The sequence below is a fragment of the Natator depressus genome, chromosome 1, assembly GCF_965152275.1.
Source record: "Natator depressus isolate rNatDep1 chromosome 1, rNatDep2.hap1, whole genome shotgun sequence".
NCBI lineage: Eukaryota > Metazoa > Chordata > Testudines > Cheloniidae > Natator > Natator depressus.
This window is the reverse complement of record NC_134234.1, coordinates 86,731,353-86,875,531: the sequence shown is the minus strand read 5'-3', so window position 1 is coordinate 86,875,531 and position 144,179 is coordinate 86,731,353. Positions and strand designations below refer to the sequence as shown.

General features: G+C 42.5%; 1 protein-coding gene across 2 annotated transcripts; it reads left to right on the top strand.

Moving 5' to 3' along the window:
• The first annotated feature begins 115,236 nt into the window (after positions 1 to 115,236).
• On the top strand, positions 115,237 to 117,185 carry LOC141982366 (uncharacterized). Of its 2 annotated transcripts, XM_074944379.1 has the most exons (4): positions 115,237 to 115,286; positions 115,395 to 115,452; positions 116,047 to 116,151; positions 116,285 to 117,185. In XM_074944379.1, the coding sequence occupies exons 2-4, from the start codon at positions 115,410 to 115,412 to the stop codon at positions 117,046 to 117,048; spliced, it is 912 nt and encodes a 303-aa protein (XP_074800480.1). In that variant the 5' UTR covers positions 115,237 to 115,286; positions 115,395 to 115,409; the 3' UTR covers positions 117,049 to 117,185. The 2 variants fall into 2 exon arrangements, with proteins under 2 accessions (XP_074800480.1, XP_074800487.1); XM_074944386.1 differs by lacking the exon at positions 115,237 to 115,286 and having other exon boundaries at positions 115,300 to 115,452.
• Positions 117,186 to 144,179: the final 26,994 nt, after the last annotated feature.

Genomic DNA, 144,179 nt, shown 5'->3' with positions numbered 1-144,179 from the left:
ACTGAATTCAAATTTTACAAGTTTTATGAATGCTAACCTGGCACAAAATACCTGGTTATGTAATGGCGTTTATAAAAGTCAGATATTGACTAACCACCAGTGGAGGATGGAGACCTCTGAGAATGGGTAAGTAAAGTTTTCCTCTTCCCTTTCTTGTACTCTGTTTACCTTACAAATTTTGCTCCCTCTCTCTATTTTTCTATCTCCCTCCACCTCCATACTTCTACCTTGCCTCCTGTGGCTGAGGTAGATGCCTGGATGCTACACGGAGCTGTGAGAGGGGCAGAGGTGAAGGAGGACTCATATGAAGAGAGTGACGTGCTAGCAAAATGTTAACAAATGATTTCTACAAAAAAGATTTCCCTTAGTCAGTGATGCATATAACATTCTATGGAAAAAAATACTGCCCTTCCCCTCCCCTAAACCAATCTGTATTGCTCCCTCAAACAAAAAACCATCCGCTACGCTTTTGCACCCCTTCCAAAAATCCTTTACTTCCATTCCCCGCCGTCCCATAAAGATTAATCTAATTATCTGTATAGATAGCTAGATCTGCTGCAGTGTACAACTGACAGAGGATTAATTGAATACAATAAAATACACCTGAGAAAGGAGAAAAATGCTATATTAAAAACCCCAATATTATTAGGTTTCAGAGTAGCAGCCGTGTTAGTCTGTATTCGCAAAAAGAAAAGGAGTACTTGTGGCACCTTAGAGACTAACAAATTTATTTGAGCATAAGCTTCAGCTCACGAAAGCTTATGCTCAAATAAATGTGTTAGTCTCTAAGGTGCCACAAGTACTCCTTTTCTTTTTCCAAATATTATTAGCATCAGAGATCATGGAGTAAACAGTGAGTATACAAAGCTTGGGAGAAGACTGACTCTTAAGAACTAAAAAACAGGGCGCTTTAATTTAATCTATTAAAGGCTAACCTGGAAGATAAATACCTTTAGAATATTGACCCATTCAATGAGCTTTGTCTTATCAGTGCATTGAATGAGGCAGGGATCTCCTATGGAAAAATCTAGTATGTGATTATGTTAATTAAATACTGTAGCATAAGCTTAGCACACAAAGTGGCAAAAATAAGGTTGCATGAGCAATCTTAATTCTAGTGTTTCCTAACTTTTGAGTACTTAAGCTTTCAACATATAGCTAGCTATGTTCATTTCCTGCATTAAAAAAAATGGAAAGAGAAGGAATTCAGTCATGTATAACCACAGTGACAGCACCATTGATTATTAGCAGGGTAGAAACTTTTAGATCCATAAGACTGACCACTACCACTTGAGCTAACAGGGTAACTGACAGCAGTAGCAGGCTTTTAGCCCCTATGGGCACCAGCAGTGAAGGAGGATGAGTTACCCACTTTTTCAGTGGCAAAGGAAAGCTGGGACTAAGGAACCCTGGGTTCTATTGAAGGATCTGGAGAGGAATGTGGTCTTGTGGTCACAGATGGTACAGTCAGTCACATAGATTTGGCATATTTATTCTGAATGTCTGAGCAGATGAAACTTAGGTTTGCCCCAAGAGAAACATGGGCTCTATTTCCATCTCTGGGAAGAATGACCTTGTGTGATCTATTAGACCATTTGAAAATGTGGGAGAAAATGCAGCTTGCTTGCCCCCTAGGGAAGGGTGCTCAATAAGGACTGTGATGTGCACAGAATTATTATACCAGTCAGTAGAAAAGCTGGGATTAGAACTGTGCCCTGTAGCCAGAGCATAACTGTCAAATGTTGTGTAGCTTTATGTGATATTTTTCATGTGACATTTTTCACTAGTGAGTGACAGTAATTTATTCCACTCTACAGGTGCATTGGAGCAGTGGTGAGAGAGTGGGGGGAAGGCAGGAGCCTATGCCTGTCACCAGGCAAAACATAGGTTTGTGGGACCTAGGAATGACAGGGAAGACTATAGAAGCCAATGGGAACCAGAGGCAGGCCAACAGAATTAAAGACAAGGATTTTTTTAAATAAAATATTAGCAACAAAAATAATCCTGACAATGGTATCCGTCCATCAGTAGACAGAAATGGTAGAATTGTCAATGATAATGCAGTAAAGACAGAAGTATCCAATAAGTATTTATTTTTTGTATATGCACAAAAAACAGATGATACTGTCTCATCATATGGTGAGGATAACTCTTTTTCATTGCACTAGTGTCTCTGGAGGATGTTTATCAGAAGCTACTAAAGCTTTTTTAATTTAGCAGATCCAGATAACTTTCATCCAAGAGTTTTAAAGGATCTGGATGAGGTGACCACTGGTCTTTTAATGTTGATATTAAATAAGACTTGTAGCATTGGGAAGTTCCAGAAGACTGGAAGAAAGTTAATATTGTATCAATTTTTTTAAAAAGGGTAAATGGGATGAGCCAGGTAGTTATAGGCCTGTCATTCTGACAATTGATCCTGGGCAAGATGTTTGAGCCGCTGATATGGGACTTGATTAATAAAGAATTAAAGGTATCAATATCTTCCTGTCATTTATGACTTGGTACAGCACAACATTTTTATTACGAAAACTAGAATATATAATGAAATTGGCACACAGTAAATGGGTTAAAAGCTGGCTAATTGATAGGTCTCAAAGTAAAATTGTTAATGGGGAATTGTCATCAAGTGTGTGTTTCCCCAGTAGGGACCCACAGGGATCAGTTCTTGGCCTATGCTATTTAACATTTATCAGTGACCCAAAGGAAAAGATAAAATCACTGATCAAGTTTCCATGTGACACAAGAGTTGGTGGAAGAGGTAAGTAATTAAGAGGACAGGTCACTGATACAGAGTTATCTGGATCACTTGGCTAACTGGGTGCAAGCAAACCATGTGAGTTTTAATATGGCTACATCTAAATGTATACATCTAGGAACAAAGAATATAGGTCATAATTACAGGATGGGGGACTCTAGCTTGGGAAGCAGTGACTCTGAAAAAAAATGGGGGTTATGGTGGATAATCAGCTGAACATGAGTTCCCAATGTGATACTGTGGCAAAAGAGCTAATGCAATCCTAGGATACATAAGCAGGGGAATCTCGAGTAGCTATAGAGAGGTTATATTACCTTGGTATTCGGCATTGATGAAACTGCCTCTCGAATACAATGTCCAGGCCTGCTGCTCACAATTCAAGAAGAATATAAACTGAAGAGGGTTCAAAAAATAGACACAAGAATGATTCAAGGATTAGAAAACATAATTTATATTGATTAAGCTCTTTGAGTTTATCTATTTATCTTACAAATAGAAGGTTAAGGGGTGATTTATTACAGTCTATAGGGTACCTTCCTGGGGAACAAATATTTAATAATTGGCTCTTCAATCTAGCAGAGAAAGGTAATAACACGATCCAATGGCTAAGAGCTGAAACTAGACAAATTCAGATTGGAATTAAGGTGTACGTTTTGTCAGTGAAGTTAATTAACCATTGAAACAATTTATCAGAGGTTATGGTGAATTCTTCATCAATGACCACATTTAAATCAAGACTGGATTTTTTTTTCTGAAAGGTATGCTCTAGGATTTATGGGGAAGTCCTATGCCCTGTGCTATACAGGAGGTCAGACTCTATGATCACAAAAGTCCCTTCTACCACTGTAATCAATGAGAAAGTAGCAGTCTGCGAGGCTTTTTGTTGGGTTTTGGTTTTTCAGAATGCTGGGGGCTAGGGTGACCTCCTGTCACTTATTTTAAGGCACACCCTTTGATAATTTTTAATGTTAAATTGAAGATCATGATAATCTTATTGTGTAGTTGAGGGCAGTAAAAGTATACATTTTAGAGGAAAAATACATGATATACTCAGGGAAATGGTGTTTCCCTAAAGGGTATCTTAAAATAAAGCATTGTCCCTTTTTTGTGCGTGATTTTCCTTTATTCCCATGCAGCAAAGGTGGTCACTCTAAAGGGGGTGGGATGGGGTTGTGGGAGGAATAAGAAAGCCTGAAACAGTTTACCCCTTTCCACACCTGCTTCCATTAGTGTGCCTTCTGCCCTGTCCCCTAGCACATCCTGCCACTTTCTTTCCCTGCTCTCTGCTCTTTTTCCTCCCAACTGCCCCCTCTTCTACTGTCTCCTCCCACCTGTCCCTCACAGATTGCACCCTGTAGCCTACTCTTCTCCCTCACCACATCTACAGTTAAGTCAGTCTGCTTTGTCCTTCTCTTCCACACTGTCTTCATGTCCAGGGTAGGGGCTTTGGGAGCATACAAAAGTATGCTTTCCTGCTCTTAGTTCTGGTGTTTGGTGCCACAGCAGCCACATGCAGCCAGGAAGAGCAATTTCAGGAAAACGCCTCTTCAGTCCCTGCAACTGCCGGATGGAGCACGCTCAGTGGAGAAAGAGTCTTTTGAGACTTTTGCTGCCAGTCCCTAACCTCTTTTGAACATGTGGGAATGGCAGTTTTTAGAGACTTACAACTTTGCCAGATATGGGTGATTTTTTATGTAAACAGCAAAAGGCATCGCTTAAGGCCTGGATACACCCCTCCCCCCTGCCCACCCACCCAATTTTCCATCCCTACTGTAAAGCATGAAGGCTCTAGACCTTCTGAGTGAGTTACGCAAATACATTGCTAGAGGCAAAACAATGTATGTTAGCCTTGTTTTTGTTGACACTTTGCAAAATCAGAGGCCAGGCATGGAAAATTTCATCCAGAACTGTTAAGATTTGGCAAAGTTATAAGCAAATGAAATCAGTATTGCAACAGAAAGTGTTAGGCAACGTTAGCTGTAGGAGTTACTCACAGTTCTGCCTTTAATATTATTGCCCCAAAAGCATGAGCATTAGCAGCCCTCAAACACGGTCTGCTCCCACCACCAGATACCATATCCACACCTGACAAGTTTTATGCAGATCTATGTCCTTCCCTCTCCTCACCACCCACAGACACTACTTGGGGAAGAGTGTGGTGACCACAGCCTAAAACTGATGCATATGGATGTTTTATAATTATGCAAGGTATCTCATTAAATAGTTTTCTCAGTGTCACATGGAGCTGCACACCATTTGGCCAGTGTGAAAACTGGTGGTAAACAAGGAAGCAGCGGAACCATAAAAATAATCATAAGTGCATCACAGCCCATGCAATACAGAGTGCTAGAGAGCACTGCTCATGAGAACACCAGCACAGGCTTTCCCCAGGGCAGCTGACATTGCTGCAATCCAACAACATTTTAAGGTGTAGTTCTATTCAGAACAGTAGCTCTGTAAAATGCGACCAGGGTGTGTGCACGTGTGCGTTCATTGTCTCACCGAGTCTGCATCAAATTTGCTCATGTATGTTTCCTACCTGCCAGCCCTGGGCTCTGAGAGTCAGGCTGGTTTCTTTCCATCTCCATCATTACCACCATTAAAACAGATTCTGCTAGCCAAGTTATGTTATTCCATTTTTACCAAATTATGCTTTCCTTGACAACTGTCTGACCCCTTTGAAAGTCATACTGGGTCAGACCAAAGTTCCATCTAGCCTAGTATCCTGTCTTCCAACAGTGGCCAATGCCAGGTGCCCGGAGAGAATGAACAGAACAGGTAATCATCAAGTGATCCATCCCATCGTTCATTCCCAGCTTCTGGAAAACAGAGGTTAGGGACACCATCGCTGCCCACCCTGGCTAATAGTCATTGATGGACCTATCCTCCATGCATTTATCTAGTTCTTTTTGGAACACTGTTATAATCTCAGCCTTCACAATATCCTCTGGCAAGGTGTTCCACAGGTTGACTGCGTGTTGTGTGAAGAAATACTTCCTGTTGTTTGTTTTAAACCTGCTGCCTATTCATTTCATTTGGTGACCACTAGTTCTTGTGTTATGAGAAGGAGTAAATAACACTTCCTTATTTACTTTCTCCACACCAGTCATGATTTTATAGACCTCAATCATATCCTCCCTTCATAGTCTCTTTTCTATGCTGAATAGTCCCAGAAATGATAGGTTACAGACTACAGTTAGTAGTTCTGCAATTTCACATTTGAGTTCCTTCAGAACTCTTGGGTGAATACCATCTGGTCCTGGTGACTTATTACTGTTTAGTTTATCAGTTTGTTCCAAAACCTCCTCTAATGACACCTCAGTCTGGGGCAGTTCCTCAGATTTGCCATCTAAAAAGAATGGCTCAGGTTTGGGAATCTCCATCACATCCTCAGCTATGAAGACCGATGTAAAGAATTTATTTAGTTTCTCCCCAATTCATCCTTGAGTGCTCCTTTAGCATCTTGATCATCCAGTGGCCCCACTGGTTATTTAGCAGGATTCTTGCTTCTGATGTACTTAAAAAAATTTAAGTGACATAGATGTCCCTGAGGGCATAATTTGGTTTGTAGGTTCTTTATTTTTGATGATGACATGCAAGATGGAAAGAACACTTCAAGGCATCTGGGTCCCAAGGTAACTGACTTTGCAAACATTACAGGCAAATAGCACAGAGTGTGGGGGAGTGTAACAGGGTGTTCTTCTCACTGCTGGGTGGTGCCTCCTTCCTGCAATACTGGGATTAGGTCTGGCTGGTTCAGTACCCCCTTTCTTCTCTTTCCCTGTTGCAGTGCCCCTCCCACTCATGGAGTTGCAGCTGCTTTATGACTCAGCCCTTTGGCCAGCTAACTCACTTTGTGTTTTCCTCCTCTGAGGCAGTCGTTCCAAGTCTCTCTGAAGAAACAGCATCAGGTAGTCCTCACTCCTGCTGCCCTGACTATGTCACTTTCACAGTCTGTGCATTCACTGCCCTAAGCCACACCACTCTGCAGTGGATGGTAGAGGAAGCCAAGCCTGTCCTTAACACTGGGTTCCAGCCCAGGGCTCTGTAGAGATCAGTGAAGGTCTATGGATACATCTACTTTACTGCTTTCACCCCTGTACTACTTCCCACCATGATTTTCCAAGCTTTTCATTCTCCAGGCTTCCTAGTCAGATCCCTTTCTCTTTGGCCTGCTAGGTGCACCCTTCGTCATGGGTTCCTGTTTCCCTTCCTTCTCCCTTACCTCAGGAAAAGAGTCCGCAAGCTTTCTCCTTACTGCCTCCCACACTGATACTAGCCTCTTAGCTTCATAGATTAGTCCTGCCTGTTCCCTCACAGGTGAGCTTCCTTCTAATTAGCACCTTCCACACAGCCTAAATCTCCCCCTATTTGCAGATTAATCGGGCCCATCTGGCCTAATTCAACTCTTTCAGGGCTCATATGGGGAGGGCACCCCAAACACAGGGAGATCTGATGCTAGAGCACTTAGAGGTGTATGAGAAGAGCTTGCTTCCACAGATTCACACAGCCAGCATGTGAAAGCATGGCACCCAGAAAGCTATGCATTTACTTAGCTAAAGTAGTCATTTATTATATATGCTGCTTCACAGTGTAATCTTATTGTTTAGCAGTTGTAGAACTGTCAGATTAAAAATAAATATTTCATGGCTTGTAACAGTAATGAGTTCTTGCTTTGATGTATAATCCATTATTAAAACTTTCCAACTGTTTTTAGATCAACTTATGTGGGTCAGCATTAGGCCTTCGCCAAATACAACTTTCTATCCAGATGGTTAGAGGTTGTCATTAAATTCGCCTGAAACAGTCAGCATCCCATCAGTTTATCTTATGTACTATAAATGGCAGATGAATTTTCTTTATACTGATTATGCAACTTACAGCATCTGCCTATTTTCTGCTTCATTGTGCCCTGTCTGAAACGGTCATTTCCCCAAACCTGTCATAGCCAATCAAAAACCTGCTAGGTCTGCAAGAAGGCTGCAGGCACATGGCTATTCAATCTATATTTTCACCATAGGGTACACTATCCATTATGTACAAGTACAGGAAAATATGTAAAGTAAAGCCATTAATATGCTGAACAATAAGAATCATAGCAATTTTACATATTGTAATAGTACTGCAGAAAGCAGTAGTGTGCATATATTTTCCAATTGGTCAGTTATTTTATGAATGGCATTTAGTTTTCTATGAAGTGGGAGGAAGATATCAATTCTGAATATTGTGGTTCATATTAAATGTATAGCAATGTCTTTCAAAGCTGTAGCAAATTTTATTGTATTTGTCACTGGCTGTAATAATAAATTTCTTCAGAAAGTTCTCAAAATTCCATCACACAAGTAACTTGAGGACTAGTTAACTGCAGAATGACTTTGGTTGCTGCTGTTAGAAGCATGTTGGGGGGGCTACACTCAGAATTGAGACAATGATATTACTAAACAATTTTTAATTCCAGAAGTGCTGTACAAACATGAACTATTTCACCCAAGAATGCACCTAGTCACCAGAGTTGATATTCACAAGTGTTTGCTACACAATTTGACATAATTTTTAAAGTGAAGTTTAGTGAAGAGACTTGTGAGGAACTTCTCCTCTGGGAGGAATGTCATCCTTCATTCAATGAGGTTCAGAAACAGTAATAATAGAAGCTAGGAGATTATAGCAGTAGCAGAATAAGGAATAATGTTTGGGAATATACCATTGCATTCTGTGGGGGAAAAAAAGAACACTTTCTTGTTACACCAAATCTTATGAGAATAATAAAAAAGAGTGAGAGTTGCTAAAGCATCCTCTCTTCAATATTTAGATGGTAATTAGATGATTAGAGCAAAGACAGTGGTTCAAATCCTCAGATATTTTATGGGCTCTTGCAAACTGTTGCAATTTACAGTATCATTCCGGAGGCTCTGTGTTACATTGGGGGCCATTTTAGGTGTGCTGCAGACTCATGCTTGGGGGTCTGGAAAGGCAGCCTACAGCCAACTTTTTTTCCCAGTGTAACTCAGCTGCACTGAGCATGAGCTAATCACAGCTGAGAATGTGGCTGTGTGTGTATATGTTCTGACACTATTTTCTTATCATGCAGAAACACCCAGCTCCTAAACTTAATTGCACTCTTCCAGACATACTCCCTCAAATATCTATACTAAAAAAGGGATCTTGCACTCTCAGGCAACGTTAGAAGATCTCCAACAATAGACTGTAGTTCAACTAAGAATGTAACATTAGTTTTTACCATTGCTAATACCAGAACATAGAAATTGCCATCCTGTATCAGACAAACGGTCCATATCAAATGCTTCAGGGGAAGATGTGATAGCTCAAGCTGGGAAGCTGTAGAACAAACTGCCTATCAGGGCAGTTTCTTTCCAACTCCAAAAGATAAAGGTCTCTTTATGCCCTGAAGAAGGATGATTAATAACCCTTGCAACCTTTTTTTCATGTTAAACAAACATTACATTTAGTGACAGTTAAGGTTACCTCAAGATATACCTTACAATGATAAAATCTTAAAAAACATGGAATTAAGAAGTTAAGGATGAAGTCTCCCTAAATTCTTTGCCACATTCATATTGACAGCATATTAGGCACTATCACCCTAATACTCCATAGGGCTTTCACTTCCTGTTCCAACCGATACGGAAAAGTAATTCATACTCCACCATCATCAAACTCACACAAAACCATAATGGTGACCTCAGCAATGTTACAGCAGCCCAAATAGATGGACTGTGGGACAGTAAGATGTGCTACTCTGTTGATACTTTAATGGGCTTCCCCTCCCCTAATGGCTAGGTTGCAGGTGTGTGTGGTTTGAAAGAAAGGCTTAAAGAATGGGAATTGAAAAAAGTTGGGTGGGTGGTGGTATTTGCTAGCTCTAAAGGAGGGTAAGGCCTTCAGATGCATTAAAAATGTTAGATTTGTAAACAGTATGGTCTCATCTCATTCCTTCCAATAGCCCTGATGTTACATTGGTGTCAGAATTGTAGGAGTGATTAAATGAACCCATGCTGTCAAACAGAAGCAGGGCAAAATGAGCAGCTGCCAGAGCTGTGACCAGAAAGATTCAAGATAGAACAAGCTAGTTCATAGGTAGAGCTGGTGAGGAACTTCCCCTTAAAGTGATTTTTGAAGAAAATGCATTTTTTTTAAAACAAAAAGTTCTGTAGGAAAAATTTGATTTGTGAATTTTGCTTATTTTCCATTTGCTGATTTTCCATTTTCCATCTAGTCCAGGGGTTCTCAAACTGGGATTGGGAGCCCTCAGGGAGTCGCAAGTTTATTACACGGGGGGTCGCGATCTGTCAGCCTCCAACCCAAACCCTGCTTTTCCTTCAGCATTTACAATGTTATTAAATATATTTAAAAGGGTTTTTCATTTATAAGGGAGGGGGGTCACACTCAGAGGCTTGCTATTTGAAAGGGGTCACCAGTACAAAAGTTTGAGAACCACTGATCTAGTCCAACCCCCTCCTCAAAGCAGGACCAACCCCAACTAAATCATCCCAGCCAGCACTTTGTCAAGCCACACCTTAAAAACCTGTAAGGATGGAGATTCCACCACCTCCCTAGGTAACCCATTCCAGTGTTTCACCACTCTCCTAGTGAAACAGTGTTTCCTAACATCCAACCTAGACCTCCCCCACTGCAACTTGAGACCATTGCTCCTTGTTCTGTCATCTGCCACCACTGAGAACAGCCTAGCTCCATCCTCTTTGGAAACCCCCTTCAGGTAGTTAAAGGCTGCTATCAAATTCCCCCTCACTCCTCTCTTCTGCAAACTAAATAAGCCCAGTTCCCTCAGCCTCTCCTCATAAGTCATGTGCCCCAGCCCCCTAATCATTTCCTTTGCCCTCCACTGGACTCTCTCCAATTTGTTCAAATCCTTTCTGTAGTGGGGGTCCCAAAACTGAACACAATATGTGGCCTCACAAGTGCTGAATAGAGGGGAATAATCACTTCCCTTGATCTGCTGGCAGTGCTCCTACTAATGCAGCCCAATATGCAGTTAGCCTTCTTGGCAACAAGGGCACACTGCTGACTCATCTCCAGTTTCTCGTCCACTGTAATCCCCAGGTCCTTTTCTGCAGAACTACAGCTTAGCCAGTCGTTCCCGTGCCTGTGGCAGTGCATGGTATCCTTCCATCCTAAGTGCAGGACTCTGCAATTGTCTTTGTCGAACTTCATTAGATTTCTTTTAGCCCAATCCTTCAATGTGTCTATGTCACTCTGGACCCTAACCCTACCTGAATCAAGATATTCAAATCTGTTTAATTTTATATCATTTCTAGACAACAGTACAAGTATATATTTAAAAAAAAAATACTCCATAAACAAACATTACCCAAGTGTAATTTATAGTGTTGCAATCAGAACAAAAGACAACATGCATAGCAAAACACAGAGCCCAAAATGTTTCAGATTTTTTGTAAAAGGGATCTCAGTCCTTTTTTTTTCTTTCCAGAGTCCTGTAAAAGGAAACCTGTAACACAACCATAATTATGATGCTGTTACTGCTGCACAATAATAGATATATAAATGCCAACTCCTTTTCTTCAGGCATTTGTGGGTGTTGGCACTAGAGTGACCAGATGTCCCGATTTTATAGGGACAGTTCTGATATTCAGGGCTTTTTCTTATATACGCGCCTATTACCCCCTACCCCGTCCCGATTTTTCACATTTGCTATCTGGTCACCCTAGTTGGCACAGAGAAGAAAGCAAGATTCAAAACACTTTGACTAGAAGTCACAGAAAGAGGCAGAGTGTTTTGATTTTTTTTAAAGCTCCAATCAATCATCTGCAAGTAATGCTTATGGTGGGGGAGAGACAAAAATAAGGCAAGTGTAAACTCCAGAAAGAGCAATGTTAGTCACCCTGGAAAGAACCAAAATCTTTTCTGGAATATAATTTCTGATAGAGGGAACAGATTCTGTGGCATAGGGCAGATGCCATGGTAATCTGAGCTTTGCAGTCATGGAATACTTGAAAGCCTCATTATTGCATGCCCTTTCCCTGATATCAAATAAGTATTCAACTGTAATGGGCCAAAGTACTGCAGTCAGTTTACTGATAGTGTTACTGTATTATTTCTTTAGCATAATGGAGTATTTTGAAAGGTTTATTGCAAATTGTAAGTTAATACCATAAGGTGCAAATGGAATATATTTTATTTTCTGTCTTCTTTCTCAATATTTGGTGTTTTTCTTAAAATCCCAGCACCCAGATTCATGTGACCTTTTTTAATGAAAGTTGAGATTCTCATGAAAACTAATGACAGGTTTCAGAGTAGCAGCTGTGTTAGCATTTGTGTGCATTTGTGTCCATTTATGAGACGTCAAGAATTATAACATTCAAAAACCAGTCGGAGAACACTTCAATCTCTTTGGTCACTCGATTACAGACCTAAAAGTGGCAATTCTTCAACAAAAAACTTCAAAAACAGACTCCAACGAGAGACTGCTGAATTGGAATTAATTTGCAAACTGGATACCATTAACTTAGGCTTGAATAAAGACTGGGAGTGGATGGGCCATTACACAAAGTAAAACTATTTCCCCATGTTTATCTCCCCCCATCCGCCCCCCCCCCCGCTGTTCCTCAGACATTCTTGTCAACTGCTGGAAATGGCCCACCTTGATTATCACTACAAAAAGTTTTTCCCCCCCCGCTCTCCTGCTGGTAATAGCTCACCTTACCTGATCACTCTCGTTACAGTGTGTATGGTAACACCCCTTGTTTCATGTTCTCTGTGTATATAAATCTCCCCACTGTATTTTCCCCTGAATGCATCCGATGAAGTGAGCTGTAGCTCATGAAAGCTTATGCTCAAATAAATTTGTTAGTCTCTAAGGTGCCACAAGTCCTCCTTTTTTTCATGAAAACTAAGTTTTTCTCCCTCACAGCTACTGAGAAAAGCTTGAACATATGAAGCAAATGCTCACTAAATGCTTAAAAGCAGAAGGCAAATAAAAAGCACCCAACGTTTATCATTACTTAAAATAAATAAAAAATTATTATTATTATTATTTTGGTGGATTGACTTATGATTTTTGAACACTCGGAGTTGGCAATGCTGCTTCTGAAATATTTTAGCCACCTGATGTTACCACTTTAGCCAGACAGGAACCATGCTGTCTTCAGTATCATCCAGACAAATACATTTAGCAAGGAAATTAAAAACAAAAAAAGAGTGCTCTATTTTGAGGTATTTCATCCTGAGATAGTTATTAAAATTCAAATAAATAAACCTAAAATTGCTCAGTTCACAGGGTAAATGTAATAAGAACATGGAGCTTAGTTGTAATTAGGTTGGTAAATTATTTATTAAAGCTCTGTTTCAATAATAAATGACAAACACAAGTAAAGTGACTACCTGATAGATTAAAAGAGTATAAGAGAGAAAGTAACAATTGCTTGTTTATTGCCTACTGAAATCAGAAAAAAAAATTAACCCTTCCATTGAGCCTTATTCACATGGTAATTAATTTCTTTAAATGCCAGTCAGGTACACTTAGCCTCTGTTCAGTTGGAAACCAAAAAAACTTATTGACAGACCACCTGACTGATCATTGCGTAGTTCTCACTGTTTTTTTCGACTGTGTACAGTAGTTAATACCTCAGAGATAAATATTTTTAAAATCAATAGACACTCTGGATAGATGGATACATACAGATAGATAGATAATAGAATTGTTTATATAGTTCTAATCCTAATTCAATACACTGAAAACTCCCTCACAGAAGCCATTTTACACTCTGGCCTAGGTGTCACAATACATAGAATCATTGCACATCTTGAATGGGAGATATTTATTGAAGAAAACAGCTACATGTACAGAACAAACAAACAGCACAAGAACATAAGATCGGCCACACTGGGTCAGACCGAAGGTCCATCTAGCCCAGTATCCTGTCTGCCGACAGTGGCCAATGCCTGGTGTCCCAGACGGAATGAACAGAACAACATAATCATCAAGTAATCCATGTCCTGTCACCCATTCACATTTTCTGGCCTTCTCCAAACTTAAGTTCTAGCTTCATCTAACTTGCTTACCCTGAACTACACTCTGCCTGAAACTCTAGAGACCCCACAGATGAATTAAGTCTCAATAATATACTACAAGTAAACATATTTTACTGGAGACACAAATATTGCTTTATGTTTGTCATGTATACACCCAAATTAGAGTGTTATCCTGAAGCCATATCTCATGTGATTAGTTCATTTAACTTCAAGGGGACTTAGAGACTGTAAATTCCAAATGCCTGGCACTGTATCTTTAATGTCAAACACATTGGGGAATTCAACCAGGTATTGAGAATCTGTAAAATGCTGGGATTCCCAAAAGGCAGAGAAAGCAGTGTATGAATACATTAGTTTTCTAAATGACCATCGAGAGGAATGTAATCATATGTGGGCTGGATTCTTTTTTTAAATCATATCTTCTCAATAAATGACAGATCTGAGAATTCACTACCTCCTCGGAAATAAAACAAAAACCAGAACTAAGGGAAAACTTAAAAGGATATAACTTAAAAGAAAGAAGAGAGAAATATACAGCAAGCTGCTGCCATTTTCAAAAATATCACTGCAGGATTGCAGGTGTTTGTCTCTGTCAACTTTAGCGGGCCAAACCCAGAAAGGCATGCTGGTGGGGAAAAAAAGTTATTAATATAGTGAGAAGGATTAGTAAGGCTCAAGTAATTACAGAGGAAATGCTCCTGGACAAGTAACTACTGCTATTTTAGGATGAGATTAAGGGCACTGGCAGTATTTACACTGGGTCTTCTCAAATACTTATTTTAATTCTTAGTTGGTTTCTGAATTCACTGTATATTACTTTGATTGCACGATTTATAGAGCACAAATACTGTGTTCAGGACTGTACAGGAAATGGAGAAAAATGAAATCTAGGGCAATTACAGGAGCAATATTACACAGGTAGTACAGTCCTCACATAGGAAATCAAATGAGTTAGTGATGCTAAATCATAATATAGAGGTGAATCAGGTCTGCAACATTGTACATGTATCAACCTTGGTTTACAGGCTGGTATGGTCAGCTGTGTCACCAGCCCATCTCAGCTCGTTATACCTGGAAGTGGCCTAAAATGAGGGAATGGAGTAGAATTTTGATGCATTAATAGAATTATGTTTTCTAATTTATTTAAAGAATTGGGCATGTAACCAGTTTTGCTGGTTAAGTAGCAGATTACTTCTCCCCACCAGAATAAGGGAATGGGGAAACAGACAACAAATTAGCATGTTACAATCTTACAGTCCAGGCAAGATTGTTTTACCTGTACCTTGAATAATTCCTTATTTCATAGAATATCAGGGTTGGAAGGGACCTCAGGAGGTCATCTAGTCCAACCCCCTGCTCAAAGCAGGACCAATCCCCAATCAAATCATCCCAGCCAGGGCTTTGTCAAGCCTGACATTAAAAACTTCCAAGGAAGGAGATTCTACCACCTCCCTAGATAACGCATTCCAGTGTTTCACCACCCTCCTAATGAAAAAGTTTTTCCAAATATCCAACCTAAACCTCCCCCACTGCAACTTGAGACCATTACTCCTTGTCCTGTCCTCTTCTACCACTGAGAATAGTCTAGAACCATCCTCTCTGGAACCACCTCTCAGGTAGTTGAAAGCAGCTATCAAATCCCCCCTCATTCTTCTCTTCTGCAGACTAAACAATCCCAGTTCCCTCAGCCTCTCCTCATAAGTCATGTGTTCCAGACCTAATCATTTTTGTTGCCCTTCGCTGGACTCTCTCCAATTTATCCACATCCTTCTTGTAGTGTGGGGCCCAAAACTGGACACAGTACTCCAGATGAGGCCTCACCAAAGTCAAATAGAGGGGAACGATCACGTCCCTCGATCTGCTCGCTATGCCCCTACTTATACATCCCAAAATGCCATTGGCCTTCTTGGCAACAAGGGCACACTGCTGACTCATATCCAGCTTCTCGTCCACTGTAACCCCTAGGTCCTTTTCCGCAGAACTGCTGCCTAGCCATTCGGTCCCTAGTCTGTAGCTGTGCATTGGGTTCTTCCGTCCTAAGTGCAGGACCCTGCACTTATCCTTATTGAACCTCATCAGATTTCTTTTGGCCCAATCCTCCAATTTGTCTAGGTCCCTCTGTATCCTATCCCTGCCCTTCAGCATATCTACCACTCCTCCCAGTTTAGTATCATCCGCAAATTTGCTGAGAGTGCAATCCACACCATCCTCCAGATCATTTATGAAGATATTGAACAAAACCGGCCCCAGGACCGACCCCTGGGGCACTCCACTTGACACCGGCTGCCAACTAGACATGGAGCCATTTACCACTACCCGTTGAGCCCGACAATCTAGCCAGCTTTCTACCCACCTTATAGTGCATTCATCCAGCCCATACTTCTTTAACTTGCTGACAAGAATACTGTGGGAGACCGTGTCAAAAGCTTTGTTAAAAGTCAAGAAACAATACATCCACTGCTTTCCCTTCATCCACAGAACCAGTAATCTCATCATAGAAGGCGATTAGATTAGTCAGGCATGACCTACCCTTGGTGAATCCATGCTGACTGTTCCTGATCATCAGCAGCTCCATTAAACCAATGAGGCTATTCATATAGTAAGGAATTATTCAGTGTGAAAAAAAGAGAGCAGAAATCTGGAGCTAACAAGATAAAAATACATAAGTCTCTATTTTGTCTTTTATGGCCTTGTCTTTATTAGGAAAAACAGGTGTGTTCTTAATGCAAGTTTCCTAACTCAGGTTAATTAACAGAAGATAAAACTGTAACACAGACAAGGCAGTTTGCAGTTGTCACATGAGCTGGAAGGTCAAGTTAAAATCTATGTGGCACACTAGTCTGTAGATCAACCTGCCAACTCATGTGACAACTACAAACTGCTTTGTCTGCACTAGGGTTTTACCTCTAGTTAACCTGAGTCAAGAAAACACCTTTTCTCCTAATGAAGACCAGGCCACTGAGGCTGAACTGCATTGGGGAATAGGAGGAATCCCACAATCCAATTGACAGTAGGTGGAGGTATTATACAAATAATTTCTAGAGTGCTGGGAGAAGCATGGTAACAGGTGCTGTAGTCTGCACGTCTGCCTGCATAGGCCAGGGTGGTGAGACCATGGAATGGGGTGTGCTATGCATTGCTGATATGGCACCTCCTCCTGACCATTCTGGGGATTAGTTCCATGAGGCCGATATCCCTTCTTGCAGTTGCACATCATCTCTCTCTTTCTCTTGCTCCACAGCCCCTCTCTCTCACTCCAGGAGCTGCAAGTGACTCTTCATGACTCAGCCCTCCAGCCAAGTCATTCAGCATTCCCCCCTTCTGGGGTGGAGTCCTTCAAAGTCTCGTATGTACAAGGGGCATCCAGCAGTCTTCATATCTAGTGCCCTGACCCTGTCACTCCTGCAGTGACCCAGGCACTCTTCCAGTTCACTTTTCCACCAGTACTAGTTTCCCGGTGGCAGGTAGGGGAACCCAGGCCAGTCCTCTACTCTGGGTTCTGGCTCAGGGACCCTACAACACGTAGCTAAGGTTTATTTGGTTCCCAACCTTGCTGCTTACTCACTTATCCCATAGGCTTTCTTCTCCACCCTGTTCTCTTCAGGGTATGTCCTTCCCTCCAGACCAGGACCCCAAGGGCCTATTTGTTTCCTAGGTTCCCTCCTTCCCTCTCTACTAAATAGAGGCTGACCACAAAATTCCTCCCAGCAGCCTTTTTTGCTACTAGCTTCCTGGGTTTATACTAGCCCAGCTCACCTCTGCTCAGGTGAGCTTCCTCTCACACTTAATTCCCCCATCGTGCAGCCTAATTGGCTGTTTGGGCCCACCTGGCCTACTCAGCCCTATCAGCATCATTGTGAAGCCACAGACAACCCCTAGACAGCTTATTTAAGGGTGACGTGTATAGGGATTGCATACAATCCCTTTAAATAGTTTGGGAGCTTTCTAATGGGTCTCTGTATGCTCTGTTGACGAAAACACTGCTAGATGCTAACACAGCAACGGTGCACCTTCATGGCTAGGCCTGTATGTTTGTATATAGTTACTAAAACAGTTATTCAGGGCACACAACTATGGCTGTGCGGTTTCTTCATATTCTTAATGTTGTGTAGAGAGCAAAGACATGACAAGACCCAGTAGTGCTGCTGACAGTACTATCCAGGCACTGCCTTGTGCTCCCCAGTTTACAGGTGGAAAGAATAGGATGGCTTTCTTCACCATCCCCTTAAGCAGTCCCACCATCTTGTACTAATTTAAAACTGCTACCTGTTTCAGTGAAGCCAGAGTATTGGAATTATTTCCTCTGAGGTTTTGAACTGATATTAAATGTTAAATTATTTAGTTGCTATAAATTTAAGAATCAGTTTGCCTAATTTTAAAGCCATATAAACTTTAAAGATGGCTCAGAAGTTCATCATTACTGAGTATTCATACCACTTAGAATGGACTGTGAAATGAAGCAATGAGGGAAGCAGAGTAAACACAAAACAAACAAAAGAAAGTGTGATAAAAAGAGCAGAGTGGTGAGAGAGAAAAATATAGAAAAACAAACAAACCCAGAAGTATATTTGTACCACTTCCACTGCTTACTTTTAATGGTGCGCTTTGTCTGGTGTTTAGCTACAAAAACATTTTTTTGAGTTGAATCTCCATAGGAGGAAAAGCTTTTACAATTACAGGAATCAAAAGTTTGACAACTCAGACTAGTACTGTGAACTCACAGAATAGTTTGAGAGGTTTACAAAAACCTGCATCTTCACAAGCTTCCTCCATTCCTATGCAAAACATTCACATCTATAAACGTATCACGTACCTACCTTCATCTTCAAATTAGCAGGATGGCTCAGGAGCAAAATAAGCTTCCCCTTTGTCCACTGGTTACAAAACATTATATAATACATTGATACACAGTTGGACAACTGTTGCTGTCCAGTTTAGAGTAGTTCTCAGGGTTCATTTGGGACCTATTTGATATCACAGATACTCTGAATTCTTATCCAGGTCATAAGTTATTATGGCTTATCCAAGTTCACCTATTATCCAAGTGCAACATATATGGCACTTATTTCTGTATTACTTCAAAATCTTTTGTCATGATAAGGTAATGTAATATTGTTTGCTTTCCTCCTGTTTGTAAAGGGCATGGGATCAGAATATCACTCCCCTTCCCTCCTCTTAGGATGGCTATTGTTTATGTTTGACAAAGCATGACTATTCCCATAAGCTTTTCGCTGCAGATATTCATCCTGAGAGACATGTGCCAATATACAAGCTGGCTTACAGTGTACTTATATTTTGTCATGTGTACTCAAAAGACCATCAACAATATTTATATATGAATCAGATATTTATTAAACATACAAAAATAAATAAACTTCTACAAAAAGTTGACCATTTCTTGGTATATGCAATGCCCCACTCTCTTGATTTCAGAAGAGTGTTGCTCCAGGAATGGAAGCCACTTTTTGAACAAGAGTAAGATGTGTTGAAGGGGGGGATTATCAAATTGCTGAGCCGCCTGATGGGCAAGGAGACATGTTCATATATAATTTAGGTTCTATCTGTGGGGTACATTGGATAAAGAACTAACAATCTCCTTTCCATTTCCCTATTATGTACTGGTAATCATTTAATGAGGTCTTGTGTTTAACACCAAAAATAAATATTGCTAAAATTTACCTGAACTTAATAATAAAGTACAAAATGATCATTAATGCAAACAGCTCTCACTCTCCATGTTTGGGGTCACTATTAGAGAAAGAGCATGATCATGTACTGTTAAGATAAATAAAATATTTTTAATAGTGATTTCATTTGTCTTTACATAATTAAAATTCCCCTGTCCCTCACACAAACACCTTTATTCTTATATTAGATTTATGCCTGTATGGCATTATCTGCCTCTTTTGTGCAATGGTGGTGTTACAACCAAATAAGACAATCTTAGAAAGAGGCTTAGGAGCTGAGCAACACACACAGATGATTTCTAATTAAAGACTTGCATTTCCACTTTCTAGGTCATACAATAATATTATTCATTTGTTTCTCTCTAATCAACAATGAGATCATTATCTTTTTCCCTCTTCTGTATTAACGGGTCAAGTAACCAAGTTAAAGTTCATTGGGTAATTACACAATGATAATCAAGCATGAACAGCTATTGCTGAGGGACATGTTATCTGAGAAATGACTGAAAAGTAACTATACAGAATGCAATTAAAGATAAAATGTGATGATGTAAATAGAGTAAGGATGTAAAACAGACAGATAAGCCAGGAAATTAAAATTTCTAACTCATAACTATGAAAGAAAAGTGTCAGTCTTGATGGTGTGATCTGGGAATGCAATAAAAGTGTTCATATTGAATTTCCTCACTTAGGGCCTAAAGCTTGGCTCAACAAGTATAGAATCATAGAATATCAGGGTTGGAAGGGACCTCAGGAGCTCATCTAGTCCAATGCCCTGCTCAAAGCAGGACCAATCCCCAATTAAATCATCCCAGACAGGGCTTTGTCAAGACTGACCTTAAAAACTTCTAAGGAAGGAGATTCCACCACCTCCCTAGGTAACGCATTCCAGTGTTTCACCACCCTCCTAGTGAAAAAGTTTTTCCTTATATCCAACCTAAATCTCCCCCACTGCAACTTGAGACTATTACTCCTTGTTCTGTCATCTGCTACCACTGAGAACAGTCTAGAGCCATCCTCTTTGGAACCTCCTTTCAGATAGTTGAAAGCAGCTATCAAATCCCCCCTCATTCTTCTCTTCTGTACACTAAACATCCCCAGTTCCCTCAGCCTCTCCTCATAAGTCATGTGTTCCAGTCCCCTAATCATTTTTGTTGCCCTCCACTGGACTCTTTCCAATTTTTCCACATCCTTCTTGTAGTGTGGGGCCCAAAACTGGACACAGTACTCCAGATGAGGCCTCACCAATTTCGAATAGAGGGGAACGATTACGTCCCTCAATCTGCTGGCAATGCCCCTACTTATACAGCCCAAAGTGCCATTGGCCTTCTTGGCAACAAGGGCACACTGTTGACTCATATCCAGCTTCTCGTCCACCCTAACGCCTAGGTCCTTTTCTGCAGAACTGCTGCCTAGCCATTCGGTCCCTAGTCTGTAGCTGTGCATTGGATTCTTCCATCCTAAGTGCAGGACTCTGCACTTGTCCTTGTTGAACCTCATCAGATTTCTTTTGGCCCAATCCTCCAATTTGTCTAGGTCCCTCTGTATCCTATCCCTACCCTCCAGCGTATCTACCTCTCCTCCCAGTTTAGTTTTAGAAGTAATTTTCTTCTAAAAGGGTTCACATTAATGCTGTGAAAGAATATAAATATCCCCATATATTCCAGGTAGAAGTAGCCCAATGTGCAAGCTCCTCTAAATGTTCTGCAGATTACTCTAAATAAAACTAATCTACTGAGAGGGGTACATTGCTACCATTTCCAGGTTAGGTGAAGTATATGCACAGTGTGTAGACCATGTCTCATTACCCCTTAAACCTTGTTCAAGAATGCTTCTTGCTTCTGTCATTCACAGCCATCAGAATGATCACTCCTCGAATGAATCAGAATTGGGGAAAACAACCTGTCATAAAGAACAGCAGTACTTGTGGCACCTTAGAGACTAACAAATTTATTTAAGCATAAGCTTTCATGAGCTACAGCGCACTTCATCAGATGCATTCAGTGGAAAATACAGTGGGGAGATTTATATATATAGAGAACATGAAACAATGGGTGTTACCATACATACTGTAACAAGAGTGATCACTTAAGGTGAGCTATTACCATCAGGAGAGTAATACCAGCTCACGAAAGCTTATGCTCAAATAAATTTGTTAGTCTCTAAGGTGCCACAAGTCCTCCTTTTCTTTTTGCGAATACAGACTAACACGGCTGCTATTCTGAAACCTCTGTCATATTATTTTTGGAGATGAGTACGTTCAGAGTTCTGCCGTGAGAGTTCATAAAGCTATCTCAAAGTTAAACAATGTATATTATTTCACTAAAATAATAGAGCATACATTGTCTAACATTTAATCCAAACAAGGGAGTCTGGATTAAATCCAGACGAGGGAGTTTCCCTGCACATCAGTAATTATACATACATGAAGCTTTAAAAATGTACTAAAATAAACAATCAATTGCCTGTTAAATATTATAAGGGCAGGACAATCCAGCAGATAAGATAACTAACTGAGAGTGAGGAGAACAGGATTCCACTACCAGCTTTGAAAATGACCTGTTGGAACTTTTGGCAAGTCATGGAACCTCTCTGTGCTTCTGTTTCACTTTCTATTACTAGCTTTTCTTGTCTATTTAGACTTCTAGCTCTTCAGAGCAGGACTGTCTCTAACTTGGTGTTTGTATAGCACCTAACATAATGAAGCTCTGATCTCTGATACTGTGTGTATATATATTTTTATACACACACACACACACACACAAACAAAGCTATATGAAAAGAATATAAAGTCTGGAAAGTCAAGCATTAGGCAATGTCAGAGTTTCAGTTGCCAATGCAACCTTTATTTGCCCCCCGTGTGTATAGCATTGTAATAAAGTCTCTTTAAGTATGTGATCACATGATTTTTGCCCACAGGACCCCTGCCTACCTTCACATAGCCAGCTTTTGTTTCCTCTCCAGTTCAGTCAGGATTCTTCCTCCTCCATATTTCTTGGGTGCAGGGGTGAAAGTAAGTTAGAGGACTTACCAGTACGCCGGAGTCCTGAGCAGGGGGCGTGGCCTCAACCGGAAGAGGCGTGACCTTAAATCCCTGGGCCCTTTAAATCACTGAGGAGCCCTGGGGGCTCCCGGCTGCCACCGCTACCCTGGGGCTCTGGGCTCTGGCAGAGCTTTAAAGGGCCTGGGGCTCTGCTGTGGTAGCAGCTGCCGGAGCCCCAAGCCCTTTAAATCCCTGCTGGAGCCCTGCTGCACGAGCCCTGGGGTAGCGGTGGCCGGGCTCCATCAGGGATTTCAAGGGCCCCAGAGCTCCAGCCGCCGCTACCACCCCAGCCCTTTAAATGCCCATCGGAGCCCCAGGGTTTTGGCAGCAGGGCTCCGGCGGGGATTTAAAGGGCCGGGGAAGTAGGGGTGGCTGGAGCTCTGGGGCTCTTTAAATCCCCACCAGTGCCCCACCCCGCACCCTGGGGCTTGGGCAGCAGGGCTCAGGCCAGGATTTAAAGGGCCCCGGAGCTCCAGCTGCCACTCCTGCTCTGGGGCCCTTTAAATCCCTGCCAGAGCCCTGCCGCCGCTACCCTGGGGTTCGGGCAGCAGGGCTCAGGCCAAGATTTAAAGGGCCCCGGGGCAGTAGCAGTGGCTGGAGCTCTGGGGCCCTTTAAATCCCCGCCAGAGCCCCACCCCCGCTACCCCAGGGCTCAGGCAGCAGGGCTCAGGCCGGGATTTAAAGAGCCCCGGAAGGGGGGGGGTAGCAGCGGCTGGAGCTCCAGGGCCCTTTAAATCCCTGCCGCAGCCCCACTGCCACTACCCCAGGGCTTTAAATTTCCCTCTCTGAAAGCCGGTCCTGGTACGGCGCACCGGCTCTTACCGGTACACTGTACCGGGGCGTACCGGCTTACTTTCATCTCTGCTTGGGTGTCAGCCAGGGAACATTGACAATACAAGAGAGACAGACCCTCTGTGTTCAGTTCTCATGTCTCATACTACAGCAACATACAGCAGCAATTTCAAGAAAGGTCATGCTCAGCCCTGGTTTGGAGAATGCTCAGTGATGACAGAATGTCAGAATTTAGCTCTAACAAGTGACTACTGAGCATATGTGAACTTAGATCTTTGCCAAATTTGGGTGTTTTCCCCATACAGCAAAAAGCACATTCTTCCAGGGTCACACCCCTTCAACAATTCAAGTCCCTGCTCGAGTATATGGGAGTGCTAGAGTATCTCAACAAAACAGTTGTAAGATTGATTTTTTTTTAAACCATGGGCAAAATAATATATTTTAACTTAATATTTCAGAATCATTTCTGTTTAAACTTTCCAGAAAAGTTCAGACTGAGGCAGACATCTAACATGGAAAATTTCAGCTTGAACAATTAAAGTTTGGCAAAGTTATAAGCAACTGAAACAGAATCTTATCATAGAAAGAGTCAGGTAACCCTAACTACCAAAGCCAGCTATAATTAAATAAGAAATAAAATAGTTATAATAATGTGTTTATCAAATGGTGAGTCGATAGGGATTGCCCTCTCGTCCTAGGGATATGGCTGGGACACATCCACTCACTCCAGGGGGTGAGAAACATCCAGGAGTAGACATTCAGCCATTGCCCCTGGCCTTTCTTCTCCCAGACTAAGGCTGAAAGGTTTTTTTTCTACAAGATGTAGAAAGAGGCCACTGTTTGTGGCCATTGAGAGTGCCGGAGATTGGCTGTGGCAGGGGAAAGCAGGGAGAAATTGCAAAGTTTTGTACTTTTGACAAATTGTTTGTTATTAGTCTTGACTTTTTATCAAGAAAATAAATATCAATTTCAATCAGCTCCCAGTTCTGACCAGTAGCCTGTGCTTCCCAGCTAGATGGGCTGCTGTGGAGATAGGAAGCCTGGAATCCAGGTATCCTTTTAGCCTGCCCAGGTTCTGTACAGCCCAGCAGCTGGCAGGCCAAGAAGCCAGGGAGACAGGCAGGTGAACTGGAAGAAAATCAGCCAGGATTCTACCAAAAAAATCATACAAATCTAAACTTTCATACAGAATGTTTTGGTTTTGACAAATTTGCTTTTTCTGACAGAAAAAGTTGCATTAGAAAATTTCCAACCAGTTGTACTTGTAAGCTCTTTGCCTCAGGGACTGTTTTCTATTCTCTGATTTTACAGTGCCAAGCACAATGGGACCCTATTCTCAAACGGGGCCTCTAAGTGCTATTGAATATCCACAATTATGACTGTGACTGAGTTACTATGACCATCATTGTGACTAATAACTGGTGGACAGACACAAGGACAGTCAGGATAATTTGCTGGTTGCTTATCTTGCACATTGCTAAAGGAAAAGATCATTCACTCTCCACAGGGAATAAGAAAACCATGCTATATTTTATGAGACTCTATATGCGAAGAAATCAGGAAAATCTGGAACAGTAGGTCATCATAGTGGAAATGCAAATCAAACCCTATGGATAATTATAAAATAAATGAAATCAAATCACTTTTACAGTTCAAACCTGCTATATAACAACTATTGGGATATGGAGCAGAACAAAACCAGTTTCTCTTCACTTTCAAGGCATTTCACAACTTCATTTCTTTACCTCCTTCCAGGTCTCTCTAGTTGCCCAAGCTTCTCTCTTGCTGGTTTGTTTTATCTGCATTGCCACCTCTAACATTTGTATTTTTGTTCATGTTTCCCTGCAACAAAATTCTGTTGACTAAGGAATCCATTATCCTTCCTGGAGATCCATTATTGCCATCACTGGGTCTATAGGGAGCCCCATTAAAATCAGTGGGATTTCTCACAGGTCCAGTGTATCATTATAGTGGACCCTTGAGAAGTACTGGGGCCTAATGCAGTGAAAGAAATGTAGGGGATTATTTATCTGCAAATGAAAAGAAAGGCAAGAGGAAAACAGAGTTGAGATGAGATGGAGCTGCTAGTATTTATGTTTTTAAGAAGAGGGAGACAGGAATAGAGATGCACCAGGAGCCAAATTCAAGAAACAAAAAAGAAAAGTATAGAACTAAACTATAGAAAGGAAATGATAAAAGTTTTCTTAGCTAACTTAATGAACACAAGTTTCCAGAACCAGATGGAATGAGTCCCAAGGGTTCTGAAGGAACTGGCTGAAGAAACTGACGAACCTATAGCAATAAATATTTAATACGTTTCAGAAATCAGGTGACGTGCCAAAGCACTGGAGGAAGACTAATGTGGCTTGAGTGTATAAAGAGAGAAAGGTGACCCAAATAATTTGTGGCCTATGAACCTAATTTCTATTTTAGATAAAATAACTGAAAACGTAATGGAATTTGTGGGCAAATAGAAGAGAAGGAAGCACTGCTTAATAGATTTTCGAATACAGTACATTCCAGACCAACCAGGTCATATTTTGCAATGATTCTGAATACCTTTATTGTTATTTTAATGTAATTTATTTATTATTGTTTAATACCAACACAATTTAAGGTTAAAACAAATATATTGTGTTTGTCTAGCTCAGTGTAGCTCACTTAGCAAGGACTGATCCAAGGAAAAGGTTAAAAAAAAATTGGTATATGTGACCAGCCTGAGATTTCACTATATTCAGTGAAATTCCAATGGTCTCCAAGATACACAAGTCCATACACTAATATGTTAATGAGGTCACTTACAAAACTACTGGGACTAAATGTGCTAAAATGCCAGTTTGGCTGCCTTGAGTTCACTCCTATCATTTTTTAACATGAGACCTGCTAACATAAACCTTTGATTACTTGCACAATATTGCATTGTTTCCATTACCAAAATGTTCCATGCTCTTTTAAAAAAGTTTCTAAGCAGCCAATATTCCATTGTTTCAAATAGAATGAAAAGAACAACATGGACAGCACTACAAAATATGCAGTTCACCCTATGACCATTCTCATCTTAATGATCCAGTTATTCATTCTGGTACCAGTTCTACCACTGCAAAGCCTTGTAATGTTCTTCAGAATGCCCTTTTTATATTGCCTAACTTTTGTCACTGTTGTTGGAAAGATAGCATGTTTTGAAAGACCACTTCTCACCCTATTGCATATTTTGTCATAGCTGTTAAGATCAGCTGGGATGTCCTTGCTGTCATTTCCTCCTATTTAAATTTTTAAGTATGGGTATCAGCATTTTATTAGCAGACTTGCCTTAGTCATGAATACTCAAAGCGGGGTACAGATCTTTGCACTCAAAACAAAATAGGGACTCAAATTCAGAGGCCATTTTTGAAAATATTGTCCTAAGTGACTTGCCCAAGGTCACACAGGAAGCCTCTGGCAAAGCCAAGAACAATCCCAGTCCAGTGGCTTAACCACAAGACTATTCTTCCTCTTTGACATGAACAGTTGTATTATGCAAAACAAACAAAACCCGTTAAATTTGAACCATTAAATTTAATAACCCCAACTGACTTGTTTTATTCATTGGCTTTAGTAAAGCATTATGAAGTCAAGGGTGTTTAGTAGTTCCAGTTTTTATCTCTTATAATTAATTATTAGCAGAATTGTTTGCTGTATAGAAGACACATATTAGCTGTCTGGGTCTGTTTCTTTTATTTTTTTCCCCCTCTTCAGTCTTATTAACAAATAATAAGTACTTTTCTGAGTCCTTAATTTGTGGACAAGACCTACACTGATGGATAAACATCCTCCACCACAGTCCTTTTCCACAGACACAATCCATCACACATTAGTAAATGAAATGAGTTGCAAGGCAATCAGGTTTGGTCTATACTTACAAGTTTTATAGGCATTATTGTTTCAGTTGGGGATATGTTTTGTTTACAGACATAAGCTCTAGTGTGGATGCAGTTATAGTGGTATAAAGGTGACCTATAGTTATTCCCCTATAGTTGATTGGCATTGCTAAGCCAACAGAACTAAGATTGAGTGAGCGTGATTTGTTGCCTTCCTGTGCATCACCAATAGAATTTTTTACTATGCTGCAACCAGTTATACCTGTGCAAACTCACTGAAGGCAATGGGGCTTGCACAGTTGTCACTGAGGGCATGATTTGAAGACAGTGGAGTCATCCAAGTGTAACTGAGAGTGTATCTCAGCTTTTATTAGATTTGATGGCATGCAAGAAGTACTTTTAAAACCCAAGTCAGGTTGCAGGGATGGTGGTTAGGGGAAAACAAAGTTTTATATTATAAACTGAGAACAGTTGTATGGAGATGAAAAACAAGGAACCAAACACCAGTGATTATAGACAGTAACCTCTCAGAGCAGAGTTGCACTTTAAGCCTAGCTCCCAAGTGGCAATCAGGGAGGTTATTTGCCATTCTGACAACATCAGAGTGCACTAATCAGCTCTCTTGTCTCATATAAATCCAGATTTGCCCAGGATCCTTCTCAATCCTCAGCTTGCACTACCTGCTAGTTTCTCTCTCTGACCGTTGAGCTGTGAACCAGCAGGAGAGAAGTACAGCACACATACAGGGTCAGGAAGAGAATGAACATTAAGCAGGATGCAGGTGAAAAGTGACACACAATCACCTTGGGAAGATGGAGAGAGTGGCTCTGGTACTTTACAAGAAGAGGGAGAAGAAAGAGGCTGCCTGCTGATGGAAAAAAAAAAGAGAAGAATAAATTCAGTTTGCCAGTCTAATTTGAGAGTGAGTGTGCATGTCACACAAGATATGGTGGCCGAGTGGTAAGGGTACTTGATTATAAACCTGAATATCATGGGCTTGAGTCTTGGGTCATCTCCAGTTCACCCAGCTGCAAAATGAGTACCTGATATATTGTGGTAAGGCAGTGAAAGGTGGCCAGATATGATGCTAGCCGCATTATTCCCTTATGTACCATTGGCTATGAAACTGATGTGCCTTAATCACATCAGCCCGATGAGACATTGGTTTGGGAGAACTTTGACAATAAATACACAGGATGGCTGTCAAACATACAGCTAAGGGCAGCATAAAATCCCTCCTTTACCTGTAAAGGGTTAATCAGTTCCATTAACCTAGTTGGCTCCTGATGAGAAGGACCAATGGGGAAAGACGATACTTTCAAATCTGGAGGGGTAGGGGAAAAGGTTTTTGTTTGTGCTTTCTTTGTTGTTCTCTCCAAGACAAAGAGACCAAGCAAGTAATCCAACTTCTACTGAATGATACATCTAAAATTACAGAAATAGTAAGTAATAGCAAGGAAATACATTACAGTATCTTTTGTTTTAGCTTGTGAATTTTCCCTATGCTAAGAGGAAGGTTTATTCCTGTTTTTTGTAACTTTAAAGTTTTGCCTAGAGGGGAATCCTCTGTGTTTTAAATCTTATTACCCTGTAAAATTACCTTCCATCCTGATTTTACAGAGGTGCTTCTTTTACTTTTTTTTTTAAAATAACAAAGTTCTGTTTTTAAGAATCTGATTGGGGTTTTTAGTGTCCTAAAAACCCAAGGGTCTGGTCTGTGCTCACCTTGTTTATTCTCAAGCCTCCCCAGGAAAGGCGGTGAAGGGGCTTGGGATGATATTTTGGGGAAACAGGAACTCCAAGTTGTCCTTCTCCTGAATCTTTGTCTAACTCACTTGGTGGTGGCAGTGATACCATCCAAGGACAAGGAAGAATTTGTGCCTTGGGGCAGTTTTTAACCTAAGGTGGTAGAATTAAGCTTAGGGGGTCTTTCATGTGGGTCCCAACATCTGTACCCCAGAGTTCATAGTGGGGAGGGAAACCTGACAATGGCAAATTAAAGTCAAGTCAGAGCAAAGCAGAATAATTTTAAATCATTGCTTCAACTTTGGTTTGATCTCAAACTCTCCACAGATTTTGTATTTTAACTGTACCATTTTCTATATCTTCTGACTTGGAGGATTCTGCCTCATTTCACTTTGACAGGATTCTATGTTGAGGAAGGATAAACATGACAGTCAGCACGGTTCTGCTCTTTGAAACATAGGGATCTGTTTCCAGCTAGTCAAGAAAAAGTTCTTAGAAAACTCTTGTATTCTGTTCAATATTTTCTCCTTCTAAAAGACAGACTTAAAAAAAAAGCCATGTGTGAGAGTGTACTGTCAACTTCTGTTATGTTTACTTTCTTGTAAGAGTAGATAGCTTCCCAATGTAGAATTACAGGTTTCAGAGTAACAGCCGTGTTAGTCTGTATACGCAAAAAGAAAAGGAGTACTTGTGGCACTTTAGAGACTAACCAATTTATTTGAGCATAAGCTTTCCTGAGCTACAGCTCACTTCATCGGATGCATACTGTGGAAAATACAGAAGATGTTTTTATACACACAAACCATGAAAAAATGGGTGTTTATCACTACTGTTTTCCTTCCCTCCACCCCACTCTCCTGCTGGTAATAGCTTATCTAAAGTGATCACTCTCATAAAAACCAACCTTCCACACAAACTTCCTCGTGGCTGGACTTTACTAAAACTAGACAAGCCATTTACAACACACACTTTGCTTCTCTACAAAAGAAAAAGGACACTAAACTTTCTAAACTACTACATGCCACAAGGGGCCACAGCAATGGTTCCCTCAACCCACCCAGCAATATTGTTAACCTATCCAACTATACTCTTAGCCCAGCAGAAGCAGCTGTCCTATCTCGGGGCCTCTCCTTCTGCCCCTCCACCCCCATGAACATGATACAGTTCTGTGGTGACCTAGAATCCTATTTTCGATGTCTCCGACTCAAGGAATATTTCCAACACACCTCTGAACATACTAATCTACAGAGACCTCCCTACCAACACTACAAAAAGGAGGATTCTAGGTGGACCCCTCCTGAAGGTTGAGACAGCAGATTGGACTTCTACATAGAGTGGTTCCACCGACGTGAATGGGCTGAAATTGTGGAAAAACAGCATCACTTGCCCCACAACCTCAGCCGTGCAGAACACAATGCCATCCACAGCCTCAGAAACAACTCTGACATCATAATCAAAAAGGCTGACAAAGGAGGTGCTGTCGTCATCATGAATAGGTCGGAATATGAACAAGAGGCTGCTCGGCAGCTCTCCAACACCACTTTCTACAAGCTATTACCCTCTGATCCCACTGAGAGTTACCAAAAGAAACTCCAGCATTTGCTCAAGAAACTCCCTGAAAGAGCACAAGATCAAATCCGCACAGACACACCCCTGGAACCCCAACCTGGGATATTCTATCTACTACCCAAGATCCATAAACCTGGAAATCCTGGGCGCCCCATTATCTCAGGCACTGGCACCCTGACAGCAGGATTGTCTGGCTATGTAGACTCCCTCCTCAGGCCCTATGCTACCAGCACTCCCAGCTACCTTCGAGACACCACTGACTTCCTGAGGAAACTACAATCCATCTGTGATCTTCCTGATAACACCATCCTGGCCACTATGGATGTAGAAGCCCTCTACACCAACATTCCACACAAAGATGGACTACAAGCCGTCAAGAACACTATTCCTGATAATGTCACGGCTAACCTGGTGGCTGAACTTTATGACTTTGTCCTTACTCATAACTATTTTACATTTGGGGAGAAAGTATACCTTCAAATCAGCGGCACTGCTATGGGTACCCGCATGGCCCCACAGTATGCTAACATTTTTATGGCTGACTTAGAACAAGGCTTCCTCAGCTCTCGTCCCCTAACGCCCCTACTCTACTTGCGCTATATTGAGGACATCTTCATCATCTGGACCCATGGAAAAGAAGCCCTTGAGGAATTCCACCATGATTTCAACAATTTCCATCCCACCATCAACCTCAGCCTGGTCCAGTCCACACAAGAGATCCACTTCCTGGACACTACAGTGCAAATAAATGATGGTCACATAAACACCACCCTATACCGGAAACCTACTGACTGCTATTCCTACCTACATGCCTCCAGCTTTCACTCTGACCACACCACACGATCCATTGTCTACAGCCAAGCTCTGCGATACAACCGCATTTGCTCCAACCCCTCAGACAGAGACAAACACCTACAAGATCTCTATCAAGCATTCTTACAACTACAATACCCACCTGCGGAAGTGAAGAAACAGATTGATAGAACCAGAAGAGTTCCCAGAAGTCACCTACTACAGGACAGTCCCAACAAAGAAAATAACAGAACGCCACTAGCCATCCCCTTCAGCCCCCAACTAAAACCCCTCCAACGCATTATCAAGGATCTACAACCTATCCTGAAGGATGACCCAACACTCTCACAAATCTTGGGAGACAGGCCAGTCCTTGCCTACAGACAGCCCCCCAACCTGAAGCGAATACTCACCAGCAACCACATACCACACAACAGAACCACTAACCCAGGAACCTATCCTTGCAACAAAGCCCGTTGCCAACTGTGCCCACATATCTATTCAGGGGACACCATCACAGGGCCTAATAACATCAGCCACACTATCAGAGGCTCATTCACCTGCACATCCACCAATGTGATATATGCCATCATGTGCCAGCAATGCCCCTCTGCCATGTACATTGGTCAGACTGGACAGTCTCTACGTAAAAGAATAAATGGACACAAATCAGATGTCAAGAATTATAACATTCGTAAACCAGTCGGAGAACACTTCAATCTCTCTGGTCACGCGATTAGACATGAAAGTTGCAATATTACAACAGAAAAACTTCAAAACCAGACTCCAGTGAGAGACTGCTGAATTGGAATTCATTTGCAAATTGGATACAATTAACTTAGGCTTGAATAGAGACTGGGAGTGGCTAGTCATTATGCAAGGTAACCAATTTCCCCTTGTTTTTTCCTACCCCTCCCCTTCCTCAGACGTTCTTGTTAAACCCTGGATTTGTGCTGGAAGTGGCCCACCTTGGTTATCGTGCACATTGTAAGGAGAGTGATCGCTTTGGATTAGCTATTATCATAGAATCATAGAATCATAGACTATTAGGGTTGGAAGGGACCTCAGGAGGTCATTTAGTCCAACCCCCTGCTCAAAGCAGGACCAATCCCCAATCAAATCATCCCAGCCAAGGCTTTGTCAAGCCTGACCTTAAAAACTTCCAAGGAAGGAGATTCTACTACCTCCCTAGGTAACGCATTCCAGTGTTTCACCACCCTCCTAGTGAAAAAGTTTTTCCTAATTACCAACAGGAGAGTGGGTTTGTGTGTGGGGGGGGGGGCAGGGGGCGTGGGGAGAAAACCTGGATTTGTGCTGGAAATGGCCCACCTTGATTATCATACACATTGTAAGGAGAGTGATCACTTTAGATAAGCTATTACCAGCAGGAGAGTGGGGTAGGGGGACAGAAAACCTTTTGTAGTGATAAACACCCATTTTTTCATGGTTTGTGTGTATAAAAACCATCTTCTGTATTTTCAACAGTATGCATCCAATGAAGTGAGCTGTAGCTCACAAAAGCAAATGCTCAAAATAAATTGATTAGTCTCTAAGGTGCCACAAGTACTCCTTTTCTTTTTTCCAATGTAGAATGTTTGTTTCTGCGTTTTGTTATCTTGTTTACTTCTTAGCCATCAGAGACCATATTTGTATTCTGTTAATCTCCCACTCTCTTTCAAGTAATAATAATAAAAAAATCACATTTGACAATACTTTATGTTTGAGAATAGTGAAGGAAGTAAGGGACAGCTTTTTCCTGATGTCACTTCAATTTTGCTTTTGCAGCAGTAGCAAAGTGATAGCTATTCATATTTTCATGAACAAATAACCATATGAATTCCAACTCCACATTCCATCTAAAGTGGGGAAATGGAGATATTATACAAAGAGACAGCGTTCTCTTCTTTTTCTCTCCTAATCTCAGTAAAGACCCCTGCATTTTGCAAAACATGGTGGTTTTGTATGTGTGTGTGTGTTTAAATAAAGCTTCAAAATTTTGCAGTCTTTCTGACTAAACTAAGGCTGTGGTTAAGGGAAGCATCCCCATTCATTAAAGCACTTTGCAAATGCTTATCTTGAATCAGATTGAGGACACTTAGGCACCTGATTAATTCATCCAGAGTCAGGAAAAAACACTTGCACTTGTGCTTAAGCAATTTCCTGAATCAGCAGCTAAATTGGAAGTCCTAAACATAACAAGTGGGCAACACACTGAATATTTACACATCTGATTTACTCTGGAAGAACCAACGAAACAAGAAAATTAAGCTGTGTGTGAAACTTCCTTTAATTTCACTGCTTTGTGCCCTGTCCACTATTTGGAAACCTCTGCAATATTTTCACATGGTGCAGTAAATTAGGTGGGGGGATGGACATCAGTATATCTATATCTGGTCCTATGTAGTTTATATTGGATGAGACACATTTACTGATACATTTTGACTTAGTAAACAATTATAGAATAGAAATAGTTTTAGGCAAAACACACCATGGTAACTAACTATGAATGTAAATCAACAGCTAGAACTGCTATTTATCACTCCCATTCAGCTAAAACGCTATCCAATATTAACACTTCTGATCAAATTCTTCCATTTACTCTTCATTATTTATCCTCATGACGGGCTTGATTCTCAATTCATACTAATATAAATCTGTAGTAGTCCCCTTGACAGCAGAGTTACATGGGTATAAAGTCAGTGAAAGTGAGGTTGGGGTTAGGTCCATTGCTTGGACCACATAATGGGTACTTGATATTGTCATGTATGTGGTATAATCTATTGAGCACAGGAATTAGCACTGTAATGCTGATTACTTTCAAACTGTAAATAGCAGCATTTTTGGTGAGATTGTACTTGTCTCTGTATGTCCTCTGGATCCTCTTGTGGGCTTTTGGATACATGCTTTCTCCAATGTTACCATGTCAGGTTGTACAATATGCATTGACAGATAACCCTCCTTACTGCAGAGGGGGTTATGGACAACAGGGTTTCCTTTATCAATGGGGGTTTGAGTAAAAACTAATTAGTAAAGATACACAGATATTTGTAACCATATATGAATTTACAGTTTAAAGCAAACAATTCAAGTCAGGCTTTTAGCATCCTTTTCCCTAGGTCCATGTTATCTCTCACATGGGTTCCTGTCTAGGGGATAGAATCCTGCTGATTTGTACCATTTGAGTTTTTCATGCATCATTTGGGGCAGGGAGCATAAGGTCTGCCCCTCTCCCTGTCACTCCAGGAAGTCACATGGCATTCATTTCCCAACATGTTTAACATTTATGGTTTCTGGTTTGGTTTCTTAAAAAAAGAAGAAAAGAGAAGGAAATAAAAGATTTAGACCAAAATGAAAAGAGTCTTTAAGTACAAACTGCCTTATCTTCAGTAGGATTTTACCTTAACTAAATTAAGTCAGGTTAATTAGCTTGATGTAAGAACACACCTTTTTTTATACTAAAGGCAAGGCCATGGAGAGAACTAAATATCTTTATCGGATGAGGTTTATTTATTAGTTAATTAATCTGTTTCTGTTTCTGAAACATCTGTTTCTTTATGCAATATTTGGCATATTATGATTAAAATGCACTGTCCCCAAAAGAGTTTAGAATAATTCAAATTACCTGAGACAATCAAATATATTACTTCCACTGGATAAGGTGGAGGGAAGCAAAATTACAAGACATCTGTGGAAACTGAGGGAAAAAAAAAACTATGGTAGCACATATTCTGGCAAACCTCCCACTACACATAGCTACCTGTATTGCTTCAACAGTCTGTGACTGTACTGTGCTTATGCTGACTTTCTCCTGGGGCCAATTCCTCCTCTTTTCGCACAATCTTTCCACACCTTTTACCTCCTCTTCCAGCTTCTTGATCTTGTTTATTAGAATTCCAGGACAAGGTGCACATAGAGAGGGAAAATATGTATTGTGAAATCCAGATTTCCTAGTGCAGAATTATTCCCTTAGGAAACGTTCCAGAGGAAGTCATTTGATGAAAACCTTTGTCTTCCCATATCTTTAAACACAGTCATCCTTCCGCTCTGAATGAGATGAAGGAAAAAATAAGCTATGAATTATGTTTGTTATTTAATAAGCATGAGTCTATTTACTACTACTTTGATTAAAAATAAAAATAAAAGCTCATTTGCCTTGCCACTAACAAGCAATTCAATTAATGTTACCTGAACTGTTGGTTAGATACATTCTGACCTGCAGAAATAGGATAGCCAAGTACTAAAAATACTGTAGCTTCACCAGCATACACACAAAGATAAAGTTCTCTCACCACAAAATACAGCATCTGGGTTTTTTATTTCAGACACCGATTAGACTCAGATTTTCAAATTTTGTTATCCCAAAGTAGGTACTTAATTCTACAGTTGGGCTGTATAAAGAAGTGGTCTGATTTTAAGAGGTGCTGAGTATCTATAATTTCTATTTTAATTAATTGGACCAGAGGGTGCTCTTTGAAAAAAAAAGAGTTCAGGAAAGGGGATAAAATATGAATTTAGAAGCCTAACTTTAGGCTGACAAACTCTGAAGTTTTTGGCCAAAAATGTAGTAAGTAGCTGCTGTGTCTTGATTTTCACTCATGCCTTATATAGAGTTAAGGTCCAATTATGCAAACTTGGGAATAGGGATAGCTGGTTTACATCCAAGAAGTGTTGAGATTCTAAGCTTCACTAGAAATATTTCTGCAGTTGAACAAATGTTAGTGTCCTGTGTGTAGAAGACAAAATGTAGTTACAGCTCAACACACATTAAAATATATATATATATATATATACTTAAATGTTATATATCCTTAGGAATTGTGGTCATGAAAACAGTACACTTACATTACATAGCATACACATCTGCACACCAAACCAGTAATATGGAATCCAGTCTCAGTGTCCAGTATGCAGTCTCAGTTATTCTGATATTCCATCTTTCATGGGTTGATGAATCAAACCACTCGCTTCCATTGAAGACAGCAGTCAAATTAGCATATCAACAGTGTTTTAACACGTTCCCTATCTCCCTTAGTCTCCATGATTATTTATAAAATAATCAAGAGAAAAATTATGGTTCCCAATGGTTTCAGACATGTTTGTCACTCAGACAACAAAGCTAGGTTTTAACTTGTTAAATGCTGGCATAGAAGTTGCAAGTCTATTTTTTCAGGGACATTTTGGCTGCCTCTACTGGGAGTTCTGACCCTAGCTGCTCATACTTCGGGATTTTCAAGGGGCAACTATCACATTAGAGTAAGGTACAATTTTCACCAGTTTAAAAATAAAAGTGTGTTTCTGCACTGCTCTTAGACCTTAGTACTCAGTTGGCAGCCTGGAAGGGACTATATGGTGATTATTAGATAATAGGAAGAACACAGACTCAGGAAACATGAAATTTAACAGAAAATGAAAATACTGTTTACATTAGTATCTATTTTTTCATAGATTTATTCATAATAAAGTGAGAAGGGTCCATTGTGATCATGTCCTCTGACCTGCTGAATAACACAGGCCATAGAACTTGCCTGATTTAATTCTGTTTGAACTAGGGAAGATCTTTTTTGGAAAGCAATAAAACTGGCTTTATAATTATGAGTGATGGAGAATGTACAACAACTTTTAGTAAGCTGGGAAGAAGGATTTAATAAAAAAAATGTGAATAATATTTGGCAGCTTTTTAAGACCCCCACTAGATGCCCCCAAAAGCCCAAAACCGAAATTCAACAATACATGGTGGAATGCTCTGAAATGGAGCACAGCCCCTCTTGCTCTGGTTCCAAGGGAAGATTCTAGGCAGTTTCCATCAGAATGTGACAGTCTCACACCCTTATATTTCTTGGTCCTTACTTTGAATCCCCTGGAAATTGAGACTCATCCTAAACATGGCCCTCACTTAAAACACTTTAGACAATAGGAGTCAGTTTCACTGACTAGCTTAGATTACTTACAGCCAGAGTGGGGTTTAAAATCTGTAGATTTAGGAATGCACTAGTATTGAGCACCAATGATACTAGTACAAGTTGAAAACAAACAGAAAAAATAAAACAAAAATTAAGGAAATGAGTACCACTATCTGTAAACAACTAAACTAAGTATTAACAAAGCTTAATGAACTTTTCTCTAAACAAGAGGAAAAATTCTGCGAACAGGCACACACACTCTGACTATTTGACTACTGACCATGGGCAGTGAGAAGTTCTGGAAATTCTGGGCAACTCCACCCCTTTATATCATCAGCTAGCAGCATGAGCATGTGGAGAGCGCATGCATCACCCAGATGGGTACCACCTTGGGAAAAAACATATCTGGCTTCAGTGCACTGTGTATGCCCATACCTCAAGTAGAATGGACACATGCAATCACTCAAAGAAAAACCTTTCCTTCAGCAAAAAGTGGAGGAGGAAAGAAGGAAGGGGAGTGCAGTAGTAGCTGTACATAGTTTTCTCTGATATCCCAGTTACATACATTTACTTATGGAGCCTTTACTTTTGTTCTTTGTTTTCCTTAATCTAAAGAATGAATGTAACAAACACACATTCAGCTGGAATCACTGATAATTCATACTTGTGATTTACAGTAGAAAATAAGCTGATGCTCATGAACTGCCTTCTCTAAACAAGAGATAGGATACCAAGGATGTAGAACAAGAATACCAAATGTGATTCTGCTACTCAGATGGTACATATAACAGATACTATCAAAAATTCAGAAGGCACTCATATATATTCATTCCTAGTTGCAAATCCAAATGCTTCTGCAAATATGACTTACATTTGTTATACACAACACAAATAAGGCCAAGAAAATGATGGTTTTATGTAGATGAAAGTAGAGCCTGTTGAATCATTCATTGTGAATAATTTATTGAAAGAACTTAATCCCTTTTTCTGTTCATGGATTATCTGTGAATAATCATTTTTATTATGTTCATTATTAGAACTTGTTCTGTGAATAGCTTGTGTATTTACTATTTCTAATTCACTATGTGCAACATGTGATTGGACAAAAGTGACACTTCTGCTCTTATTTGGAAGACCTATGCCAATGAGGAGGTTTTTTTTTGTTCCCAGATTATCCTCAAACATTCATAATCATTAGTCTAATCCATTCATTGTGCTAACAACAACATGATTTTTTCAAAATACCCACAAGAACACTCTGGAAGCAAATAATCTGAGAGCATTTATTCACTTATTTTTTCTGTGAACAATGCTGTGAATAAAGTACCTTCTTCCAAATATCCACAAATAAGCAAATAAAATGAACATAAGAATGGCCATATTGGGTCAGACCAAAGGTACATCCAGCCCAGTAACCTGTCTACCGACAGTGTCCAATGCCAGGGGCCCCAGAGGGAGTGAACCTAATGGGTAATGATCAAGTGATCTCTCTCCTGCCATCCGTCTCCACCCTCTGACAAACAGAGGCTAGGACATTATTCCTTACCCATCCTGGCTAATAGCCATTAATGGACTTAACCTCCATGAATTTATCCAGTTCTCTTTTAAACCCTGTTATAGTCCTAGCCTTCACAACCTCCTCAGGCAAGGAGTTCCACAGGTTGACTGTGCGCCCAGTGAAGAAGAACTTCCTTTTATTTGTTTTAAACCTGCTACCCATTAATTTTATTTGGTGGCCCCTAGTTCTTATATTATGGGAACAAGTAAATAACTTTTCCTTATTCACTTTCTCCACACCACTCATGATTTTATATACCTCTATCATATCCCTCCTTAGGCTCCTCTTTTCCAAGCTAAAAAGTCCTAGCCTCTTTAATCTCTTCTCATATGGGATCCGTTCCAAACTCCTAATCATTTTAGTTGCCCTTTTCTGAACCTTTTCCAATGCCAGTATATCGTTTTTGAAATGAGGGGACCACATCTGTATGCAGTATTCAAGATGTGGGCGTACCCTGGATTTATATAAGGACAATAAGATATTCTCCGTCTTATTCTCTATCCCTTTTTTAATGATTCCTAACATCCCATTTGCTTTTTTGACTGCTGCTGCATACTGCATGGGCATCTTCAGAGAACTATCCACGATGACTCCAAGATCTTTCTCCTGATTAGTTGTAGCTAAATTAGCCCCCATCATATTGTATGTATAATTGGGGTTATTTTTACTTTACATTTATCCACATTACATTTCATTTGCCATTTTGTTACCTAATCTCTTAGTTTTGTGAGATCTTTTTGAAGGTCTTCACAGTCTGCTTTGGTCTTAACTGTCTTGAGCAGTTTAGTATCATCTGCAAACTTTGCCACCTCACTGTTTACCCCTTTACCCCTTTCTCCACATCATTTATGAATAAATTGAATAGGATTGGTCCTAGGACTGACCCATGGGGAACACCACTAGTTACCCCTCTCCATTCTGAAAATTTACCATTTATTCCTACCCTTTGTTCCCTGTCTTTTAACCAGTTCTCAATCCATGAAAGGATCTTCCCTCTTATCCCATGACAACTTAATTTACGTAAGAGCCTCTCTGTTCAGCACTCTAGCTTAGAAAACCAGGCTCTACATACTTTAATTGCAGTCCATGACTTTTGTTGTTGTTGTTTTTTTGAGTGGCACCAAACATAACAGATTCCTGTCCACCAAAATCACACCCATGCACCCAGGTCCAGCTTGAAGAGTTAGCAATGTTTTGCAAGAGGATTGTTTCGGGTACGCCCAAACTGGACTGAATTATTTGCAATAAAAAGGAAGGGTTGTGGATGGTGGATATGGATCTTCAAAGTCATCATCAGCCTCTTGCTGGGAAAGTGGAACAGCAAAGGCAAGTCACAAATAAGTTGGAGATGTTGGGTCCACTGAGTCTCTGGAGGGCTTAGTGTGTATTCTTCAAAACTGTAGCAATTCTACAGTATTTCACAATTACTACACCACACCTGCAAGGTAGATATGTGTAACTAATCCTATTTTACATATGTAGGAACTAATTTACAGAACAGCTTTGTTGTGACTAAAAATGCAGGGCCGGATCCTCTCAAACTGGCTATAGTGCCATCAGCAGTGTCCTTGGCAGCACTGTCTCTCAGTCACAAACTTCTCAAAATTGAGGGTCCTGTAGCTATCATTTTCAAACATCAGAAACCATGTCCTGTGTGATTTGAAGAAAGAAAGGGAATAACCTGTAATCTATAGGAAACAATCAGGGACAAGCTGTTAGCTCAGTGATTGGTTTAATCTTTCTTCAGAAGGAAAAGGGTTGGAAAGTTTTCTTAAAGGAATTTGAGATTAGCCCTGCCATTTCTAATTCCTGTGAGATGTATTAGCTATGTAAGATTTATTTCTTAAAACAAAGAAGCTGTGGACAATAGGTTTTTTTGGGTTTTTTACCTTTAAGAACTCTGCTGTTAGACAGGCAGCTATTTTTATATTCAGTGCAGGGCAACCTGTTACAGAGGGGACACACAAACACTGTGCTGTTTCACAGAGACTCTGTTTTTGTTCCTTCTTGTTTTATCGTTCTTAATACAAAATAAAGGTCACTCTGATGGAAGGTATAAAGTGTCCATTGAACAGATACATCTTCCAGATTATGGGATGCCTGTAATGTCTGGTTTAGTGGTTCCAAAAGACCAGCTCTTCTAGCTTTCAGCAACTGTACCAGAACCATCATTATCACAGTGCAAAATATTCAGATTTACATTTGAACACCAAGTATTTGCAATTCTCGGCCGAGGCTTCTAAAAGTGCCTACAGCAGTGGTGGGCAATCTGCAGCCCACCACACACGGCCCATCAGGGTAATCCTCTGGCAGGCCACAAGACAGTGTTTACATTGACCATCTGCAGGAATGGCCTCCCACAGCTCTCAGTGGCCGCGGTTTGCCATTCCTGGCCAATGTGAGCTGCGGAAAGTGGTACGGGCTGCAGGGATGTGCTGGCTGCCACTTCCACAGCTCTCATTGGCCAGGAATGGTGAACCACGGCCACTGGGAGCTGTGGTTGGCCATTCCTGCAGAGGGTCAATGTAAACACTGTCTCGCAGCCTGCCAGTGGATTACCATGACAGGCCGCATGTGGTCCGTGGGCCAGAGGTTGCCCACCACTGTCCTACAGCAACTTCCCATAGAAGAGGTAAGTCCCCTAGGGGGTAGTCTTGCTCTAGGAATTCTTGTGCACCATTCCTACTGCATCAGGGATGAAGTAAAAGTCAATGTGCAGTCAGTCTTCACACCAGGGGCCAACAAGAAGATTCCACAATGGCTAAAGAGAGATGATATCTCCCAACACTGATGACTGTCCTCTGACCAGATTTCATGGATGTCTGAGGGTGCTTGTGAGGGGCAGCTGCCCCACACTGGCAGGAGAAGGGTTAAGACAGCCTTGGAGAGGCTGTGCAGAACCCTGCCAATCAGGAAACGGCTCATTGGGAGAGCCAATCAAGAGAAGGCTTGCTGGAGCAGCCCATATATAAAGGGCTGCTCAGCAGAGCAAGGGGCAGTCTCTCTCTCTGCAGGGAAAAGGGGAAGGACTGTCTGCTGAGGAGCACCGGAGATACTGAAGTGCTGGGCAGAGTAGCAGAGGAGCTCTTGGCTGACCATGACCAGACTGAGGCCCTGAAGGAAGGGTAGGGAAGGTGCTAGGGCTTTGGGGAAAATGGCCCAGGGAAAGTAGACAGTGGGAATAGGAGGGGGACAGTAAGTGGCTGCCAACTATAGTGTCCCTGGACCAGGACCCAGAGTAGTGGGCTGGCCTGGGTCCCTCTACCCTTTACCCCTACTTGCCAATCTGGAGAGTGGCCTAAATCCAGACTGCAGTTTGCCCATGAAGCCAGGGGCTAGAATAGAGACTGTAGTTGGCTGCTGGGGCAAGTGGAAGGTCTGAGGACCACCTGTCCCCCATAAGGGGGAGATAGCGGGCTGGGGCACAGCTGGAAGGCCATGTCCTGAAGAGGACGCCATGGTCCAGGAGCGACATGGATCCAGATGGTAGAGATGGTGGAAGAAGTGGAAGTAATGGCGAGTGAGATACCTCTAGGAAAAGTTGCCCTGGTGGTCCAAGAGAGCTAATTTCCAGCATGACCAGTGCAAGGAGCCGTGGTGGTGGGTCTGCACTGCTACAGTGCTGCACTTCACTAAAAAGGGTTGCACAAACTGGCTTGGTAAGATCTGCATCTGATAAGGAGGGATGTGCCTTCCAGGAAGGAGGGAAGAGGTACCTTAATAGGGAGTTGTAGGGATTAATGTTTACACAGCACTTCAAACACTGAAATGCAAACTGTTAAATATTATTAACATAAGAATGGCCACACTGGGTCAGACCAAAGGTCCATCTAGCCCAGTACCCTGTCTTCTGTCAGTGGCCAATGCCAGGCACCCCAGAATGAATGAACAGAACAGGTACTCATCAAGTGATCCATTTCCTGTCACCCATTCCCAACTTCTGGCAAACAGATGCTAGTGTAAGCAGGGGAATGGTTCCACTATTATGGGGAACTTTCCTGGCTTCTGCACTACCCCGCTGAAGTAGGCTAGAGAGAGGATCTGAGTCCTCCCTGCCCTTGAGGACTCCCCTTCCACTCTCCTGTCTGGCAGAGTCCTCATAACCCTGACAAGGCTGAGCCCAGGATTCCTGGGGGGCTTGACCCCCCAACCCTGCTGTGGTCACCTAGGACAGGGGCTAGGGTGTCCCTCTCTGCCCTGGGAATTTCCCTGACCCACTGATACATAGAATTTAAAGCAAACAAGTTGTTTAATCAACAATTAATTTAAAAAAATAATAAGAAAAATGGGAAAGGTTAAAGGAAACACCCCGTTCTGTGGCAGGGAACATGACAAACAGTGTCTCTGGAATGTCAGGGCAGGTCATACTCTGTTCCTTGTAGGGCCCAGGCCCTCTTCTCAGGCCCTGGCTCTGTTGCAGGGATGCTGCAGGTTGGACACTTGCTCTGGTGGTGGCCACACACCTCTGGGCTTTGGGTGGTGGGATCCTTCTTCCTAGCATCAGCCCCAGTAGAGTTAAGATCCCCCTCCCAGTCTGGCCTGCAAGGACCCTTGGCTGGGGGTGTCTTTCTGCACTGGGCCCTTTGCCCAGGATCCCCCCTTGACTGGCCCCAGTGGCTCACCACACCTGGCTCTTTGGCTGCAGCTCTCCCCTCAGGACAGGTCTGCTCTCTGGGCTGTTTCTGTGACTCTGCTCCCAGCTCTGACCTACTTCATGGGCTGCTTTTCTGGCCCCTCTGGATCTGGCATGGCTCTGCTCCCCAACTCAGGTTGGGCCCCTGCTCTCTCCTTAGCTCATCCCCACTCTGTCTGACCCAGGCAAATTCCAGCTCACCCGGAGCATGGGACCCACCCTGGCCTCCTGACTCCCTGATTAGCCTCCCTGCCCTGTCAATCAGGCTGACTTGGAACATTGGCCTCTCCCCATTGCCCCTGGGGACTGTCAGTCTCAGGGTCCTGATTTCCCATTTACCTTTCCCCTTTTGGTACTGGGAGCTAGCCAACCAAAACACTCCCACTGAGTTTTAGTAAGTGGACAACAGTCCCCTTACACTAGGAACACCATCCCTGTGAATCCTGGCTAATACCCATTCATGGACCTATCCTTCATGAACTTATGTAATTCTTTTTTGAACCCTTTTATAGTCTTGGCCTTCACAACATTCTGTAGAAAGAATAACGTAGCTGAAGTCAACGTATTTAGATCTACTCACCACAGTGTCTTCTGGTGGAGTACCAGAGTCGACGGGAGAGCGCTCAGGGGTCGATTTATCGCATCTAGACTAGCCACAATAAATTGACCCCCGCTGGATTGATTGCTGCCCGCCGATCTGGCGGGCAGTATAGACATACCCTTTGTCTTACAATTCATGAGACAGTTTGGGTTATAGATCTGTAAGGGCCGTACAAATGAAGGAGAGGATGAGAGACAGTGGCTTCTTGGGCTGGAGTCTCTGGGTTGGGATTTCAGCAAAAGCCTGTGTGCTGTCTATTCAGGATAGCAGGACTTTGTGTATATTTCTGTAAATAAATTGGTTACCACATGGATTACCCCAACTCCATATAACTGATTTGTCATCCAAATGGATCCAACCCATGATGGCCCTGACTTTGTTTTTGCTCAGCTGCAGGGCAAGAGTAAAAGGTGGTTGTTGCTCCTTCAAGATACATATGCCACAACATTTTTTTGTGGGGGATGTTGTATATTATTCTAATGCAGACAAAATACTGTCCTGTTTAATTTACAATATCTACGTATATTAAAGTTCATCACCTTCTACAGAATTCCTAAGCAAGCTGACTGAAAAGGGGAAAAAACAAATATGCAATGAAACATATTTGCTAATTGGAATAGTTGCTGCTAAGATCTTTTTAGTCAAGAAGCAAAGATTTGTCAAGTCAAAAGCCAATTCTGCTCATTTTCAGTAAATACTTATCCTCTTGCTCAAGTTCCCACCTGCTATTAAATGGAAAAACTGAGAGCATTGATCCATCCATTGCATTCAGCATGGTATGACTGTAGAATTTTAAGCAGTAAAGTGTATTTTTTTATGAACAATAATGCTGTAGCACCCTAGGAGGAATTTGTATGTCTCATTCTTGTCTCTTGTGCTGCCTGCAGACAAATGCTAGAGCTCTCTTTTCCTGACAGCATCTATTTTAACAATTTGTCTGGGCATTTCTCATTTAAAATAGCAAATCGGAAAAAAATAGCAATAGTAGCAATAATAATTGGTCAGCAGAGTATAGAATGAAAAGCAAGATTAAGAGAGAAATAAAGTGATGTCCTAAAAGGGCTCCTTCTAGCACGAGTTTGGAATTGGGGGTCACTACTTTGCCCCCAGTTAGAACCTCTTCCAGATGCTGAAAGGTCCCATGTAATGGAGGTTTGTCACGGATTCTCTGCTCACCACTGAGGCTGTGCCTGGAGAATAGCTCTGTCCAGTCTGATGTCCCTTTCAGTCTCTCATTCATGCTGTGACCCCTCTCATACTCCAGGAGTTTCCTCTTTGTGACTCGGGATGCTCCTTCTTCATGGCTTGGCCCTCCATCCTGTACTGTAGTTTTCCTCTTCCGGGGTATCAGTCTCACTGGAATGACTGTCCAGGTATCATTCCCAGAATCCTCCAATTCAAAGCTATGCCACTTCCCCACTGGCAGGCAGGGAAACCCAAGCCCGCCCACTATTCCGGGTTCCAACCCATGGACCCTCGAATCAGCAGCCAAGGTTTGCACAGTCCCAAATCTTGCTGCTTTTTCCCCACTACATTTCTATCAGGCTTTTGTTCAACCACCCTTCTTGGTAAACCCTTCCTTCAGAGCTAGGATCCAAGGGCTGTTACTCTCTCCCTGGGTTTCTGCCTTTCCTTCTCTATGTCCAGAGAGTGAGTGCAGAGTTCCATCCTGCAGCCTCCTCCTTTCTTTCTTTCTTTCCCTTTCTTTTTATGGTGCAGCAGCCTCAGCATCTGAGGCTATGACTACCACCTACTACAGTTTTCACATACATAAAAATCTAAATCCCCTCACACCATCCTGTATCCTTAAAAAAGAAAAGTAAGGTGTTTTTTTTTAATTGCGACCCTACTTTTCCAGTACTTTCACCAATCCTTTCAGGCTATATTGTTTCACCTTGAGGCATATCAGTTCTTCATAAGGAATCTTTCTGTATAATTCTCTCTGCATTACCATAGCAGCTTCTCAACTTGAACTTTGCATGTGTTGTACAACCCATGTTTGGGCTTGTTTAGTAAATATGAATTACCATTCACAGTGACCTGTCAGTACATTTCATTTTCTTCTATCATAGAGATTAAATATACCATTATCTCAACTTTAGGACATATTTCATAGAACCTTCATCTTTTGTTTTTTTTTTTGTTTTGTTTTTGTTTTTACTCTTTTGTCCCTAGTTCTTTCCATTCCTTCTTAAATTATCGCTTAATCAAACTTTGGCAGACCTGTTTTACTCAAAGGGATCTTTACATCAACTTCATTTTTAATGCATTTTTATTGCTTTTTTTCCCCTGACATTTCTGCTATCTGCTATCCTGACATATGCCTGATCCCACACTATTAATATATAGTTATATTAGCTAGATAGCTAATTGCACTTTCTCCACAGCTAAGAACAATATTTCATTAACTCATTCCTAATTTCTGAGGCTCCCTTTCTAGTCACCATTTACCTGATAAACAATCAGATAGGATAGCAGTTATATTGGGGCATACATCCCCTACCCAGCTCAGTGCCAGCAGTGCCCATCATAATGTGCCATCCTAATGTCCACAAAATTGGATAGTGTCATGGATCTCTTAATTCCAAATTCAGGGATACAAAAGGCTGTTCCCAATCCACTTGTGTTGTCATCTCTACAGCAGTCAGTATAAATCTGGCAATGCTGACACTATTTGCCATGTATAATCTCATATTTTATTGTATAAATTCAAAATCCACAACTGGAGAGACAACCATCCAACTATAGTTTGACTTCCCATGATTAAAAGATTAATTTCTTCCAGACCTTCCTTTTTACCCAAGTCTTTTACATTCTAGTGACCCTTTTAGCTTGAGAATTTGTGGTGCCCAGTTACTTCTTGTCTACTTAATTCCCAACAGTCCTTGTATAATTTTTTTTAGTTCTCTTATCTTCACTATTTCCATTAACCTTGGCCCAAAAGTTTAAATCGAACAATTTCATCCCTTAAATTATAGGCATTTCTCCAATTGCTAGCTGCAGCACATACAACATAGTCGTAATCCTCACATCATAAGCGATTAGCAGAATTTAGCAGATTTAGAAGCAGAATTAAAGGATTGACATGATCTGTTATTAATTATTATTACTACTACTACTACTGTTAATGCCCTATGCAGCATCAACAATGCATTCTTATCTGCACCCCAGTTGTTCCCAGCAATACTTTTCAGCAGATTCATCCTATCTTTACATGTAGTCTTGATATATGACCCTTCCACGTTATTTTGTTATCAAACATAATTCCTAAGAATGTAAAATTTTTAACAACCTATATATTTCTCTATATAGCGATATAGGTTCCATTCTCTCTCAATCTTCCTTTTCTGGGAAGATCATTACCTTTGTTTTAGCAAGTGAGAACCTAAAGCCCCGAGAATCTCCCTATTCTGAAACTCCCTGGAGCACCTCACTGATTCCCTCCACAGCTATCTTAAGTCTTCTGTGTTTGACCCATATAGCACAGTTGTCTGAAAATAAAGTAAATACCTGTTCCTGCCCATACAATCTCTGGGACATCATTAATCATAATAGTAAAGAGGGTTGATAACACTCCTGTGTGAGGTGCCATGATAAATATTCGACAAAGACACCCCCTTCTAACTTTATGGTTCTATCACTTAAGAAGTGGCTTATCCACCAAAATGTTCTTCCTTTATTCCAATTGTTGCTAACTTATAAAGAAAGCCTTCCCTCTATAGCATGCTGTACACTTTTTCAATGTCCAAAAAGACAGCTATCAAACTCTGTTCCTCATGATTTTTTGTATTTCTGTTTCTAAACATACAATATGATCAACTGTGAATTTTCCTTTCCTGAAACCACTTTGTACACAGTTTATAACTTCATTTTTTCCCAACTATGCTAATAATCTCTCATTTATAATTCTTTCCATAATTTTGCCCACACACAATGTGAGGGCAATAGATCTATATGCATAAGGTCTTATGCATAATTTGCCAGGTTTTCCTATCAGTATAACTACAGCCTCCTTCCATTCAGCCTGTAATATTTCTTTCCCCACCACCCATATGCTATTATATAATGTCAGTAAAACTCCTAAACTCCCAACCAGTAGGTGCTTAAGCATTGCATTAATATGCTATCTTTACCTGGGGCTGTATATTTTACTTTTGTCTATAATTTTCTTAAGTATCTGTATGTTGAAATTTTCACTGTGTGTGTGTGTGTGAGAGAGAGAGAGAGAAATATATATATATTCATATTCTACTCAGACATGGTGTGTGTGTGTGTGTGTATATATTCTACCCAGACACGTAAGAGCTCGCAATTTTCTTCAGCAAACATTCTTTTTTGTTCACAGAACTCTACTTTGATTTGTACCACTACTAATTTTTTGGAACTCTTTTGCTAAAATGTCTGCTTTTTCTAAATTAGAATTTTCAGCTTCATTATTTACTATTAGACCAGGTATATATTTGTTTTTATTCCATATCTCATTTGTTCTTTTAATTTGTTCATATATCTCTGGAGCCTTGGAATATTTATTCATTTTTCCACAATACTTTCTTCAACTCTTTGATTTTTTTAATAATTCTTTGTGCCACTGCTTTATATCTTTTATAGTTAATTTAAGTCCTTGCTATTCATTGCTTTTGTATGCCTTATTTCTTTCTTTAATTGCTGTATTACAATCTTCATTCCACCAGGGAACTGGATTTCTGAGTTTGTGGCCATTGGATTACTTGCATATAGGTAGTTGGGCTGCTACTACAACTGCCTTTATTATATTATCACTGAATTCCTCTAGATCATCATTTAAACAATTAGTACTTACACTCGGCTCACTTACTCATAAAGAATCCCCAACACGCCTTTCTAAGTCCCCTTGTAGGAATTCCTTCAGTGTTTTCAACATTACCTTGACTTTGATAAATAATTAGCACAGGGAAGTGATCACTTCCTACTCCATCTTCTTTTTAGACTTTCCAGTTGCATTTACTTTCTATATTGTTCATTGCAATTCCCAGATCTAAACATGAAAAGATTCCATCCACCGATTTAAAATGAGTATGTGCTCCAGTATTGAGAAATACCAGGTTGTGCATGCCAGTGAACTGTTCCAGGCATTTGCCATTGTAATCAGTTCTTCTGTTTCCCCATAGTTCATTAAGACTATTAAGGTCTCCACAAATAATATATAGTCATTTGACAACCTTAACTAACTCTTTGTGACAAAAGTTCCTCCTCTGCCTTGGTGGGTCCTGCACTTTCTGGAGGATTTGTTCTCCTCAGAGGTTCACAGCAGCCCTCAGTTTGGCCACTTCTGATAGAGGTTCAAACCTGCCATTCACTCAGCTAACCTCATCAGTGGCCAGGATGGGGGAAATGGAGAACAATCCCCGCAGTCTCTGTGTCCCACCTAGTGTGTTGGGGACAGATCAGATCCCTTTTCAAATTAGACCTTCCCTTCTGGTGTTCCTCACAGACCAGGTCAGCTCCTCCTGTGTCCAACCAGGAGGTTGGGAGGATGGGGGGAACACAGGCCCACCTTCTACACCAGGTCCCAGCCCAGGGCCCTGTGGATAGCAGCTGTCTACAATGTCCCTTGTATCAGCTGCATGACAGCTACAACTCCCGGAGCTACCTCTTCATAGCCTTCCCCGAGCACCTTCTTTATCGTCACTGCAGGATCTTCCTTCTGAAGCCTGATCGCACTTGTACTCTTCAGTCCTCCAGCAGCACGCCTTCTTACTCCTTGCACACCCCCACATTAACTGATGGGAGGTCCTTTTTAAACCAGGTGTCCTGATTATCCTGCCTGCCATAAATGATGGTCCGGCTCAACTGGACCCTGACCGAACCGGTCAGCTTCGGGCGAGGAGTACGGCAGGGGTGCCCCCTCTCGGGCCAGCTGTACGCTCTAGCGATCGAGCCCTTCCTCTGTCTCCTCCGCAGGAGGTTGACGGGGTTGACGCTACGGGAGCCGGAGCTGCGGCTGGTCCTGTCGGCATACGCCGACGATGTACTCCTCGTGGTCCAGGACCCGGGCGACTTGGCGCGGGTGGAGGCTTGCCAGGCTGTGTACTCGGCAGCCTCCTCCGCCCGGGTCAACTGGGTCAAGAGCTCTGGCTTGGTGGTAGGGGACTGGCGGCAGGTGAGCTCCCTCCCACCCGCGCTTCAAGCCATCCGGTGGAGCGCGGGTCCGCTGCTCTATCTCGGCGTTTATCTTTCTGCCACGCATCCGTCTCCGCCGGAGAACTGGCAAGGTTTAGAGGGCAGGGTGACAGAGCGGCTCCGGAGATGGACGGGACTGCTCCGGTGTCTGTCCTTTCGAGGGCGGGCACTGGTGCTCAATCAGCTAGTCCTGTCCATGCTCTGGTACCGGCTCAACACCCTGGTCCCGGCCCCGGATTTCCTGGCCAACCTCCGGAAATTGATTCTGGAGTTCTTCTGGTCAGGACTGCACTGGGTCTCTGCAGGGGTTCTCCATCTGCCCCTGGAGGAGGGAGTGCAGGGCCTGAAGTGTCTCCGCACTCAGGTCCATGTCTTCCGCCTCCAAGCCCTGCAGAGGCTCCTTTATGGTGCAGGTAGTCCGGCATGGAGCATATTGGCGCATGCCTTCCTGCGCCGCCTCCGAGGGCTCCGATATGACCGGCAGCTCCTTTATCTCCATCCGAGGGGTCTTCCGCGAGACCTCTCCGGGCTGCCGGTCTTCTACCAGGACCTCCTCCGGACCTGGAAACTCTTTGCAGCGACCAGGTCCGTGGCGGCCTCCGTGGAGGAAGACCTCCTCACGGAGCCCCTGCTACACAACCCCTACCTGCGTGTGCAGGCGGCGGAGTCCCCCTTGGTGCGCCAGAGGTTGGTCCTGGCAGAAGTCACCAAAGTCGGAGACCTCCTGGACTACGACCGGGGAGACTGGCTGGATCCCCTGACGCTCGCTCAGCGCATGGGGCTCTCCAGACCTCGTACTGCCCTGCGCGTACTTCAGGAGGTGAGGGCCGCTTTGCCGACCGCTGCTCGGGTTTACCTCGACCGGGTCCTGCGAGAGGGCGTGCCCCGCCCACCCTCCACCCCAAGCCCTCCAGACCTTTTCATTGGGCACCTGCCCCGTGGACCCGACCGACCCCCCCGCCCCTTCACCGTGAGCCAGCTGCACGATCTGCAGCCGGTCCGGTTCCAGACCGCGCCAAAACAAAATCTCTACACGCTCGTGCTCCACACCCTTCATGTCCTCACCCTCGCGTCCCGCCCTGACACAAAGTGGCGGGATCTCCTGCCACCTCTAGAGGGTGAGGAGCCCCGGTGGGCCAGCCTCTATTCCACCTTAGTCCCGAGGCCCGCCGGGGATATCAGTTGGCGGCTCCTACACGGGGCTGTGAGCACGGGCGTGTACTTGGCGCGGTTTATCCCAATCCCGGACACCTGCCCCTTTTGCGGCGTGAGGGAAACCCTGGCGCACGTCTACCTGGAGTGCGCCAGGTTGCAGCCCCTATTCCGGCTCCTCACCAATATTTTATTAAAGTTTTGGTTGCACTTTTCTCCTCACCTTCTTATTTACGCACTCCCTGTCCGTGGCCCCACTAAGTCGCGGGACCTCCTGGTCAACCTCCTCCTGGCCCTGGCTAAAGTGGCCATCTATAAAACCAGGGTGAGGAGGTTGGCCGATGGAGTCTCCTGCGACTGCGGGGCCTATTTCCGATCCTCAGTCCGTTCACGTCTCCGGGCAGAGTTCCTCTGGGCGGCATCCACCGACTCCCTTGACGCCTTTGAGGAGCGGTGGGCGCTGTCCGGGGTCCTCTGCTCGGTGTCCCCGTCCGGTTCCCTTTTTTTGACCCTTTGACCACACTCCCGTTCCTGTTCTTCATTAGTTGTCCCACGTAATCATTTGGTTTCTAGGTCCTGTGGATCCCCCCCTTAGGCTGGGGGAGGATCCTTTAGCAGTGGGCGAGCTTTGCCCGCCCACTTCCTGGATCCCAATAGGATAAATGATTCTAGTAAGTTCTTAATTGGCTCCAGGTGTCTTATTAGCTTGCCTGTCTTAATTGGTTCTAGCAGGTTCCTGATTGCTCTAGCATAGCTCCTGCTCTGGTCACTCAGGGAACAGAAAACTGTTCATCCAGTGGCCAGTATATTTGCCTCTACCAGACTCCTGTACCCCACTAGTCTGGAGGGAGGAGGGAGACTGCTGCTCCTGTTGCTGCTGCTGGACCGTGGGCCCTTGCTGCTGCTGCCACTACTGCCCCTGCTCCAGCTGCTCCCCTGGCCGGGCCGGACACCATCTCCCCTGCCTGGTTGCTGGCCAGTTGCTGGACCCCCCCACCCACCCTTGGGTGCTGTTGCCTCTGTTCCAACTACAGCCCCTTGGGGGGGGGCTGCTGGCCCGCTCCCCAGAGGGGGGGAGTGAGGGACCCCTACCCCAGCCGTTGCCGCTACCGCTGCTGTGGATACCACCACCACCATCAACACCACCGGTGAGGGGTCTTCTCTACCTGCCTGGCCACCGGGCTGCTGCCTGGAGCTGCTGCTGCTGCTGCCTGAGAGCTGCCGGACCCCGAAGGAGGAGGGGACGAGGCCATCTGCTGCTGGGGGAGTGCACAAGGACTCTGTAGACCACTGTGGAGGGGGCCAGAAAAGCTGAGTGACTTTTGGACTGTGCTCTTGTGGTGGGGGTTTTGACTGTGTTCGCGGGGACACGGGGGGTGTGGTGTGGAGCCTGCCCCCTAGTCCATCAGTGTGTCCCCACCCCCCAACTACCACCACCACCACCGTCGGCGCTGCCCCCTCCACCACCCCCAGCGGACACTCACCATCTGCCTCAAGCTCCTGCTTCTGGGACTCCGCTGCTTGCTTGGCCTGCTGCCCCCTTTCACCACCTTTGGGGCCTGCAGCAGCAGCCAGCCCACACTGACTTTTTTTTTCCTTTTTTGCAAGCGCACGTGGGCGCACGTGCCCCCCGCCCCATCCTGGACTGACCCCTTCAGCACCCCCCAGCTTTGTCCCTGGCTCCCTGCCCCATTTTCCCCTAGCAGCCTTTCTGTCCTCCCCTTTACCCCAGCACCTGGCTGACTTCAGTTTGTTTGCCTGCCCCGCCCTTCTCCCTCTGCAGCCCTTGTTTGTTTGCCCCGCCCTTGCCTCTGAAGCCAGCCCCTAGGTTCCCTGTCCTGCTTCCAGCCTGGTTCTCCCCCCTCCCTATGTGATAGCCCTACCCGGGTTGGCCCCTCATTCAGTGCGCCCACGCCCCCTCCCATGCACTTGTGCCCTTCCCCTGTTTGAGTTTACCCAGACCTCACTGCACTCCCCGAATGTTGTTCTGACCCCCCTCCCCTAGTGCAGCTAGAGGAGCCGGTTTTCCACCCCGAGTCGGTGACTGCCCCCCACAAGCCCTTGAAAGCCCCCTGTCCAACCCATCCCCTTTGGCGCCCTCCTCCCCTGCCTGCAGCCTAGCGGGGAGGAGTGGTTGACCTGCCTCCCCTTTCCCCTCTTTTTCCCGGTGTCCTTCCCTCCCTCCCTACTCATTATGGCGGGGGATACGACGGGTGGGGCCCCTCCAGCAGCCCGGGATACCCCTCCCCCGCCTGCCCCTCCGTCACCCCCCCTGAGCCTCTACCTCAGCCGCTGCTGCCGAACCACCTGTCACCGCCCCCGCCAGGGCGCCGGCAGCGGCGGGCACCGGGGCGACCTCCATTGCTGCCACGTCCCTCCCCCCCTTAGATTCTGGGGGAGCCCCCCTGGCCGGCGGGAAGGGCCAGGGTAGGAAGAAGGGGAAGGGCCCTGCCAAAAAGTCCAGGCCCTCCATGGCAGGGACTGCCCTCACTGCCGCAGCCCCGCCACCGGCCGCGGCCTCCCACCCCGTTGCTCCTTCCACCAGCTCTGCGGGTGTCCCTCCCTCGGCCCCCAGGGCGTACGCCCAGGTGGCGGCAGCCCCCCCGCCAGCCGTTCCATCATCTCTCCCGCCCGCCGCCTCCGCTACCATCTATAGCGGCCGGGGCCCCTTTCACACCATGACCAGGAAGCACGGCGTCCGTTGCCTCCTGGTGCCCGCCTCGCCCCACGTGGAGACGTACGTGCGGGCGTTGGCGAGGGTGGTGGGGCCCACGGCCATTTTGGCGGCCTCCAAAATGTATGGGAAGGTAGTCTTCTTCCTGGCATCGGAGGTCGCCGCCCAGGAGGCGGTGGAGAAGGGCCTAGCGGTGGGGGGCGTGTTCGTCCCCCTCGAGCCGCTGGACGACCTGGGCGTCCGCCTGGTCCTGACTTCTGTCCCTCCCTTCCTTCCAAATGCCGCCCTGTTACCCGCCCTCTCTACCCTGGGGAAGCCCATCTCGGTTTTAAGCCCTCTCCCCTTGGGCTGCAAGGACCCCGCCCTCCGTCACGTCCTCTCGTTCCGCCGGCAAGTGCAGCTGCAACTGCCGCCGGCGGCGCGTGACGGAGAGGTGCTTGAGGGGTCCTTTTTGATCCCCTACCAGGGGGCCCAATACCGGGTGCATTATTCTACGCGGGAGGCCCGGTGCTACCTCTGCCGGGCGACGGGGCACGTCCGGAGGGACTGCCCCTTGGCCCGGCAAGGAGAGGCATCCGGGACCCCCGAGCCCCGGCAGGGCGCTGGCCCTGTCATCGCCAGCGCCCCTGGCTGCCCGGCGCCCGAAGCCGCCCCTCCTCCCACCCAGTCCATCACTGCTCCCGCTCGGGCCCAAGGGGCGCTCCCCCAAGCACGCCCAGACGAGCGGGAGAGCCCCGCCTCTGCTGCCTGCAACTCGGCGGGGCCCCTTGAGGAGGGTGCGGCAGGGATGCCGCCTAGCGTGGGAGAGGGCCCGCCCCAGGGGGACTCTTCCCTCCCTTTTTCCGCCCCACCGTTGCCTCCCACGGTCCCTGAGCCATCATCCTTGCCCCCTGATCCGACCCCTGCTAGCCAGCCCCCCGATGATGCCATGGAGGGCTGGGCCCTAGTCCAGGGGAAGCGGGGCAAGCGGAAGGCTCGAGCTCCGCCCCTCTCCACCGATGCGGAAGCCCCCCGGAAGACCAGAAAGGGGGGCGCCGATGCCAAGCCCTCTGCCTTGCCCGCGGGCGCATACCATCCCCTGGCGCCGGCTGGGGAAGACGTGGCAGCACGGGAGGGCAGTACCGCCCCTCCCTTAGAGTCCCTTCCCCCCAAGGACCCCGATGTAACCCCACCTGCCCCCTTACCATCCACAACCCCTGTGAGCCTCGGGGCGAGTGTCGCCTCGGGCACTAGCGGGGAGACCTCCGGGGTGGCGGAAGGAGAGCTCCCCTCCATTTATGAGGAGATCGAGGCCCTGGGTCTGACCCCAGTCACCCAGGGGGAGGACGACCCTCTGCTAGCGGGCCTCGATCTGAGCGACCTCACCCCGGCCCCGCCTTCCCCATGTCCCCTTCCCCTACCCGCTACCTTTGCTCCCGCCTCCGAGGGTTCCCAGGGCTCCTCCATCTGCCCGGCTGTGGGTGGCACCACGCTGTTAGCCGCCGAGCCCACCGAGGCTACCGCTGGTGCGCTGCGGCTGGGACCCGAGCCCCACGGGTTGCCCCTCGAGGGCGTGGGACGACCGATCTCTTCCCCGGGCGAGGACCCCACTGACGGTGCTGGGATCATTATGCCGGCCACGGCGCCGGAGCCCAGCAGCATAGAGGGTCCCCTGCCCCACCCCCACCCCCCAGAGCCTGATCGAGAGGGGCCTTTTTCCAGTGGCTTGCCTCCTGGGGCCCTGGATTCCACCTTTGCCCCTCTCCCTGGCTCTGCACCCAACCCTTGCCTTGCCCTTACTCCGGATCCCTGCCCTGCCCCTGACGTCAACCCCGCCCCTGTTCCCCCCACTTCCCGTGCTATCATTGCCGCCCCTGGGGCCGTCATCTCCTCGCTCCTCGAGGATAGCCCCCAGTGAGCGGCTTCTGTATTCTCCAGTCCCGACTCACTAGGGGCTGCCACCTTCCCTCAGCCACCCCCACTCGAGCCAGGGTTTGCGGGGGGCTGCGTGGCGCCAGCCCATCAGGCGCCACGTCGGGGGTCTGCCCCTTGTCTGCCCGTTTCGGTGGGCCACGGGGCTGTGTTGGCAATCCCTCCGGAGGACAGCCGGGGGCTAGTGGCCCCGGCCCCCCCATACGCTGCGGGAGGAGCTGCGGCAGTTCCTTGAGGACGTCCGGGGCTCCCGTAATAAGGTGCAGCTCACCCTGCAGCGATGGGGGGATTTCCATCTCATCCTCCGGGCCGCATGAAGGGTGTGGAGCACTTCCTGGATCCCAATAGGACCCGACTCCTGTATCCCACTGGTCTGGGTCTCTCACATCTTCCAGTTCTAGAATGTTGAGTTGTTTATTTACATGAGTTATAAACATTATAGATTTGTATGAAGATACTATTATCCTGCAGAGGAATCTCAACAAAACTTCAGTACAGTTCACTACATCTATGTCAACAAAACTACACTTTCCTTTATAAATATACAGACTCCTCCTAATCTGGTTATTTCTCTGTCACATTTGATTACATCAGATCCTGAAAGTCTAAACATACATTTTCTCTGTAACCATGTTTCTTGCACACATATCACATCAGGTTTGTTTTCCATTTCAAAAACAGTTTTCTTTAATTTCTGACCATGTATTATTAAACTATGGGCATTCAAATAAATAAATAAATAAGTGAGAACCATGTTGTTTTAACTACATTATTACCTTAATTTAAAATTGGGGAATCTATCAAAAGATTCCCTATGTTCATCCTTTTCTGATTAAATTTTGTTAAATTTTTAATTCTTTCAGTCTTCTTCTTTCCAGTCTGTAAAGCACAATTATTCACTTCCACATTAATGTTATACATTGCTCCTTGCCTTCAAACAGTACATCTTCATCTACTCCCTTATATTATCTTTCCTGCCCTGAAACATGTGTTGTTGCAACAATAGCACTTTCCCCTCACTAGTACTTTCCTCCTCCTCCACATTCTGCTGTGAATCTTTTGGTAGCCTCTGCATAGAATATTTTATGGATACTTTTTATTTTCTATATCTCTCTAGCTCATTCATCTACCACATCCCCTTTGTGTGCTGCACTGTGTATATCCCCACAGTTGCTTCATTTTAGTTCTGTTCCTTCCATACAGTCCTCTTATAAGTGATCTCCGCATTTACCATGTCTCATTTTCCTCTTACAGACAGCTGCCACATGCCCATACCTTTGACATTTTTAATATCTCACAGGGGTCGGGTATATGGCTTCACTCGGAAGAGTTGATATCCTGTATTAACCCTATTGAGTAGCATTTCACCTTTAAATGTTAGTTGGACAGATCTGGATGGTTTATGTTCTCCCTCTCTCCTGTTAGTCAGTCACTTAACAAGCAGCATTTGGTCCTCGCCTATGCCCCTTTTAATTTCATCCTCAGTCATGCCTAGGGGAGCCCCATACATTACCCCTCTCTCTTCTGTCACAAATTTAGGTAGCTGGCAAATTACTTTTATTTTCCCTAAAACTGTAGTTTTAAGAAGTTTCTCAGCCTGCTCCTTATGTGTACATTCTACTCAGAAATCTTCATCCTGCATTCATTCAGCTCTTACCATATCTCTGACACTCACATAATCCATTCCACTGTTTTCAAGGGATTAACATCTCCTATCTTTTCATTTTTGGCTAGTCATTTGATAATTATAAGACATCAATCCGTTTCCTTACTCTCTATTTTCCATCACTGTCTGCTGCCTTTTCTTCAGATACAAATATTTCTATTCTTTTTTTCTTCCTGATCTGAAGCTATTCCTCATCCCTTGCTTTTTCTCCCTGGTTTTCCAACATAACATCCAACCTTTCTCTCCCAGCCTGTATTTTCATCTCTGTTCAGCCAGCCAGCAGCCAGCCGAAGCTGCCCCTGAGTTCCAAGCCTAGAGTTGCCAATTTTGGTTGGACATATTCCTAGAGGTTTCATCACATGACATAATCTTTAATTAAAGATTAATCTTTAATTCCTGGAGACTCCAGAACAATCCCAGAGGGCTGAAAACCCCATCCAAGCCCCAGATCTCAGCCTCTCCTGGCCTACACAGCCAGCCTGGCCAGCCTCAGGCAGCCTTCTTCTGTCCTCACTTCCTGGCTTTATATCAGCCTCAGCTGCTCTTGCTCAGCTAGTCCCTCAGTCAAAGCTTGCCCATCAAACCCAACAGTCACTCAGGTGTGACCTATCAGGTTACTTAACTCTTTTTGAGTCACATTAACCTTTTGTAGGTTAGAGAGAGGTGAACACCCCTTCACAAGGTCTTTGTTGGAGGGGGGGTCAGCTGCATCCTTTCACTGACCACTTTACGTGGAAAAGAAGGTAGGATGATACAGGTGTATGTTAGGAATATGAAGGCCTGGGGAGAGGAGGGTAGCTGGCTGTGAGGATTTGGGCCCCTTAATATTTGTGATGGTGGGCATGGGAAGAACAGTCAGGAAAGTTTTGGGGTAAGGTATAACCCACAGTTGAGATGTCCAACCTCAGTTCCAACAGTTTCACCTTCAATTAGCTCTGAGGTGTTGGTGAAGACAGATTCTGGTCTTCAGCTAAAGTTGATGATTAATAAAGTGTCAATTTTCAATAATTTGATCAAAAATTAGGCCCCTAATTTGGCATATGTTATCAGAATTTGGCTGAGTGACAGAGCTTGACAGGCACAGTTGAAGCAAGACAGGTATTAGCTACATAAACCCTAAGAGAAATTTTTGGAAGGGGAAAAGACTATACTTCTTTTTGGTGGGAACAATGGTAGAGGAGAGACAAGTATTTGGCACAGACAACTCACATGTATCTCTGCAATGCCAATTCCATCTCCTTCATTTCTATAGCAATGTCTCTGGAATTCCTAAGTTGTTTTGAGTATTTTGTTTAGTCAGAGACTTACTTTTCTCCAATATATTGTGCCTACACGTGCACTATATATACACACTTATGGCATGGCTGGGCTTGGGAAGATTTGCACCAAAACTAAAATTTTGATCTACATGGTACCGAAAGGTTGAGATAAACTCTATCGGTAATATTATTGGTACAACAATGAGCTAACTAGTAAATGCACTGAACCTTCTCTTTCTGTTTAGTAAATGATAAAAAATAAATAGAGACAAGACCCTGGAAGTCTTCTAGTGACTAACACATTGTTACAGTTGTTAATATCCTTCATTGGTTATTAGTGTGTGTCTAATACTATTACTACTGAAGAGTGATCAGTGAAAACATTAAGATGAAGTGTCTCCATGAGGCAAGCTGAAAAACTCTTTTTGAGAGACTAACTTACAGATATACAAATTTTTATGGTGATAACTCCGGTAGCATTCTGGACAGTTTATTTCTCACTGAATTAGTTTTACTGGCTATAAAAATGCATTTTGCTTGTACCGTCAAATACACTAGACTGCAGGAAGAATGAGCCAGTCTGGTACCCAGGAGATCTATTTATTAATAGTGCTCTGCCACTGACTTCCTGTGTGACTTTGGGCAAGTCATTTTGTCTCTGTGCTTCAGCTGCCCATCTGTAAAAAAGGGGATAACGTATCTACCACTCAAGAGTGTTATAAGAATAAATACATAAAAGATTGTGTGGATCTCAAATACTACAGACATTAATGAAGGTCAATATTAGCACCTAAAATAGATATAAAAATATGTTATAAACAAGGAAGGTAGAAGAAAATAAAGGTTTATTTAAATAAAGCCTTTGAATCAGTAGAAGGGCCATTAAGTGACTAAGTAGTTTAATACAACATTAAGGTGGGGACGAGTACCATTAAAATTCAGGATCCATCAACTACAGCAAACTATAAATCTCAACAAGCCAGCCAATATTTATGTTCTTTTATTTCAGAAATGCAGTTTGATGGTAATATCATTCAGTTAGGAAAATCCATTTAGTAAATTGACACGGGATTGCTTTAAAAGTTGTAAACTTGATATTAATCTCAAAGATCAGATATAATATTTCCTTCAGGGGACATGGAGATGCTTTATGCAACACTGTGCATCTACATACACATTTATATCAAATGTCGCACAGAAGGCTGGAAGACAACATGGGAGTATTTTGAGAGAGTTTGGAAACTTCTGATGCAAATGAAAGTAGACTGCTCAAAGTGACTCATTAGAAGCTCTCAGTGGAGGCATCCCATGAGGCATGAGCTTGGGATGATGATGATGCTCTGGGTTATCAAACTATGCAAATATATAGCTGGCTCAGATATATAGCTGACAGATCCCTTTATAAGTGTTTTCGTTTGTCTTCATTAATATGTTTGATAACTGAACCATTTCTATCATAATGTTTGGAGAGTCACATCTTATGTTGTCATCTTTGACAAACCCTGAAGATATATACATGCATAATCAGAGATTCAGACCTAGATGAAATCTAATTGTTTGTTCTCACCATAGGCATTTTCAAAAGAAACTCCATGTCAAAAGATTGCATTCCTCTTTTCCCGTCTAGTCCAGTCCATGTTTATAATAAATCTTGTCCCTTCATTATTTTCATGCTGATGCAGCACATGCTTATCAGTTATGTATCATTCTATAAGAAAAATAATTTATGTATAGAATATTAAGGATGAATAGTAAAGCTCTCAAACATCAATAAATACCAAAATAAGATTTCAGAGTAACAGCCGTGTTAGTCTGTATTCGCAAAAAGAAAAACTGGACAGTCTCTACGTAAAAGAATAAATGGACACAAATCAGATGTCAAGAATTATAACATTCATAAACCAGTCGGAGAACACTTCAATCTCTCTGGTCACGCGATTACAGACATGAAAGTTGCGATATTACAACAGAAAAACTTCAAATCCAGACTCCAGCGAGAGACTGCTGAATCGGAATTCATTTGCAAATTGGATACAATTAACTTAGGCTTGAATAGAGACTGGGAGTGGCTAAGTCATTATGCAAGGTAACCTATTTCCCCTTGTTTTTTCCTACCTCCCCCCCCCCCCCAGACGTTCTTGTTAAACCCTGGATTTGTGCTGGAAATGGCCCACCTTGATTATCATACACATTGTAAGGAGAGTGGTCACTTTAGATAAGCTATTACCAACAGGAGAGTGGGTTTGTGTGTGGGGGGAGAGGAGAAAACCTGGATTTGTGCTGGAAATGGCCCAACTTGATTATCATACACATTGTAAGGAGAGTGATCACTTTAGATAAGCTATTACCAGCAGGAGAGTGGGGTGGGGGGAAGTATTTTTTCATGCTTTGTGTGTATAAAAAGATCTTCTACACTTTCCACAGTATGCATCCAATGAAGTGAGCTGTAGCTCACGAAAGTGTATGCTCAAATAAATTGGTTAGTCTCTAAGGTGCCACAAGTACTCCTTTTCTTTTTACCAAAATAAGGTGCCTCTTCAGGCTAAGTAATATGATATGATCTCAAATGTGTGTGTGTGTGTGTGTGTGTGTGTAGAATCATAGAATATCAGGGTTGGAAGAGACCTCAGGAGGTCATCTAGTCCAACCCCCTGCTCAAAGCAGGACCAAACCCAATTAAATCATCCCAGCCAGGGCTTTGTCAAGCCTGACCTTAAAAACTTCTAAGGAAGGAGATTCCACCACCTCCCTAGGTAACTCATTCCAGTGTTTCACCACCCTCCTAGTGAAAAAGTTTTTCCTAATATCCAACCGAAACCTCCCGCACTGCAACTTGAGACCATTCCTCCTCATTCTGTCATCTGCTACCACTGAGAACAGTCTAGATCCATCCTCTTTGGAACCCCCTTTCAGGTAGTTGAAAGCAGCTATCAAATCCCCCCTCATTCTTCTCTTCCACAGACTAAATAATCCCAGTTAACTTCAGCCTCTCCTCATAAGTCATATGTTCCAGTCCCCTAATCATTTTTGTTGCCCTTCACTGGATGTTTTCCAATTTTTTCACATCCTTCTTGTAGTGTGGGGCCAAAACTGGACACAGTACTCCAGATGAGGCCTCACCAATGTCGAATAGAGGGGAACGATCACGTCCCTCGATCTGCTGGCAATGCCCCAACTTATACATCCCAAAATGCCATTGACCTTCTTGGCAACAAGGGCACACTGTTGACTCATATCCAGCTTCTCGTCCACTGTAATGCCTAAGTCATTTTCTGCAGAACTGCTGCCTAGCCATTCAGTCCCTAGTCTGTAGCGGTGCATGGGATTCTTCCGTCCTAAGTGCAGGACTCTGCACTTGTCCTTGCTGAACCTCATCAAATTTCTTTCAGCCCAATCCTCTAATTTGTCTAGGGCCCTCTGTATCCTATCCTTACCCTCCAGTGTATCTACCTCTTCTCCCAGTTTAGTGTCATCTGCATACTTGCTGATGGTGCAATCCATCCCATCATCCAGATCATTAATGAAGATATTGAACAAAACCTGCCCGAGGACCGACCCTTGGGGCACTCCACTTGATACCAGCTGCCAACTAGACATGGAGCCATTGATCACTACCCATTGAGCCTGACAATCTAGCCAACTTTCTATCCACCCTATAGTCCATTCACCCAGCCCATACTTCTTTAACTTTCTGGCAAGAATACTGTGGGAGACCGTGTCAAAAGCTTTACTAAAGGCAAGGAACAACACGTCCACTACTTTCCCCTCATCCACAGAGCCAGTTATCTCATCATAGAAGGCAATTAGGTTAGTCAGGCATGACTTGCCGTTGGTGAATCCATGCTGACTGTTCCTGATCACTTTTCTCTCCTCTAAGTGCTTCAGATTTGATTCCTTGAGGACCTGCTCCATGATTTTTCCAGGGACTGAGATGAAGCTGACTGGCCTGTAGTTCCTGTAGATCCTCCTCCTTCCCTTTTTTAAAGATGGGCACTACATTAGCCTTTTTCCAGTCGTCCGGTACCTCCCCCGATTACCATGAGTTTTCAAAGATAATGGCCAATGGCTCTGCAATCACATCTGCCAACTCCTTTAGCACTCTCGGATGCAGTGCATCCGGCCCGATGGATTTGTGCTCGTCCAGCTTTTCTAAATAGTCCTGAACCACTTCTTTCTTCACAGAGGGCTGGTCACCTCCTCCCCGTGCTATGCTGCCCAGTGCAGCAGTCTGGGAGCTGACCTTGTTCGTGAAGACAGAGGCAAAAAAAGCATTGAGTACATTAGCTTTTTCCACATTCTCTGTCACTAGGTTGCCTCCCTCATTCAGTAAGGGGCCCACACTTTCCTTGACTTTCTTCTTGTTGCTAACATACCTGAAGAAACCATTCTTGTTACTCTTAACATCTCTTGCTAGCTGCACCTCCAGGTGTGATTTGGCCTTCCTTATTTCACTCCTGCATGCCTGAGCAATATTTTTATACTCTTCCCTGGTCATTTTTCTAATCTTCCACTTCTTGTAAGCTTCTTTTTTGTGTTTAAGTGTACATGCATACACTGGTTTAAGCCACTTGTGTACTCGCTCTGATCCTGTGTTGTATGTGTGTGCTGGCAGATCATTTCCTGACTTTGCAGAGCCGGATTCCTATACCTATATTCATGCTGAGTTGCACTTCACTCTACAAGTGATCCCATCGATTCTGCTTGGCCTCTCTACATGAGTGGTGTGAAGGACATTAAAAAAAACCTATTCCCCCCCAATCAATTCTGTATAGCTATGGTGGGTCGCACACCTGCAGCCCCTATGTTTTGGAGCTGGCCAGGCTCCCCAGAGAGGAATAAGCTTTACTATACAAATGATGAGTGAGCATGCCATTTCTGCACACCAAGGAACTCCCTCCTTGGTGCTTCACTTGGGTCATTGTCCCTTGCTATGGATTGTGTGCAATTCATACAGTCCAGCCCTCCTCCTAATTCCCTGAGATTATACAGAGTATCTTCTTAACATTCAGGATCATGTTTAAGAAACATTCAGGATAACAGCTGGAAGCAGAATGTTCATTCCCCAATGGCAAATATGATAAGGCCAACTTCTGCCACTCATTCATGTTGTGTAGCACCTTGTTTTAGTTTGCCTCATTTTTTTTAAACAAGTGAATAAGTGCTCTCTAATGGGAACAAGATTTGTACAATAGTTGGTTTGCATTAGTAAACAAACTGATATCAGAGGTGAAATATCCCTGCATATTTACTGTGCAGTGAAATCCAAGCTCACGACCTTAAACAAGCTCATCAAATACAGAAAGAAATTTCAAACTGAAAAAAAAAAAACCAAAACAAAAAAAATAGTTACTTTCACTCTTTAATGTACTTACATTTGTGATTTTGGTGTCACTGAAACTCAGGGGCGTGAGCAGGAATAAAAATGTGACTGCTTTTTGACGGACACATTCTGCATCCCTGCCGCCTCCCCAGGGCCAAATAAGATTGCTTTGTCTATCCACCGTGGCACCAGGACCAGAGGAACTTGCTCTTTGCCTCCTGCACCCTCAGTCCTGGGGCTGGAAGAGTTCTGTGCCCCTCCTGATTACTGGGGGGCCCTGTGCCCCTACTTGCACCCCGTTTTGCACACTCCTGCTGAAGGTTAATGGGAATGAAATCACTTCAGTGTTCAGTGAGAAAACATGCCTAAAGTTGATTTTAAAATAACATGTTGGCTTTTTTCTAGATTTGATAGAATCTTTACAAGAGTTTCAAAAATGAAATGTTCCTATCCTTATCGAGTTGGTGAATTACTTGCCTATTGTTTTCCTCACTTCTTAGGGTTTGCTTTGGTGAGACATGGAAAAAAAAATTAGTTGGAGGGGTTTATTTATTTATTTTAAAGACAAAGTATAGTGTTTCTCAGTCGTACTGGACATTATTTATTGCCATTATTCAATTTGGATGCACGAAGAAGGGGCCAGAAAACCCAGCAGCTTTCAGTGTTTGCTAATATTAGTTGTATCCCAGTGATTTTGATTACTGTCATATTTCATTACTCTAAAATGTGTAACAGATTGTATCCTTCATTAGTGAATCCCCACACACAAGGGACTTGATTCTACTTACACTGACATCAAAGGCTAAGTTTCTATTGACTTGAATGTAAGTAGGATCAGGCTCTCACCTTTTAAAAAGCTTGCAGGCCAGACAATGGCAAGTTCCTGAACAGGAAGGGTACAAGGAACCTTCCTCCTCCCTTCAATCCTATGCAAAGACCTTTCACAATTGCAGTCTCTGCACTTAGGGCAGCCTACAAGCTGCCTGCTAAAGTGAGTTTCCAGGAGCATGCAGATTTCCATGTTAAGGTACACATCTTGGAACAAAAACATGTAGGTCACACTTACAGAATGCTGTCTCTATCCTGGGAAGCAGTGACTTTGAAAAAGATTTGGGGGTTGGGTGGAGAATCAGGTGAATATGAGCTCCCAATGTAATGCTGCAGCCAAAAGAAATAATGCAATCCCAGCATGCATAAACAGGAGGATCTGGATTAGGAATAGGGAAGGTTCTTTGTTTTTGTTTTTACTTTCTCTTTTTTGGCACCGGTGCAACCACTGTTCGAAAGCTGTGTCCAGTTCTAGTGCTCATAATTCAAGAATAATGTTGATAAATTGGAGATAGACCCAAAAAGCTCAATCTATTGTGATTTGTGATCTATTGTGACTTGATTACAATCTATAGGTATCTACATGGGGAACCAATATTTAATAATGGGCTCTTCAATCTAGCAGAGAAAGGTTTCAGAGTAGCAGCCGTGTTAGTCTGTATCTGCAAAAAGAAAAGGAGGACTTGTGGCACCTTAGAGACTAACAAATTTATTTGAGCATAAGGTTTCACACTGCTCGTTTCATTGGATGCATTCAGTGGAAAATACAGTGGGGAGATTTATATACACAGAGAACATGAAACAATGGGTGTTATCATACGCACTGTAACGAGAGTGATCAGGTAAGGTGAGCTATTACCAGAAGGAGAGCGGGGGTGGGGGGGACCTTTTGTAGTGATAATCAAGGTGGGCCATTTCCAGCAGTTGACAAGAACGTCTGAGGAACAGCGGGGGGTGGGGGTGGGGGCGGGGGGTGAGTATTCAGCAGTCTCTCGTTGGAGTCTGTTTTTGAAGTTTTTGTGTTGAAGAATTGCCACATTTTGGTCTGTAATCAAGTGACCAAAGAGATTGAAGTGTTCTCCGACTGGTTTTTGAATGTTATAATTCTTGACATCTGATTTGTGTCCATTTATTCTTTTACATAGAGACTGTCCAGTTTGGCCAATGTACATGGCAGAGGGGCATTGCTGGCACATGATGGCATATATCACATTGGTAGATGTGCAGGTGAACGAGCCTCTGACGGTGTGGCTGATGTGATTAGGCCCTATGATGGTGTCCCCTGAATAGATATGTGGACACAGTTGGCAATGTGCTTTGTTGCAAGGATAGGTTCCTGGGTTAGTGTTTTTGTTGTGTGGTTGCTGATGAGTATTTGCTTCAAGTTTGGGGGCTGTCTGTAAGCAAGGACTGGCCTGTCTCCCAAGATCTGTGACAGTGATGGGTCGTCCTTCAGGTTAGGTTGTAGATTTGTAGATCCTTGATGATGCGTTGGAGAGGTTTTAATTGGGGGCTGAAGGTGATGGCTAGTGGCGTTCTGTTATTTTCTTTGTTGAGCCTGTCCTGTAGTAAGTAACTTCTGGGTCTTCTGGCTCTGTCAGTCTGTTTCTTCACTTCCGCAGGTGGGTATTGTAGTTGTAAGAACGCTTGAAAGAGATCTTGTAGGTGTTAGTCTCTGTCTGAGGGGTTGGAGCAAATGTTGTTGTATCGTAGAGCTTGGCTGTAGACAATGGATCGTGTGGTGTGGTCTGGATGAAAGCTGGAGGCATGTAGGTAGGCATAGCGGTCAGTAGGTCAGTAGGTTTCTGGTATAGGGTGGTGTTTATGTGACCATTGCTTATTAGCACTGTAGTGTCCAGGAAGTGGATCTCTTGTGTGGACTTGTCCAGGCTGAGGTTGATGGTGGGATGGAAATTGTTGAAATCATGGTGCAATTCCTCAAGGGCTTCTTTTCCATGGGTCCAGATGATGAAGATATCATCAATGTAGCGCAAGTAGAGTAGGGGCATTAGGGGACGAGAGCTGAGGAAGCCTTGTTCTAAGTCAGCCATAAAAATGTTGGCATACTGTGGGGCCATGCAGGTACCCATAGCAGTGCTGCTGATTTGAAGGTATACATTGTCCCCAAATGTGAAATAGTTATGGGTGAGGACAAAGTCACAAAGTTCAGCCACCATGTTTGCTGTGACATTATCGGGGATACTGTTCCTGACGGCTTGTAGCCCATCTTTGTGTGGAATGTTGGTGTAGAGGGCTTCTACATCCATAGTGGCTAGGATGGTGTTTTCAGGAAGATCACCGATGACTTGTAGTTTCCTCAGGAAGTCAGTAGTGTCTCGAAGATAGCTGGGAGTGCTGGTAGCGTAGGCCCTGAGGAGGGAGTCTACACAGCCAGACAATCCTGCTGTCAGGGTGCCAATGCCTGAGATGATGGGGCTCCCAGGATTTCCAGGTTTATGGATCTTGGGTAGCAGATAGAATGCCCCAGGTCGCGGTTCCAGGGGTGTGTCTGTGTGGATTTGTTCTTGTGCTTTTTCAGGGAGTTTCTTGAGCAAATGCTGGAGTTTCTTTTGGTAACCGTCAGTGGGATCAGAGGGTAATGGCTTGTAGAAGGTGGTGTTGGAGAGCTGCCTAGCAGCCTCTTGTTCATATTCTGACTTATTCATGATGATGACAGCACTCCTTTGTCATCCTTTTTGATTATGATGTCAGAGTTGTTTCTGAGGCTGTTCATGGCATTGTGTTCTGCACGGCTGAGGTTATGGGGCAAGTGATGCTGCTTTTCCACAATTTCAGCCCGTGCAAAAGATATCACATTATCCAATGGCTGGAAGTTAAAGCTAGTCAAATTAAGACTGGAAGTGAGATGTACATTTTTGCCAATGAGGGTAATTAATTATTAGAACAATTTACCAAGGATTGTGGTGGATTCTCCATCCCTATCAATTTTTAAATAATGATTGGATTTTTTTAAAAAGATATTCTTTAGGAATTATTTTGGGGAAGTTCTATGTACTGTGTTATACAGGATATCACACTAGATAATCACAAAGGTCCCTTCTGGCCTTGAAATCTATGAATCTTTAAGAAACCTACAGGATGAAGGGGAGACACACAAAAAGAAATAAGAGAAATGTTAATTCTATTATTTTAAAAATCCATTTTTGTTTCAAGAAACCACCACTTGTATTTTCTAACAATAAGCATTATACAATAATTGTGAAAAAATATTATTCTATCATATTTACAGGCATAATATTAATGGTCATTGATTTTAATAGACCTGGTTACTGTATGATTTTAAAAATGTATTAGGGAGAGAAAGTTATAGGTGAAGCAGATATTAGTGGTTGATGTCATTTGAAGCATCAGTGTCATTTTGACTTCCAGTCTTTACCCGTTGTATTGAAAGGAGACTTTCTTAAACAGTCTTTATACTGAACGTGCATTTTAAATTAAGTCAACAATTAATTTAAAGTCTACTTTAAAAAAGAATGTGCATCTGCTTCATTTGATCATGTTTCCAGGAGAGGAGAGACAAAGGGAAAGAAGAGCCCCCACTAGAATCCACGCACCGGGACAGCCTCCAATTAAAACCAAGGAGTAATATGCCCAGAAAACACGAAAACTCAGTAACAACTTCAAGCCAAGACCTGATTGAACTTTCTGGATCACTTAAAATATAAACAAGACGCCAACATAAAGCGATCATTTAATTTGAAAACCCTCCACTGGGATACCTGTAATTTCATCATTAATCCTAATTGCTCAACCTATGGCTCCAAGGAGAAACTAAATAAGAGGAAAAACAGATCTTTTTTTATTTTTAGTAATAAAGTTCCAGTATGGGAAGACATTAAGTGGTCTAACACTCAAAATGACCTTTTGTTATACAACTACCACTGCAATAAATATTAGATGTATATATTTTTTAATTTTACATATCAACCCATATGGGTGAAGTTTGTAATAACTTTTATTGATGAAACTTTTATATGGAATGCTAGGATGGACCAGCTAGTCCGCTCCACTCCTTCTAATCCCCAATGAGCAAAAGGTGGCTGCCCTTCCGGGCTACTGTGTGACAATAAGCAGTAATATTACAGCAATTATAGTTGGAATCAAAAGTTCCTATGTGCATTATAAGGATAAGCGTTTTCAGTGAAACCGCATGCATGGACTTACACACACAAAGTGACAGATGCTAGGGACAGGAAAGCTAATGATCCAACCAGCGGACCAAATTCAGTGATGAATCCTGGTCACATGCCACGTGAGGTACATTGCACATATGATAAGAAGAACCAGATTGTATGTTATATGGTATAAGAAGCAAACACTGCACGGAAAAGGAGAGAGATTTGTTTACAAAAATATGCCAATAATTAACCCATTAGAAGTTATTATTTTAACCATTTCAGGGAATAGTCTGACTGAACACAGCACCACACCTGTTGCAGAAGTTAAATAGGAACAAGAACAAACCTGTATGATCCTTGACATATATTTCAGGAAGGAGGTCAGAATCAAGAGGTGATATGGAATCAGGAATCTGCCCACTAACTACTCATGTGCTGGAAGTTACACACATGTCAGTGTTTGCAGGAGTAGGGCTGTAAAGTCAGAGAGTGTACAGCGACTTACTTATACCTTTTGTAACAGATCTCTGTCTTTCGTATTTATGTGACTTAATATTTAAATCCTCCCAGTTTGAATGTAAAGATAAGGAAGATGATAATAAAATACTATAGGAGAAATTGGATGAATACTTTGTCCACAGAAGTAATATAAGTAATAACAATGTGTTTCTACCAGAAGAAACAAATGGGAATCAAAAGAAGTATTTACAATGAGTTTGAATGAATTTTCAGACAAGGAAGAGTTTGGAGGAATACATGAGGGACAAACTTGTCATATGCAGCTTCCCAGAAACTGAGGCTAGATACTGACCTGATTTGGAAGAAAATTGCATAGTCTACTTATATTTTGTATTTATAAAATAATCATGGAGCCATGAAAGGGCTAGATGAGGTAGCAGAGAAATCCCAGGGGAAAAAAGGGTTGGGGAAAATCTTCAGGGGAAAAAATGGTCAGATCATAGTGCAATAAACCATGTCTGAATCAAAAGCAAGGTTCTAAATGCACTCAGTGTGTGTTTGGGGGAAGAGCATTCACCTGGTGCCAACTGGAGTTAGTGTGGATGTCCAGACAGCAAGGGCAAAAAAATAGATACTTTTGCTCCTGTGGTAACACAGCAGGGAACTGAGCAGCTTCATTTCATATCCTGTTGTCGGTATATGGTTGTTTGTTGTATCAGGTGCCTACCCAGATGGGTCCACTGAAACATGGAAGGGAAGCATAAATATTAAGGAAAGCAAAGTCAAATTGAAAAATTGAAAAAAAAGTTGAAGCATGTGTGAGGGCTGAATCAATTCTTATCATCTGAACAGTCCTTCTCAATCCACAAAAAGTATCTCAATCTCAGGCCAAGCAGGAGGGAAGCAACTGTAAGGAACATTTTCTAGCCAAATTGAAAGTCAAAAAAATACCAGTTATTAATTCAAAGACCAAGTGGTCCATGAATTTAGAACTTATTGAATTGTAATTCTGGAAATCAAACTGCAGAAAACTGACTGGAATTAATTTATGCTGATGTTTTAGGGAAAAGAGGACTACTACAGTGTTCCCCAGTAAAGAGAAAACTAAATATTAACTAACAGAAAGGGAGGAGCATGATGCTTCAGTTACCCAATAGGGGAGGGCAAAAATATACCTCTAATTACAAATGGGTTGTAATGAATCATCAAGGGAGTGAAGCCTCACTATCCTTATGCACACGGATTAAAACTGTGCACAAAATCAGATACAAAGTCTACTGAAGTCAATAAGAATCTTACTATTGGTTCAGCTGATTTTGTATCAGGCCCCTAATCCCTAGTGCTTTCTTGCTAGGGACTGCCACAAGTTGCCTAATGACTGCATTGGCAGTTAGGAGGCTTCACTACCCTGGAGTTAGTTACAGAGCAACTGGAGTGAAAAGATGATTTTCCCTACTCCTGCCACTTAGGCATGGGAAGAGTGCTCACTCTTCCCCTCCCCCTCCAAGACACTTAGTTGATATTTATACAGTGCTTAAAAATGTAAAGGAAATTAGGAAGACAGTTCTCTGGTGGTGGTGGCAGGGGGAGGACTGGCCACCTGAAGCTTCTGAAGGTGTATCACCCAGTCTCAGCACAGAATTAGTGGCCACTCAGCTGAGATCGAAACCAAGTAGGGGTTTCATGGACTCTTGTGGAAGGAAGGGAGTAAGAGAGAGATCCTCAAGGACCACTGTGGCTGCATTGCATTGATGTGATGGCACAAAGCATCAATAATGCCAGCTTAGCTGGCTATCTGGGAATTTCCTGTGCATAAGAGTCATAGAATCATAGAACTGGAAGGTACCTCGAGAGGTCATTGAGTTCAGTCCACTGCACTCAAGGCAGGACTAAGTATTATCTAGACCATCCCTGAAAGATGTTTGTCCAACCTCCTCTTAAAAATACCCAATGATGGAGATTCCACAACTTCCCTAGGCAATTTATTCCAGTGCCTATTTAACCACTCTGACAGTTAGGAAGTTTTTCCTAATGTCCAATCTAAACTGCCCGTGCTGCAATTTAAGCCCATTGCTTCTTGTCCTATCCTCAGAGGTTAAGAAGAACAATTTTTCTCCCTCCTCCTTATAACAACCTTTTATGTACTTGAAAACTGTTATCATGTCCCCTCTCAGTCTTCTCTTCTCCAGACTAAACAAACCCATTTTTTTTCAATCTTCCCTCATAAGTCATGTTTTCTAGACCTTTAATAATTTTTGTTGCTCTTCTCTGGACTTTCTCCAATTTTTCCACATCTTTCCTGAAATGTGGCACCCAGAACTGGACACAATACTCCAGTTGAGGCCGAATCACTGTGGAGTAGAGCGGAAGAATTACTTCTCGTGTCTTGCTTAGAATACTCCTTCTAATGCATCCTAGAATGATGTTTACTTTTTTTGCAACAGTGTTATGCTGTTGACTCATATTTAGCTTGTGATCTACTATGACCCTGAGATCCCTTTCCGCAGTACTCCTGCCTAGGCAGTCATTTCCCATTTTGTATGCGTGCAGCTGATTGTTCCGTCCTAAGTGGAGTATTTTGCATTTTTCCTTATTGAATTTCATCCTGTTTACTTCAGACCATTTCTCCAGTTTGTCCAGATCATCTTGAATTTTAATCCTATCTTCCAAAGCACTTGCAACCCCTCCTAGCTTGGTATCGTCTGCAAACTTTATAAGTGTACTCTCTATGCCAGTATCTAAATCATTTATGAAGATATTGAACAGAACCGGACCCAGAACCAATCCCTGTGGGACACCACACACTGTACCCTTCCAGCACGACTGTGAGCCACTGATAACTACTCTCTGGGAATGCTTTTCCAACCAGTTATGCACCCACCTTATAATAGCTCCATCTAGAGTTGTATTTCCCTAGTTCGTTTATGAGAAGGTCATGCGAGACAGTATCAAAAGCCTTACTAAAGTCAAGATATACCACATCTACCGCTTCCCCCACTATCCACAAGGATTGTTGCCCTGTCAAAGAAAGCTATCAGATTGGCTTGACATAATTTGTTCTTGACAAATCCATGCTGACTTTTATTTATCACCTTATTATCTTCTAGGTATTTGCAAATAGATTGCTTAATTATTTGCTCCATTATCTTCCTGGGTACAGAAGTTAAGTTGACTGGTCTGTAATTCCCTAGGTTGTCTTTATTTCCCTTTTTATAGATGGGCACTATATTAGCCCTTTTCCAGTCTTCTGGAATGTCTCCCGTCTTCCATGACTTTTCAAAGATAATTGCTTATGGCTCAGATATCTCCTCAGCCACCTCTGTGAGTATTCTAGGATGCATTTCATCAGGCCCTGGTGATTTGAAGATATCTAACTTATGTAAGTAATTTTTGACTTGTTCTTTCCCTATTTTAGACTCTGATCCTACCACATTTTCACTGGCATTCACTATGTTAACCGTCCAATTGCCACCAACCTTCTTGGTGAAAACTGAAAGTAGCAGTGGCTCTACAATAAACCCCTCCAGGCATCCAGCATATGGGGCAACTGCAGGAGAAAGAAAGCTTGGCCATACTGCCTTTATGCTGCAATGCTTCCTGGCTCCCAAAACAGCTTGGTGGGATGTTAGAGCTGCTCCAGGTTACATCTAGCAGCCTGAGGCAATTCTACATTGTACCAGGGACTAAATGGCCATTCTTGGGCCACAAGATCACAGCAGGTGCATGTGTAGAGTTATCTTGGCAATGCATGGATTGCAGCTCAGCTATACTGGAGCATCTAGTCAGGGAGGCTGGCTGGCTGAAATGGACTAACTGTTTGTGATGTTATGTAAACATCACTCACCCGCCAGTGGTAACATGTTTGGAATAATGTCTTCTTTAGGCAGTTTTATAAATAGTATATGCAAAAAAATTCAATATAATGAACCTATCCAAGCAGTCACAATTTTCAAATGGTTTTCTTATCTCTGTATTTCCAGCCCTACTACCTTTTGTCTTCTGTAATGACTGCTAAAAATTGTGGGGAAAGGGTAATGTTTATTTTTACTCTACCATCTCCTTCATGTAAAGACTGTTTTACTGACAAAAAGGCCTGGGGATGGTTTCTTGGATGGTCAGTCAATGTTATTCTTAAAATATCTCGAGCAGGTGTTTGAAAGCCATTAAACGTGCTTGCCTCTCTACTCCACCACCCATATTTTGGAGTTAAACTTGTTAGACTCATGATTACAAACTCTTCTCCTCCAAAACAAAGGACCACACTGCAATCTCATGTTCAGATTTCTACTGATCAGCACAATGTTCTACAAATAAACCACTAGACCAGCAGAAAGAGAATATGGAAAACACAAACTTCTGTCATTCAACATGCATATAGTAAGAGATATTTTCAGGTAACATATGTGCTGATGGGTGCCCATGGCATTTAGATTAGAATCAAGGCTTTTGTGAAAAGATTTCCATTCTATATTGTATAAGTATACATGGGCTATAACTTTCATAGTACTATACTACCTTTCAATGCAAAGAGATCACACTGAATAAAGCAAAATACAGCACTTTGCAAGCAGCATCTTCTGTGGTGAAGTGTAATAATCAATGATTTGCATAGTGCTTCTAAACTCCTATTACTTTAGATATACAAATAGCATTTTTGTTTCCTTAACAGCAATATCCAAAGTGTGTCCTCTCCCTCCTACAAAATCACACAAAATGTATATATTTTTTTTTCATTTGCCCTTGCTACTCTCCAAAAAGGCAATGAGAACCAGACCAAAAAGAAAAAAAAGCCTCCCTAATCCGGTGGCAGTGAAAGTCTGCATATTGCATTTGTTCAAAATATTAATTTGTAGAAGATTCTATTTTTATAAAGTAAGATCATGTTCCCCTTATAAACGAGCTGATTGCAGTCTCTAAAAAGCAAAGTTAACTCTGAATGTCAGGCGTAACCCTTAAGCACCACATAATGGGTCGGCTCAGCAGGTATTAATGCAACAATTTAATTGTGCACAGATGTTAACAATTTAACTAGAGAAAAGTAATTGTTCTATGCATTATAACTCTTTTGTAAAGGCCCTATTTTGAGTCTACAATCAGTTGCCAACACTAAGCCATGGCATATGGTTTCCTAGCCCTATGTGATTTTTATCAGTTTAGAGCAGGGGAGGGCAAACTACGGCCCGCGGACCGGATCCGACCCGTCAGGGTTTTCTATCTGGCCTACAGGATTGCCAGCCCCGTGGCACAGTGGGGCTAAGGCAGACTCCCTGCCTGCCCTGGCCCTGTGCCACTCCCGGAAACAACCAGCACCATGTCCCTGCAGAACCCTGAGTGTGGAGGAAGAGACAAAGAGGGCTCCATGTGCTGCCCTTGCCTGTAGGCATCGCCCCCCGCAGCTCCCATTGGCCAGGAACGGGGAACCCCGGCCAATGGGAGATTCAGGGGTGGTACCCACAGGTGAGGGCAGCATGCGGCGGAGCCGCCTGCCCCACCCCACCCCCAGGAGCCACTGCTGGACATGCTGGCCACTTCCAGGAGCAACGCAGGGCCAGGGCAGGCTAGGAGCCTGCCTTAGACCCGCTGCACACTGCTGCTATCCCAGATCCACTCGAAGTAAGCGGTGCCGGGACGGAGCCTGCACCCCGAACCCCTCCTGCACCCCACACCCCAACCCCCTGCCCTGAGTCCCCTAGCCCCCTGTCTTGAGCCCCCTGCTGCACCCCTCCTGCACCCCAACCCCCTGCCCTGAGCCCCCAACCCTCTGCCTAAGTCCCCTGCTGCACCCCACACCCCTCCAGCAGTCCAACCCCCTGGCCTGAACCTCCTCCTGCACCCCACATCCTCCTGCACCCCAACCCCTTGCCCTGACCCCCTCCCACATGCCCTGCCCCAGTCCTACATTCATAGCCCTGCCTACAATTTCCCCTCGGGCCCAAAAGTTTTCCCATCCCTGGTTTAGAGCTTTATTCAGAGAGAATTATCTGGATTCATGGACATGATGTAAGTCTCCAAAATGCTATATAATTTAATGTAAGGGGAAAAGAATTCTCCTGTTTGTGGAATGTAAGCACTTTTCCTCAAAGTTATGGAGAGACTAAAACTGAACCCTTACTTGGAAAATACCTATTACTATATTTGCTGTTCTGTGTTTAGTTATTTAAATTATACAGTAGGTTATCCAAGAGCAGATAGTGAGGATACCTTTTATTTAAAAAAACCTTGATTTTGTAATTGCATTCTGCAGTAGTGAATAGACTACAATTTATGTAAATCAATATCCTTACCAAATTTAAAGTTTTTCCATTTTTAGAAACTTTTTAAAAAACTTTTTGCTGATGTCTCCATACCATAAGTATAGCATCATTTACTTAATATTTGTATAAAAATACAAACAAAAACAAAACAAAAAAACATAAGTTTACATTGAAAGATATGACTACAGGCAGATTTATTCTATTTCTGTGTACTTTGCTACATACAGACATAGTACAATTGATTTGTAGATACATTAATATTACCTGTTATTTCAGCAATGAGAACATGCTTGACTCTGCATAAGCATGTAAGGAGCATCCTAGCCCCAAGGAGATTAGAGACTCTTGGTTGGACCATCTCTACTGATCAGTTATGATGGAAATTATAGCATCTTATTCTCTGGATGGATTCTAGATGTCACCTTTTGTTTTTCTAACTAGTGAAATCAGTCATATGAAACAACAGACTTAATGGAGCCTCATTCTCTAGCCACATGGATTTAAAGAATGACAAAAACAAAATCATATGTGTTGCAAATCATCTAGAAAACATATCTTATTTGGATTCACAAAGTACTTCTATTCCATATACAATTAGCAGTAATTTAGAAATGATATAGTACTCAATAAAAATAAAAGTACAAGAATTTGTTTTCATCCATTTATATAAACAGTTATGTAATGAGTAGCATTGGTTAGAAAATGGAATTTCCATTCCAGGGGAAATCTGACATTCAACATTTGTTCTCATTCCAAATCAGAATGAAAAGGTAAAGTTGCAAAACTTTCTGTGAAACAAAAATTTAAAAAAATGTTGATTCAGGACTATTGGAACATGTCATTTTGATAGCATCAAAACATTGCATATCAGATATATAATATGAAAACTAACATTTTGATATATTAAAATGAATCAAAACAGTAAAGTAAAAAAGTTTTGACTGTATCAAAATAAAACCCTGTCATTCTTGAAATGAAAGAAGAAAGTTGAAATGATTCATTGCAACTTTTTCCTGACAATTTAATCAAAACAAACATATTCTCATGAAACATTCTCATTTCAAAGTAAACTATAGCATAGAGAGATGTGGAGACATGGTGAGATGAGGTGACATGGATGAATTTCTATGTAAATCACAAACTTTCAGCTACTGATACATGGATCTGATGAGGTAAAAAAAGGTACTTAGTATCTATTGGCTAATTAGCAGAGGTAACTCAGTCATGGAAGTATTTCTGGCAAAAGTCTGTTACAATTGATGCTTCTGAAGTTGATTTCCAATCTAGATTGGAAAAAAGTTGGAGAAATTTCAATATATTGGGAATTTTAGGCATGTTGTCCAAATATGGGCATCTAAACCTAAAACCAAGAAGAAATTGTTTAGCTTTTATTTCAAAAATGGAAATAAAAGCAGCCATGTTCCTGGAGAGTCATTTTTGGATGCATGAAGTTGTTGAAGTATTTGGATACATACAATATATTTGAGGACAAATATGATGGTTCAAATTTATTCTTATAATGAAATTATTCACAACTGATTACTTGGTAGCTCTTCCGTATGGAATATAGCCTACTAAAACCTGTACCTATGATATCTCATGAAGTCACGTGCAATTCATAGAGCTTAATGCAATTTACTAGTTTAATTTTTGCCATTTTGGATTCCAACAAATTCTAAACATAGTAAGACAGAAGAGATGAAAAAATGGAACTTTAAAAAAAAATAATGGAACCTGATTGAAACCAGAAGTCAGCGAGTTTTGCATATTACCAGTGGAGATCTACTACCATAAATCTGGAAAATGTGATTCTGTAGACATTTTTGGACTGTAAGGTTGATGCAAACAAATAATATTCATTTTAATACAGCCAAATGTAAAGTTATACACCTGGGAACAACAAATGTAGGTCATACTTATAAGATGGGGGAAATCAATCCTGAGAAGCAACGACTGAAAAACACTTGTGGGGTAATCGTACATAACTGAACAGAGCTCTCAGTGAGACTCAAACTAGAATTAAGAGGACAAGATCGGGTACTCCAATACATTAAACACCTACAAATGAGAAAGAATGTGCATTGGCTTGAAGGGTAGAACTTGGGTTTATCATTTAATTTTATGATAATTTTGCCTTCTCTAACAAACATATAAAAACATGTGCGTGTGTGTATAGATATATTAAAAAAATCCAAACACACTTCTTCCACTGAGGAGAGAATGAGAAAAACAAACATGTGACAGATATTAGTCACTTTGCTTAATGCACTACTGGAACTCCCTCAGATATTATGAAGATTAGTACAGTATAAGAACCTATATAGAACAGAATATCATACATTACAATATCAAGCCTGGCCTGACTATTTTATTAGAGAATACCTTTCATTAAGTGATTTTCCTGAATCATAACAGTATCAGAGTTTAGCTTGTCCAGGTACTTTCGCTAGAATCGTCATTGTTTATGTTCTATAAAACAGATTAACATTATTGTTCCATTTTTATTTTGTGCTTCCACAAATATAAAGGGGATACAATTACTCATTCTTCACAGTTGTAAATTGTGACCAACAAAATCAATATTTTTTAACCTTTTTGTATGTAGATTAAATAAACAATTTGAGTTTTTGGGGGGTGAAGCACAATTAAAATATACTAGAAGTACTATTTTCCCCTCACATTCCCCCAAAGAATTATGTATTTAAGGAAGCTAATAGTATATACCTTCTAAATCTGTGGTAAAACAATTACCATACCATTCAAGTCTATATGTTTACTATATTACCCTCACCATAACATGCTCAGAATTCTTAAAAGTTTAGGCAACATTGTCCATTTTATAGCTTCAAATCTTAATGCAAAACCAATTATAAATAATTGACATCTAAAATAATGAACAAAACTGAATAGCTTGTTACACAATGATTATTTTTAAACTATGAAAGTGCTAGTTTTGTTATTATTCTATCTCAGCATGTTGAAAATATGTTTTTGTTTTCCTTGTTGATTAGGTGAGACAGTGGGAGCTCAAATTAAAGCTCCTTACAGCTGAGTGTTCCCTTAATAATATTAAAATGCTCAATCACTAAACCATTTGAATCCTAATTCTAATTTATGCATGTCCCTGAAACCCATTCTTTGGCACAAGGAGGGAAAAATAAAGGATGTACAATTGTGATTTGTTTTTATTTTATCTTTCTACTCTAACAACCACTGATGGTGTTAAGATAGCCTAACCTCAGCTCCTCTCACAGATACAGCAGCAAAGAAAGCCAAGTGATCATGTTCTCAGTATTAACTGGTGTTTCAACAGCTATATTAGCTTTCATGCTTGGACAAGTTTTATTTCCTGTTGCCCTGATTGTATGACTTTCCCAGTTTTTGTTGTTGTTGTTTTTTGTTTTTCAGACTCACTGTGCATCATGAATCATTTAAGTATGGGATGAAGGGCAAGTCTGGTGGGCAGAAAAGGAACAGATTAACAAACTGAGTCATTCATTTACAGTAGCATTCTATACTAAGATCTCTTTGATTGTATGAGGTTTTCAATGTGCTAGATACATTATCTCTTTGGAAACTTAGACAAAAATTCTTAAGTGCCAAACATTTTCTTCTTGCTTTGTAGTGCTTAAAACCAGGAATATTAAAAAAGTGTGATCTCTTTTCCAAACTGTCAGATCAAAGAATTTTGGCTTCATTCTTGGAGGCTTTAACATGTGGGCAATAATTGCTTTTGCTTTCACTCTTGGATTACAATTTGCTTGGATAGAACAATGGACTTTGTTTATTATGAGTGTCAGAAACATAGAAAACTATCCATGGTGATTTTTAATTGGCTTGTTAAAAATGTAGATATATTATTCCCAAGCATATCAGGTCTATTATTTGATCTTTTTGTCCAGTTTCTAGATTGCTTAATCAAGTGTTATCATTCTTGACCTCTGATTTGTGTCCATTTATTCTTTTACGTAGAGACTGTCCAGTTTGGCCAATGTACATGGCAGAGGGGCATTGCTGGCACATGATGGCATATATCACATTGGTAGATGTGCAGGTGAATGAACCTCTGATAGTGTGGCTGATGTGATTAGGCCCTATGATGGTGACCCCTGAATAGATATGTGGACACAGTTGGCAACGGGCTTTGTTGCAAGGATAGATTCCTGGGTTAGTGTTTCTGGTGTGTGGTGCTTCCTCAGCTCTTGTCCCCTAATGCCCCTACTCTACTTGCGCTACATTGATGACATCTTCATCATCTGGACCCATGGAAAAGAAGCCCTTGAGGAATTGCACCATGATTTCAACAATTTCCATCCCACCATCAACCTCAACCTGGACCAGTCCACAAGAGATCCACTTCCTGGACACTACAGTACTAATAAGTGATGGTCACATGAACACCACCCTATACTGGACTGTTTTGTCAGTCCGTTAAGAGGGCAGTCAACATGAGTTTCACTGTATGCATCCGATGAAGTGAGTTGTAGCTCACGAAAGCTTATGCTCAAATAAATTTGTTAGTCTCTAAGTACTAACTTGTTAGTCACAAGTACTCCTTTTCTTTTTGTGAATACAGACTAACACGGCTGCTACTCTGAAAACTGTATACAAAGGAGTGCTAAGGGTGGGATGGGCCATTGCAACAGTGTCTACTGAAGTGAATAATGACCCCTGCCATAGGACAGGAGTACAAAATGTTTAACCCTGACACACATCGTATTATGGAGGCCTGGAAATAAAGAGTAGTCTCTTACTGGCACTCCTGGATATCTTATCTTTATAAACTTGTCTATCCTATAATGATTAAAACAAGAATATTTATCACTCTATAGTACATATAACATTCCTGGGAGGTAGGTTTGTATTAGCAGCTCCATTTCCAGGGAAGGACATTTTGGCACAAAGAGAGTCAGATCTAAATTTTCAAAAGCATCCAGGATTTGTGTGTCTCAATTTTGTAGTGCCCACTCTGAGACCCTTGTGTCTTGATATGCAGGAGTGCAGGTCTCTAAAATCCCAGTGAAGTAAATTGGAGCTGTGGGAACTAGGCACTTCTGAAAACCAAGTATTAGATGTCTCTCACTGGGCTCCCAAAATTATTGGATGCCAGAAAACTTGACTCTCGATGACTTAGATGATGCTAACATATGGACATAGTTGCATTCTGAGATATATTTGAAATCCATGCATCCGTTCTCTGCTATAGCTTTCTTAACCAATAATGTAGCATATATTATTTTCTGCTTCTATATTTTATAATCTGTGGCCATTCTATTATTATGCACACAGCCACATTTTTACTGGGACATAAACATAAATCATGACTTATTTATGCTTTTAGAGGAAAATTGTTTTCAAGGGCAATTCAGTTTGACTATCTTATTTACCAGGTTGCTCTTCCACAGAAGCTTCAAAGCACACACACACACACAAAACCCCCACTCAAATCACTTGAGATGAAAAATATGGTTCAGAGCACAAGATAAGACTGTCTTTGCCAATCTCTTCATTGTTTAATAAATTTAATGGAGCATATTAGAATGCCTAAGGACATTACGTGTACTCATTATCTGGCAATGAGAAATCTTTCGTAGAGGGCTGCCCTTACCCACGTTGATTTAAAGTGGGGCTACCCATGAGTTCAGTGTGACAGATATGATACTGTCTTGCCACATGCTTGGGAGACCTTACTGAATTAAGTTTAAGTATCTTTGGGGTCCACTATATTACATGAATGGTTTATGTATTATTGTAGTCTGGGATTGTATGTAACCTCTATATAGGCGAATATGGGAGATGTAAGGCCAGGGAGTTCACAGGACAACATTGAAAATGTGCCCAGCAAGACTTTTGGGACAATGGACAATAAGTGGTTTTCCTCAGGCATCCCTACAGAGAGGTTAATGCAGATTCCCTGCCTCCACTCCATCTCCATCGGAGAGCATGATTTTCTACTGATTACCTTTTCCTGGAGACGGGATATCAAAGGCCCACAAGGAAAACCCAGTTGGGGGTTTTGAAGGACTGACATCTTGACAACAGAGCCCTTGTTGGAGTTATGGGATGGTCTGTGGTAAGCTTATTAGCATGCATGTTGATTCTCTTATTGTTCTGATATATTTTCTCTGTAATGCTTTCACCTTAAGGATAAATATACTTTCTTAGAACAGCTATGTGATATTGTGGTATAAAATTATCAGTATAAACTCTTCCTCCCCATAAAAAAAGTGTTTCTTTTATGTTGATACTATTGCATCCTCTCATACTACCTTGTAAGTTAGTCTTACAAGACTATTGGTGTTGTCTGTTGACTGAGGTTTTTAATATCGTGAAGAAATCTATGTCTCTGTATTTTGTACAACATAACTCATTTTCTCACCTTCATTCTGGTTCATTTGGGCTTCTAATGGGCTTTGTGGCCCAAATGTTAAAATTGGCAGGTTCAAACGTGCACATTTGCATATATTGGACATGTATACACACACACAACATCTGATTTATTCATGCAAGATGGGAATTTGTGCACATATACTTACGTCCATGCAGAGCCCAAGAGTGTATGTGCATGTCAGAGTATCTCACCATATTTGTACCCTCCTGGTGTCTGTTTCCAGTCTGGGACCATTAATTCTCTGTTACTTACAAATGCTGCAACTTGCACAGTTGATAATATGTAGTTTATGTGAAGGGATCTGCAGTACAGTGTTAGTAATCTATCATGTATAATCATCATTTTAACTAACAGGTAATGCTTTCTTAGGGCTAGGGCTAGTGTTCGGACACTTTGTATAGTAGGACTGGTTATATTAAGGTTCTAGTGACATTAGAAAATGAGGACAACTCAATGGAATAGTTTGTGTTTAATAAATTTGTGTTATGGCTTCCAATGAACCAAGCGTAAGGGGTATGAGGCTCAGGAACAAATCCCATTTAATAAGAGAACATATTTTCTTTAGAGTAATCCAATCTGAATACCTAGTATAGCAGCAAATTATTAGAAAGAAGATATTAGGAAATCTAGGTAATAGGGGAAACTTGCACCACAAAGGCAACCTCTCAGGTCCATACCACCCATCACAGGAGTCTCTAAAGTACAAAATCTGTACTATGGACCAGATACAAACATGAGGTTGCACAGCATGATTATTGTCCAATCAGACAGCAATGGGCCAGACTTCTAAGAAAATAGCCAATATCCCATCTAATGTGCTATAACTTGTAAGGAAAGATATTTTATTTTCAGAGATTTTCAAGTGTGAAAATAACTGAGAATCTGCTTGAAAAGTGCTTATAAAGGCATACAGCACAAATATAAATGATTAGGCTTCTGTTTTTGTAATATCAGATTGGTGTGTGACAGAAATTCTGTCACAGCCACAGAGGCAGCCAATCAGTGATGAATCAGTGTTTCTAGTAGTTAGTACTGAAATGCAAAGACTATTTGTTTCATATGCTGAATTAAAGGGCAAGGCATAGGTAGTTTTCATGTTCTGTATTTTGAAGTCACAAGCTTGATAGTTAGAAGGGTGTAGTGAAGCAAGAATAATGGAAACAATTGAACATATAAACCTATTATGATGAGTGCGGAGACTTTGGCCTCTTGAAATCAGATTATGTAAAGTTCTTCCTGAGATACAATATGAACCCCTATAATGTAAAGACTACTCAGAGAATGTAATCACAAGTGCTGTCAAAAGGGTAGAGAATGAAGAGTAATGGAGCTAGAGTGAAGATTGATAAACTAAGCGAGTGATGCACTCCTCCTATTGCTCCTTCTATTAAAGAAGAATAAGATGCAGATTTGTCATATTGAACAAACATTTAGATTCCCTAATTCTCAGTGAAAGTGTAATTTGTCTGCACTAGAAAATGTCATGGCTGGGGTGAATCTGGCCCAGAGGCTTCTAATTATTCAGTACATTCAAAAACACACGCAACTGTTCATTTGGCTGTTTGTAAGCAGGATTCAAAGCCAATTCAAAATAAAGAATTTTTAACATCAACTCTCTTTCCTGATGACTCATGAATTATGATAGCTGCAGATTTATGTGAGTACAATGGACAGAGATACTTATTAGCAGCTGACTATTTAATACATTTCCTAGAGATATTACACTTGCCATGCACAGCCTGCAAATCCTGATAAATAAACAGAAGTGCAGGTACGCTATTAAACTCCTTATCTGAAAATGGAACTCAATTTCCTAGTGGAGAGTTCAAGTTATTTAAAAATGTTGATGGTTTCCAGCATGTGACCTCAAATCTATACTCTCCACCGAAAAACAGAGCAGCAGGGAAAACATTCAGCTTGCCAAAAAATATGCTGCAGGATAAGGATCCATGTCATCGTGGTACAGCTACAATGTGACACCTGTTCAAGCAAGAAGAAACAGTGTAGCACACTTGTAATCTAGTGGTCAGTGTGTGTTATGAATTTCCCTTTGTGTCCAATCCACAGATTATGTGGTTACAGAGCTGGGCTATTTAGCTCAAGCTGTAGAGAATTATGCTTTAAGCATTGGAAATCCCCAGTTCAATCTGTGGTGCTAGTCTAAATGGTGGTTTATAGGTAGTTAAGGGGATAATGAAATCACACAATTCTAGATTCACTTCCTACTGCCTAGAGGCACTCTGTTAGCATTATTGGTCCCAGGTTATTGGGATATTAAAAGTTATTACCTCACCTGCCTTGCCTCTCTAGAGAAAAGATTTTATTAAGGTTACAACATCCAGATTAAAGAAAGAAATCAAAGGGAACAGATGGTGGCATCTGCAGAAGGGTTGAGGTGGTACACAATAAAAAAAAACATTACTGGATGTGTAGGCTAGAGTTGTACTCTTGTAGTCTGATCTATAGATTATGAATAAAATTCCCAGTTATCACTGTGAGGGTTGACAGGTTCTTGTCCCAAGCCCAGGCCCAGTATTATTCAAATTATTATATAGTTGGGAACCCTGATGTGCACAGGTACAACACTCACTATAGGAACCCTTTTTTTATTTACAAATACATAATTTATTAATATGTTTAGCAAAGTCACAAACACTCTAACTCAGTAAGGTAGATAGAGATAATGCAGAACGTACATCTGAACATCCATAATCACACCATCCCTTGCAGAACAACCTGAAATGTGAGCCATTACCTTCCTCATCACCATCACCTTCCTCATCTGCACCAGTGGCTATCATCCTGGCCCCTCCCTTGGGCTACATCTCTCTTCCCTCCTGCCCCCAGGCTGGGATGCCACTTTTATAATATGTAATGCTGACATTACCATGTCTAATGCATATTCAATAGGGGTTTCTCCCCTCTTCCTTCTTTGTATTTCCTCCCCTTACCAATGTCAAGGTATCTTCTATAGGTTAGTGTATTTATGATTTCATCCCCTTATATACGTCAATACATTGCCATGGCATGCTTGTGGTTGGATGTTCCATCCAAAACCTTCCAGAAGCTGGTGTCAGTTCATGTTGATTGGCTGATGTCATTATGGAAAAAAATCCCCCCTACACTCGACTTTCAATTCCCCAAAATGTATGGGTTACCTAAGTTTATCTATGCCAAAGTTTGTAGCCCTCGAGCATCATGCTAACTGCTGAAGCCAATGTCTTACAGGATACAAGCCTATAGATTCCCTGCATTACTGTTAAATATAATAAAGCAGAATATAATGCAAAGCAGAGAATAGAATAGAGTAAGCAAACCCATTGAGCTACACTCTGCAAAACACTGGGGATAAGGACAAGGATATTCAACTAGATATGATGGGCAAGAAAAAGTGTCAGTAGTGGGAGAGACTGAGTGGCATGGCTGGATCAATGGAAAAGGAAAATCATTCAAACATGTCTTTTGGAAAGGGCTGAAGGAGGCCACTCAGGGTGTCAAGCAAGCCAGAGAGAGGGAGGAGCAATAAGTTGCAGGTGTGGGATGATTAGAGAGTGGATACACGTTTTAGCTGTCAGAAAGGAAAGAAGGGTCCAATTACTGAGATCATAGAATCATAGAATATCAGGGTTGGAAGGGACCTCAGGAGCTCATCTAGTCCAACCCCCTGCTCAAAGCAGGACCAATCCCCAACTAAATCATCCCAGCCAGGGCTTGGTCAAGCCTGACTTTAAAAATATCTAAGGAAGGAGATTCCACCACCTCCCTAGGTAACACATTCCAGTGTTTCACCACCCTCCTAGTGAAAAAGTTTTTCCTAATATCCAACCTAAATCTCCCCCACTGCAACTTGAGACCATTACTCCTTGTTCTGTCATCAGCTACCACTGAGAACAGTCTAGATCCATCCTCTTTGGAACCCCCTTTCAGGTAGTTGAAAGCAGCTGTCAAATCCCCCCTCATTCTTCTCTTCCGCAGACTAAACCATCCCAGTTCCCTCAGCCTCTCCTCATAAGTCATGTGTTCCAGTCCCCTAATCATTTTTGTTGCCCTCCACTGGACTCTTTCCAATTTTTCCACATCCTTCTTGTAGTGTGGGGCCCAAAACTGGATACAGTACTCCAGATGAGGCCTCACCAATGTCGAATAGAGGGGAACAATCACATCCCTCAATCTGCTGGCAATGCCCCTACATATACATCCCAAAATGCCATTGGCCTTCTTGGCAACAACGGCACACTGTGGACTCATATCCAGCTTCTCGTCCACTGTAACCCCTAGGTCCTTTTCTGCAGAACTGCTGCCTAGCCATTTGGTCCCTAGTCTGTAGCGGTGAATGGCATTCTTCCGTCCTAAGTGCAGGACTCTGCTGTTGTCCTTGTTGAACCTCATCAGATTTCTTTTGGCCCAATCGTCTAATTTGTCTAGGCCCCTCTGTATCCTATCCCTACCCTCCAGCGTATCTACCTCTCCTCCCAGTTTAGTGTCATCTGCAAACTTGTTGAAGGTGCAATTCACACCATCTTCCAGATCATTTATGAAGATATTGAACAAAACCGGCCCCAGGACCGACCCTTGGGGCACTCCACTTCATACCAGCTGCCAACTAGACATGGAGCCATTGATCACTACCCGTTGAGCCTGACAATCTAGCCAACATTCTATCCACCTTATAGTCCATTCATCCAGCCCATACTTCTTTAACTTGCTGGCAAGAATAGTGTGGGAGACCGTGTCAAAAGCTTTGCTAAAGTTAAAGAACAACACGTCCACTGCTTTCCCCTCATCCACAGAGCCAGTTATCTCATCATAGAAGACAATTAGATTAGTCAGGCATGACTTGCCCTTGGTGAATCCATGCTGACTGTTCCTGATCACTTTCCTCTCCTGTAAGTGCTTCAGAATTGATTCCTTGAGAACCTGCTCCATGATTTTTCCAGGGACTGAGGTGAGGCTGACTAGCCTGTAGTTCCCAGGATCCTCCTTCTTCCCTTTTTTAAAGATGGGCACTACATTAGCCTTTTTCCAGTCGTCCAGGACCTCCCCTGATCGCCATGAGTTTTCAAAGATAATGGCCAATGGCTCTGCAATCACATCCGCCAACTCCTTTAGCACTCTCGGATGCAGCACATCTGGCCCCATGGACTTGTGCTCGTCCAGCTTTTCTATATAGTCCCGAACCACTTCTTTCTCCACAGAGGGCTGGTCACCTCCTCCCCAGGCTGTGCTGCCCAATGCAGTAGATGTCATGAAGTGAGCAGCATCAAGACTTCGATGTGTAAAGAGAAGTATTTGAGGATAACTCCAAGTTTGTGCACCCGAGTGATGAAAACTAACCATGGTGGTTGTCCACAGCAATGGAAAATTAAGGAAAGTGGGGCATGAAATTCTACACACACACAAACACCATCTCATCTGCAGTATTTGCAGAGTTTTGTAAGTTCTATAACGGTGTTTGTGTAAAACTTGTGGACCCAATTCTGCCATCTAATTTGCAAGGACAGCTCATATCCAACTTCAGTAGAAGCTGCAGGGTCGTATTTGAGAACAGAATTGGACCCTTTACACTCACCATGATTTCAAGCAAATGAGGAGTAGGGTTATATGAATGGTCAGTTTGGGGCCTACAAACGTTCACCTGAGAACACTAAACTCTTCGTGCATTTTTGAAAAATATATGAATTGGGGGAAGGGTGAAATTTTACACTCTCTTCCAGAGAACAATTGTGCATGTTCATGTATGTGGATGGGAAAAATTGGGAGTAAACATTCATGTGTTTAATTTCAGTGAAATATGCTTTTACACACTATAAAATAAATACTGGAGTGGAACATGCAAAAGTGTTTTCTTTTTTTTCTTTTTTTTTTGGTATAACTATCAAAATAGTGATTTTATTTATTTATTTTTATTTGTCATGGGGTTAGCAATTTTTCCATGCAACAGATCTAATTGTGATCAAATCTTTTCAATAAAAAAAATTTACATTTTCTCCATCTTCTGCCCTATTAAAAGACGAGAATACGGACATGGTGAGCACCTGATTGCAACCTTTGAACTGTTCTTATTAAAACCAATGTCATCCATGGAGGAAAAATTGGAAGGCAAGATTAATGAAGGACATTCTCAAAACCAGTATCACCCTTTGATTGTTACATAACAGGCTACGCTAAAAAGTCACTCAACACAAGGCAAGAAAAGCAATATACTCTTAAAGATCCCAGCTTTTCATGCTGTTGTATTGATATGAAACTATTTCATAGTGCCTTGTTTGCTTTTAAGTGTAATAGAGTATAGAAGGTTTTACAGAATTTTAGCTTAACCAGTGCTCTCAAATACATGCTAAGACTCTTGTACTATAATAGGATACATAAAGGCCTGTTTGGATATATTTGCAGCATTAGAGCATAAAAGAAGACAGGGAACCTGTTATCTTCTCACAGCTGTACGATACAACCATAATAAAAGCAAACAGTGCATATTGATACCAAATGACCAAAACTGTTACGGAATAATTATACTCCCATTGTGATCACACCCCCTACATTCTATAGGGGATTCTTAGTCAGGGCAACATGAAGGCTGAAATTGTGTGAGAGTAATTAAATTAAATTAAATAAAAATTACTTCAGACTAGTAAAAGTCATGTTTTCAATTTACCATCAAATTTGTCATACAGTTTCTCAACAGTTTTTGGAAATTATTTCTAATTGAAGTTTCTTAATTGGAAACAGTCTTGGAGAATAGTTGTAGTGAAGTATACAGTGAACGTGAAGCAGATATCTGCAGTTTTCTTGCTAGCACTCAGACTTGTCACAAAATATGGTTGATCTGGAAATAATACTCTTTTTTTAGGTCTCTGAATTGTCCCAGGTTAGTTTTAAAATGAATATTATTTTAAAGTGCAGTTATCACTAGAAAGTGACCATGTATTGAAAGTGGTGTCTTTTTTACTGCACAGTTCTTCATATTACGCATATGTAGTCTCAAATCAGAAAATAAGGAATATTTCATTATTAGTAGTACTATTAGCATAGAGCCTAGCCTTCCTAGTCAAGGACCAGGACTCCATTGTGATAAGCACTGTACAAACACAGAACAAGACTATGATCACAGCCCCAAAGAGCTTAAAATCTAAACACAGGCCAAAACATTAGGTAGATACAGACCACAGAGCACAAGGAAACAGTGAGACAATATTGGTCAGTGTGATAAACAGTGGTATCACACTGACCTTTCATCAGCCATTTAAATCTAAATTCAATCTCCTGTTCCATCAGTTTAATTCCAAATCATTAATATGCATTACCATTATTTCAATCCTTTTCTGATTCCTTGGATACAGAAAAAGACATACAAATCACAGATCATCATCATCTAGTATGTGCTGCTTATCTCTCTTGGCTTTTAACAAGAATTATCTAAATACCCAGATGCTCTGAAAGACTGTTTACTCCTTCCTCAGATATGTTACTGGACAGTGTATGAAATTCCTTTTCCCTCTTGTACCATCTTCAGAAATGAAAAAAACAAAACAAAAAATATTCTTGGCTGGCTTTTGAGAGAAAACTATTGCAGTTAGATAGTTTTACATCTCACTGTGAACATTGTGAGATCAGTGATCAGTCTGATGGACAGTGAACATCTACATCCATGGGCCAGACAACAAGAATGTCTGGATCCCTGTTGCACTGGAAATTTCCCCCCCACCCTGAGGATTGCACAAGTCACCAGCAGCAACTTCAGTCCATAGCTGCAGGCTTAAAGTACTGAGATACATTGGATGACATTCTTGACATGAAAAGAGCATTAGCTTCCCATTAACTCTCTTTTAAAAAATAAAGAAAAAAGAAGCACAAAAGTCAGTCACTTGTACTTCCTTGACAAAGCAGCTAACTTAAAACAGAACAAAACAACAAAGATTGTAAGAGCAACACAGTAATCTTGTCGGATACAGAGTGAAATTTAGCAGCTCACAGAAGGTCTCCATACAAAAACACACACACTACTATTACTTAGATATAGGTGCAAGCTACAATCATAGAATCACAGGACTGGAAGGGACCTTGAGAGGTCATCTCGTCCTGTCCCCTGCACTCATGGCAGGACTAAGTATTTTCTAGACCATCCCTGACAGGTGTTTTTCTAACCTGCTGTGATAAATGAAGGGGCGTGGGAAGTAGCTCTTTTTTATTGACACCCAGCCAGCCAGTTAGCTATAAGTCCCTCTTGGTGGCTGTTCTCTGCTTGCTTTACCTGTAAAGGGTTTAAAAAGTCCCCCAGGTAAAGGAAAGGGAGTGGGCACCTGACCAAAAGAGCCAAAGGGAAGGACAGAACTTTTTTAAATGGGAGAAAAAACTTCCCCGATGTGCCTGTTGTGGTTCTCCGTGAAAGAGGGGAACAGGGAGCAGTTATGCTATGAGAAGCTGTAAGCCAGTTTGATCACAGATCATAAGATAATACCTAGAACTACTTATTTGGAACCCCCAAATGTGTAAGTAGATCAGGAATGTTTAGAAAGATGCAATTAGGTTTATTTCTGTTTATTTCTTATGGCTAGCGGACTCCTCTGTGCTAACTCCAGATGCTTTTGTTTGCTTGTAACCTTTAAGCTGAACCCCCAAGAAAGCTATTTTGGGTGCTTAATTTTTGGAATTGCTTTTTTAAAATCTAGCAAAAGCCTAAGTTCCAGATGAATTTTCTTTCTTTTTGTTTTTAATAAAATTTACCTTTTTTTAAGAACAGGATTGGATTTTTGGTGTCCAAAGAGGTTTGTGCATATGTTGTTTAATTTACTGGTGGCAACAGCTAATTTCCTTTGTTTTCTTTCTCAGCTCTTCTCTGAGGGAGAGGGGAAGGAATTAAAGGGCTTGAGGATACCCCATAGGAAGGAATTCCCAAGTGCGCCTTCCTGGGTTCCCAAAAGGGGGTTTGCATTTGGGTGGTAGCAGCGTTTACTAAGCCAAGATCAGAAAAAAAGCTCTAACCTTGGGAGTTTAATACAAGCCTAGAGTGGGAAGTATTAATTTTTAAAAATCCTTGCAGGCCCCCACCTTTTGCACTCGAAGTGCCAGAGTGGGGAATCAGCCTTGACACCTGCTCTTAAAAATCCCCAGTGATGGAGATTCCACAACCTCTCTAGGCAATTTACTCCAGTTCTTAACCACCCTGACAGTTAGGAAGTTTTTCATAATGTCCAACCTAAACTGCCTTGGCAGCAATTTAAGCCCATTGCTTCTTGTGCTATTCTCATAGGTTAAAGAGAATATTTTTTTCTTTTTCCGCCTTGTAACAACCGTTTTTGTACTTTAAAACTGCTATCATGTCCCCTTTCAGTCAGGTGTGGTTGACTGGTCATTGTGTAACGCTGGTACTTGTAACTCTGAGGTTATACTGTAGTACATTTGATGAAAAATGCATTTTGGAAGCACCAAAACTATTCACTGAATTCAAGTCAAATTTGGTGAATAGTTTTCAGTGATTTTGTTTGTTTTGTTTTGAAAAGTCAAAATGGTTTGTTTCAGCCACTTCAAAAAAAATTTTAGGGAGGATTTTTTTGTTCATCCCCAACTTAAAAAAATAGTTATTCACTCATAAGAACATAGGAACAGACATATTGGGCCAAAGGTCCATCTAGCCCAGTATCCTGTCTTCCAACAGCGGATAATGCCAGGTGCCCTAGAGGGAATGAACAGAACAGGTAATCATCAAGTGATCCATCCCCTTTCACCCATTCCCATTCACTCAGCTGTACTCCTGATTCCCTGTAAAGTGTTTTGAAGTTTAAATATTGTAACATTTTAAAATGTTATTTAACTTTGTGTGGAAAGACCTAAATAGCCTCAGAAGAGGCAGGTAAGCAATGTCGCATATCTATTTTAGATCCCACCATCCTATCAGATTAAATGGATTCTTTTTGGCAATCCAGAGTTGTAATTAATATATTAAAATGTAATGTGAATGCTTAATTATGTGCATCATTTATGATTTTATGAAACTGGCTGAAGTCCAAAATATTTAAATATTTAGCATGAAGAAGTTAATATAGTTTATGAAACATAGGACATGTATATTATATGGAAATATTATATTTTAGGTACATAGCTATTATGGAACAGATAGTCCTTTTCAACAGTATTTGATCTATTTTCAGTTCCCAGGACTTGTACCTTTTTTATAATGCTAAAGGATAATATGACTACTAAGAAAATCTATATACTGTACAAATAATCAACATTGACTTATAAGTCTCGAAACAAGAATCATCCCTGGGCAAGTGTTATCGACTTCTGCAGAATGTAGACTTCAATCTTGCCCTTATGGTTGTAAAGAAAACCTTACACATGTGAACAGAATGTTGTTCTAAATCTACTACAGGAAATGGCAGGAGTGTGGCTATTGATAGGAACCTAGCTGCTACAATTAAGAGTAGAGGGCCCTCAGAGTGGGGTGAGGTTGTAACCCCCACTCAATGGGGCCGAAGGACTTCCATCACGGCTTATCAGGCTAGTCAAGCCTTTATCAGCATTCTGATCACTGCTTCTGAACAGGGAGACCAGTTCAGGCAAAAGGGAACTCAGCCCCATATTACTACAGAACAGAGCTGGGGGAAAATCCTATTGGGATTAGAAGAGAATCTCCCAGCTACCCCCTCCTGCTACCGCAGCAGCAGCAAGGTCTAGTATATATTCATTTACAGGAAGGAGGGATCCAAAATAAATTAGTGTGGTGTAAGTAGTGTAACCTGATGGAATGGGGGAAGCATATTTGGGGAAATGAATCAGCACTAATTTTATTCTTGAGCTGGTCCAGAATTAATTGCTTTATTAGAGACAGCTTCAACCGACTCAGAGTATATCCAATGGAGACGAGGGTCTTCAGACCCAAGAAGTAGACCAGAATGGAATGAGGTCTGGCTTATGGTACTCAGCAATTTCAGCTAATGAGTGGGCAGAGTCATTGTGTCAGGTGGTGGACTGTTGGGTAAGTTGTATTCATAGGGCCTGTAGCGAGGCAGTGTGGCTCCCCGCCACCCCGGAGAGGATCGAGCCCTGCTAGACACCAGAGTGGGCAGAGCCAGGAAGCTCTGAGACCACTCCTCAGAGGGGCAGGCGACCACCCAGAAGTAGAAAGGCGGGCCAGCTGCCGGGGAGGCCAGATGCAGCCAGCCTAGCCCGCGACTGGGAAAACCCCACGGCCCCAGGTCCACGCCAAAACTGGCCTGACCTGCCCCGCGACCGCTATCCAAGGGAGTTACTGGGCCTGCCGCTTGCCGACTACCCCGAGGACCCCATGGTGCTGGACCCCCCAGAGAACACCGCCGTGACCCAGATACCAGAAGGAGGGGAGTTAGGAAGCAGCCCGGGAGCAGCCGACCCTAGTCTGGCTGTAACTCTGCCAGAGCCCATGTCAGCGTGTTGCAGTCAGGATCCCCGCTGACCCAGCAGCAGGTCGTTTGCCGCTGCTAGGGCCCCGGGCTGGGGTGCAGTGGAGTGGGTGGGCCTGCGTCCCCCCTGCCACCCAACTCGTGGGTGGAAGTCTCCCCCTCTTCCAGGTCCTTGGAGGCCTGGGCTAATTCACACATGCTGTGTTGCTCAGCCCCTGCCTGAGGGCCTGAGCTACTGGCTGATTGTTGTCCCGCCCTCACCCAGGGCCTGGCCTGCTAACATGGAGCTATTTGCTCAGCCCCTATCTGAGGGCCTGAGCTACTATTTGGTGCCCCACCCAGACTCAGGGCCCAGGCCTACGGTGCTTGTTCCAGTTACCGCAAAGGCTGCCGAGGGAGACTCCAGTGGCCGGAAAAATTCCCCAAAGTCAACTGTGTGTAGCGAGCTGGTGTGGCTCCCCGCCGCCCCAGAGAGGGTTGAGCCCCAGCTAGCCCCTTTACAGAGCCACATGCTTTTTTATGAGCAAATTAAGATTTTACTTGGAGAAGATTGTTTTAAAATACAGATGATATTTCTAAACCATGGACTAAATTAGAAAATCTACCACATACATTTAGATGTTAAGGGAATAACTGTAAGCATGCATCCTTATACAAATCAAAAATAATAATGGAAACCATAGAATATCACACATTTTCACATACAAATGTATAACCATGTATATTGTTCACCAAAATACTACCTTTCAGAATTTATGAAGATACTTTGCTTCTTTGGCATATTGAGACCTGCATATTGTATGAAAAGTAATTGTATGGCTCAGTAATTGGCAAATTATACAGAACTCCCACTGATGTCCATGCCAGTTCAGATAGGCCTCAGAGCATAGTCCAAATACCCAAATTAAGTCAACAGAAACTCTGCTGCTGACTTCAGTATAAGTTGGATCAGGCCAATAGTACTGTGCAGGTTTTCAAAGCTTATTTTTCTCTATGATGCAGTTAATTTAATTATTTTATTTTGTGTATGAATAGCATGTAATTAAGTTTGGTGTTTATTAAACCTATAATGTAAGTACACTATATTTTTATTTATTTATTTGTAATTTATAGCCTCTTTAAGCACATTTTTTTTTTCTTTGTAAGTTCCCATGGAAACCTGCCACTTATATATGGAGTATGAACATGTACTCACAGCACCACTCACCGTACATCTGCTTCTTAGCTGAATGCATGCCATAGAATCATAGGACTAGTAGGGACCCCAAGAGGTCTTCTAGTTCAGTCCCCTGCACTCAAGGCAGGACTAAGTATTACCTAGACCATCCCTGACAGGTGTTTGTCTAACCTGCTCTTAAAAATCCCCAATGATGGCAATTCCACAACCTCCCTAGGAAATTTACTCCAGTTCTTAACCACCCTGACAGTTAGGAAGTTTTTCCTAATGTCCAACCTAAACCACCCTAGTTGAAATTTAAGCCCATTGCTTCTTGTGCTATTCTCTCAGGTTAAGAAGAACAATTTTTCTCCCTCCTCCTTGTAACAACCTTTTATGTGCTTGAAAACTGTTATCATGTCCCCTCTCGGTCTTCTCTTCTCCAGACTAAACAAACCCAATTTTTCAATCTTCCCTCATAGGTCATGTTTTCTAAACCTTTAATAATTTTTGTTGCTTTTCTCTGGCGTTTCTCCAATTTTTCCACATCTCTCCTGAAATGTGAAATTTTGAGGATCTCTCCACAGATCCTCAAAATGACATTACACCAGCTCCAGAAGTTGTCTCTGCTAGAAATATTCAAGTTCTGATTTACTTGACTTTAATTTAATAGTCTAATCCTTGAACTGAACCTGAAAGGTTGGGACTTGATCCTTGAGCTCTACTGTTGTTTGTTCAGAAATTCTGAGGGTGAGTGTGACTCTACTGATATTCACAAAGTGGAAAACAAGCAGTATACATGTTTTAAAAGGAGATTCTCTATCTATTGAAAAAAGCGGCTTTTAAGCTCGGAGATAGTAGCCCTGATTTCTTTAACTCATCATGAAAAATGAATATTTTCAGACTTGGGTGCCTAAAATTTAGATTTCTAAATCCATAAGTAGGCATCCAAATATGTTACCTGATTTTACAAGGTGCTGACCATCCATATTAGGCCCTTTGTAGTTTATCAAAATCTACCTGAACCTAAATATGTGCTTCTTTAAGGAACAAATATCAGTGCCTGCTTTAGATAACCTTACTGGCAAGGTACCCACTTTTGGACAGAAATTAGTCTCAAGATTCTGTACTCCACCACTGGCCACAATGAGCCAAACGTTTCTTCCTGCTCCTAATGCAGCATTTCAGTTGATCCTTTCTGTCCTGTAAATATATTACATGATGTGCTCACCATCAGTGTGTAAAATGGGTGTCTCCCCCATCAGGAAGGCAGGTTTCAACCAATTTGCAGCCAGGATTTTTCTCACACTATTTTCCCTCCTTCTGCTGGCAGACACTCTTCCCCAAGATGTTCTTTCTTTGGGGTTCCATCTTGTTCTCCAGGACTCTGAGACTTGGAGCCCTTATGGAGCAAAGTCAGCAAATTATTCCCTTAGAAAACTGGGGAAAAATCCTTACTGCATTCTCTCCTGCGCTGAGACTATTATGTCTGGAGTTTCCCCCCCTCTCACAACCTCACAAGGCCATGGTCCAATCATGCTCAGCAAGCAAGAACAGAAGTGGCCATGATTCAGTTATTTTCACTATGCATAGAGTGTAAGAATATTAACAGCAAGATAGAAAGAGTTGTGGGAATAGGACTTTTTTTTTTAAAGTGCATGTACCCATTTCATATTCACTCCAAGACAGGAAACTATTAGCATGTAAGAGAAACTAGATTTTGCAAATAAGACCAGTGAATAGGCTGTTAGACTTCCATGTTAAGTTCTACTCTCACTCCTCCCTCTCTCCCTTCTTTTCTTAATTTCCTTCCCTTGCTCTGTGTGAGCGGGGGAATAGTCCCGCTATTGTGGGGAACTTTCCTGGCTTCTGCACTACCCCAGTGAAGTGGGCTAGCGAAAGGATCTGAGTCCTCGCTCCCACTTCCTTTACCCAGTGGCCTCCCTGCCCTTGAGGACTCCCCTTCCACTCTCCTGTCTGGCAGAGTCCTCGTAATCCCAACAAGGCTCGACCACCAACCCTGCTGGGGTCACCTAGGACAGGGGCTAGGGTGTCCCCACTCCGGCCTATTCTCTCTGCACTGGACACTTCTCTGACCCACTGACCATTACATACAAGTTAAAGCAAATGCAAGTTATTTAATGAACAATTAATTTTAAAAAGAATAAGGAAAAATGGGAAAGGTTAAAGGAAACATATCAACCCGCTCTGTGGCAGGGAACATCACAAACAGTGTCTCTGGAATGTCAGGGCAGTTCACAGTCTGTTCCTTGTAAGTCCCAGGCCGCCTTCTCAGGCCCTGGCTTTGCTGCAGGGATGCTGTGGGTGGGACACTTGAGGGTCTCTCATATTCCCCTTACTTCTGGGCCTGGCTCACTCCTGGATGCAACATCTTCAGGAATTGCAGACTTCTCTCCTCCAAGGCAGCTGTACTTCCTGGATCTCATCCACCCCAGAGTCTTCAAGCAACTGTCACTGTACATAACACAGCTTTCTGCCATACCCTACTTTGTGCCCCTGCTCTTGTGCAGTCTCCTATATATCATAAAAGAAGTGTTTAACCCAGGGAGCTATGGAAAATCCTTTTTATTACTAGTGTGTGTGTGAGGGGGTATGCTACACTGGCATGGAACATCCTATTGTACCTGTGGAATTTACAATTAATTTTCCCCAGCCCCATAAATTCTTCTCATATTTCCCCCATGGTCACAGAGGTACACTCACTACTTTAGAAAAATTGGGTTTAAAAAAAACCCCTACAATCAGCTGCAGAGGTGCTCATTTTGTCTTTAAAGCCTCAGGTTTTATATATTATTAGTTAAAATCTGAGGCTTAAAGGTGTCTTTAAAATGCTGGGATTTGGAACAAAAGTGCTTGCATTTATTTGTCCTTAAATTGTGATCTGCTGGGAACAGAGAATGTCCATCTGCCTTGTTTGAAAAGCACCTAGCACAGAGTGGACACTACTGTAAATAAACAACATTTGTTATTTATCCATAGGTTGAAGATCAAGGTTGCTTTTATCCTCTGTGCATTGCATCTGTTCACAGCACGTTATACTTTTTTTTCCAGTTGTTTTTTTTTGCATTGTTTATATCAATATGGAAAATCTTCAGTAAACAGATTTAAAAAAAAAAAAAAATCCAGATTTTGTTGCCTAAAGGGCAAAACCTACCTGCATCTCATTTACACCTGTTATTGCAGCTCTGAATGTATTTTTAACTACTGATGGTGGAGAAAACAACAGCAACTTCCATCTTATTTGGAGATAACAGGTGCACTCCCCTCGTAAAATGGCAGTTGTCACTTCTGTTTACCATTTGTTTAATTAGGAAACAATGTCTGTTTGCTACCTTAGGCTGACACAGTGCTGCCACTGCTCGTCATCTGGGGACATAATATGTCACCAACGTACCACCTTGTAACTGCTCTTTCACTGTAAATACTGAAGGGAACAGATGTCAACTGTTAAAATCTAAAAGAAAACGCTAAGTTGAACACACTCTATTTACAGCAGGTCTTTGAGTGCTTCTTAACTCCTCATGGTTTAAAACGGTTTAAAAATCTCAGGATTTGGGTACTAAAAAACAAATCCATTTCTGATGTCAGACACCCATTATATCAGCTGATTCACTGCAACTTCTTGTCAAATCTTCTCCCTTCCTCTGACCACCCCAGGCCCAACCACTTCCATATAGTGTTTACAGCAAAAGCAGAATTCCAGTACTTCCCCCACCCCTTTCTTTGTTGTGCCAGTACGGATAGCTTCTGCAGCTTTACACATAGCTGCCTGCATTTAATCTGACTTTTTCAGCACAACATGGGGATCAGAAGAGTAAATAAAGGAGCAAATTAAGCTGTATGGCTTTAGTATCTTTTGTGTCATAATGAAGGATATGAATGTGTAAAGCTCTGATTGTTTCTTTAATCTTTGAGTTTTGACTTTGATCTACATTTGCAATAGTGCACCAGGAATACAAGAGTCTTGAAATAACCTTCACTAATATGTAGCTATTTTCTACAGTTAATGAATCATGTTTTAATTTGCCAACACTTCATAAATGAGATTGTTACAGACACTGTAACCTAAAGTCTGAATGGAGGGTATTTTTTAAACATACAGGAAGGAACTAAATTCGCTTATTCAATGCTACATTTATGACTGTCAAATTTCAGTCATATGCATTTATTAAATTATAAAATCTTCTCCTTTCAGATAAGAGTAATGATCAGACTTAATCAGGAGTCAGGAGACAAAGGTCAGATTGGCATTCAGTTCTTAACTCACATAGATACAGTGAAAGACAAGGCTATAATGACATGAGTTATATTCTTAACTTTGAATTTCCTGATTTTCTTGGTTTAAATTAGATTTACTAGTATTTGAATGTAGCATTTTTTTATGTAATTCACTTTGAAAAACAAAACTAGCAAAGTTATTAAAATGCATTTATAGCTACTTGGCAAAGTTTGGCGGCTTTTGATTTAAAAGTTTAAGCCAAATACAGTAGATATCTATTTTATTTTCATAGACATCTGAGTCTGAAACCAGAAGATGTTACAGAATCACAGAATTAGAGATGGAAAAGAACTAGGGAGTTACTCAGTCCCAGCCAATAGAGGATTATTTCCATTATACATTTCTAGTATGTTTTCTGAAGAAGTTTTGCTAATACTCAGTTAAAACTTCCCCTTTCTTAATTTCATTGCATTACACGATTGCCACCATCTACCACACTATTCATAAATTCTTCTACATTTTTAGAGTTTACACACTTCAGTTTTCTGTTGATCTATGTCATTTCCCACCTGTATTGATCACTTATCAAAACTACACATGTAAAACTCTGAATCTCTCATTTGTCTCTCCGTCTGGGCCCCAATGACCTCCCACATTTGCTTTTCTAATCTTTTGGTGTCAATCTAGTGATTCACAATTTAAAAATAATTGCCACTGTTAGCCAGACATTGGTGACATATAACATCCAGCTACATTTATTTCCGTATGTCCAAGTTCCACAAGTATTTCCTCATCTGTTTCTTCAAAAGCTGAGTTTCCCCCTGGCATTTTTTAGACACCATTAATTCTAGTGGCCTCCTTATTTCAGGCTCACTCCTTGAAAGTGCTGAACACTGTAGCTCCATACCCAGCCAGTCAAATAGGTCTACTAATGTTTAGAAAGTTAAGCACATACTTAAATGGTTTCCTGGATCTCTGCCAGAATACTCAGTATTTTGCAGAATCAAGCCTTTAGGATCCAATTCTGTTCCCATTGACTTCAACTGTGCAGGCTCAAACTCTTATTAATAGACCCACTTTGTCCCATCCATTGAATATCTTTGTTTAAGATTGTTCCAAGCTGTATATGTTTATACTTTTCCTGATTCAGCCTCATTTTGCTATTTCCTGACTTGTTTCTAATCTCAGTAGATCAATTTGTACATTTTTTTTCTGTTCTCAGTAATATTTGCAACTCCTAATATACATCATCTGTGAATTTCATTAGTGTTCCAAGGACCTGACCATGCAATTGCCAGTGCAGAGGAAGACTGCTATGCCTACCCAGAGCTTGGTAATGTCAGGTGCAGGATCAGGGGTTAGGTCATTCATGAAGATGTTAAATAAGTCTGTTGTAGGATCCCCATTAGATATCTTCCTCCATTATACTTTTTCATGATCTCTACTTAAAGCCTTTCAACTACCTTTCAGCCTGCATTGAAACATTATTTTTGTTAAAAGAAAAGGAGTACTAGTGGCACCTTAGAGACTAACCAATTTATTGGAGCATAAGCTTTTGTGAGCTACAGTTCACTTCATTGAATGCATCCGATGAAGTGAGCTGTAGCTCACAAAAGCTTATGCTCAAATAAATTGGTTAGTCTCTAAGCTGCCACTTGTACTCCTTTTCTTTTTGCGAATACAGACTAACACGGCTGCTACTCTGAAACCCATTATTTTTGTTGTTGTTGTTAATAATTATTATTATTTTTATTTTGTTTGTATTACCATAGTGTCTAGAGGCCCTAGTCAAGGACTAGAACCCCATTGTGCTCAGAACTTTACAAACACAGAACAGAAAGCTGACCCCTGCCCAAAGGGGCTTACAATTCAAGTATAAAGACAAGAGACAATAGATGGATAAAGACAGACAGGGGAGTACACGGAAACAATGAGCAATGAGACAGTATTAATCATCATGATAGGCTGTGGTGTCAGCACACTAGCAGTCTAACCACTGCCAAATTTTTTGTAGGCATCACAACAATTGACAGGTTTGAGGAGGTATTAGGTGAAGGTGGATAATGAGGCAGTTTTCAGGCCTTTATGGGGAGCAATTCCCAAGCATTTGGATCAGCATGTGAGAAAGCATGAAGGTGCTTGTTTGAAACTTTAACAAGTGGGCAATGGAGGGTTGCTATGAATGGGCTGATAAGAGGCTAGCATTGACAGCTAGATAATGAATGAGAGATAATGGGCAGGGTGGGTGTTAGGATAGAGATATTCAGGCCTGTCTGTAAAGGCCTATTCTCTAAGAATTTAGGTGTATTCTTATCACTTGGCTAGTTAGGGGTATAAAAGAAAGAATCAAAATCACTGTCTGCCGGTGTAAGGTCCTTCTCTTACTGTGACAGTCTGAGGCCCTGTGCTTAGGCTAAGATCTTTGGCTAAGCAGCAGAGGTAGCCATAAGCTGGGAAGCGATCGGTCACATCCTCACATTCCAAACTAGTCACACTGAAATAAGGTGCTATTGGGCTGTTAGGAATATAATCCTGTCCTGATAGTGCCTATCACCTCCAGAGAAAGGGAAGTGCCTAGAAGATGTAAAAGGAAACTTAGTTTGATAGCATCCTGTCTGGCAAGAACTCACTTATCAATAGCTGGGATGTGAAATCCTCACTTCTGTATTGTTTTGTCATTATAGTTCCCACTTTGCTATTGTTTGTCCGTATAATCTCCGTCTGGTTCTGTGGTTGTTTCTGTCGGCTGTATAATTAATTTTGCTGGGTGTAAACTAATTAAGGTGGTGGGATATAATTGGTTACATAATCATGTTACGATATGTTAGGATTGGTTAGTTAAATTTCAGGAAAATGATTGGTTAAGGTATAGCTAAGCAGAACTCAAGTTTTACTATATAGTCTGCAGACAATCAGGAAGTAAGGGGGGGAATGGGAACAGGGAATGGGGGTGGGGAAATTGGAATCATGTTTTGCTAAGGGCAGGAATGGGAACAGGGACACAGGTGAAAGGCTCTGTGGTTTCAGAGCTGGGAAGGGGGACACTAAGGAAGGAAACTGGAATCATGCTTGCTGGAAGTTCACCCCAATAAACATTGAATTGTTTGCACCTTTGGACTTCAGGTATTGTTGCTCTCTGTTCATGCGAAAAGGACGAGGGAAGTAAGTGGGTGAAGGAATAAGCCCCCTAACAGTGGGGATTGACAATTAAGGACCTTGAAAGTGAAAACAAGCATCTTATGTTTGATTTGATAGATGGAGCCAGTGGGGGGATTCAAAGAGAGGGGTGACATGGTCAAAGTGACAAGCTAGGAAAGTGCATTTTGAATGCATAAGATTGCAATTGTCAAAGCCAGAAAGAAGGATGTTGCAATAATCAAGGAATATGGAAGCATTCCAACCCAACCCAAATTACGTTAACTTTTCATGATTTGATGACAGTTTCAAATACATTAATCAAATTCAAATCTGTAGATCTCCTGTTTCCTTCATCCACTGAAAGACCAAGCCTGTACTCCTAATGCAGGCAAAACTTCCAATAAAAGAGTGCAGAACTGGGCCCTATTTTTGTAAACCTGTCAAAGAATAACAAACCTTTTTGAAAATAATAGAAGCACTGTGATCTGGTGTATGGGTGAAGACCTGGAAGAAGTGCTGAACTCACAGAACCTTCTCCAGTTTCTGGAGGTGCCATTCATAGTCATAATAATCGTATGCACCTGATTTCAGGGACTCCACTGAGCTAGCCCTACTAAGAGCATTAGCCAACCTCATGGGGACATTGTCTCACCTCACTCCACACTGAATAGTGGAAATGGACAACTTCACTAAAGACAGCAGAGTTTGCAAAGAGTAAAAATGTGATTGTGCTTGAATAGCACTATTTCTGAATTTCCTCACTCTCACGCCAATGGCTTAAAGACATAGCAGATCCTTTATTCTTTACAAACCATAGTGTCTTTTGCTTCATTACCACAAACACATTCAGTCTATTGAATAAATAAAATATTCAGGCAATTTACAACTAAATTTTAATGTAGTCCCAAATCTGTATCAGTATGATTGTGCAAATAATGCCTTATTCTTGGCTTCTGATCCATTTAAATATACTCTATCTATTTAGAACTCCTGGTATCCATACAAAAATTCTTAGTAAACTAAAAAAAAAGACTTTATTGTGCCTGAAAAGAAATAATTTTGCACTCTAATATCTTGGACATTTTTTTCCTTTTTAAACAAATCAGCAGCTGCTTACCTTTTATACTGTCACTGCTTCCCAAGTTCATTTTACAACACAAGACTTTGTTGACAGGGAGAGCAAAAATATATTTTAAATTTATCTGATAAGGAAAACATGGTCAAGTATGTTGCAGAGTTTTAAAGAGAGAGGGCCTGGTTGTGACTTAAGTTAAAGTCCATGCAAGAGAGGGTGCAGAGGATATATGTTATGAGTATTACCACAGCACTACGAGCCCTAGTCATGGACCAGGACACCATGTTTGTTCTGGGTGCTGTACAAACACAGAACAAAAGATGTTCCCTGCCTCCAAAAGCTCACAATCTAAGTATAAGACAAGAGAAAACAAAACAAAAAAAACCAGAAAGAGGCAGACAGACAGATGGGGTAACACAAGGATAGGCAGTGATCTTTTCACACCAGCAGCATTGTAATTTATGTATTTTATTTGTTTGTGTGTTTTTTGTTAGCCAACATGGCAAAAAATAGTTTCATGGAGCTGTTTGAAGCAGGTCAATGAGGTCGTTTTGTGGATGTTTACCGAGAGCTCCTCTCAAGCATGTGGGGCAGCAGAAGCTCAGAGAAGTAATTCTGGTTGAGACTGTGATGTTTTCTGGCTGAATTCCCAGGTATACATGCTGTGCTGGCTCACTTTTAAGGGGTACAGCACGCATTCCTCTCCAATGCCTGGCCAGCTATGAAAAGAGACAAAGCCAGGACCATTGCCCACCTATCCTAGTTTCAGATAGCTAGCATTCATGGGGGCACTAGAAAGGTGTATGACCTATATTCCTAAAAAGGATCATGCCTGGCCTCTACGCAGGGGCTACTCACAGTCTTTCTCTTTCCTTGTGCACCAATGCAGGGCCAGGAACACTCCAGCCAAAACCACAGAGTCCTGCAAAGAAAATGATCTGACAAAATCACTGACAGAACTTTTCTATTAGAGTGAAAAGTTTAAAAAAATATCTGCTGCCTAGTGCTTAGACAACAGTTAATTGAAGACTTTCTGAAGGAATGCAAAGTCTGACATAAAGATCAACAGTGATTTGCAGGACTAAAGCTTCAAGTGAAAGTGGCAAGAGTTTACTGCTTGCAAGTGTCTGATTGACAGCTCTTGTGAATGAACTTGTCCACCTAGCAAGTACAAAACAGCACAGACAGCAGCACTGCGAACTTGTCAAACATCTTTCCTCACAGTTTGCTTCTTTACTGGCATTTGCCCTTGGCCAGTCTTGGAAGGACATTGGGTGGTTGTGAAAGGGTAGCATGCAGTACTCTGAGTGCCTCTTCAATACAGGACCTCTCTTACTAAGGCCGAAAACAGAAATGCCAAATGGTGTTAGTAGGGGCAATAGTTTCTGAGATGTAGATACCTGCCAGCTAGGAAGTAGTATGGGATCACAACTTATTTCACATAGGACAATAAGTGTCTGTTAAATACCATTATCTACCTGAGCCATTTGTAAAGCATTCTGTATCTTATTACCAATCTTTTAAGCCATCCAAGCACTCAATAGATTTTCAAAATTGGAAATAAGAAAAGGACAGTCTAAAAACCTTATTCTTTAATTCCCTTACACACATGCCAACCCAAAAAACCCACTAACAGCTGTAGTACTGACTTCTTCATCTCTAATCTGATGTGAAATACATTTGAGGTTAATCCTTAATGGAAACATTCTGAAACTACACAAGGTTTGACCCAAAAAGGCCAGATCTTCTTCTACTGAATGCACAGTTCTAGGCTAACTAACGTGCCGGTGTTCATATTTCAGGTGCATTAGCTTGTTTGCACTGCTAACAGTTTTTTCTTTCCATAAGAACATTCACTGCTACATCAGTTCAACCTAGGAAAATCTCAGCTGAGAATAGTCAATATTTCATGACCAAATAATGAGCCTACTATTTCTTTACTTCACTCTGTCTGTCACTCACTCACAGCTGCTAGTACATGCTATTCCAATGGGACTCAGAATAAGAGTGGTTTCATCAAAAACATTTGCCAGAGAATTGGCTGTTATTCAGTGTTACAAAATCTATGTTGCTCACAACATCTCTTTCAAAGCAAAATGCAACCTGCTACTTCTCCCTGCCTAAGATTTTGAAGTGAAACTTCATACATTCATTCAGGCTTCTGAAACAATGAACCAAAGTGCTGTCATGTCATCAGGCATGAAAGAAAAAAACAATTATTTTAACTATACTTTATATAATCAATGTCTTTGCTTTAACAGTTTTTCAGTATCAGAAATATTCATAGCTGGAATAGTAACCATATCAGCTATTACAGCATATATGCAATATAGTTAGGGCTTGAGTCACAAGGTATATAAATACATTCCTAATTTAAGTATAACAGTAGTCTCATTTACTTCAATGCAAATGCTGACATGCTTCAGTATCTTGCCAAATTAGGGTTTGAGAGGATCATGGACGTTTCTGTTTTAACTCCATTAAAATTATTGAGCTTATACCAGAGATGAATTGGGCTCACATGGACAATTCTTGTTGTCATTTCCCTCACTAAGGGCAGAATCTGGATAGGTTATCTAACTAAAAATCTGGAGTAATTACACTGAAGTCAGTGGCAAATTCCAGACATACAATGGTCTGGATGACAGTACGCTCTGGCTCTGTGACTTTGATAGGACTACCGAGGGCAGATTTTTCCAATCAAAATCTCAGTAGGTGCATTTCGAGCTTTTGAAGCCTGCATATTTGACAAATCAATAATGCTGCGGAGAGAAATGAGAAGTGGCCTTTAAGATATTAATAGGACTTCTCTTGAGGACACTTTATGCCAAATTCTGCTCTCATTTTCATGAGTAGGAATTTTGAGGACTTGTTACTTTCAGCTGAGCTACACCAGATTTATGCCAGTTTAACAGAACAGCATTTGGACCATAGATATCTGTGACTAGCTAAGAAACGTATATTCATTAAAATGGTCACTACACTACCCACTGTACCCTGCTTTAAGACTATCAAAATGTTAGTAACCTGCAAAGCTTTGAATCCAATATAGAAAATGATAAGTACTTAAAATATCTAGCAGGTATGATACATGCTATACCACATTGTGATTTCATGTAACAATACAACAAAACAAATGTACAGAAACAAATATACTGGCCATTTGCTCTACATGTGGGCAGCAAATCACAGAAACAAAACATTCATCTAGGTGCAAGCAGTAAGACAGAGATAGTTGTTAGCAGTTCTTTTTGAATGTCCTAAAATCATATCTGACTTCTGTGCCACTGTCAAAGGTGACAGGTGTACAGTAGATAATGAATTATTCCAAGTGAATTAACAGATTGAAGAAATCCTCTGTTTCTGACACCAGTTCAAAGTTTGTTACCTAACATATCCTTCATTAGATGTCAGACTGTCAGCGGATGTCAGATTGGATTTTTGAGCCTCACTTCCCCCAAAATACATTAAAGCAGCCAGGCAATACCTTTGATTGTAGACATTAAAATCAGCACTATCAATTAAGGAGCCAATTATCCAAGTTAGAATCTTAGGTGCTGGTCTAGCATAGCATCCCTACAGCATTCCAAGTCGCACAAGTCCAAGGTCATAGTATAGATGTTTTGCATGTGAAAGGTCCAGTTTTCCAGAGGAAACAGATCGTGGTACATTGAAAGCAACTCTCTGTTTAGGTGTCCACTCCTTTTGCCTTCACGGCCCAAAACCCCCCCGCCCAATCAAATCAACCATTAGGATTGTATACAGGTTGTACTCTTAAGGGCAGGAATGCATGGAAATAAACTACCTTGCCTTCCATGCTGAAATGCTGCTTGACCTCAGACTTTTGTTTGTTTGTTTGGGGTTGGATTTTTTGTTGTTGTTTTTGTGGAGAGATGGTGAGTTTCTTCCCTCAACACTGAAAGCTCAGTTGAAAGTCACCATAGTGAATCCGACTCCTTTTCCAATCCCCATCCTGTTTTTTTCTCCAGGAAGACTCTTTCTTTGCTTTCCTTTATTTTAGGAGATGGAGAAAACAATATGAGCTCCTTCAATGTGTATGTTGGTGTTTGGGAGGGGAGGGATCAGAGAGGTTCTACTTTCTGTTGCCATTTTTTAACTACACTTTAGGTCACAATAACTCTTTTCCACTTCTTCCCAAGGTGACTGCTGTTCACTCAGCTGAAGAAGAATTGGAAAACCGAGAAGTCTGCTGCTTGCCAGGGGCTAAGATTCGCGATGTGACGGAGAGACTGCCGAGACTCATCAAGCCCTCGGATTGCTACCCCTTCCTGCTTCTCCACGTGGGCACCAATGATACTGCCAAGAATGACCTTGAGCGGATCACTGCAGACTACGTGGCTCTGGGAAGAAGGATAAAGGAGTTTGAGGCGCAAGTGGTGTTCTCGTCCATCCTCCCCGTGGAAGGAAAAGGCCAGGGCAGGGACCGTCGAATCGTGGAAGTCAACGAATGGCTACGCAGGTGGTGTTGGAGAGAAGGCTTTGGATTCTTTGACCATGGGATGGTGTTCCATGAAGGAGGAGTGCTGGGCGGAGACTGGCTCCATCTTACGAAGAGAGGGAAGAGCATCTTTGCGAGCAGGCTGGCTAACCTAGTAAGGAGGGCTTTAAACTAGGTTCACCGGGGGAAGGAGACCAAAGCCCTGAGGTAAGTGGGAAAACGGGATACCGGGAGGAAGCACAGGCAGGAACGTCTGTGATGGGAGGGCTCCTGCCTCATACTGAGAATGAGGGGCGATCAGCAGGTTCTCTCAAGTGCTTATATACGAATGCACAAAGCCTTGGAAACAAGCAGGGAGAACTGGAGGTCCTGGTGATGTCAGGGAATTATGACGTGATTGGAATAACAGAGACTTGGTGGGATAACTCACATGACTGGAGTACTGTCATGGATGGTTATAAACTGTTCAGGAAGGACAGGCAGGGCAGAAAAGGTGGGGGAGTAGCACTGTATGTAAGGGAGCAGTATGACTGCTCAGAGCTCCGGTACGAAACTGCAGAAAAACCTGAGTGTCTCTGGATTAAGTTTAGAAGTGTGAGGAACAAGAGTGATGTAGTGGTGGGAGTCTGCTATAGACCACCGGACCAGGGGGATGAGGTGGATGAGGCTTTCTTCCAGCAACTCGCAGAAGCTACTAGATTGCACGCCCTGGTTCTCATGGGTGACTTTAATTTTCCTGATATTTGCTGGGAGAGCAATACAGCGGTGCATAGACAATCCAGGAAGTTTTTGGAAAGCGTAGGGGACAATTTCCTGGTGCAAGTGCTAGACGAGCCAACTAGGGGGGGAGCTTTTCTTGACCTGCTGCTCACAAACAGGGAAGAATTAGTGGGGGAAGCAAAAGTGGATGGGAATCTGGGAGGTAGTGACCATTAGATGGTCGAGTTCAGGATCCTGACACAGGGAAGAAAGGTAAGCAGCAGGATACGGACCCTGGACTTCAGGAAAGCAGACTTCGACTCCCTCAGGGAGCGGATGGGTAGGATCCCCTGGGGGACTAACATGAAGGGGAAAGGAGTCCAGGAGAGCTGGCTGTATTTCAAGGAATCCCTGTTGAGGTTACAGGGACAAACCATCCCGATGAGTCAAAAGAATAGTAAATATGGCAGGCGACCAGCTTGGCTTAATGGTGAAATCCTAGCAGACCTTAAACATAAAAAAGAAGCTCACAAGAAGTGGAAGTTTGGACATATGACCAGGGAAGAGTATAAAAATATTGCTCGGGCATGTAGGAATGAAATCAGGAGGGCCAAATCGCACCTGGAGCTGCAGCTAGCAAGAGATGTCAAGAGTAACAAGAAGGGTTTCTTCAGATATGTTGGCAACAAGAAGAAAGCCAAGGAAAGTGTGGGCCCCTTACTGAATGAGGGAGGCAACCTAGTGACAGAGGATGCGGAAAAAGCTAATGTGCTCAATGCTTTTTTTGCCTCTGTCTTCACTAACAAGGACAGCTCCCAGACTGCTGCGCTGGGCATCGCAACATGGGGAGTAGATGGCCAGCCCTCTGTGGAGAAAGAGGTGGTTAGGGACTATTTAGAAAAGCTGGACTTGCACAAGTCCATGGGGCCGGACGAGTTGCATCCGAGAGTGCTAAAGGAATTGGCGGATGTGATTGCAGAGCCATTGGCCATTATCTTTGAAAACTCGTGGCGAACGGGGGAAGTCCCGGATGACTGGAAAAAGGCTAATGTAGTGCCAATCTTTAAAAAAGGGAAGAAGGAGGATCCTGGGAACTACAGGCCAGTTAGCCTCACCTCAGTCCCCGGAAAAATCATGGAGCAGGTCCTCAAGGAATCAATCCTGAAGCACTTACACGAGAGTAAAGTGATCAGGAACAGTCAGCATGGATTCACCAAGGGAAGGTCATGCCTGACTAATCTAATCGCCTTCTATGATGAGATTACTGATTCTGTGGATGAAGGGAAAGCAGTGGATGTATTGTTTCTTGACTTTAGCAAAGCTTTTGACACGGTCTCCCACAGTATTCTTGTCAGCAAGTTAAAGAAGTATGGGCTGGATGAATGTACTATAAGGTGGGTAGAAAGTTGGCTAGATTGTCGGACTCAACGGGTAGTGATCAATGGCTCCATGTCTAGTTGGCAGCCGGTGTCAAGTGGAGTGCCCCAGGGGTCGGTCCTGGGGCCGGTTTTGTTCAATATCTTCATAAATGATCTGGAGGATGGTGTGGATTGCACCCTCAGCAAATTTGCTAAACTGGGAGGAGTGGTAGATACGTTGGAGGGCAGAGATAGGATACAGAGGGACCTAGACAAATTGGAGGATTGGGCCAAAAGAAACCTGATGAGGTTCAATAAGGATAAGTGCAGGGTCCTGCACTTAGGACGGAAGAACCCAATGCACAGCTACAGACTAGGGACCGAATGGCTAGGCAGCAGTTCTGCGGAAAAGGACCTAGGGGTTACAGTGGACGAGAAGCTGGATATGAGTCAGCAGTGTGCCCTTGTTGCCAAGAAGGCCAATGGCATTTTGGGATGTATAAGTAGGGGCATAGCGAGCAGATCGAGGGACATGATCGTTCCCCTCTATTCGACATTGGTGAGGCCTCATCTGGAGTACTGTGTCCAGTTTTGGGCCCCACACTACAAGAAGGATGTGGATAAATTGGAGAGAGTCCAGCGAAGGGCAACAAAAATGATTAGGGGTCTGGAACACATGACTTATGAGGAGAGGCTGAGGGAACTGGGATTGTTTAGTCTGCAGAAGAGAAGAATGAGGGGGATTTGATAGCTGCTTTCAACTACCTGAGAGGTGGTTCCAAAGAGGATGGTTCTAGACTATTCTCAGTGGTAGAAGATGACAGGACAAGGAGTAATGGTCTCAAGTTGCAGTGGGGGAGGTTTAGGTTGGATATTAGGAAAAACTTTTTCACTAGGAGGGTGGCGAAACACTGGAATGCGTTACCTAGGGAGGTGGTAGAATCTCCTTCCTTAGAAGTTTTTAAGGTCAGGCTTGACAGAGCCCTGGCTGGGATGATTTAATTGGGGATTGGTCCTGCTTTGAGCAGGGGGTTGGACTAGATGACCTCCTGAGGTCCCTTCCAACCCTGATATTCTATTCTATGATTCTATTCTATTCTATGATTCTAATCTGTGTGAGAATGCTATGGGACTTCCTAAGAAAAATACACACATGCCACAGTGATTGGAGCCTGCAGTTTGGTGGTCTATCGAGTCAGCTGACCTAGTGGTCAGGGCCTGCTACTCTACTCTCTCTTTCAATTTAATTTGTCAGGGACCTCTGACCAGGGGTCAGCTGACTCAACTTATTTGCTGGTAGATCCCCACGCCTTCCCATCCCAGAGCTGGGCATAGGGGAATCTGGAGTGTGTATGGGGATCCAAGCCCTCCCTCTCCATTGGATCCTGGCTCAGAGCCATGAAAGTGTGACAGCATGGATTTTCCTACCCTTGGCCCACCTCCTGTTCACCTTCCCCTGGGCCACTTCGTACCCCACCTAATGCCTCAATTTTGGGCATGGCTTTTGTTTGATTATAGTCCTTTTTTCCAAACCCCCACAATTTCAAGGCTGATTCAAACAACTCTCTGGTGCTTCACACATGGTTCCCCCTATCTCAGGGGGCTCTCCAAGGAGTTGGGGAAAGATTCACAGCCAAACCACCTCTATAAAAGATCCTTCTCCTCCTAGGAATGGCTTATTTCCTCCCACACTGGCCTGGGCTACTGGACCTCTTTTTATACTGCTCCTTTCCCCAGAAGCATGCTTGGCAGTACCTGAGGAACAGAGCATTCTCTGTCCAGCCCTGCTCCAGCCTTTCCCTGGCCTTGGCCTTAGTGAGGGGTTTGTAAATTCCATCACAGAGCTTTCTTCGAATTCAAGACAGCAGTGCTGCGCCTTGCAAGCATTCAGAATTAGGAGCCTACCCCCTGAAAGCATGAGATTGTCCTAAAATTAATGGTTACAAAAAATACAAACAAGGGCTAGAAATTTACTTTTTTTTTAAATGAAAGCTGAACTCTTTCATAATAACAGAGCCCCAGCAGCACGAAATACTGCAGCATTCATGATAAAATCATGAATGTCATCAAGACTGACAGATAGATGAACAGAGGGGGAGGCCTCTGGTGTTCCCAAGAATCAGATTGCCAGTTAAGTAACTTCACTGGCCTTGGGAAGATGGTAGACTGGACTGCCTATTCTGTATCCCCTGGCCTGTGACACTGATTTAGGAGGATCATGACACTTCTGCCAGCAAACAGCCATGGAAATGAATCAGGCCCAGTCAGGTCCATTATACTCTGCATAGATGTAGTATATACTGGGACATAGTAATGCTGACAAAACTTAGTAGTATATACTTGGCCTTACATACTAAACTCTACTACACTAAGCCACCTGAAAGCTCTTTAGTACAACAGGAGTGTCTACATTGGTAGTTAGCGAGGAGTTGCTAATGTGCTGTAAATTCACACCCTAGCTTGCTGTGCACTAACATCCCCAAGCAGACAAGCCCTTAGCTTGCAGGAAAGGTTTGTACCATTAAGCAGGAGTAGTATAAGGGCCCTACCATCAATCAAACTCTGACCCCGCCCCTTGACCCCTTAGCCCCGCCCCTTGACCCCTCAGCCCCGCCCCTTGACATCTTAGCCCCACCCACCGGAAGTCCCGCCCCATGGGTTATTGCTTCCGGGGTCAAGGCTGCCACATGACCGGAAGCAAGGTGTGTCATGTGACACCCACCCCACCCCTTGACCCCTTTAACCCCACCCCTTGACCTCTGCCCCCCACCCCCACCCCACCGGAAGTCCTGCCCCATGGGGTATTACTTCCAAGGTCAAGGCTGCCACGTGACCGGAAGCAAGGTATGTCATGTGAACCCTCTAACAACTCCTCCCACTGCCCTCTACCAATCAGGATGGGTTTCGCCCCGTAGGACTTCCCCCCCAAGAGGAGCTTTGACCAATCAGGGCGAGTTCCGGAGGGGGGTGTCCTCTCCGGAAGTGGGTCTTGTGACCCCTCTAACAACTCCTGCCCCCCCCCCCACCAATCAGGATGGGTTTTGCCCCGTAGGACCTCCCAGAGAGGAGCTTTGACCAATCAGGGCGAGTTCCGGGGTGGGGGTGTCCTCTCTGGAAGTGGGTCTTGTGACCCCTCTAACAACTCCTCCCCCCACCCCGCTACCAATCAGGAGGGGTTTTGTTCCGATAGGACCAAGAGGAGATTTGACCAATTAGGATGAGTTCCGGGGGCGGGGTGACCCGTCCGGAAATGATTCGTGTGACCCCTCTAACAACTCCTCCCACCAACCTCTACCAATCAGGCCGGCCCGAGAGCAGATTTGACCAAAATAGGGCAGGTTCTGGGATGGGGTGAACCACCCAGAAGAGGGGCGTATGACCCCTCTGCCAATCAGAGCGCAGCACCATCACCCCATAAGGCCCAGCGTCGGGCAGAAGAGGCTGTCTTTTACCAAGAGCGCGTGTTTTAGAAATCGTGGAAACATGGACTCCTTCACCACCCCCGTGAGAACTTCGGACTTTGTTTTAGCCCCGAAGGCCTTCAACAAACCGCGGAGAAAGCGCTACATCAGCGACAGTTCCGAGGAGGAGGAGGGGGCAATTGAGGGGAGCCCTTTGGCCCAGCCATTGATGGATACCCCGGACCCTGAAACCCAGCCGCTTGTGGGGCCCCACGATGAGCGTGATGGCCTCTTGTTGGCCACCCCCCGGGAGGAGGAAGGTGATCGCAGCTCGGGGAAGTCACTAGTGGACAAGATGAACGCTCAGGTAAATGAATGCTTAAGAAGTGACGGTCGGGATGGGGTTGTAACGGGGCTAGGAACCAGGGATTGTGTAAATCAAAAACCGAGCAGTGGGGTGCTTACGCTGTTTCTTTTTTGAAAAAAATCTCTCAACAGCTCAATGATGCCTTTCTAGAGGACCCGGAGACTCTGGACAGCGTTGCACCAAGCAGCGAAGATGAACCGGGCCCACCTTGTTTTTGCTCAACGCCAATACAAAATGTTGAAGAGGACTCCGAGGATGACGGCTATGAGGAGTTTAGGAGGAGGCTTGGCATGGAACTGACTGAGCCAGTGCCACGTCGTGAGCGTAACAAAGTCATGCAGACTATTGTACGCGTTGCTGTTTATTCTGTTCTTAATCACTGTCTTAGGGAAAAGCTTTTTGAAGATTGTGAGGGCTGTGTCATAGATGCACCAGGCCAGCGGCACCATGACTGTGTGACTTGGACTTCAGTGGATATAAACTGCAAGCTCCGGGGCCTGTGTGCTGAGCTGTGTTTGGAAAGCTTATTAAACACTGTGATTGCCATAGGTTATGCTATGCAATGTCTATGCCTAACCCAAGAACATTTAGCACAAGGGGTGACCTTGATAAATGCTGTGCAATTCAGTGGAGACCCTGACCATGTTTTAAAGAAAATGACCAAACCGGAAGATGCCTGCTTAGAGCGTTATATTGACCGTCTGGTCCGCACAAAAAGTTACAGAACCCTGCTTAAGAAAAAGGCTATTTGTAAGAAATCTAAAAGGATTAAGTTAGAAAATGGTGAGGTTCCAAACATGCGATATAAAACTTGGTAGCTGTAAATTTAAAAAAAAAATCTATTGAAAAGGGCTTTGTGACTATTTGTATTTCTGTTAAAAGGTCTCTGGCCCTTAAGGGAGCTTAAAGTCTTTTTTTCTTTCTTTCTTTTTTTAATGGAGCATCTTGGTTTGTTTTGAAGGAGCTGTATGTCTTTTAAATAAAAAAAATTGTTTGTGAGAACCTAGCTCTTGTGTCTTTTGTGTAAGAGAGACCCATTTACAGCAAAAAAAAAAAAAAGCTGAAATGTATGTTGTGGGAGGGGGAAAAATACCCTAAAAATGTGTTTACAATAAAACAAACGGGGATGGTTCAGACATGTGGTTGAGTACAATAGAGTTGACTTATTCTGTTGAACTGAACGGGTTTAACCACCCCCCCCCCACTGAATAGCCAGGGTGACTGTGATTACTCACCCTTGTTGCCATAGGGTTAATTTTGATGGGGGTGCACCCATAGTAAGGGAGGTGGGTGGGTGAGGATGGTGAGTTCTGATTAATATGAAATGAAATAAAACCTCAGGAGTTTGCAGATGCTATTGGGCAGTTTAAATATAACCCCTGGAGTTGGTGGAACGCTATAGGCCAGTCTAAATATGGCCCAGGAGTTGGTTGAAGGCCGCGGGGCACTTTTTCTAGAAATCACCCCCCGTCCCACCAAACTTTAAGCATGAAAGAACATGTTTTTAAAAACAAAAACAAGCCCCAAGACATTCATTGATATCTGCAAAGGGCCCCTCACTTGAAATGGTTACTGTAAGAAGGCCCTACAGGATGGGGGGAACAAAAAGTATTTGAACTTAAAAAAGAAAAGCAGCCCAATTGTGCAGAAAAACTTATTCCCCACCCCCGATCACAAAAGGGAATGCTAGGGAGGGGTGATCCAATCAACCTGCTAACTATTTTGAAACAAAAGAGTTAGGATGGTGTAAAAAAAAAACAACAAAACCTCAGGTAGCTTGGAGACTGTCTCTTTCAACAGAAACTCTCTTGAATTGCTGCTGGGCTGCAAGTGGAGGTATGTTCCCTGTTTTTTTTTTTTAACTCTGAAAATATATATATATTATATAATGCCATTTTTTGGCCATGCTATCTTAGTAAATAATGGTGCATATCTGTATTGCAGTGTGATCTGTTTAGCATGGAGCCAGTAACTTTAAGTTGCAGTTCATCACCAGGCCAAGGTAAAAACCATTTTTAACTGTAGTTGTGCTTAATAACTTCAGGTATTACATAGGTTGAATAGGGATTTGGGAGCTAATACTAACTAACATTTTGGCTTGTTTTTCTTACCCCAAAGACCCCAAGCACACATGGCTGGGGCAGGGCGGGGGCCAGAACAACCAGGGATCTTTTTAAAAGCATGTGGGTTTATTGAAAAGTATTTTGTTGCAAACAGTGTTTTAAACTCTGTGTGTGTGTGTGTGTGTGTGTGTGTGTGTGTGTGTGTGTGTGTGTGTGTGTGTGTGTAAAACATAGGCGGTTTTTAAAAAGTATATGTCTACAAACTGATGGTGATGGTGTGTTTCCAATTAGCAGGGTTTTTACTTTGCAAAATGAGATGTATTTAAAAAAAAAAATATTTGTGGGGGTTGTTTTCAAAGTGGTAGAAATAAACTCAAAACCTGTGATTGTTGTACAGCCTGAAATGGATTATTTTGTTTTAAAGCTATGACTTTTTTAAATAGAAAAAACACTCTAATGGATATTATTTTATTTTATTTTAAAGTTTACTAGACAGTTTCATGTGTTTTATTAGAATGTTGTTTGCTTTACAGCACGGTCAAAACTTGAGCGGGTAAAAATGCTCAAAAGAAAAAGGAAAGAGACAATTGAAAAGAAAAATTCACAAGTATCAGTGACAGATGGATGGATGAAGCCGGGTAAATATATTTTGCTTATTAGTCTGGTTAATTTATGAGGTTTTGTATTTTAAGTACATACATAGGTGTGGGTGAGAAAGCTGGCAAAGTTACATTTTTGTAAAATGCTTTTTTTCCCCCCTCCTGCCCCAAGCAGGCATATGCAGCCCTTCTGACAAGGCTGTAGTGGGAGCTACAAGGACCCCTCCCCGAGAACCACCAAAGAACCAGGAATCTGCTTTGAGACCTTTATCAACGCAAAACAGCACAAGAGTGCAGATGAAGCATCAGCCCAGTCCAAACCTCATTTACGTCAAACCCAAGGACAAAACAAAACACTCTGGTAAAAAACATCCATGCAAAGACAACTCCAGTTCCTCAGCGGCCACCGCCACGCCAAGCCCTGAGAAAACTGTGAGCGAAAACGCCCACATTCACAAACCCGGAACAGGCGCTCTAGGGATTGTGAATAAAAAACCAAGGATTGAAAACACCTGCGATGCCAAGGTATTGCAACCATGCAAACACAACTCCAGTTCCTCAGTGGCCACCGCCGCACCAAGCCCTGAGAAAACTGTGAGCGAAAACGTCCACATTCACAAACCCAGAGTAGGCACTCTAGGGGCTCTGAATGTGTGCAGAAACACACACATTCACAAACCCAGAGCAGGCACTCTAGGGGTTGTGAATAAAAAACTAAGGACTGACAAAGATCCCCCATATTCTAGTATTTGGGAAGAGTTTGATGCTTCATTCAGAAAACTGATGGACGCTGTATCTTCGGGGAGTCTAAAACTACGGCATTCTAAAAAGATTTGGAAAAAATACGACGCTTTGTTCAGAAAACTGATGGACGCTGAATCCTCAGGGGGCCTAAAAGAAAGGGGGGCTGGAAAGGGTGGCTCTGATCAGGCATGACTAGGTGTGGAAAGGGGTACCCTCAAGGGTGCACATCAGCTCGTGTGTAAACAAAAGGGCGGACGGCGCTTGGGGGATAAACAGATGGCTGCCAAAAAATTCCAGGCCAGGGTCGCTGTAAAAATTTTAAAAAGGGCTAAAGAGGCAATGAGGGAAAAAAAACAAAAAGAGATGCCCCCTACCAGAGGCTCTCAAACTGGCATGTCTGAAAATGGGGAGGCGAAATCAGACTCTGGTTTAGAAAATTCCCCAGAGTGCTCTCTAGACGGAAGCCCATCGACTCCCAATGCCCCTCACGGAGGCGTCTCAGAGTCTGACTCTCAATTAGTATCGGATGTAGAAGATGCCACTGATGGTTCCGTAGAGGAACCCCCAAGTAACCCTGAAAATGCAGAGGTGTATATGGAGAGAGTGAGAAGTTGGCAACGTGAATTACCTAGATTTGGGGGGTCGGTGTATTGTGAGGAGTTTCGTTTTGTCCATCTTGAGCAAATAAATTCAGCTCAACAGGCTGTTGAAGCCATACACAGAGGGATACAGCTAGTTCTTGATGATGTTAATGGTAGGGTAGGCCCTGATGATTACGTACAGTTACGTTTAGAGAACCGTCGTTTAACTAACCCTTTGTTTTCAGTCAGAAGAACTAGGGATGAGCTGTCCGCTGAGGATTTCTTGAACCAGACCTCAAAGCTGCTTCAGAGCAATAGAGAATTGCATTTCGATGGGACGTTGCGCCTTGTTGTGACAGTTGTAAAAAATAGGGGTGGGGGCGCTCGAAGAGTTTTAAATTCTATCCTTAGTAGTCAGATTATTCATAAAAAGAGACAATGTTTAGTAGACCTGACTTACACCGGTACCAATCTATGTTTTGCGGGAGGGCTCTTGGCTGTCATGGCCGGTCATAAACCTACAGATGCAGAATTGTTAGCAGAGGCGAGAAAGTTGCACGAGAAACTGGGGTGGTCAGATCAAAAAAAGGTTATGCTCACTGATGTAGCAAAGTTTGAACAGCATTTAGGAGTTAACATACAGGTGGTGCTGTATGTGGTGAAAGGTGGCTGGGGTTTTTTTAAAACGGGGGGCCCCGTGTACCCTAAGACTTATTTCATCCTGTTGCACAATGAACATTACTATGGGGTTCTGGATGTGAAAAAGTTGTTCGGAGCAAAAAATTACTGTGAGTTTTGCTACACGGTGTACAGTCACGACCATTCTTGCAGGTATCGTTGCCGTCTCTGCTTGAGCGCAACATGCTCTGACAACATGGGTGTGCAGCTGAGGTGTCCTAGCTGTAAACTGTATTGTCGGTCCAAAGAGTGTTTAGACAGACATGTCAACTGTGCGTCAAAAAACCAAGTTGAATGCCTGTCTAAAACTTTGTGCGGTAAGTGTCAGGCGTACGTGGACAAGCAGCACAGGTGTAAAGGGAGGCGCTGTAAGCAGTGTCAGGGTTTGATCGTTGGAGATGTAGACATTCACCTCTGTTTTATGGACAGCCTTAGAAAGCCCGAATCATCAGAAAAGTATATTTTTTATGATTTTGAATGCATGCAGGAGACTGGGTTGCACACTCCCAATTATATTTTTGCAATGTCCCTAAAGCCGGAAAAATCCTGGGAATTTAAGGGTGACGAATGTCTTTCTATGTTTGTTAAGACCTTTATTGGCAAAGAGTTCCGGGACTACACGTTCCTAGCACACAATTCCAAAGGTTATGATGCGTATTTCTGCGTTAGACAGTTACTGAAGGAAAAGATGTGCATAGAACTGATCACTCAGGGCAGTAAACTAATGTGTGTGGAAGTTAAGGCCCTTGGCATTCGTTTTATAGACTCTTTAAACTTCTTGCCCATGAAGCTTAGCAAGCTCCCACAGGCGATGGGGTTTGAAGGTTGCAAAGGGTATTTTCCACATTTTTTTAACACTTTAGAAAATCAAAATTATGTGGGGCCTATGCCCGGTGTGGAGCACTACGGTGTAGAAAGCATGATGCCCAGGGAAAAAGCAGAGTTTCTCGACTGGTATCAAGACCACAGCTCTGAGACTTTTGACCTGCAGAAAGAGCTTGCGTATTACTGCCAGCAGGATGTAAAAATTTTGAGACAGGCTTGTATCCTATACAGAAAAGAAATTATGAATATGACGGAGAAGGTCGATCTAGTAGAGAGAGAACCCGGTAAATTCACTGAGATAAAACTGTGTATAGATCCGTTCCGGTACATAACGCTGGCATCCGTCTGCATGGCTATGTACAGGTTTATGTTTTTGGAGCCTAACACGGTAGCTCTTCTCCCTCCAGACAACTATCACAGACAGAAAAAGAGATATTCGACCCCATCTATCCAGTGGCTGTTGTATATCTCTCAAAAAGAACATATACAAATACGGCACGCTTTACAGGGTGGGGAACTACAGGTAGGCCCCTACTTTTTAGACGGTTATGCCAATATTGACGGGGTACACATAGCCTTTGAGTTTAATGGGTGTTTTTTTCACGGCTGTGTCGCCTGTCATTGTGAAAAAGCACAAAATCCTATGACGGGGACAACTTTTGGGTTTCTTTATTACAAGACGCAGCTCAAGACCGACTATCTAAAACGGCTTGGTTTTGTAGTGAGGACTCTTTGGGAGCACGAGTGGGTGGTGATGAAAGAAACAGACAGGGAGCTTGCGAGCTTTTTAAACCGAGCCCAGTTACCCCAGCCTCTCATGCCTAGGGATGCTCTTTTTGGGGGGAGGACGAACGCCATCCGTCTATATTATAAACCTAAGCCCGGGGAAGAAATCCACTATTATGATTTTACCAGCTTGTACCCTTTTGTAAACAAAACGAAAGACTACCCTATCGGGCACCCCGATATAGTTTATGACAAATTTGGACCCCTTGCAAATTATTTTGGAATTGCAAAAGTTAAAGTGTACCCCCCACGAGGCCTCTTTTTCCCATTGTTACCTGTCAGAGTGGGCGGCAAGCTTATGTTCCCGCTATGCCGAACCTGCGCGGAAACCGTGCAGCGGGAGACGTGCACCCACACTGACGAGGAGAGGGCCATCCTGGGGACTTGGTGCACTGTGGAATTGAATGCAGCCATAGCGAAGGGGTACGTGGTGGCTAAAATCTATGAAATCTGGCATTTTAATGAAAAATCTGATAAACTCTTTTCGGAGTACATAAAATTACACCTCCGCCAGAAACAAGAGGCTTCAGGGTATCCCAGCTGGTGCACAGACGAAGACAAACAAAATAAGTATGTTAACGATTTCTACCAGAAAGAAGGCGTGCTTTTACGCCGACACGAGATCAGGCTAAACCCCGATAAACGCCAAATTGCTAAACTGTTTTTAAATTCTCTGTGGGGTAAATTCGGCCAAAGAACCAACCTACCCAATACCAGCATCGTGAGAGACCCTGACGAACTCTTTCAGTACCTATTTTCCCCCAACTACGAGGTTTCATCCTGTGAGTTTATCGATGATGAAACAGCGTGCGTATCTTGGAAGCACGCAAAAGACCGTTATTCTGTCTCTGGCAATACCAATGTTTTCATAGCCTGTTTCACCACCGCTTATGCCCGCTTAGAACTATACAACCTCCTAGACGGATTGCAAGAGCGGTGCCTGTACCACGACACTGACTCTGTGATATTTGTGAAAAGGGAGGGGGCCTGGAATCCCCCTCTGGGGGATTATTTAGGGGACCTCACGAGCGAGATCCCACCAGATCAACACATCACCGAGTTTGTGTCGGCAGGCCCAAAAACATACGGGTACAAACTGTCGGGAGGAAAGGCTTGTATGAAGGTCAAAGGTATTACCCTGAACGTAGCAAACTGTGAAAAGATCAACTTTGACAGTTTGAAAGATCTAGTCCTGGACTATTGCACGGGTCTGCGAGAGAACCCCTCAAAAAAGATAGAGGTGCAGCAACCCTCTATTGTAAGAAACAAAAATCAGTGGCAAATAGAGACAAAAACCCTTAAAAAAACACAGAAAGTCGTTTACAACAAGAGGGTCCTAGGAGAAGGGTTTAAAACCCTGCCCTACGGTTTTTGAAAAATGGATACGAGGTGGAGACACCCCTTTTCTGCAATTCTCGCGGGGCCTAGCAACTGCGGGAAAAGTTACTTTATAAAAAATGTATTGGATAATGCCAAACAAACATTGTCTGTTACGCCTGAGAATATTGTGTGGTGTTACAGTTGTTGGCAACCCTTGTATAAAGAACTGCTCTGTAAATACCCCTTTATCAATTTTGTGGAGGGTCTGCCTGATGCTTTTGACGATGACCGTTTGTTTCCTACCAATAAAGTGAACATGATTATCATAGACGATCTGATGAACGCCGCTTGTGAAAGCGATGAAATCGAGAAAGCCTTTACCAAGTACGTGCATCACAGGAACCTGAGCATTATGTATATAGTTCAGAACGTATTTTGCCAGGGAAAAAAGAGTCGCACTATTAACCTAAACACAAAATACATGGTTCTGTTCAAAAACCCCAGGGACAGATTACAAATTGCTACACTCGCTCGGCAAATGTACCCCGGCAAAGCTCAGTTCTTTCTAGAAGCTTTTGAGGATGCTACCAAAAGGCCTTATGGCTACCTGGTGGTGGATTTAAATGCTTCCACACCAGAAGCTTATAGGCTAAGAACTGGTCTTTTCCCTCCAGACTGGCCGGCAGTTTATACTTTAAAAAGAACAACAGCCCTGTATAAAAAGAGATGAATTATTGGCAGGTCCCTTTTTAGCAGCCGGGGTTGCTGACTGAAAACATGTCTAGCTGCGTGAAAAGAAACCTGGGCCTTTTAAAATTACTTAGCAAATCGTCCCCACAGCAAAGGAGGGCTATACTGTGCTCGGCCTCTGACGATCTAGTAGCAGCCATCTCAGAAATAGCGCTCAACACCTTAAAAGGAAACGTACCTTTAACACCGAAGCAAGTGCGTGTGCTGAAAAAGAAACACAAGCTTATAAAAACTTTGTGTAATAAAAGGGTTTCACTTAAAAGAAAGAAGCGTCTGGTGAAGCAGTCTGGGGGGTTTATAGGACCCCTGTTAAGTTTTGCTATCCCTCTGATAACGGGGCTTTTAACTAATCGATAATGGAGTATTCAGAAAAAATGTACCTGGTGCCCAGCCGGCAGTTGGAGCAATTAAGTGCTCCCCCTCCGGCAGAGGAAAATATCAGAACGACTGCAACTCGCTTACTGGATGCTGAAATGAAATCTGTTCTTCAAAGAACTGACTTAGGTGAATATGAAAAGGCTAAACTTTACAGCACCGCGCTTCAAAGGTACCTAACGTACGTGAAGCAGAGCGATGTGGACAAAGGAAAACTAAGTCTGTTTCTACCAGAACAGGAACAGAGTGTGACTGCCAAACCCTCCGAAACACCAAAGACCTCAGACTCTGTTGCTCAGGAGGTGTTGGATAACGTGAATAAGCGTTATAAGAAAAATGCATCAGTATTGCTAAATAAGCTGAGCCAAGATAAAAACATTTCTTCATGGACCGATAAAGGGTCTTTTGTGTACAAAGGCTCTGTGGTTAATGGTTCTAACATGCTCGACTTAGTCAGGGCCGTCACCCAGACACGCTCTGTTCCTAGCAGACATGTACCTAAAGGATGGGATGTGTTTATGAATGCCATGGCGGAACTGAACATGCCATCTTCCATCATGGGCAACGCGACCAACAGAGATCTTTTGGAACGCCTCAAGGCCTCAATCGCCGACACCGGTGTGGACCAAGAAACAGTGACCCCTTTTTTGCCATCTAAAAAACGAAAATTGGCTAAAAGAGCCGAATGGCTCAGTTTGTGATCTTTTTCACGTTCCATTTTTTTTTAAAACTGGTAATGTTTTGCTTTAAATAAAACATTTCTGAATTGGGTCATTGTGTTTTGTTTTTTTTAAAAAAAAACCACACCAAACATCGATTGTCTTTAAACTCCCCACCTGGGGTGCTTTATTGGGTAACATGACTATGAAAATCGTTGCAAGATACGCATGTCTGGGCTTGTTGAAACATGCTTTGAGCAAGGCTAGGCATGGCCAAGTATTTAAATTTATTTTTTACAAAATTCATCACCATCCGGTCGTTTTGCACTAAGTCATTAGAATACAATTTTAAAATCCGGTCAAAAGATAAACCCTTGCTACGATGGTGTAAGAAAAACACGCAGTGATAGCCGCAGGCAACGGAGCTGGGGTCTTGTAATTGTCTGTTGTGAAACACAATGTCTGTGGCATTTTTGTTTAAAAATTTCATAATGCTTTTAGGAAAGAACACACTGTTCGGGGGATGCCCGTATGAGTCAAAAAACTCTCCAAGGTTACGCTCCACCAGATACACGGCAAGCCAGTGTTCACCCGGTCGGCTGTGTGGATGTGTGTTGACCACCAAACCTAGGGGTCTCTGAGACAGCTTGCCGCCAGGGAGCCAATCGCAGGGAAACACGTCTAAGAAATTATTTTTCGTGTAAGGGTCTGTTGATAAGACACGTGAGAGCTGCACGGTGTCCATGTTCACATGTAGTCAAACAGAACATTTCTCCTCTGATTTATCTCTATGACGTTGTCAAAAACCCCATACACGATCATATTGACGGTAATGGTTAAAGCCTTCCCAAAACGAATTTCTGCTCTCAGGTTCCCGGTTTTAATCAGGGAATAGTGATCGGCGCATTCCTGGTCGGGGGACAGGTCAAAGGCAAACATGGTGTAACCCTGTGCAAACTCCTCACGGTCGATTAACAGAGAACGATCTTTCATGTGTTTACCGGCCGTCTGTACCAGATTCATGTATTCTCTCACGCAGCGTCCTGCCTCGAAGTCTGGTTGCAGAGGCTTGGTCGGTATCTGCTCACCATCCACATACAAGGCCACAAAATTAATATCGTAATGCTTAAAATGAAAGGGATTTTTAGCGTAACTTCCGCTAAAGGCATCGTTATCCACGAACCCCAGGACAAGCATTTTGGGCAACTGTCCCAAGAACAGGTTCTCCTGGTTACTGACCCTGCTGCCCGCAGGGATGCTAAACACTTTCATTCCCACACGGTCCACGGGGTATTTGGCATTAGCGGTAAGCAGGGCCTCGGCATGCCCCAGACGAACGCTCGGGGCCACACGTACTTTCTTCACAAAAAGGGATGCTAATAGAATGCGCAGTTTAAAGTCTTCGGTTCCGCTGCCCATTAAACAGAAAGGATCTTTACTGCGCGTCAGTTTAATTTTCACATCCACTCCGTTCAACAATAGTTTTTCTTGAAAAAACAGGTCGCTGTGTAGATGACCCAGAAGCTCTACTGTTCTGCTTTGAGCGGTCAGCTTTGCACGCCTCACAAACCCTAGATTCTCGCCATCCAAGTCTGTGTCTTCCTGTTGTCCGGCAGTGTCTTTGTAAAAGAGGCCAGCGGAAAATTGCGTGGCGAGGGTGTCGTTGCTGTAATTGAGCACCGATTCTATAAAGGCCCTGTAAGGGTAACAGTTGTTGCTTTGGCTTACAAGACGGTCTCCGAGCGTGACATCCAGCTGACTAAAAATAGAGGCCACTGGGTAATTCACCAGACCCACCTCGGCACCCGCGTTGAGTTCAGTTCCGTCTCCTTTTACAATCTTGCAACACAGGTATAGCAGTGTGTTGTTTAAATCCATATAATCTACGCCATTCCCTGCTATAAAGAAGTCAATGGGGGCAGACTCCGTAACGGCTGACAGAGGTGGCACCTCGATGTAGATGCTTTTCTCAATGCTGGTCTGCGTAGGGGCTATTTGGAACAAGTCTAGTTCGGATTTGGTGCATTCTTCAGACCCGCAGTGAACGAAAGCCATGTTGATTAAAATATATCTCTTGTATCAGCCGGCGAGTGTTTCCTCTTTCGCCCAGGCTTCCTCTTGGACTTTCGCTTATGGCCGACCCTGCGGGTCAAAGCCCTTCTTTTAAAGGGTTTCGGGGGACCTGCGCGTCGCGGGTATGACGCATTTCTCTTTCTCTTCTTCCTCCTTTTAATGTACATCAGCCCCGATCCTTCCTGTGAAGCTGTGTTCCCCACCTTCTCCAGAACAGCGCGGGAGACGTGACCTACCACGTCTTTAGCTATGTTTTGAGCGGCGGTTTTTACGTGGGGTTTAATAATCTCTAGCCCCCTCCTCAAAAGCGGTACGGCTTTTCGAAAGAGGCTACGGAATATTCCACCCACGCCTGCCCCATACATCACGGGGGCCCCATGATATCCGGGAAGGGCGTATCCCGCCTGGGCTTTGTAATAGTTTCTGTAGACGTTGGGGTCGCCGTAATTTTTTAGGATCGCCATAATACTGTTTTGCTTTTTTAGAAAACTCGCTCTCTCCGGGGGCGCAGGTGTAGCTTGATGATCACCTTGCCAAAGCGAAATGAGACGCTTTTGTTCTGATCTGTCTTTATTTCAATGGTAATTGTGTCGATGTGGTGTTTACTGATAGGGACGTAATGAGGTTTATCGTAGGTGATGGTGACAAACTCATTGTTCCTTCCTTGGACGGGGACACAACGTAACAGGGGAACAGAAAAATCCCCCACAAACTGATGTTCTACGATATCCGTGTACAGATACAAGGAATTAAAACCCCCTGTAATGTCTGCCGAGAAAGGGAATTTTTGGACGCTGTGTTTGGGGCCCAAGCCCAGAATGTTAGCTAGCTCCCCGCTGGTAGAAAACATATAAGTAAAAGCGGCGGATTTAAGTCTAATTTTTCTACCCACAGGGTCATAGTTCATGACCATCTCAGGCGGTCCGGGGTGACGAGCTATGATACTGTTCATATGATCCAGTAATTCGGGTATGGACGCGTAATAACCTCGTCGTAGGATGAAACTCCATGCCATATCTCCAAAGGTGACTTCAAAAGGGGTGTCTTCATTGATAGTGTTCCAGCTGTGCGGGTATTGTATTTCCACTAACCCCACCTCCCAGGCACCCCGGAGATCCAAGGGCTTCATTAGCCGTATTGTAAAGTTCGAGCTGGTGTTTTGGGGAAAAACTGCAGCGCTGGCGTTGCTGGGCAAAGTAATGTAAAACCCGCCGTCGCTCATCTTCTCTGACTTTGCGGGGAGGAATAACTTTTGTTTGTTTGTTGTTTGCGTCTAAATGTCACAGAGTTGAGAAGCTTTCACCCAGCTGTTAAACTTATCAGGCCACCCCAACCATTTTACCAGTAGTTGCTTTTTTCTCCCTTTTCCTTTCTCCGCTAGAACTTTTTCAACCCTGTAAATCCTGTCTCGTTTGGGGTTTACTTTTTGTAATTCTTCAGGGTAAAAAGATCCAGTAACTGTCTCACCCTCGTAGTCTTTTAATCGGTATACAGGTCTCTGACCCCTGGTTAAGGCTTCATCCACTATGAATATCTCATCGGTAAATGTCTGTTCATAACCTTTTTCAAAAGCTCCTTTGGTTTTAGATAGTCTCACGTGGTCGCCTTTTCGAAAAGGGGCAACAACCGGTTTTATTTTAAAATCATCTCCATAAACCATTTTCCATACCTTCAGAGAATTTGAAGGGTTAACATCAGCGGGTCTGGTATGTATAGTTCTGTGAAAGCTCTGGTTGTAACTCTTTATAAAGTCAGGTAACACATCGATGTAGCGAAAGGTGTTATGGGCTGTAAAATATCTCCACATCCTAGTTTTTAAAGTTCTGTTAAACCGCTCCACAACCCCTGCTTTGACTTCATTATTAGTAACAAAATGGTGAATGCCATGCCGTTTTAACAATCTGCTTAAGGGTTTGTTTAAAAATTCTTTCCCCCGATCGGTTTGTAATTTTTGAGGCACACGCCCTTCACTAAAAATAGCTTTAAAGGCCTTGCATACCTCACCACTCGTCTTGTCCCTTAGGCCTAAGGCCCAGGCATATTTGGATAGAATGTCTACCACTGTTAAGATGTACTTAAAATTGCTGTTCTGTTTGGAGAACTGGTGCATATCCACCAAATCTGCCTGCCATTGCGCATCCACATCTGAAACAATGGTCTTGTTTCTTTTAAAACGTATTCGAGCCGGTTTGTGTAAAGTATAAGCATCCTGGTCTGAAAGCCAAGCTGTTACTTGTCTTCTATTTAAAGTTTTACTATGCTTTTTGGCCACTTGAAAAAGAGGGTTCACCCCGCCAAAGCTCCCAACTTCCCCGGGGGTGTAATATATTTTCTTTAAAAGAGCCGCCTGTGGAGACATGACTGTTACTGGTACCATCTTTTACTAACACAAGTGTGGGTGGGGGACAACATTCATATTAACACGTTTAAATAAGTTTTATTAATCGCCTGGTTTAACACAACCTTTTACAACCGCCTGTAAAAATGGACGCCATGACTCCTAACATGAGGGTGTCTGTGCTGGTTCATTCTTCCATTTTGTCCTTTTCCTCTTGAGATCTGTGTCTCAGACATGAGCAAAAACAGCTGACGCATGATACATTTACTCCCACAGGGCTACCGATGTGTAAGTTCTCAAAGGCCTCCAGAAAGGCATCATCGAGCTGTTGAGAGATTTTTTTTTTCAAAAAAGAAACAGCGTAAGCACACCACTGCTTGGTTTTTGATTTACACAATCCCTGGTTCCTAGCCCTCCCCCCCCCCACCCCCATTACACACCCCCACCCCGACCGTCACTTCTTAAACATTCATTTACCTGAGCCACGTCTTTTTCATTCACCTTGTCCGCCCGTAACTCCCCCAAGCCGTGATCACCTTCCACCTCTCGGGGGGTGGACAACAAGAGGCCATCACGCTCATCGTGGGGCCTCACAAGCAGCCGGGTTTCGGGGTCGGTTTCCGGTGTGTCCATCAACGGCTGGGCCAAAGGGCCCTCCTCAGAACTCTCGCTGATGTAACGCTTTCTCCATACAAGTCCAAAGGCCTTCGGGGCTAAAACAAAGTCCGAAGTTCTCACGGGGGTGGTGAAGGAGTCCATGTTTCCACGATTTCTAAAACACGCGCTCTTGGTAAAAGACAGCCTCTTCTGCCCGACGCTGGGCCTTATGGGGTGATGGTGCTGCGCTCTGATTGGCAGAGGGGTCATACGCCCCTCTTCTGGGTGGTTCACCCCATCCCAGAACCTGCCCTATTTTGGTCAAATCTGCTCTCGGGCCGGCCTGATTGGTAGAGGTTGGTGGGAGGAGTTGTTAGAGGGGTCACACGAATCATTTCCGGACGGGTCACCCCGCCCCCGGAACTCATCCTAATTGGTCAAATCTCCTCTTGGTCCTATCGGAACAAAACCCCTCCTGATTGGTAGCGGGGTGGGGGGAGGAGTTGTTAGAGGGGTCACAAGACCCACTTCCAGAGAGGACACCCCCACCCCGGAACTCGCCCTGATTGGTCAAAGCTCCTCTCTGGGAGGTCCTACGGGGCAAAACCCATCCTGATTGGTGGGGGGGGGGGGCAGGAGTTGTTAGAGGGGTCACAAGACCCACTTCCGGAGAGGACACCCCCCTCCGGAACTCGCCCTGATTGGTCAAAGCTCCTCTTGGGGGGGAAGTCCTACGGGGCGAAACCCATCCTGATTGGTAGAGGGCAGTGGGAGGAGTTGTTAGAGGGTTCACATGACATACCTTGCTTCCGGTCACGTGGCAGCCTTGACCTTGGAAGTAATACCCCATGGGGCAGGACTTCCGGTGGGGTGGGGGTGGGGGGCAGAGGTCAAGGGGTGGGGTTAAAGGGGTCAAGGGGTGGGGTGGGTGTCACATGACACACCTTGCTTCCGGTCATGTGGCAGCCTTGACCCCGGAAGCAATAACCCATGGGGCGGGACTTCCGGTGGGTGGGGCTAAGATGTCAAGGGGCGGGGCTGAGGGGTCAAGGGGCGGGGCTAAGGGGTCAAGGGGCGGGGTCAGGGTTTGATTGATGGTAGGGCCCTTATACTACTAGCAGGCTATGACTGTGGATCTCTAAAAATACTGGAGATAAGCCTGGGCCCTGCCGTTACCCAATTCTTATTTAACACATTTAGTGGAACTGTGGTAACTTTTCTTAAAATAAAGACAAAAATACTAAATAATTAAAATACTGTATGTTTAAGAGAGTGCTCTGTTTCCGCAGAACCCTAATGGGTAATGTCGTTTCAGGGCTGCTCTTGGTTTACAGCAACAATAGGCCTTCAAAATGTGACATTTAATAAAACACTGTAAAGCACAGTGCCCTAAATTTTGCGTATGCTTTGACCTAAAGGGGATTGGGGTTTAGACACAAATGAACTTTGTTATAGAAGTGGCAAGTTTCATGGCCCTTGTTATCTCTTGCAGGAGTGAGCTTGATAGTAAAGATTCACAGAAAGTTCTGTCTCATGAACTCATTAGCTTTTCTCTATTACTTGACAGTTTTATTGTTGCAATGCTATCATAAGAGGTCAAGTCACAGATGAATGATGTCTTAGCTAACTAGATCCACTCACATAGAGGGCTTTGAACAACAGGACAAAGACTATGTTTTCAGTTGGAAGCCTGTACATACAATAGAAAATGAAGGTGATGCATCCACTGAAGGTGGATGGTAGCAACTCATACACACTTTGTACAGGTATAAATGGCTATACAAGGTGTACTGCAATGCAGGATCAGGCCCAACTCCCTCCAAGAGAGTCAAATCCTGTAACAGGGTACATATGCATTATGTCAGATTACTGATCTGCCCTAACACCCTTACCCTCACCCCAACCAATCACACACAGAGAGCACAATCTCCAAGGAGGACTATACATACGATTTGTGCAGGAGCACAAAGAATAGTGGGGAGGAAGGCCACCTTGTGTTGTGGCCACCCACCTTGTTCACCACAGCACACTGGCAACAATCTGACCCTTAATGAGTTTCTGGGCCTATCTACCCTGCCCCATAGTTTGGACTACAGGAGTGTGAACAGCAAGGTTTACCAAATCACTCACTGTTCTCTAATACCCCCATGTGGACACAAACTAAAAGGTTCCTACTTCACCTTAATGTAATCCTTTTCAAACAGGACTACATTCATTAAAGTAGGAACCTTTTAATTTCTGCCTGAATTGTCCACATGGGGATGTTACAGCACAGTATTTTGGTGTGCACTGTTATTCACACACTCCTAATCCAAACAGTGGGTTTGTGTAGCCATGCTCTCTCTCTTTACTTAATTCCTGAAAGGGAGCAGTCAACTGATGTAAACTAATTACAGAAGTATATTTAGATCATAATTACAGTAGTTTAATATTCTTCATTTGTCTCACCAGTTGGTTAGAACTGCATGTCATAAAAGCAAAACCTAGCATTTATGGATATATAACACAATAGCCTCTATTATTTCCAGGCGATTTAGAAACAACAAGTTCAGTTTTATTGTTGTTGATTAGTTCCAAAATGATTAACCAAATATGTACATAGGGAAGTTGTGCAGCAACATCTTTTAAAAACTAGAGTCAGACTCCATTTGTTTCCACCCTACAACAACCTGTTCAAGAGTTGAGCTTAGCTGTTTTGCCTGTGAACTGTGTGAACTCGAGGCAGCTATTTCTGTAAACAATGAACAATCCAGCAACCACTACCAAGAAGTTTTTAATGTATTACAAATCAAATGGGAAGGAAAACATATAGTTTGATCTGGAATATTAATTTTAAATGCTTTCCATCCAGCAAAGAATTTTAAAATTTCCATGCAAGGGGGATACCGTATTACTAAAAATGCAAGTTTTTAATCCAAAAATGTATGCACTTTACATTAGCCTTCCCAAGATGCCATCATTTTTATAGCCTCTGTTACAGTATGCTGCCTTATATTGAAGAAAACTGGTGTCTCTTCCCCCAGAACAAGTATATGCCAGAGGGTAACAATCACTATATTGATCCTAAGAGAAAAAGAGGCAAAATGACTTATGCTAGGTTCCATTGGAAGCCAGTGGCAGAGTCAGGATTGGTTCTCCGAACTCTTAGCCCAGTGTTCTTTCCACTGAAGCCCACTATAAGCTATACCTCTTTCTCAAGATAAGTCAACTTTGCATCTAGCCCCCAAATGTTACCAATATTGGCTATTAAGGCCCCGGTCCTGCATATTCCAACACAGAGGAATGAGAAAAATAGCCACAGGAGGCCAATGTGACCGCACAAGCAGTTTTTTAGCTACCGAAAAACCAAAAGTAATACATACAGGAAATGGAAAGAGGGGCACGTCACCAAGTAAGGTTACATGGGAATAGCGCAAGCTTGTAGGGACAAAATCAGGAAAGCCAAGGCAAAGAATGAATTACAGCTGGCATGGGATGTTAGACACAACAAGAAAGGGTTCTTCAAATATATCAGACAAAAAAGAAAGCTCAAGGATGGTGTGCATACGCTGCTCAATAGAGAAGGTGAGCTGGTAATGGCAGATGATAGGAAGGCAGAGCTGCTCAGTGCCTACTTTGCTTCAGTTGTCTAAAAAAAAAAAACAAAAAAAAACCAACAAGTAACTGGACGACTAGTGAAGTTACCATAGACAATAAAGGGGAAGGGAGGCAGATTGGGATAAGTAAAGAACACATCAGAGATCTTCTGACCAATTTGAATGAATTCAAATCCATGAGGGCGGATGCTATTCACCCTGAGGTACTGTAGGAATTACCTGAAGAAATCTCACTAGCAATAATATTTACAAACTCACGGATGACAGCAGAGGTCCCAGAAGTTATTTAAGTACTTACCTAAGGATTGGGGAGCCTAGCTTTAAAATGTTGACTGTAGTAGTTGTCTTTAGAACAGCAGCATGCTTAATATTTAATCAATTAAAGCTTTTAAAAGTGTGATCTATTTCCCATTAATGCAAAAATTTCTTCTGCTGAAGTCATACTGTTATAATGGTGTGACTTCTCAAAATGCTGATCTGCATCCTTTGCAGCAAAATTACAATCAAACAGAATGGGATTTATTTATTTATTTGGTTTCAGAGATAACAGAGCTTGAGATAACAGAGCTTCTCTCAGATGCAGAAAGATGAATACTTTATCATTTTGCATAGTAAACAATCAGCTCCCGTTTCTGGAATAACTAGATATACTACAGGTAAATTCTTCTGTCACAGACAAAAAGGACTTAGAATCCATGAGCTTGAGTTTTCACTACACTGTGTATGCTGTAATTATTTACACCCATATGAAGTGGGGGTAACACCCTGTTAGGGGGCTTATTCCTTCACCTGCTTACTTCCCTGGTCCTTCTTGCATGAACAGAGATCAACAATACCCGAAGTCCAAAGGTGCAAACAATTCAATGTTTATTGGGGTGAACTTCCAGCAAGCATGATTCCAGTTTCCTTCCTTAGTGTCCCCCTTCCCAGCTCTGACACTACAGAGCCTTACCTGTGTTCCCATTCCTGCCCCCCCTTAGCAAAACATGATTCCAATTTCCCCACGCCCATTCCCTGTTCCTGTTCCCCCCCTTACTTCCTGATTGACTGCAGACTATATAGTAAAACTTGAGTTCTGCTTAGCTATACCTTAACCAATCATTTTCCTGAAATTTAACGAACCAATCCTAACATATTGTAACATGATTACGTAACCAATTATATCCCACCACCTTAATTAGCAAAATTAATTGTACAGCAGACAGAAATAATCCTAGAACCAGACAGAGATTATACAGACAAACAATAGGGAAATGGGGACTACAATGATAGAACAACACAGAAATGAGGATTTCACACCCCAGCTATTGATAAGTGAATTCTTGCCAGACAGGATGCTATCAAACTAAGTTTCCTTTTACATTTTCCAGGCACTTCCTTTTCTCTGGAGGTGATAGGCATTATCAGGACAGGATTGTATTCCTAACAGCCCAATAGCACCTTATTTCAATTAGACTAGTTTGGAATGTAAAGATGTGACCATTCGCTTCCCAGCTTATGGCTGCCTCTGCTGTTTAGCCAAAGATCTTAGCCTAAGAACAGGGCCTCAGACTGTCACAGTGAGAAAAGGCCTTATACAGTCAGATAATGATTTTGATTCTCCCTTTTATACCTCTATAACTACCTTAGTGATAAGAATACACCTAAATTCTTAGAGTATAGGCCTTTACAGATAGGCCTGAATATCTATATCTTAACATACCCTACAAAATCAGAATGAGAGTGTTCTGCACTCATCCTTGATGGGATTACACAAGGTGCAATACAATGGAGATTCATGTATCAGGTGTAAATTGCTTATGGCTGGGTCACACCTACTTAAGTACATCAATTTAAGGAAATAGATTTCAAAAAATTCTTCTTTTAAGAACCTGATTGCTTTTTCATTGTTCTTAAGATCCAACGGTTCGCTGAAGCTCACGAAAGCTTATGCTCAAATAAATTGGTTAGTCTCTAAGGTGCCACAAGTACTCCTTTTCTTTTTATATAAACACATTGACTCCTCCCTGTCACAGGCTTGCATGTGTTAGTGTACCTGTAACCACTGAGCTGGGGCGCTAATACCATGCTTCGTCAATAATAAATCTAGCTAAGCACTTTTGCCCCCAAACTGAGCCTGTGGTCTTTCTTCATAAGTAACATCAAAGTGTGCTGAATGAATACGCTGCACTGTCTGCTAGTGCAGCTGACATTGCAGCTCCAAAAACAGCAACACAGGCAGCAGTAACAACGCTGCAGCATCAGCTACAACAACATTACACAACACTAACAACACTATTGATCCCGACTGCTAACAATACTAGGGTTTTCTTTAATATTCTATTGCTTACGTTTTTGGTATATGTAATTTTTAGTAAAATACAACACCCATGATCCCCTACAATCTATTCTGTTGGGTAACTGATTTTGAAGGCTCAGATCTTGAGAAGTACAGAATATTCACAACCATCCCTGATTTCAGTGGGAATTGCAAGTGCCTGGTAACTATCAGGAGGAACAAGCTCAATGTTCTGTTCACTGACTCTTTGTAACTAATCAATACAGCACATTACAAAATATGGCCAAGATTTTCAAAAGGAATTAGTTATTTTTGTATTAGAGGAGTAGCCGTGTTAGTCTGGATCTGTAAAAGAGGCAAACAGTCCTGTGGAACCTTATAGACTAACAGATGTATTGGAGCATAAGCTTTCATGGGTGAATACCCACTTCGTCAGATGGATGTAGTGGAAAATTCCAGAGGCAGGTATAAATATGCAAGCAAGAATCAGGCTAGGGATAACAAGATTAGTTCAATCAGGGAGGATAAGGCCCTCTTCTAGAAGTTGAGGTGAGAACACCAAGGGAGGAGAAACTGCTTTTGTAGTTGGCTAGCCATTCACAGTCTTTGTTTAATTCTGAGCTGAAGGTGTCAAATTTGCAAATGAACAGAAGCTCAGCAGTTTCTCTTTGAAGTCTGGTCCTGAAATGTTTTTGCTTCAGGATGGCTACCTTTAAATCTGCTATTGTGTGTCTAGAGAGGTTGAAGTGTTCTCCTACAGGTTTTTGTATATTGCCATTCCTAATATCTGATTTGTGTCCATTTATCCTTTTATGTAGGGACTGTCCAGTTTGGCCGATGTACATAGCAGAGGGGCATTGCTGGCACACAATGGCATATATTACATTGGTGGACATGCAGATGAATGAACCGGTGATGGTGTGGCTGATCTGGTTAGGTCCTGTGATGGTGCCGCTGGTGTAGATATGTCGGCAGAGTTGGCATTGAGGTTTGTTGCATTGGTTGGTTCCTGAGTTAGAGTTACTATAGTGCGGTGTGTAGTTGCTGGTGAGAATATGCTTCAGATTGGTGGGCTGTCTGTGGGTGAGGACTGGCCTGCCTCCCAAGGCCTGTGAGGGATCATTGTCCAGGATGGGTTGAAGATCACTGATGATGCACTGGAGAGGTTTTAGCTGAGGACTGTATGTGGTGGCCAGTGGATTTCTGTTGGTTTCTTTCTTGGGCTTGTCTCGCAGCAGGAGGCTTCTGGGTATACGTCTGGCTCTGTTGACCTGTTTCCTTATTTCCTCATGCAGGTATCGTAGTTTTGAGAAGGGTTGGTGAAGATCTTGTAGGTGTTGGTCTCTGTCTGAGGGGTTGGAGCAAATGCAGTTGTACCTCAGCGCCTGGCTGTAGACAATGGATTGTGTGGTGTGTCCGGGATGGAAGCTGGAGGCATGAAGGTAGGCAAAGCAGTCAGAGGGTTTTTGGTGTAGGGTGGTGTCAATGTGACCATCACTTATTTGCACCATGGTGTCTAGGAAGTGGACCTGCCGTGTAGATTGGTCCAGGCTGAGGTTGATGGTGGGGTGGAAGCTGTTGAAATCATGGTGGAATTCTTCCAGGGTTTCCTTCCCATGGATCCAGATGATGAATATGTAATCAATGTAGCATAGGTAGAGAAGGGGCATGAGTGGATGAGAGCTGAGGAAGCGTTGTTCCAGGTCAGCCATAAAAATGTTGGCATATTATGGGGCCATGCGGTGTGCCCATAGAGGTGCCACTGGTCTGGAGGTATATATTGTCACCAAATTTGAAATAATTGTGCTTGAGGATAAAGTCACAGAGCTCAGCAACCAGTTGTGCTGTGGCATCATCAGGGACACTGTTCCTGACAGCTTCTTTCCATCTGTGTGTGGGATATTTGTGTAGAGAGTCTGTGCATCCATGGTGGCTAGGATGGTGTTTTCTGGAAGATCACCAATGCACTGTAGTTTTCTCAGGAAATCAGTGGTGTCACAGAGATAGCTGGGAGTGCTGGTGGCGTAGGGTCTGAGTAGAGAGTCCACATATCCGAACAGTCCTTCAGTGAGAGTGCCAATGCCTGAGATGATGGGGCGTCCAGGATTTCTGGGTTTGTGGATCTTGGGTAGTAGATAGAATAGCCCTATTTGGGGCTCTAAGGGTATGTTGATTTGTTCCTGTGTTAGTGTATGGAGTGTCCTGAGTAGATGGTACAGTTTCTTAATGTATTCCTCAGTGGGATCTGAGGAAAGTGGCCTATAGAATTTGGTATTGGAGAGTTGTCTGGCAGCCTCCTTTTGGTAGTCAGAACTGTTCATGATGACAACAGCACCTCCTTTATCAGCCTCTTTGATTATAATGTCAGGGTTGTTTCTGGGGCTGTGGATGGCATTGTGTTCTGCACGACTTAGGTTATGCAGTGCCACCCAGGGGATTCAGGGGGTCTGGGGCAAAGCAGTTTTGGGGGGACCTTCCATAAAAAAAAGTTGCAATACTATAGTATTCTGCGGGGCTCGGGGGCCTGGGGCAAATTGACCCACTTCCTCCCCCCTCCCCCCCCCAGGCAGCCCTGAGGTTATGAAGCAAGCTATGTTGTTTTTCCGCAATTTCTGCCTGTGCACGTTGGCGGAAACATTCTATGTATAGGTTTCAGAGTAGCAGCCGCATCCGATGAAGTAAGCTGTAGCTCACGAAAGCTTATACTCAAATAAATTTGTTAGTCTCTAAGGTGCCACAAGTACTCCTTTTCTTCATTCTATGTATATGTCCAGACTGTCATTTCGACCCTCAGGAGGAGTCCACGTGGAGTCCACTATATGCATCTGACGAAGTGGGTATTCACCCACGAAAGCTTATGCTCCAATACGTCTGTTAGTCTATAAGATGCCACAGGACTCTTTGCCGCTTTTAGTTATTTTTGGTGCTTCAATGTTAATGTATGACACCTAAAGAGGCCTGATTTTCAGAGAGTGGGTGTGCCTCCTTCCTGGAATCTTAGTTCCATTCTTCTTTTAAGAAAGTAAACAATGTTCTCTCTCCCTCCCCCACCTCAGTTACCTTCCTAAAAATGTGTCATTCAGATTCCTTCTTCCAGAAAAGAGGCTGGCTATTATAGACCTGTAAATCAAACAGCTATAGCCCTGATTCAACAAATCACTTAGGACTTGTGATTAAGTCTGTGTTTCTTTAAATCTTCCATTGGAGATAATGGGACTTAAGCAAGCGGTTAAGTGCTTTGCTGAACTGCAGCTGATGGGAGACGTTATTGAAGTGATATTTACAGCATGCATATCTAAAGGATATATTTAGAAAAGGACAATTTAATAAGCAAGAATCAATATGAATGTTTGAAAGGTAAATTGTGTTGGACAAATTAGATTACTCTTTTAATGTAATAACTAACAGTCTGGGTAAACAGAAACCAATATATTTAATATAACTCAATCTTTAGAAAGCTTTTTGACAGCTTCATATAGTGAAATTTGTTGTATACGCTCTCTAACTAGTAGTCAGATGATAATTGTTGATGAATGAGGAATTGGCTAATTGGAAGACAGAAGGTTGGAAATAAAGTTATGTATACTTCTTGATACTTGGTGAGGCATGAAGTCCCACAGGGCTCCACACTAGGACTAATACTTTTAGGTATTGTTTTTTTTTATTTATTAATAGACAAAACAGTTACATGTAGAGATAGAAAAAGGATCTACAGGCACTGAAAAACTCAGTATTCTAAAACCTGGTCAAGTATGCAGGTGGAGCATCAGCATAAAAGGATGTTGACTTTTATCAAGAGAGATGAAATATATAAATATAAGGTTGCTATGCTACCTCTTTATGAAGTAGCAGCCAGATCTGGAGTAAAGTGTCTAGTTTTGATCACCCTAAATATGTGACTATGTTTTGCACAGTACAACAAGGAGTAACTAAGTTGATACATACAATACATGAGGAGACATTGAGAGCAGAGCTGATTGAAAATTTCCAAATGGAACAGTTTTTCCTCAGAAAATGCTGATTTGACAAAATCAGAATGCTTCATGAGAACATATTGATTTTATAGAAATTTTCACAAGAAACAATCAAAATATTTCATTTAGATTTTTTCATCTTGTTTCAGATTGGTCATTTCGATTTTCATGTTATATTAATACATAATAGCATATATTAAACCTTTTCAACCTTATCAAAATGAAATATTTTAGAATATTTTGTTTTGCAAATAATTAAGATTAACTTTCTGTTACAAATCAGGAGAAACCCAAATTTCAAAATATTGACATTTCCTGGGAAATGAAAATTCTGTTGTGTTTTTTATTTTCTCCCGCTCTAATTTTGAAATGATGATGATGATGATTAATAAAAGTGACATTGTAGAGGGGCATTTTAGCAACCAGCCAATTGTCCAAGCCACTGCCAATTATTGGAATGGACTATCAATTATTCTGCTTGTTGCATTTAGCCATGTAGTAGGCCTTTGCAGGAACGTTGCATAACTAAGGCAAGGCAGGAGAGGTAGGCAGCTATCACATGACATGAATTTGACTCTACACTCTCTCTGACCTGCTGGGGTAAACATCTGTGAAAAAAAACAGGAAGTCTGAATATAGTTTAGGACTGCCATTATGGGGAAATATAGCTGACAGATGAATAGCTCAAAACTGCTTGCTTAACATTTTTTTTAAAATTATTATTTTTTTAATGACATGTTTTTGTAACTCCTGCTTTCACCTAACAGTTGATTTTGTTTGGTCAACTATGTCACACTTTTGATTGATATGTCTTTGTAACTTTTTGGGTATAAGAGGGGAATTTTGGGTTTGGGACAAGTGGATCGCTTTGTGGATCTCCAGTCACAGACGGAAGGCCGGCCACTGGAAATCTGCTGTCTGAATCACCCTAAGACCACTCCAGACTTGTAGGGTAACTACTAGTTTGGGGTGCTCTATAACACATTGTGTTTGTATGTGCTTGGGACTAAATAAAGCAAAGACTTTGAGTAAAGGCATTCTGGTGAGAGTGCTGGAGACTAATAAAGTGCTGGCTTTCAGTGAAAGTACTTGCTTTTGATTTATTTGTGTCAGCACAATGTCTCCCTTGGTTTGTCCTGATACCACCTCACAGAGAATAAAGTTACTGAGAGCTTTGGGTTTGGGGAACCCCAGGTAACAACATGAGTGAAACAATTCAAGATAGTTAAGGGCTATTACAAAATGTAACATAGTTCCTATCAGAGGTTGCTGGACAGACCAGAATTAAAAGTCATTACATTTAAACTGAAAAAATAAACAAAGAATTTCAGGAGGAATCACAGAATGACCAACAGGCAAAATACACTTTAAAAAGAAGGTGAGTAAACTTATACAAGTTTCTTTAAATACTGAAGGACTATGAATTTAATAAAATAAATAAAACACAAGCCTTAAATTCCAGTACTCCCATATATTCTGCATTACTTATACATTAACAATTCCCATTAATTATAATATGAATGTTGTGGGGAAGGGCTGTTGGATCAGGCCCTAACTAAAAAAGTAACAGGAATGGCAGAGTCAGTCATTGTCCGGCCATGCCATAAAGAAGACAGGGGGTAATGGATGTGGTTTAATTAGGCCACAAAGTTATTCACTTAAAATATCTGGGAGAACCCAACAACCAGTTGTACAGTGTAGGCATCATCCTTTCCTTAATCATTTCCAAATAATCCCCAGCTAGGTCCCAGCCGTTCTGCTGCTGGGATCCCATCACCCGCCCCTTACATGAGGTGAAAGGGGTGCATCACCGTAAATGTTCTCTCTTCTCAACACCCTTTGTAAGGAACCCCTTTAAAGGGCATTTCCCCTTTTTCTTCCAGCTAGCCAGACAAAGACCCTTTCATGTGAAGATAATGGTGGCCACAACCTAATGTGTGCTGTTAGATTTTAATTCTTTTCCATTTTGCAGGTTCTGCATTTCAGCTCTGCCACAGCACAAACATCAAAGGGAACAAAATGTAACTTGGAAAACTGTAGAAAAAGGCTGTAAAGCATTAGATACCACACTCCAAAAGATAATGAATTCAGCTAAAAACTTTCATAGTGATTTTTTAAAAGTATTTTTGTTCAACGAGCAAAGATACCTTGTCCTATGAAGTTAAATCAAATATAGATTTCACCTGGAGGGTGTGAATCTGGAAATTTATGATTAAAACACAGAAGTTGAAATATCTTTATAATAACGGGCTCTATTCTGTTTTAAATTTAAAATTATTCATATAGATGCTGTTCCTCTTCTATGAATCAGCACAGATGGACTACTTAGTATGCTGGCCAAGAATGTCAAATATATCTATAACATACAGCAGCTTTTGTGAAGAGCTAGGCTAGAGCTGGGGTTGAATTACTAATATAGACATGGCTATTACTTTAAGACCATATATTGAACAGATCCTGTCATTGACATGTGCCCTGCAACATGAGCAGCAATCTGGCACAAAAAAGAATGCTTCTCTAATTTGAATGTGCTTTATATAATTAATATGTCAAGGCCAGATTGTATCTTTTTTCTGCTTTTCATGGGAGGATAAAGGAGGGGAGAGTGCAAGGAGCCTCACCTCACTTGTACTCAGAGTAACAGCCGTGCTAGTCTGTATTCGCAAAAAGAAAAGGAGTACTTGTGGCACAAGTACTCCTTTTCTTCTCACTTGTACTCCTGATCAAAGGCCCTGATCCTACAAGCAGTTCTGCATTGGCTGATCCTATTGACTTCTTTGAGGCTCCACAGGGACCCACCTGCATCTAACAGCATGTAGGATTAGTACCTTAATTAGGAGAGAGACAGAGGGGGGCGGGGGGAAAGGATGGAAGGTGGATCCACATGAGAATATGAGAAATTGGTGAACTAGTTGAGGAGCAAGTGAGCTGAGCTACAGGGACGGGAGATCCCCTTTGGAATGACACTTCATGAGAGACGTAATTCTGTGATGGATGCAGGTGCCTTGATGCCAACTCTGATATCTCTAGGCTCTGTTGTCCTTAATGATTATATTTTAAAATGTTAAAAAAAATCTATTTTAGTGTATTTTTCATTTACTGCAAGAGAAGAGAGAACACACTTCTACATGTAGAAACTCAGAACCAGCCTGGGGACGGGGGTGGAATGGGAAGAGGAAGTATGACTAGAACTCCACCACCACCACCACCACCATAAATAGAAGTAGGATTTACTCTAGTAAAAAAACCAAAAAACAAAAAACAAATGCCTCCATTACTCTTCGTCTTCCCCCAAGTCTCTGTACTGGGTCCAAGGAATGACTCCAGCAACTACCTTTGTTTCTTCCCATCACTTTGACAACAAGGAGCCTGAAACGGAAATGATTCTTGCCAGTTTCACCACTGCCCACAGGATTCTCAGTTACAGCAGTGAAACTGATGGCAGCCTTGATCATTCTGCTGCTGCTTAGGAGCAAGAGCTGAAGCACTGGAGTGGTTGGTGTGCTGACTCAGTAAAACAGCACTGTACTGATTCACACTTGGCTCATGTTTCTAAAGATCACCTCTGCAATCAGAAATTCAGCAGAAACTTAAATTATGTAGAAAGTGATCACATTTCAGAAAATGCCCTCTCACTCCTGAAAAATAGGCATCTGTTTTGTTTTGTTTCATTATCATCCAAGCACTGAATTACATAATATTCTGTGGTAACTGGAGATATGATACCATCCTGTAAATACAGTCTGACGTATGATACAAGACACGAAGGACTACAACACAGATCACAGTTAAGCCAAAAGGACATGCACTAAATGAGACAGACAAAACAGGGATGGCTGGAGTCTCTTCAGATCTTTGGCTGTGTCAAACCTAAGCATCCTATTTCAGTGACTCATGGTTCTGTGGCTGGGAGTTGTTCTCTCCCTTCCCCATAGATTAGGGCAAGACAGTGGAGCTTCGATGATATTTCCTGTCTTTGACAGATATTTTCTCTCTGGATAACGGCTAGACATATAGTGCATTTTTAGATAAGTCTCCAGGCTGAACAAAGAAGCTGCTCCATTGGCCAAGTAGTGGAAATGGAGAAAAGGGAAGTTCTGTAGCTGGCACTGGGAATGAATAGTACTTGGGTGGAGGAAGATGTGATGTTTTGGGGATCACATCAGTCGTAGAGACATCTAAAGGCTCTCTTTGCTCCCAGACATATCCCCCTGCTAAATTTCAAAGTTCTGCTCCAAACCTCTGAGGTGCTAGACACAAGAGATGGTCAAAGAAATGAGAAAGTTTTAATGCTATTTTCTCTCAAACATTTTTCTCAAAAATGACTGCTTGTTTTTGTTTTTTCACTAAAATGTAAAAAATCAACCTGAGGCAAAGACCAAACATGGAACATTTCAGCCCAACACGGGTTAGGGTTTGGCAATGTTATAAACAATTGATCACATGGTTAAAATGGGAAGTGTGAGGTGGTCTTAATAATAGTTGTTACTAGCATCCAAAAGGAGAAGTGTAGTTCAGTGCTTTCTCACTGAAAACAAAGTAAGGAAACAGTTCAGATGGCAACCTCCGACTACATGTTTTCAAATTTGTAGCAACAGAACAAGCTTGTTAATCATAATGTTGCAACATTTGCATTCTAAAATTATAATGTTCCATTAGGAAGCCACCATACAATGCACCAAAACCTTATTATGTCATCACATTGATAAAACCTCATCTCCTGACAATGCAGTGTGATACTATAACATTCTGCAGGCTCCAAGCTTGTTTACTTCCTCCAAAATAGACTTTCAGCATGCTATGACCTAACAATAATATTCCTAGGTTAATACTATCAGTGAAAATAAGACTTAGCTATTATACAACAAAATTTCTCCAAAGAACTATGCAAACAATTATTGAAGGCCATTGTGGCAATTTAATGTTATTTTCTTGAATTCAATCAGTTTAGTAATCTTCCTAATTTGATTTTAATAGAATATTTTGATTTAATATTCCCTAATCATATTTCTCAGCATCATTCTGAGAAGTATTAGCTATATTTGTGCCACAAAAGGGGGACAGGGGGACATATCCCAAACTACAGTGTAATCTAGAGACTGAGTGAAGCATATATATAATGAAAATTTATACGGGAATAATTGTGCAACTAACACATTTATTGTCTCCTTAGAATGGCAACCACTTCTTTTCTAATGAATTTTACAAAGGAATTCTATTTATAGTGCATTGAACTACTTCCCATACTAAAAGCAGTGTGCTATTCCCTAAAGACTACCACAACACAGATTGCCAACTGCATTATGTCCTAAAGTAGACCTTAGGATGTCCTATGGTGTTATCTGCCATGTTTTAAATAATTTCAATCTACATCAAAACTCCACTATTTCCCCTACTTCTTATCCCTCAACTTTTAAAAAAAATAATATTATTGCGATTATTGCTCAAAAGTGCAGGTGAAACAGCAGCCAAATAATCTTTGTTCTGTCAGACAAACATGCTGTCAAATAAATCCTGCATGACCACATAATTTAAGATGGAGAATGAGTTTCTTAATTAGCTGAGCTTTCAAGCTAAATCCTGCTCATTTTACACGAGTAACTTCACTGACATTAAAGGAACTGCTTGTAAGTACTACTTGTGAACAGGATTTTCCTCCACAGGACCCAGGGCTGCCACATATGTTTACAATATAATATTTCAAGGAAGCCTCAGCTGAGCATTATTTTCATTGATTAAAATATTGGACTAGTATAAAAACATATGATTGAATTGGATCCTAATTATCTGCAGCCATATTTTATTACTAAATGTAAAACACACCCATCTTTGCCAGATATACTTCTACACATATACATATTTCAAGTGTTATTTCATCATTTGTCTGCCATTTTTACTAGCTTCTTCAGTTTGGGTATGTCTTCACTACCTGCCGAATTGGCAGACAGTGATCGACCCAGCGGGGATCTATTTATCGCGTCTAGACTAGATAAATCGACCCCTGAATACTTTCCATTTGAGTCCTGTACTCCAGCGCCACAAGAGTTCAGGCAGAGTCAACGGGGGAGCAGCAGCAGTAGACTCACCGTGGTGAAGACACCATGGTAAGTCGATCTAAGTACATCGATTTCAGCTACGTTATTCACGTAGTTGAAGTTGCATAACTTAGATTGATCCCCCTCCCTAGTGTAGACCAGGGCTTTGAGAAGTCTTAAAGGTGGGTATAACTTAGTGTCCTCCAAAATGGGCTATGTATTTGAAAATCACAATCCATTATCAATGTAGATTTTGAATATACACATGTGTTCACTGAGATCAAGTCAGAAAGTAACACAGTACAAATGCAGTGACATACAGAATAGGACAAAGATAAATCTTAAGCCATCTGAAGTTTTTCTAATGTATTTTGGAATCCATACTGCACCTTGAATTGTAAGATAGAGTTGAGGCTTTTCTCTACAAAATAAATAAATATTATCTGGATTTCTGTCTT

Excerpts from the sequence above, each read along its gene's own strand:
- LOC141982366 (XM_074944379.1), top strand. The coding sequence starts at position 115,410 with ATGGAGCCAGTAACTTTAAGTTGCAGTTCATCACCAGGCCAAG. Across the intron at positions 115,453-116,046 it reads CAGTTCATCACCAGGCCAAG|CACGGTCAAAACTTGAGCGG; the intron begins GTAAAAACCATT and ends TTTGCTTTACAG. Across the intron at positions 116,152-116,284 it reads AGATGGATGGATGAAGCCGG|CAGGCATATGCAGCCCTTCT; the intron begins GTAAATATATTT and ends TCCTGCCCCAAG.